We start from the raw sequence: 115,705 nt of genomic DNA on the forward strand, positions 1-115,705 counted from the left end.
TCAATGACCATGTCAATAATGTCGTACATTCAGTGCGCAAACGAAAAATGGGTTACACAGAACTATACTTAAGCGAGCAACACCCGAACAAAACTATCGCTCTTGCAATTTGCATAGACCTGTTGTAGGTTATCGAAGTGAGCTAGTCCACTTCAACAACCTACAACAGGATAGAGTTATTTTAAAATGTATATAATATTTATGGACTAACCCACTTCAATAACCTATAACAGGATAGAGTTATTTTAAAATGTATATAATATTTACGGACTAACCCACTTCAATAACCTATAACAGGATAGAGTTATTTTAAAATGTATATAATATTTATGGACTAACCCACTTCAATAACCTATAACAGGATAGAGTTATTTTAAAATGTATATAATATTTACGGACTAACCCACTTCAATAACCTATAACAGGATAGAGTTATTTTAAAATGTATATAATATTTATGGGTTGTAGGTTATTGAAGTGGGCTAGTCCATAAATAATATTATGATATATATTTTAAAATAACTATCTTGTTGTAGGTTATTGAAGTGGGCTAGTCCATAAATACGATATACATTTTAAAAATAACTTTATCCTGTTGTAGGGGTGGGACGTAGCCCAGTGGTAAAGCACTCGCTTGATGCATGGTCAGTCTGGGATCGATCCCTGTTGGTGTGTCCATTGGGCTATTTCTCTTTCCAGCCAGTGCAACATGACTGGCATATCAAAGGTCGTGGTATGTACTACCTTGTCTGTGGGATGGTGCATATAAAAGACCCCTTGCTGCTAATTGAAAAAAGAGTAACCGATGAAGTGGCGACAGCGGGTTTCATCTCTCAATATCTGTGTGGTCTTTAACCATATGTCTGACGCCATATGCATGTAGCTGTAAATAAAATGTGTTGAGTGTGTTGTTAAACAAAACATTTCCTTCCTTCTTCTTCTGTCCTGTTGTAGGTTCGTGAAGTGGCTTACAAGATCTTTCTTCATCCTGACATCCACCAGTTAGATCTACTGGACCGACTTCTCTCAGCCAGACACCAGCTGGCTAATTTAGTGGAGTTCCCATCATACGCCCACCGAGCAGTGCGTGGCACGATCCTAGACACTCCAGGTACCCTAACATGCTTAAAAATGTGTTTTGTTTAACGACACCTCTAGAGCACATTGATTAATTAATCATCGGCTATTGGATATCAAACATTTGGTAATTCTGACACATTGTCATCAGACGAAATCCACTACATTTTTGCTAATGCAGCAAGGGATCTTTTATATGCACTTTTCCACAGACAGGAAAGCATATACCATGGCCTTTGACCAGTTGTGATGCACTGGTTGGAATGAGAAAAAAACCCCAATCAGTTGAATGGATCCACCGAAGTGGTTCGATCCTGCGATGCAAGCACCTCAAGCGAGCATTCGACCGACTACGCTACGCTGCATCTTGGGTATATTTTTAAAGTCATTGACTATAGTTTCTAAGATACCTGCCTTTTCTATGGATAAAAAAGTTTTAACATTTTTTTAGAATTTTTTATTTCTGTGCCACTTTGATTTTCTGAAACTGCAGTAGCCTACATTTAATTTTGAACATAACAATTTTAATATAACGTAAAACTAAAATAAACATTTTGAAATTAGGGTAAACCGCCGTAGCATGTGTGATAACAGGGTACAATTTTTCAAAATCTTAGGTCCGTTCACATGAGTTTTACTCCTAGTTAACTGATTGTTCAGTTATGCAAATATAGTTCTCGTAATCAATGAGTTAGGCCTACCTAATCTAGAAACACTTGAACTATGGTTCTCTGATACATTGGTGGTTCAAAAACATAAACTGATTTTCACTTTCATTACTGATATATGGTACGTTTAATTTTAGAAAGTAATTGTTCACCACGTAACCGATTGGCGGTTTTCGTAATTTTAAAGTTGCGTAACCAACACGCGAAAAGAACAACAGTTCTCATGAAATATTGCGGGCGAGACGTAGCTCAATGGTAAAGCGCTCGCTCGATGTGCGGTTGGTCTAGGATCGATCCCCATCGGTGGGCCAATTGGGCTATTTCTTGTTCCAGTCAGTGCACCACGACTGGTATATCAGAGGCCATGGTATGTATTACCCTGTGTGGGATGATGCATATAAAAGATCCCTTGCTGCTAATCGAAAAGAGTAGTCCATGAAGTGGCGACAGCGGGTTTCTTATCTCAATATCTGTGTGTTCCTTAACCATATGTCTGACACCATATAACCATAAATAAATGTGTTGAGTGTGTCATTAAATAAAATATTTCCTTCCTCGTGAAATATTGTGCCCTGTGATAACTATCAATGCTTATTTTATTTGATTAATTAACTGTGCATGCATAGTTTATTTAATTGTAATATAATTAGCACATCACCAGTGTTAAGTGCATACTTTGCTCACATTTCATTTTCATTTCAACTTATTTTTGTGCTTATATCCAATTAAGGTTCAAGCACGCTGTCCTGGGCACACCTCAGCTATCTGGGCTTTCTGTCCAGGACAGTTGGTTAGTTGGTTAGCGGTTAGTGAAAGAGAAGAGGATGTAGTGGCCTTACACCTACTCATTGAGCCATTAAGAACTCGCTCTGGGTTGGAGCCGGTACCAGGCTGCGAACCCTGTACCTAGCAGCCTGTAGTCCATTGGCTTAACCGCTGCGCCACCAAGGCCGGTTGTTTGCTCACGAAAAGTTACTGACTTGCGGCTAATGATTTTTATCACATTCTATTATCTTTGACCATTGTGTAAAAGTCTTTAAAAATGGTGGGCAAAAGTCTTTGAAAGTCTTTCAATTTTTTTTTGTCTTTAAAGCCACGGACACTGGAAAATATTAGGGCAATTATTGCCTAGAAAAGTAATAATTAGTATTTCAAAATGTAATAACTATTACTTCAATACACAGTAACTAATTCTTCAAAATGTAATAACTAGAACTTCAAAACGTAATAACTGTTGCCTGAAATTCTAATAACTAGTACTAAAATAGTAATACCATGAACCAAGAAATCTACATGCAATAATTTATGTATCCGTGGAAATATAATTCATGCATGGAAATGTAATTATAATGTATGCATGGAAATGTAATTAGCTCATGCATAAAAATATAATCAGGGGTGAGAATTCTCCTCGGATCAGGTGTTTTCCTCTTATGGAACATTCCGTTTCCTCGCAATTTAATCATCCTTTCCTCCAAAATGTGTCAGGTATCACAGATTTTAACCTAGGATTTCAAGAATTTCTGGGACCCCTCTAGATTTCCTCTTTTTTGACAGTTCACCAATTCCCACCCCTGTATAATAAATCATGCATGAATATGTAATAGCGTACTCTTGGAAATGTAATAACGTGAACTTCAAAAGCATACATGTAAGTGGCGAATTTTGTGTCAGGTAAATCATAAAGAGTGTTTATCTCCCTTTCTTTTTCAGATTCTGTCCGACTGTTTTTGGATACTCTGTCAGATAAAATAAGTGACAGGTTTGTAGCTTTCAACAAGATATGTAATACCTTTCTGTGGTTATGGTTGCTTTTCTATATACAATGTATATATACAGTCAAACCTGTCCTAGCGGCCACCTGTAGTCAGCGGTCACCTGCCTTAAGTGGCCACTTTTTTCCCTCCCAAACGATTTATAACGTAAATGCACCTGTAATAAGCGGTCACCTGTCTAACGCGGCCAGTGGCCACCCAAATCGGATCCCAAATCGCTAAAATACCTGTATTAAATGGCCACAGTAAATGTTTACTATTATATGATATTTAACAAAAGTGATAAGGTGCAGCAAATAACCGATCTTCACACCTTCAGGAATACTAGTACCCATTCAGTCCTGACATCTCTACTGTGTATCAATTACGAAGGTATGACTATGGAAAGCATTTCGTTGCCTCTGGGCAGGCTACGCTTGACATTTGTAGATTCATTTACTATGACAATACACCATATGAAGTAGAAATTAAATAATTAAATGGAAAGAGAAAACAAACTTGTTGAGAACTGTTAATTTAATACATTCCAGTTGCAGTTTTTCCTGAAGTAGGCGACATGTAAGTTTATTTATAGTAAATTGTGAAGCACACATCCATTAATTAACAGTACAGACGCTAAAACAAGAAACAACAACATATGTTTTAAAGACTATTTGTCGCAACCTATAATCAGCGGACACCTGTCTTAAGTGGACACTTTTATGTACTCCCTTGTGTGACCACTTAAGACAGGTTTGACTATATATATATATATATATATATAGAGAGAGAGAGAGAGAGAGACAGAGAGACAGAGAGAGACAGACAGACAGACAGAGACAGACATTGAATGAGATAGACTGAATAAGAGATATTTTGAGAGAGAGAGAGACAGACAGACAGATTGAGAGAGATTGAATAAGAGATATTTTGAGAGAGACAGACAGACAGATTGAGAGAGAGAAATTGAATAAGAGATACACATGTATTTTGCGAGAGAGAGAGAGAGAGAGAGAGAGAGAGACAGAGAGAGAGACAGACAGACAGACAGACAGACAGACAGACAGACACACACACATACACATAAACAGACAGGCATTTGGTGAGTAGTTTTCTTCGCTCACTGTCTAAACCAAAATTATAATCATTGTTTTTCTTTCTATTTATAGTGCCGCAGAAGATTTTAGAAAGATCACCAGATTGAAACACCAACATGGTATTACAGAGGTACATTGTAGGAACAGCCATATGCTTATATGATTACATTTATTTCTCATTCCAGCCAGTGCTCCACACCTGGTGTAACAAAGGCTGTGGTATGTGCTATCCTGTGTCTGGGATGGTACATGTATAAAAGATCCTTTGCTGATAACCTCTTAAAAGTCATTTCGAATGAACAAAATAGTATGTTTTGTTTAGCGACACCACTAGAGCCCATTGATTTATTAATCATCGGCTATTGGGTGTCATACATATGGTCATTTTGACAAAGTCATATAGAAGAAACCCACTACATTTTTCCATTAGTAGCAAAGGATCTTTTATATGCACCATCCCACAGACAGGATAGCACATACCACAGCCTTTAATATATACCAGTCGTGTTGCACTGGCTGGAATGAGAAATAGCCTAATGGGCCCACCTACGGGGATCGACCCTAGACTGACCGGGCATCAGGCTTGCTCTTTACAACTGGGCTGTGTCCCGCCCCCTCATTTAGAATGAGACTTATTGTTATTTTGTTTTCACCCAGATGTTCTGGTGTCAATGAGAAATATGTATGTATCATGTCAGTAGCTGTGAATATGCCTTGTATAATTTAACAACATAGTCCTTCCCACAAGGAACACCTTTTTTAATACTATGGAATTTACTACAAGTTATTTATTTCTAAGCCTATTGTTTTCTATATTGCACACAAAAAATTATTATTATTATTTTTTTAATTATTATTTCCAAAACTATTTTACTTAAATTACTTCTTACGTCAAACTAAACTGAAATTAATTTTTAAAAAGCATTTTTCTAGGAGGATGGGACGGACTATAGGTTAAACTATACGGTATTTGTTTAGGCTAAAAGTTACTAATGGATGTACATGTAAATGTGGGACATGTAAATGTCTTACTTCGGTCATTCAGCATGACTATAACAGCTTATGCTAACTTTCACCATCAAATGTTTCATATTTAAAGGGACATTCCTGAGTTTGCTGCAATTTTTAAGATGTTATCGACTAACAGAGACTTTTTAACGATTGTAATTACATATCAAATATATTTTTCTGCATAAAATATTAGTGGCTGTATATTAAATATGTTTCTAATCGTTCTAATATTTGTACTAGGTTAAATTTCATTTTATTTCTTAAAATATAATTTTTTCGTACGTACGAAATTATTTGAAGTCAAAATCCAGTTTGGGCTTCTTACAAATATTAAGATGACCAGAAACACATTGAATATACAGCCACTAATATTCTAGACAAGAAAATGTATTTAATATGTAAGTTTAATCGTAGAAATATTTTATCTTACAATATAGCAAACTCAGGAATGTCCCTTTAAATTAATTTATTAGAACAGACAATATATACACATCGAAATGTGAATTTTCAGTGCCACTTTATTTTGGGAAACCGACTTCGGTGGCGTCGTGGTTATGCCATAGGTCTACAGGCTGGTAGGTACTGGGTTCGGATCCCAGTCGAGGCATGGGATTTTTAATCCAGATACCGACTCCAAACCCTGAGTGAGTGCCGCAAACTCAGGAATGTCCCTTTAATCGTGTCAGTATTTCAATATTTGCTTCATATTCTGCACTGTATATCAAGTTGACAATAAAACAGATTATGAGATGGTAGTACAGTGTCCACACACAGACAAGTACTTTTAAATGTATGCGAAAAAAGTTGATTAATGCCAGTACATTTTGAAAGCAGGATTTGTTTGTGCATCACTTTTTTTTCATTTCAACCTATTTTCATGCTTATATCCAATTAAGGTTCAAGCACGCTGTCCTGGGCACACACCTCAGCTATCTGGTATGTCTGTCCACGACAGTGGGTTAGTTGTTAGTTGGTTAGTGGTTAGTGAGAGAGAAGAGGGTGTAGTGGCCTTACATCTACAGGGCTAGAAATGAAAAAACAAATCTACATGCACCAGGTGCATGCTGAAAAAAAAGTTACAAGCACCATTAAAATTCTGCATGCACCAAAAATAAGGCAACTTCGGGGTTTTTTTTATACGAAACTATTCGGAATTATTCGGCAATACCTATATTTATTTATTAACAGTACCGGAACGTTATACAACTGCGTTTATTACTGATTTTTGATCAAATTTGAAAATTTCACCCAACGTAAACACCTTACAGAAATCTATAATAGGCCTATTACAAAAACGTACGAATATTTGTGTTTTGTATTAAGCAAGTTATCAACTTTTTTAACTCGATAAGATCTGTTGGTATAATATAAATTAGCCTACGGAATTCGACGAGAAGTTGCGATTGAAATAATCACTGGCTGACTTCGAGTCAACTACGCGAGTAACGCACCTGCACGTTCGCAATCATCTGATCAAATGCCCATATCTGAGGTCGAAAATGTTCAAGGCAGTTACGGTACTTTGTATTGATCACAGATCTGGCGGAGTTCAATTTGTCAGTGACGACAACAACTGTGCTATGCGCGTGAATACTTCCAAAGTCGGTCTCGACCACCTTCCCTAATACCGTTCACGGATATAACCCGAGATATTGCCGGCAATTTTCGCAAATATATTTCACGGAAATGACCGAACTGGCGCCATTGTTGTAAGTAGGATTATGGGATACAAAATGGATGCTCCCATAAGATAAAAAGTTATCGTTTTCATGTGACGAAAGATTACGAAATGCATAAGCAAAATTCAACAACTTGAGTCTGAATCTGGTAGACAACAGGATACTAGTATATGCAATACACAGTACTTGAAAAATATTAGCATGCACCGCATCTGTGTGGTCCTTAACCATATGTCTGATGCCATATAACCGTAAATAAAATGTATTGAGTGTGTCGTTAAATAAAACATTTCTTTCTCTTTTTTGTACCACTGAGCTACATGGCTCCCGAACTGACCAAATGTCTATTGTGCCTTAATTAATTTTGTTGAGTATATTATATCATGTTGCCATTCTCTACCTACATGTATGTTATACAGTGATGTAACACACTCATTCTTTTAGTTATTCTCTGTTACAGGACTTACAGGCGTGGGACGTCGCATATTACACTGCAGTTGGCAGACAAGAAAGGTAACATTAAAAAGTACCAGTTTTTTGTTTAACTACCAATGGCGTAGCCAGCATGAGGCAGACGAGGCGCTTGCCTTGTCTGGAATTCCCCCAGATTTATTTTATTTTTCCCATGACATTGATATTTATTTCACAGTTCACAGGTCTGGGTTTGCCTTGGCAGTTTTTCCTCTCTGGCTACACCCAGACTACACTACTAGAGCATATTGACTAATTAATCATCGGTTTCTGGATGTGAAACATTGGATCATTCTGACATAGAGTCTTTAGAGGAACGCGCTACATTTGCCCATTAGTAACGAGAGATCTTTTATATACACTTTAACACACACAGGATAGCACATACCACAGACTGTAATATTCCAGTCTGAGAAAACCTCAGTGGGTTCGCCAAGGTGGTTCGATCCTACAACTCTAGCACTTCAGGCTAGCACTCTTCTGACTGAGCTACACCCAAATCATGCCCCAGACTGGAATTAATAACTGAGCTACACCCAAATCATGCCCCAGACTGGAATTAATAACTGAGCTACACCCAAATCATGCCCCAGACTGGAATTAATAACTGAGCTACACCCAAATCATGCCCCAGACTGGAATTAATAACTGAGCTACACCCAAATCATGCCCCAGACTGGAATTAATAACTGAGCTACACCCAAATCATGCCCCAGACTGGAATTAATAACTGAGCTACACCCAAATCATGCCCCAGACTGGAATTAATAACTGAGCTACACCCAAATCATGCCCCAGACTGGAATTAATAATAATGATAATGACACACACCACAGCCTTTGATATACCAGTCATGGGGTACTGGTTGGAATGAGAAAACCAATGTTTCCACAGAGGTCAGGGCTTCTAGAATTTGAATAAAATCCACTAGCCATGGGATCAGTGATTTTTAAAATGTACTAGCCATGATTAAAAATTCACTAGCCATACTTTAAATAAGTACAACTTTACTAATAGTAATAATCAGATGTCACCTAAATAGGGAGTTTAGCTTAAAAATCCTTAGATTGGGGTGGAAAGAGAGGGAAGGATATTCATATTTACAAAATATGTAAATGCATTTGACAAGGGTTTTTTTCCCACTAGCCAGTTATAGTAATTATTTACTAGCCCAAAACTGAATATCACTAGCCATGGGAGTGGGGGGCTACCATAATCTAGAAGCCCTGGAGGTGGTTCAATCCCATGACTTGAACACTTCAGCAAGGCTCTCCACCAACTTAGCTACATGTAAATCCCATTCCAGACTGGAATTAATGAAAATGGCGATGATGATAAGGATGATAGTGATGATGCCATATACCACAGCCTTTCATATACCAGTCATGATGAGGTACTGATTGGAATAGGAAAAAACCCAATGGGTCTGCCAAGGAGTGAATGGATTCTCACGAAGCCATTGTCTACTCCATCCTGTACCTGGTTGCACCATTTTAACCAGATGATGAACCTGCAGGTTCAAATCATACTGGGTAGGGGGACGAGACGTAACCCATTGGTAAAACACTTGCTTGATGCACGGTCAGTCTAGGATCGATCCCCGTTGGTGGGCCCATTGGGCTATTTCTCATTTCAGCCAGTGCACCACGACTGGTATATCAAAGACCATGGTATGTATTATCCTGTCTGTGCGACAGTGCATATATAAAATCCCTTGCTGCTAAGCAAAAAGAGTAGCCCATGACGTGGTGACAGTGGGTTTCCTCTCAATATCTGTGTGGTCCTTAACCATATGTCCGACGCCATATGACCGTAAATAAAATGTGTTAAGTGCGTCATTAAATAAAACATTTCCTTCCTTCTTATATACTATCCTATCTGTGGGATACTGCATATAAAAGATCCCTTGCTGCTAATCAGAAAGAGTAGCCCATTGTGTAGCGGTAGCGGGTTTCCTCTCGTATTATATGTGTGGTCCGACGCCATGTAACCACAAACAAAATGTGTTGAGTGTTGTCAAATAAAACCTGTCTTCCTTTCTTTCTATCAAATGGTGCTGTTTGTATTTTTCAGATGTAACATCAGCTCGGATGAACTTGCTCCATACTTCTCCCTCGGGTCTTGTATGGAAGGTCTGAACAATCTCTTCTCTCATCTGTATGACATCACTTTCCAGAAGGTTGAACTACAGCATGGAGAGAGCTGGTCTTACGATGTTTACAAACTGGTAAGTACATCAGTCAATGGCAGGAATAGGTTAACTACAGTATGGAGAGAGCTGGTCTTACGATGTTTACAAACTGGTAAGTACATCAGTCAATGGCAGGAATAGGTTAACTACAGCATGGAGAGAGCTGGTCTTACGATGTTTACAAACTGGTAAGTATGTCAGTCAATGGCAGGAATGGGTTAACTACAGCATGGAGAGAGCTGACCTTACGATGTTTACAAACTGGTAGGTATGTCAGTCAATGGCAGGAATAGGTTAACTACAGCATGGAGAGAACTGGTCTTACGATGTTTACAAACAGGTAAGTATGTGAGTCAATGGCAGGAATGGGTTAACTACAACATGGAGAGAGCTGGTCTTATGATGTTTACAAACTGGTAAGTATGTCAGTCAATGGCAGGAATGGGTTAACTACAGCATGGAGAGAGCTGGTCTTACGATGTTTACAAACTGGTAAGTATGTCAGTCAATGGCAGGAATAGGTTAACTACAGCATGGAGAGAACTGGTCTTACGATGTTTACAAACAGGTAAGTATGTGAGTCAATGGCAGGAATGGGTTAACTACAACATGGAGAGAGCTGGTCTTATGATGTTTACAAACTGGTAAGTATGTCAGTCAATGGCAGGAATGGGTTAACTACAGCATGGAGAGAGCTGGTTTTATGATGTATACAAACTGGTAAGTATGTCAGTCAATGGCAGGAATAGGTTGAATTACAGTATGGAGGTATCTGGTCTTATGATGTTTAGAAATTGGTAAATATTCCACTGGCAGCAGTAATGTGAAGACAGCACGGACACGGATGCGTCAACAACACCAGCGACACCAACAAATAAAGAAGCCAAGGTAAACACAAGCGCAGTGTGTGACTTTGGGTGCCCCAGAGAACCTGTATCAAGACTGCTGAAAACGCAACGACTGAAACCAGACAAGAGCGACAGCTACAGTGGTGATAGTAGTGACAGTGACAAGAGTGTTTCTTTGTTTGGAATAAAAGATTCGTACAAAACAAACATAGGAGGAACAGTTAAACGAGAAGCTGTACTGTGGTACAACTTAAAACCGGACAGAAAACGTAATTGTTTTGTGGTTAATAAAAAGTACAAGAACGTGAGTGCTTTTAAAGATGACTTACAGAAATGGACATTAAACAAACAGTGATAAAATATTTAAATTTATTGATGAACTTTAAATAATAATAATATATAATATCTTTACTTACCTTTTTAATATAGATACTTACTGGTTCTTTCAGAGGTACTTGTGAGGCGTAGGGCTGCCAGAAGTCCCTGGTTGTTGTCTGCTCCCTAAAACACAGAATAAAAGGATGGGTAGGGTTAGGGACGGACGGATGGACGGACGGACAGACAGACACACACACTGCCATACAGGTTACTCTGAAGTGTTGAAGTATTAACTAAACACTGATTTGAATGGGAGATGAACATGTTTTTGGTTGTAACATTGACTAGATATCTATGTTATTTCAGGCGGTTGTTCACAGGACAGAGGGAACGCTGGGATACATATATTGTGATTTCTATGAGAGACCAGGGAAGGCTAATCAGGTAAAACATTATGGCCCATATTTACGAAGCCTGTTATTCTTAAATATATGTAGTTAAAGACGTGTAAGTCACAAATAGGCTTTATAAATTTGTCTCAAAGTCTTTAAACTTCACTGTGTATGAATCCACTTAGGGCCGAATTTATAAAGCCTGTTTTTTTTCTTCAACACATTGTAAATGTACGTAGTTAAACACGTACAAGTCTAAAATAGGCTTTGCAAATTTGGCCTTTTTATTTTTGTATGGTCCTCTTAGTGACAGCGTGGCATATATCGGACATCAGCAATTTGGTGTGTTAACATTTCATATTCATAATATTTATGGACTTTATTTGACACCCAATAGTCGATGTGTATTTGTGTGCTAGGGCGTCATGAAACATTAAGTCATTCATTAATCATTCTTAAAATTTCATTATTACAACACATTCTACAGGGTTTCTAGATTATGGTAACCCCATAGCTAGTGATATTCAATGTTGGGCTAGTAAATAACTACTATTGCCATGCCCGATGGCTAGTCCATTTTTGTTGTCAAATGTTACAGTTAACGTCTATTTTGTAAACATGAATATCATACCCTCACCCCAACTCCCATTTTTAGTGTTTTAAGCTCTTATTTCCCTCTTTATGTGACATATTCGATTATTACTATTATTTAGTAAAATTGTATTAACTTAAATTAAAGTTGGGCTAGTGAATTTTTAATCGTGGCTAGTAAAAGTTTTAAATCACTGATCCCATGGCTAGTGGATTTTGTATAAATTCTAGAAACCCTGCATTCTAGATAGTCTTAGAGGAAATCCTTTGCTAAATAAGGGATCGTTTTTAATACGCTTGATGCGAATGGGAAAAATGTAACATTTTTGACATCCAATACCCAATGATTAATAAATCAGTGTGCTCTAGTGGTATCATTAAACAAATGAAACATTAACTATTTTTTTTTACATCCAATACCCGATGATTAATAAATCAGTGTGCTCTAGTGGTATCATTAAACAAATCAAACATTAACTATTTTTTTTTACATCCAATACCCGATGATTAATAAATCAGTGTGCTCTAGTGGAGTCATTAAACAAAACTAACATTAACCTTTTTTTCCTTTTCGATGTTGTCAATGACCTGGACTGTAATGTGTTGTTATTGTGTATCAGGACTGCCAGTTCACGATCCAGTGTGGCCGCCAGCGTGAAGACGGGACGTACCAGCACCCGATCGTCGTCCTGCAGCTCAATCTGCCTCAGCCACAGGTCAGCTGTCCTTCCCTCCTCACGCCGGGCATGATGGAGAACCTCTTCCACGAGTTCGGGCACGCCATGCATTCCATGTTGGGACGGACCAAATACCAACATGTCTCAGGTACAATCAGTTTGTTGAGAAAGATATGTTGAATCCGGATATGTAAGGTCAGCTATGTTAAGTCCTGACATGTGATACATTCTATTTTTGGGACGGACCAAATACCAACATGTCTCAGATACAATTTGTTTGTCAAAAACGATTTGGTCAATCCAGTCATGCAATGTATTCTATGATGGGATGGACCAACCACCAATAGGTCTCATGTATGATTAGTTTCTCAGGAAAGGTAAAAAAACAGATTTGTAATTTTTCATGGGGTGGCCCAAATATCAACATTTCATGTAATTCATTTAGATGGCCTCAGATTACAGTTATCTTCCCATTTGGTTGTCCAAAATCCGGAAGTTTCACCGCGCAAGTAGTCTGCTGTTTGACTGTGATTATTTCATGGCAGACATCTATGAAGTGGCAACTGTTTGACTGAAGTGACAGGGGATAGCATGTAGTTTGTAAACATGTGTAACTTGTTGACATTGAAGACTTGTTTGTGGTAATTCCGGCCCATGCAAAAGTAGTGCTTTTTGTGTAAAATGAGTGTACTCCGGCCTGGTTTAGAGGGTGTGTCTGTTTAAACCAATATGCTGGGAGAAAGAGCTGGACAACAGGGGTTGTCCTTTTCAGGGTATGTGTCCCCCATGCAGGCAAAGGTACATACAAAACTTCACGGGCCTGCTGATATTAATAAAAATGTTATAGCCACTAAGGCTATATAGAAACATATAGCAAAATTAATTGTGGTATGAGGCCAGATGGCAAGGGGATACTTGCTTCCCCAAACCCTCTTCCAACCTCAAGGTCTTTGTACCTGAAAACTAACCATCACTATTTTTAAATATTTCAAACCACTTTTCTAACATCTGTGTTTTTTTACAGGCACAAGATGTTCCACTGATTTTGTCGAAGTACCTTCTGTTTTAATGGAGTTCTTTGCATCAGATCCAAGGGTGAGTTACTTGAATGTTAAGCATTTATGTAATTGTATGTACATGGCCGTGGTTTTAAATATAAATTGTTTCCACTAAAACCACTTTAAAATTTAATGTTAATAACAATAATATATTAAAAACGAAAGAAAGGCGAAATTTAGTTTTATTTAATTTATTTGAAATTATTCAGTTGGAATCCTTCCCACTGAGGACAATGGGTAGTGGTATAGGGGCATGTTAAAGATACTCTGTCTCTCTCTCTGTCTGTCTCTCTCTCTCTCTGTCTCTCTCTCTCTCTCTCTCTCTCTCTCTCTCTCTCTCTCTCTCTCTCTCTCTCTCTCTCTCTCTCTCTCTCTCTCTCTCGTGATGTCGTTAAATAATACAAACTTCTTCTGTTTTTAAAGTAACATTTGCAGCAAATTAACAGGACTGAAAGGTTATTTTGCTATATGTAGACATGTAGACATACACATGTAGTTCAAATATACAAGTGTTACATACTGGCAGATAACGTACACCAGCTGTATACATTTGGCCATTGTTCAGGAGCTGGGTCTGGATTTAGCTCAGTTGGTTGAGTGCTCGCTTGAGGTGCTTCCATCATAGGATCGAACCACCTCATTGGATCCATTCAGCTGATTGTGTTTTTTCTCGTTCCAACCAGTGCACCACAACTGGACAAAGGCTGTGGTATGTTTTTTTCTGTCTGTGGGAAAGTGCATATAAAAGATCCCTTGATGCATTACGAAAAATGTAGCGGGTTTCTTCTGATGACCACGAGTCATAATTACCAAATGTTTGACATTCAATAGCCAATGATTAATTAATCAATGTGCTCTAGTGGTGTTGTTAAACAAAACAAACTTTGTTGAGGAGCTTTACTAACAGCACTGTGATGCTCTGTACTTGCAGCAATTTATATCTCACACAGAGATTACAATTACTTTAGAATGTCACGATTACGATTACAAGATAATTGAAAGTAATCGATTACGATTGCGAATACATTGTCTAGCAATCATGATTACAATCATGATTACATTTCCACAAATCTACACAAATAATGAATTGATGTTACCACCATGAAGTTATACACTTTACAACCATACCGACTTCATTCATTGAGAGACATAATGGATCATTTTGGATTATTTATTAAATTATTTCAAACATTTATAAACGTATGTATATTGCAGGGAGGGAATTGGTTTCCAAAACCAGATTTATTATTCTTAAATTTGGATTATTGACAAAAAGGTACCCATAACCATAGGTATAATTATTGTATCAATGCATAACTTATATATTTTGTTATATTATTAAAATAAGCCATAATTAGTAATTGCAAACTGTCTGATCTCTATTACTTGGGTTTTTTTTTTTAAATCTACAAATGAAGAAATAAAGAATGAAAGAAAAGAAATAACAAGTAAATAAATAATTAAATTGATATCTGCATACACATACATGTGCAAAAGTTGCTCATTGCATTTAATTGTTGACATTCTAAAAATGACTATTATTAATGAATTGATTTGTAGTCATGCTTGCTTTGTGCCATATTATAAGGATCCAATTGTATCGGTGAAAATTACAAGTATCTTGGTCTGGGTATGTTTATTTTGGTATCATTAGAAGTGCCTAGTTTCGTAGAACATCTATTAAAATCAGCTTTCGGGAATTTTTATCAGACGTATTAATATTTTAAGCTATTTTAAAGGAAAATAAACCAAGGTTTAGGATGATAGAATACTTTCAACTGGGTGCTTGCTTAATTAGTTACGTTATTTGTGGTTGTGTCTGCGAATCAAGCTTGATACGACTGGCTGGCTGCCCGTCTACAGTCGTAACCACTAACAAAACAAAAGAAAGTTTGCCACTGTACCATTGGTGGACTTTCACACCTGTGACAAAACGAGATATTGTCAAGCATTTCTTAGTTGAATTCAGACCCGTGATAACGCTGTATTTGCATTCAGAGGAACACAAGTGTTTTATTATAAAAACAAATATATATATATATATATATATATATATATATATATATATATATATATATATATATATATATATATATACAGTAGAATCTCATTGGCTCGAACGCCCAACGGTCGAACCTACCGGTATTCTCGAACCAAGAACAATGTCCCAAATTTTTTCTCTATTAAACCCTTTTATTTTGGTGCTGATTGGTCGAATACCCCTAGGGTCGAACAGAAGGTTTCTCTCGAACCAGTTTATTTGTCCGAACTGTAAAATTAAACATATATATCTCGAACGACTAAGTCTATCCGAAGAAATACAAAAAATAATTTATATTTATTTACGAATTTTTCATTGACCCTTTCACGTCAGTCACAAAGTAAGTTAATATAAATTCGGAAGTGGACGAATTAATCCTAGATCATATGCCGGCTTCTCATGTTGTTTATTTAGCACCTATCGGTAATTATCTTTCTAGTACAGATAATAGTACTACGATAATCGTGAGCTGAATGAACCTTGCATGAAACACCAATCCATTGGTGAGCCTAGTTCGGCCTCGCCGGTTTACTTTAATCATTTTAATCGCTACTCTATGCATGAGCGTCGGCATATTTTGTTTTTAACTTGAAATACAGGAGAGATCAATGTAATGTAGTGATTACAACAATAAAAGGTAAAGGGCCTCCGCCTGTGCTTCATGCACTTTCATTCTTTTCTCAATGTTGTCAATATGTCGCAAAAGATTCTACAACAGCATAATAAAGAATGATTTTTTAAATTAATAAATATTTATAAATACAGACTACCAGTGTGTTTGTTATTTGTTTATTCAACGGTGATAAATAATAGTTACAAATATGTATCTTCATCCGACATTTGAAGGCGACTTCGTTACTCATGAGTCAATCGGACCATCTCGCCCAAGCCAGTTTTACGGAAATATGCGAGGTTTTCCGATTGGTTTTTGTGTTACAGAAGCACCCAAAAATGGCCGAATGCATGGTTCGAACTACCCGATGGGTCGAACAGACTTTGATGCACCGACAGTGTTCGAGCCAATGAGATTCTACTGTGTGTATATATATATATATATATATATATATATATACATGTATATATGTATATATATATATATATATATCTACTCTTCAAAAAAAGAAATGCAAAAGGGTACAAATGGGTTATAACTCCGATTTTATGTTTCCTACCGGTTCATGCTTTGTGAATATAAGGTCATTGCATGTCCCAAACACATTCCCACGGTTACATTCGATAAAACGCAGCTACTGTACAATAAAGTTCCAAAATGTGAATATTCACAAAAACGCAGCCACGTGCAAACCATGTCACCACTGCACGTGCGTTGTCTGCACGTGCAACATGAACACCGACAGTATAAAAGTGCAGGGTGTTCACTTGCCTGGCCTCTGTATCTGGCCGACAGTTGACAATCCAGGACATGCCACGTCTCAGTGAACTGCAGAGAAACAATGCCATCGGCCGACTAGATGCAGGCGAATCCAGAACGGCCGTTGCCAGGGCATTCCATGTGTCCCCAAGCACCATCTCCAGACTGTGGGACCGTTACCAGCAACATGGATCAACACGTGACCTCCCTAGATCCGGTCGACCACGGGTCACTACCACCGGGCAGGACCGCTACATCCGGGTACGCCACCTTCGGGAACGATTGACTACTGCCACCTCCACAGCCGCAGCAATACCAGGTTTGCGCAGGATATCCAACCAGACCGTACGGAACCGCCTACGTGAGGTAGGAATTCATGCCAGACGTCCAGTTCGAGGTGTCATCTTAACACCACAACACCGTCGACTCCGACTGCAGTGGTGCCAGATTCATCGACAATGGCCTCAACTGCGATGGAGACAGGTGTGGTTCAGTGACGAGTCCCGATTTCTGCTCCGACGTCATGATGGAAGATGTCGCGTGTATAGGCGTCGTGGTGAACGTTATGCGGCAAACTGCGTGCAGGAAGTGGACAGATTCGGCGGGGGTAGTGTCATGGTGTGGGCAGCCATCTCACACACTGGCAGAACTGACCTGGTCCACGTGCAGGGCAACCTGAATGCACAGGGCTACATTGACCAGATCCTCCGGCCACACATCGTTCCAGTTATGGCCAACGCCAACGCAGTGTTCCAACATGACAACGCCAGGCCTCACACAGCACGTCTCACAACGGCTTTCCTACAGAACAACAACATTAATGTCCTTCCTTGGCCATCGATATCACCGGATTTGAACCCAATTGAGCATCTATGGGACGAGTTGGACCGACGCCTCCGACAGCGACAACCACAGCCCCAGACCCTGCCCGAGCTGGCAGCAGCCTTGCAGGCCGAGTGGGCCACCATCCCCCGGGACGTCATCCGTACTCTGGTTGCTTCAATGGGCAGGCGATGCCAGGCAGTTGTCAACACACGCGGAGGCCACACCCGGTATTGACTCCAGATGACCTTGACCTTGGTGGTGTGTCCTATCACTTACTCACAATGGACTAGAGTGAATTGTGAACAATCCTGCAACATTTGGTAATTATCGGACTCACCATTCAATAATTAAATCAATTCTCCAAATGTTACGACAATGTGGTTTTGCGTTTCTTCTTTTGAAGAGTATATATTATTCATTTTTTACGGCAATGAATTAGGACACAAAACTGGGGCATGGTGCAGCGCCCTTTTATATATTGCTAGCTAGAACACTGTATTCATTCAAGTGGTTTTATAGTAAACATAAACGATAGATACCATTATGTGAATGTGTGTCTTCATTCCCTGGGTAACATTCATTTGATAGTCCAGATGTTATGATCCCCTGTTTCTCAAGGCAAATAATAGTTTTACTATGAGAGTAGTAGACAATGGGAGATCAGTTCGACTGACTGACCAGTACTGCTTCTAACTATAGGCACTGTTACTGGAGTTGATGCTAAACACATCTAAGTTTAGTTAAATAATTATAAGTAATCATGAAAGTAATCGCTGATTACGATTACATTAGCAATGTAATCGATTACGATTGCGATTACATGAAAACATATAATTGATTACAATCGATTACCATTACTGATTACGATTACCCCATCTCTGATCTCGCAGTTGCCGCCATTAAGTCTGAGTCCTGCTATCCCATCATAGAATTGAACACATTGTAATTACAGGTAGGTAATTTGGACGACAAAGATAATTACAGAGGAAACCTGCTGGCATCACTCCATGGGCTACTTGTTTTGATTAATTAGCAGCAAGGGATCTTTTATATGTAGTATCTCACAGGATATTGTCTGGAGTGAGAAATAGGACCCACCGACAATTAACATGATCAAGGTCTTTTGGATATTTTAAGCCTATTTTGACAGTCTCTTTGCCGATTTAATTGTATCATAAAAACCAAAATAGAGTAAAATAATTGCATTTCTTTTGTTGCTCAGTATATATTTCTACAATGTTTTATTATTACAGGTAGTTCTCTACCGATCCAATTGGAGAGGACTATAGGTTTCATCTCTGTCCTTCTGTCTGTCCGTTTGTCCCACATATACATGTGTACATGTAGCTTTCTGAATGATTGTTTTAGAAGGCCTTGAGATATTGAACTGCAATTTTGTGTATAGCTTTATCATATACTGTTACAGATCAATTACGGTCCAACCAGAGGGGACTATAGGTTTCATCTCCTTCTGTCTGTCTGTCTGTCCGTCTGTCTGTCTGTCCCACATATACATGTAGCTTTCCGAATGATTGTTTTAGAATGCCTTAAGATACTGACCTGAAATGTTGTGTATAGCTTTATTATGTACTGTTACAGATCAGTTTTGACTTTCATGGCAATTTACCCATTTTTGATGGAGTTATATAGCTTATGAACGTAGAACATTTAAAATTTTGTTTTCTGGGCTTTTTTTTTGTTTTGTTTTTTGCAATGAAATTTTTTGAGATGAAATTTTTTATATTTCTTCATCATGTACTGTTACTGATCAAGTTTATCTTTCTTTATGATTTACCCACTTTTCACAAAGGTATGTCACTCGAATTTAATAGGAGATTACGAAAAATTGTTGGGTTCAGTAGGCGATATGCATTACTTTAGCAGTACTCTCAGAATGCTTGTTACTTAGGTCATCTCTTCATTTGCTCATCACTACAAGACTGGGGAGAAACTTGACGTAGCGACCATTCACAATCTCTGCAACTCCAAGAAAATGTTTGCTGCATCGGTAAGCCTTTCTGTTATACACAAACACATGGTCTGGGTAGATTTAAACTAGCGATGAAAACTTTTAGCTTTATTTTTCTATTTGTAAATGCAGCAAAACATTATGCTTTTTATGTATTTATTACACACCTATTCAATCTTACTATAGTAATAAAGGCATTTTGAAACCGTGTGATATATTTATTTTGTATCGCACATATGTGCAATATGGATGGGAACTTTTAAATGAGGAATTCCCTTTTTCTTTTTACTGCAGTTAGCGTCTTTTCTTTACTGACATCATATATGATTTACAAATGACGTCACATCGTATTTGAAATATTACACAAGGCTGCCCACAGAGTATGATTCTTAACGTCAAGTAAATCCATGAAAGGAGCATTAATGATAGATTTAACAAAGTGTTGTTATGACGTTAAATTAAAAACCATTTTTGTAAAACATAAAAGAAGGTATGTAATAAATTCAGAACTTATTGTTTTCGCTTACTTTTTATTTCAATAGTTTATTTTGTGACAGAACATACCACTCGATCGCTAAGCGGTCTCGTGGTATATATTCTTCCGCAAAATAAACTCGTGCAATGAATAGGAAGTGAAAACAATGTATGTGAAGTTCTGTATATGTCTTGATAATATGTGTTTGTGCTGGAATGTCTTTAGTAATATTTAGTGGAGTGTGACAGTGTGTGTATGTACTTTAAACTGAGTTATAATATAAACGTAATATCTTGTGTGTATTTTATACTGCTATGCCGCATATATTTAGTATCTGTATGTACTTTTAGACTGCCATACATACACGTTTGTGTATGTAATTTAAACTGGGGTCAGGACGTAACCCAGTGATAAAGCGCTTGCTTGATGTGCGGTCGGTCTGGGATCAATCCCCATCGGTGGACCCATTGGGTTATCTCTCGTTCCAGCCAGTGCACCATGACTGGTATATCAGAGGCTGTGGTATATGTACATGTATGTGCTATCCTGTCTGTGGGATGGTGCATATAAAAGATCCCTTGCTACTAATGAAAAAATGTAGTGGGTTTCTTCTCTATGACTGTGTCAAAATGACCCTATGTTTGACATTCAATAGCCGATGATTAATAAAATTATAAATAGTGGTGTTGTTACACAAAACACTTTTTCTTTTTTAAATTTATACTGCTGTTTAGTAGGTGAATTAACTGTGTGCAAGTACTGTAAGCTGCAGTAGAGTATTAAAATGTGCTTTAAAATGCAGTGTAATATATAGAGATTGTTATATGAGCTTGTGTATCGTACTAATTTCACGAAACGCGTCAGGATTTTTTGATTACGCAAGCGAAGGCGAGGGTAATACATAAATCCTGACACTAGTTTTGTAAATTCCGTACGATACACACACGAGTGTATAATTTCTTTATTATCCATATTATTATTGTTATTTTTTTATAATTAAATTTCTGTTTATTCATTACAATGTAACGTCATCCCATTGGTCCAGACGTAGCAACAGGAGTTGGTTCATTTTTCGATAAGCGTAAAAATTACATCGTCAGGGAACGTCATATCTGATTTTATACGGGCAAGTTGTCTTATTGAGCGTTATTGTTTATGGATAAAAAATAATTCAAAATAAAGAATGACGTTTTTGTGTTATTATTAGCCTGTATGATTCAAATTTAATTTTAAGTATTGTCTGTTATTTCTTTTACGTTCATCTGGGTATGAGCAAAACAAATCATCAGCAAATATATGTGGGAGTGGCATTGCAGGATCTCTAACAGCAGGTGTTCTGAGTGTCTGTGTGTATTATTCTCTTATTCGGGATCTCCAACAGCAAGTGTTCTGAGTGTCTGTGTGTATTTCCCCGCTGTACAGGATCTCCAACAGCAGGTGTTCTGAGTGTCTGTGTGTATTTCCCCGCTGTACAGGATCTCCAACAGCAGGTGTTCTGAGTGTCTGTGTGTATTTCCCCGCTGTACAGGATCTCCAACAGCAGGTGTTCTGAGTGTCTGTGTGTATTTCCCCGCTGTACAGTATCTCCAACAGCAGGTGTTCTGAGTGTCTGTGTGTATTTCCCCGCTGTACAGGATCTCCAACAGGAGGTGTTCTGAGTGTCTGTGTGTATTTCCCCGCTGTACAGGATCTCCAACAGCAGGTGTTCTGAGTGTCTGTGTGTATTTCCCCGCTGTACAGGATCTCCAACAGCAGGTGTTCTGAGTGTCTGTGTGTATTTCCCCACTGTACAGGATCTCCAACAGGAGGTGTTCTGAGTGTCTGTGTGTATTTCCCCACTGTACAGGATCTCCAACAGCAGGTGTTCTGAGTATCTGTGTGTATTTCCCCACTGTACAGGAGCTCCAACGCAAGTGTTCTGAGTGTCTCTGTGTGTATTTCCCCACTGTACAGGAGCTCCAACGCAAGTGTTCTGAGTGTGTATTTCCCTACTGTACAGGATCTCCAACAGCAAGTGTTCTGAGTGTCTGTGTGTATTTCCCTACTGTACAGGATCTCCAACAGCAAGTGTTCTGAGTGTCTGTGTGTATTTCCCCACTGTACAGGATCTCCAACAGCAAGTGTTCTGAGTGTCTGTGTGTATTTCCCCACTGTACAGGATCTCCAACAGCAGGTGTTCTGAGTATCTGTGTGTATTTCCCTGCTGTACAGGAGCTCCAACGCAAGTGTTCTGAGTGTCTCTGTGTGTATTTCCCCACTGTACAGGATCTCCAACAGCAGGTGTTTTGAGTGTCTGTGTGTATTTCCCTACTGTACAGGATCTCCAACAGCAAGTGTTCTGAGTGTCTGTGTGTATTTCCCCACTGTACAGGATCTCCAACAGCAAGTGTTCTGAGTGTCTGTGTGTATTTCCCCGCTGTACAGGATCTCCAACAGCAGGTGTTCTGAGTGTCTGTGTGTATTTCCCCGCTGTACAGGATCTCCAACAGCAGGTGTTCTGAGTATCTGTGTGTATTTCCCCACTGTACAGGAGCTCCAACGCAAGTGTTCTGAGTGTCTCTGTGTGTATTTCCCCACTGTACAGGATCTCCAACAGCAGGTGTTCTGAGTGTATCTCTGTGTATTTCCCCACTGTACAGGATCTCCAACAGCAGGTGTTCTGAGTGTCTCTCTGTGTATTTCCCCACTGTACAGGATCTCCAACAGCAGGTGTTCTGAGTGTCTGTGTGTATTTTCACACTGTACAGGATCTCCAACAGGAGGTGTTCTGAGTGCCTGTGTGTATTTGCCCGCTGTACAGGATCGCCAACAGCAGGTGTTCTGAATATCTGTGTGTATTTCCCCGCTGTACAAGAGCTCCAACGCAAGTGTTCTGAGTGTCTCTGTGTGTATTTCCCCACTGTACAGGATCTCCAACAGCAGGTGTTTTGAGTGTCTGTGTGTATTTCCCTACTGTACAGGATCTCCAACAGCAAGTGTTCTGAGTGTCTGTGTGTATTTCCCCGCTGTACAGGATCTCCAACAGCAGGTGTTCTGAGTGTCTGTGTGTATTTCCCCGCTGTACAGGATCTCCAACAGCAGGTGTTCTGAGTGTCTGTGTGTATTTCCCCGCTGTACAGGATCTCCAACAGCAGGTGTTCTGAGTATCTGTGTGTATTTCCCCACTGTACAGGAGCTCCAACGCAAGTGTTCTGAGTGTCTCTGTGTGTATTTCCCCACTGTACAGGATCTCCAACAGCAGGTGTTCTGAGTGTATCTCTGTGTATTTCCCCACTGTACAGGATCTCCAACAGCAGGTGTTCTGAGTGTCTCTCTGTGTATTTCCCCACTGTACAGGATCTCCAACAGCAGGTGTTCTGAGTGTCTCTCTGTGTATTTCCCCACTGTACAGGATCTCCAACAGCAGGTGTTCTGAGTGTCTGTGTGTATTTTCACACTGTACAGGATCTCCAACAGGAGGTGTTCTGAGTGCCTGTGTGTATTTGCCCGCTGTACAGGATCGCCAACAGCAGGTGTTCTGAATATCTGTGTGTATTTCCCCGCTGTACAAGAGCTCCAACGCAAGTGTTCTGAGTGTCTCTGTGTGTATTTCCCCACTGTACAGGATCTCCAACAGCAGGTGTTCTGAGTATCTGTGTGTATTTCCCCGTTGTACAGGAGCTCCAACGCAAGTGTTCTGAGTGTCTCTGTGTGTATTTCCCCACTGTACAGGATCTCCAACAGCAGGTGTTCTGAGTGTCTGTGTGTGTATTTCCCCACTGTACAGGATCTCCAACAGCAGGTGTTCTGAGTGTCTCTCTGTGTATTTCCCCACTGTACAGGATCTCCAACAGCAGGTGTTCTGAGTGTCTGTGTGTATTTGCCCGCTGTACAGGATCGCCAACAGCAGGTGTTCTGAGTAACTGTGTGTATTTCCCCGCTGTACAGGAGCTCCAACGCAAGTGTTCTGAGTGTCTCTGTGTGTATTTCCCCACTGTACAGGATCTCCAACAGCAGGTGTTCTGAGTATCTGTGTTTATTTCTCCGCTGTACAGGAGCTCCAACGCAAGTGTTCTGAGTGTCTCTGTGTGTATTTCCCCACTGTACAGGAGCTCCAACGCAAGTGTTCTGAGTGTCTCTGTGTGTATTTCCCCACTGTACAGGATCTCCAACAGCAGGTGTTCTGAGTGTCTCTCTGTGTATTTCCCCGCTGTACAGGATCTCCAACAGCAGGTGTTCTGAGTGTCTGTGTGTATTTCCCCGCTGTACAGGATCTCCAACAGCAGGTGTTCTGAGTGTCTGTGTGTATTTCCCCACTGTACAGGATCTCCAACAGCAGGTGTTCTGAGTGTCTCTGTGTGTATTTCCCCACTGTACAGGATCTCCAACAGCAGGTGTTCTGAGTGTCTGTGTGTATTTCCCCGCTGTACAGGAGCTCCAACGCAAGTGTTCTGAGTGTCTGTGTGTATTTCCCCACTGTACAGGATCTCCAACAGGAGGTGTTCTGAGTGTCTCTCTGTGTATTTCCCCGCTGTACAGGATCTCCAACAGCAGGTGTTCTGAGTGTCTGTGTGTATTATTCTGTTAGTCAGGATCTCCAACAGAAGTTGTTCTGAGTGTGTCTGTATATTATTCTGTTATTCAGGATCTCCAACAGCAGGTGTTCTACTCAGTGCTGGACCAGGTCTACCATGGACCTCACCCGATGGGAAAGTCCAGCACGGACATCCTCTGTGACTTACAGAAGATTTACTATGGAGTCCCTCAAGTGGAAGGCACGGTATGGTTCACTTACTCGCTTCATTTGTTTATATATTTTTTCGTGCTTATATCCATTTAAGGTAACCCCAAAACACACCTCAACTATCTTGGCTGTCTGTGCAGGACAGTGGGTTAGTGGTTAGCTAATTAGTGGTCAATGAGAGAGAAGTCGGTGTAGTGGTCTTACACCTACTAGGGGGTGGCGGTGATTACCCGGTAATCATATATCAGTTCATTCATCCATTTATATATGGAGTTCAGTGCTTATATCCAATTAAGGTTCAAGTATGCTGTCCTGGGCACACATGTCAGCTATCTGGGCTGTCTGTCCAGGACAGTGGGTTAGTGATTAGTAGTTGGTGGTTAATGAGAGAGAAGTCGGTTTAGTGGTCTTACACCTAATAGGGGCACAGCAACTAATCATACAGTGAAACCTCTGTAAATTGGAATCCCCTCAAAACCGGACATTTCTCATAGGCCCTTTTTAAATATATGTACATAAGAGAACCTCTCTAAACCGGATACCTCTCAAAAGTGGACTTTTTACTTGGTCCAGAGGGTGTCCGGTGTAGAGGAGTTCCACTGTATATCAGTTCATTCATCCATTTATATACTTAGTTCACAGCTTGTATCCAATTAAGGTTTAAGCACACTGTCGTGGGCACACACCTCAGCTATGTGGGCTTTTTTCCAGGACAGAGGGTTAGTGGTTAGCAAGAGAGAAGTCAATGTGGTCACGTTATACCTACTTGGTGCATGGTGATCAACCATGATTTACAATATTCATGCGTTTAGACCCACAGTTCAATGCATTGTTTTTCAATTTGCATGCAGCTTATTTAGATTTTAAAAAATATATAATAATAATAAATAATAATATAACAATTATAATAATAATAGTCACTAACTAATAATAATAATAAAAGTGTCCAGTGGTAAAGCGCTCAATGCGCGGTCAGTCTGGGATCAATCCCCATCAGTGGGCCCATTGGGTTATTTCTCGTTTCAGCTAGTGCACCACGACTGGTATATCTAAAGCCGTGGTATGTAGGATGGTGTATATAAAAGAACCCTTGCTGCTAATCGAAAAGAGTAGCCCATGAACTGGCGACAGCGGGTTTCCTCTCAATATCTGAGTGGTCCTTAACCATATGTCTGACACCATATAACCGTAAATAAACTGTGTTCCGTGTGTCGTTAAATAAACCATTTCCTTCCTTCCACATAACTGTAAATAAAATGTGATGAGTGTGTCGTTAAATAATTTTTTTTTTCTTTCTTTCTGTTTCAGGCGAGACAGCTACGATTCGGCCATCTTGTTGGTTATGGAGCCAAGTACTACTCATATCTGTTGTCGAGGGCGATAGCATCTCGCATCTGGTACCAGTGCTTCCAACAAGACCCTTTCAACAGGTATGCATGGTAACAGGTTATTAAATACTTTGAATGTTTTCATTGATGTCGCACAACTCGTTAAAACCAGTGCACCACAACTGGTCAAAAGTTGTGGTATGTGCTATCCTGTCTATGGGATGGTACATATAAAGGACCCCTGGCTACTAATGAATTTTTTTTTGCGGGTTTCCTCTCTAAGACTAAAATGTCAAAATTACCAAATGTTTGATATTCAAGAGCCGATGATTAATAAATCAGTGTGCTCTAATGGTGTTGTTAAACAAAACAAACTTCTCCTTTTTTTGGTGTTGATTAAATTATCATCGAAAGTGTGCAATAACTATGCATACTACTTGTACGTTTATGCGGTAACTTTAACAGAAAGAACAAGGAAAAAATTAATAAAAAGTCTTCTAAATTCAAAACTTTTAAACAACAAAAATATTTTGGACATATCTGTCATGATTATTTGTATATTTGTCAGCTAAAAGCTCAAACTATATATTGTTTGCTGTGATTAAAAATAACTTATTTTCCAGCATTAAAATACATTGTTTTATGATTAAACTGTTAATATATTTATAATTTTTGTTTTCTTTTTCCCATAGGAGCATGGGGGAGAAATACAGAAAAGAGATTTTGGCTCATGGAGGAGACAGACATCCAGAAAAGCTGATTCAAGGTTTTAACATTATTAAATAAATTAATTAATTAACTCACTAAAGTTGATTTAGTGTTTTAAAATTGGTTGGTTGATTACGTCTCAGTATTAGGTAGTTAAAGTGCTTTCTTTTAGTAGATAAGGTTGGTAGGTACATTGTTCACAGCCCGGTGTAACAGCCCAAAATATACACACACACCCCTGTCAACTATACCCGGGGTTAAAGTGGGCTAGCCTGTTTTATACCCCTAACCCTAACTCTAACCCTCATTTTTTTAATTACTAACCTGTATACAAAATAAATAAATAATAATAATAATAAATGTTGTAAAAGATAAGCAACTATTGCTTTCATAAAAATTAAACTATCATAGATTAGTCATTTTAGTCATATTTAGATATTTCGATATTCTCTAGCCCAAAATATATAAATTATGATTGGAAAAAACCTCTGGACATTGAAATACAGACTAGAGAGGTATATTCTGGGCTAGCCTGTTATATACCCTGGGGTGTATTCTGGGCTAGTCCAGTTTATACCCCGGGTATAGTTTGGCGGGGAGTATATTTTGGGCTATTACACCGGTACCGGCTCCCACCCAGAGTGAGTTTAATGACTCAGTGGGTAGGTGTAAGGTCATACACTGACTTCTCTGTAACTAACAACTAACCACTAACCTATTGTCCTGGATGGACAGTCCAGATAGCTGAGGTGTGTGCCCACGACAGCATGCTTGGACCTTAAATGAAATGAAATAAAGGTACCATAACATTACTTGTTGTAGCAACTTAATATATAGTCAGGGTTAGGGAATAAGGTTTTTATTAAAAAACATTTTTAAATACTGAAATGCCTTTTTAAATCTTTCATTGATGATTTATAAATAGATTGACCTCTGCAGTATTTAAATAACCCATTGGTTTGAAATTATTTGTAATTTTAGTCCTAAATGACAACATTTTATTTAAGGTTCAAGCACGCTGTCCAGGGCACACACCTGAGCTATCTGGGCTGTCTGTCCAGGACAGTGGGTTAGTTGTTAGTTGGTTAGTGGTTAGTAAGAGAGAAGAGGGTGTAGTGGCCTTACACCTACCCATTGAGCCCTTAAGAACTCGCTCTGGGTTGGAGCCGGTATCGGGCTGCGAACCCTGTACCTACCAGCCTGTAGTCCGATGGCTTAACCACTACGCCACCGAGGCCGGTAATGACAACAACTGTTCAAGTGGTATACTGTCATTTATATAACACCAAAATAAGGCGGTGCTCTGGCATTAGGGGGGATAACTCAAAATTTACATTGTTGATTTTATTTTTTGCATTGTAGTTATCACAGCTCTCTTGGTATTGTTTTAGACATATACAAGACAAGACAATTTTCATTCAGTATAAAGGCCATAGGCTCATAATACAGTCAGAAACTATTATACATGTTTGCGCATGTGTAGTGTTTGCACATTTTACTATATGTATATATTTAAATATTTCTAAGTTTTTGCACATTATAAAGATAAAGACATAATATATTAAATAATACATCCAAATTTTCCAATGTTGTAATATCTATAAAGGTTTGCAGTGAATGTTTTTTTATAAATTTAGAAATATGGTGATCTCTTAATACATTATAACGCTTACACACAAGTAAAATATGGAGTTCATCCTCAATATATCTTAATCCATGATCGAGGCAATATGGACAGTCTTTCAGTGTAGGTTATGTTGTTATATCTTCCTTGGTCAAGAGCAAGTCTGAAGTTACTACATCTAAACCTTGTATATATTACTTTAAGATAAACAGGGATTTCATAAGTGAAATAGCATTCTACATTTAACAGTGACTTATAGTTACATAACTACACCAGTTTTACTGAAGATTATCAAACAATCGTTGTCTAAATTTAACTACAAACAATTTTACATCTCCAACATCCTCAGCTATCCAAACATAGCCAAATTCTGATCTAAAAAGAATATTGTTTAATATAAGTCACCCATGTGGTGCGTCCTGCTTCATCCAGTGTCTGTAGCATTGTATTGTTGTACTTGTCATAGAATATATTCTGACATAGAAATTGTGTTGAATATTGTGCAAATGTTAATGGGGGTGTGCATACAGATAATACAACACGTACTTCTGTGATGCATTTTAAACATCAGTAATAAAATAAAGTAAAGTTTTTTTTATTTAACGATGCCACTAGAGCACATTGATTTTTTATCATATAATCAGCTATTGGACGTCAAACCTATGGTCATTCTGACACTGTTTTTTTTTTAGAGGAAACCCGCTGTCGCCACATATTCTACTCTTTTACGACAGGCAGCAAGGGATCTTTTTTTTGTACTTGCCACAGGCAGGATAGCACAAACCATGGCCTTTGTTGAACCAGTTATGGTTCACTGGTCGGTGCAAGTGGTTTACACCTACCCATTGAGCCTTTTCGGAGCACTCACTCAGGGTTTGGAGTCGGTATCTGGATTAAAAATTCCATGCCTCGACTGGTATCCAAACCCAGTTCCTACCAGCCTGTTGACCGATGGCCTAACCACAACGCCACCGAGGCTGGTACATCAGTAATAAATGCTATATTAAAGTATAAAACCGACTAAGTATTAAGAAGAAATAAAAATAGCTTTTTTAAATACAGTAAAACTCCTCTAAACCTGATCCTCAGTACACTGGAATTCCCTCAAAACTGGCAACAGAAATGTTTCGCAATATTTTAAATTCCACCCGGAATTAAATTTAATTTTAACGTTTATAAGACTTTTTGATTTCAGTACGAAATTTTAAAATATGTATTGTATTATACTCTTCCACACAATTCATTACACTGTGGTTTTACATAATTATATAAATAATATTTTCATATATTTACTATTTGTGACACTCAGTTATCTATGTGTATTTTTGTGCTGGGGTGTTGTTAAACATTCATTCGTTCATTCGTTTGTTCATTCATTCATTCGTCCATTTGATCATTCATTTATTCATTCCCTTTTTAAATATCAGTCAGAACCTCTCTATCTTGGATACCCTTTGAAACCAGACTTTTTGCTTGGTCCTGTGGGTGTTCAGTTTAGTGGGGTTTCATTGTATACTCAACAACGAAAGTTTAGCTAATGTTAAAAGAAATGGCATAACATTTATGAATTAACCTATTTTTATTAATTAGTATTCACATCTGATATGTTTACCATTTACAAACAACATAAAGTCACCAACCTTTGCCTTAACACAACAGGAGGACCTGGTTTTCTTTTAAGTTATTTCAACCATGGCAAATTTAGATGTCATAAAAGATATTTGCGAAACTTGCGTTGTTGAGTATAGTTTGAGCAATATGTTTGATTTTCTTCCAGGAATGCTGGGAGAGGTGCCGACTGTTGATTATCTCGTGGACTCGTTAGTTATGGATCTTCAACACACTTCAGCAAGTCTAAGTCAATCCGAGGAATAGTTGTGAAAACATTTTTAAGCTATTTATTGTTTACAGTTTACATTATATATATATATATATTTTTGTTGTTGTTGTTGTTGTTGTGATGTTTGGACCTTTCAAAGTTAACCTTCTGACAACTGCAAGATATGTCGCCCGACATCACGCCAGTCGACATACTGTACACTGTATTCAGTGCATTTCCCAATTCATATTTTCTGCCGTTTTGCACACGACACTCACCAGAAAGACTCTTATAACAGGAAACGGAAATCAACCCAGCTTCCTGTGTCTTTAGGCTTTCTTTTTCTTCGGCAACAATGGCAGCATGCATTGGTCATTATTAGGGATCGATAGCTGATTATGACAGCTAATTTGATAATAAATTTGATAGTTTTACCAACATCGAAAATCACCAAATATTGGGATATGAATCGTAGTTCGGTTTTTTGGGGTGTTTTTTTTAATTCTGGTCAGAAAACCACTGTTATCAGGAATAATAGACATAAATACTGGACAGCTGGCCACAAATGCTGGTAAGTAAATGTAACTTTTTTGAATTTTTTTGCCTAAATTTAGTCGACATTAACTGATCATATACTTACCGATTCAAATATGAACTTTATTTTATGTATTTATAAATTATTTAAGAGAATATATGTGAGTAAAAATTATAAACTTGTACCCACTCAACGTGGTTTTTGTCAAAAATTAATCCAGTAGTCTAAAGGTTAACAGGAGAAAAATGTGATAGGCCAGAGGTGAAGCTAAATATGTAGAAAGCCAGCATTTACCCGGCAGTATTTATTAGTCCCCTACCTGTCCAGTCAGAGGGGACTATAGGTTTCATCTCTGTCCTTCTGTCTGTCTGTCTGTCTGTCTGTCTGTCATTCGTCTGTCCCACAAATAGTTTTCCGGATGTGTTTTTTTTCACAATGCCTTGAGATATTGCACTGAAATGTTGTCTATAGCTTTACCATGTACTGTTACAGATCAAATTTGGACTTGCATGGCAATTTACCAATTTTTGACAGAATTATGGCCCTTGAACTCAGGAGATATGATAATTTGTTTTCCAGAAATATTTGCCACAAACCCATTAGATAGTGAGCTGAAATTTTGTCTATATCTTTATCATGTACTGTTACAGATCAAATTTGGACTTTTCATGGCGATTTACCCATTTTTGACAGAATTATGGCCCTTGAACTTTGGAGATACGAATATTTGTTTCTGCATGGTTTTTTTCACAATGCCTTGAGATATGGAGTTGAAATTTTGTGTATAAATTTATCATGTACTGTTACAGAGTTGTGGCCCTTTTTGGGATTGGTAGTGGACACGTATTGCTTTAGCAGTACTCTCAGAATGCTTGTTTCTGTGGGTTTGTTTTTTGTGTGTTGTTCTTAAACAAACAAACATTCATCCATTCATTCATTCACTCATTCATTCACATTCATTTATGGATGACATGTAGCTTAGTGGTATATTTCTTGTTTGTTTTGTTGTTTTAAGACAGGTTTTTGGGGGTGTTTGGGGTATTGTTTTTTTTCTTCAGAGGTGTGGTGGGTGGGTTGTGTGTGTTTTTGAACTTACTTTGCAAAATCAAAAGTGTTTACTCCTCAGGGAATTTTCTTTTCTTTTGTAAATATCACTAAAAATAGCTGTCAGTTATATATTAATAAAATATATATATGCCAACCCTTGAAATGTCAATAAACGAATTCAACAGATTTGTGTGCTTTTGTAATTTGTTTTGCAAAGGATGGCCACACATACACATACCAACTCTGAAATTTAGGTTATGCAAATCTCCCCACCCCACCTCATCTCATTTCAAAGGTGAATTAACATATAACTGCCCCAAAAAGTTGCTGGTGTCTTCAATATTATGATCCTATCGTATTTGTTATCGGGTGGCTAAAAGAAAACAACTACTGAATATGGAATTGGGTTAAAAAAAAAAAAAAAATTGACTAACTAATATGTCACACGTTGCTATATGGAAATTTGCCACATTCATTAAAAATTGCAGGGCCATAGGTCAATTATTATTTTTTAATAACAGATTCAAAATTGTAGGTAAAAAAAAAAATGCGATGACAAAAGCTAAATGAAATTATCTACGTTTGTTTTGACACGAGGGCAAGATTTATCTCAGTCGGTCGAGTGCTCGCTTGAGGTGCTTGCGTGGCAGGATCGAATCGCCTAAATGGATCCATTCAACTGATTAGGGTTTTTCTCATTCCAACCAGTGCACCACCACAGGTCAAAGGCCGTGGTATTTGCTTTCCTGTCTGTGGGAATGTGCATATAAAAGATCCCTTGCTGCCAATGGAAATATGTAGCGGGTTTCCTCTGATGACTACGAGTCGGAAATAACAAATGTTTGACATTCAATAGCCGATGGTGTCGTTAAACAAAACAAACTAACTTTTGTTTACGACACGAAAGTATTCACGGAGAATGAAAGACAAAGTCATAGAAATATGGACATAAATCGGAAAATCGATTACATTATGGCGTAAGCGTATGAAACGGGGGCAGTGCTGGAATAAAACCTCAAATTCGAGCAAAACATTCAGATATTCAGGCAAAATATGCTAACCTAAGACCTGTTTTACCGTGTATTTCCAGCATTGTATCCTCAAAATTAGTTGTAATCCATGTAAAAATGCGTAGTGATTCGTGTGCAACCCTATATAGCTGTTTGGTAATAATGCTAATTAATATGAATAAATATTGTTATCCACATTCGGGTATTTTCGATTAATTCGGCAAAAGCTAGCCTGCCCCCTTACAAAAATGACTATGCCTTATGGGTGGAAAAGCGTTCGAGGGTAATCTGCGCGCAAGACTGCGGACATTGATCACCTTTTTAAGTAAACAAAAGTAGATAAACATTTCACTTAACTCTTCATCACCACCACCATCAGTTAACAGTGAAGGTTGGAATGGACTTTTAATTTCACAACGTTACCGTAGAGTATCACACGATCTGATTAAAATTAGCTCTACTGGGTCTGCCCTGGTAGATCTAATAGCATTGCGTGGACTCCCCATGTCCAGGTGACATTTCATCTATAAATAACAATTCAAGTATCGACCAATTACACTTCGCCGTTTATAGCGTTATTCTAAAAATATCGGGCGAGACTATTTATGTAATAGGCGAACTTGTTGGTCTATTTCAACATTTAAAAAAACAGCTGGGAAAGTGCAGTAATAAACTCTGGATTGTATACTAGTATAAACAGATTTTATGGCTATACCATCACGGTTTTTGTTTTCATCTTAAAACGAATTTTATATTGAAATTAGTTTCCGGCATACTTCGTAATTCACCCGAATCATTTCGTATACCCTCGGCATAATCCCGAATGTTTTCAAATTCTTTTTAAATCACTGGCATGATTTTGCAAGCAAGGTTTTGATTGGTCGAATGAAAGGTCAACTGGACATGAGCTCCAACGGGCTGCTGTTAGATCCACATGTAATAGTGGAGCTAATTTTAATTAGATTGAGTACCACAGAGTAGTATGTCTGCATGTGTGAAAGCCTTGTTGCCTACAGTACCTATACGTCAAAATAACAATTACTTCTTATTTGTAAATTAATAATTGTCTTCAAAACTGTTTTCAAAAATCAAAACAATTAAATGGAAATAAACGAATAAGTAACTTTAAAGAATACAACATTCCTTTGCTGATCTTTACTGTAAAATTACTGTAAAGGTAGTTCCGTCTCAAAAAGCTATATTTTTGGTCAGTGGCCGAAAATATAGAAATTTATTATATCAATACATTTAGTGAAATATCTTAAAATATCTGTGAAATAAAAGTGTTTCTATTTCACTCTAAAATGTGTTATCGTCACTGTAGAAAGTGTTATCTTCACTGTAAGAAAGCCGGAACTATTTGCTGCTGGCATTTTAAAAATAAAGGTAAATTGCCAAAAGTTATATAATAAAACAAAAAATTCATGCTTTTTGTCAAATGTGATTTATATCTCATCGAGTGAAGTTTGCAATCATATCACACTCGTCCTGCAAGCGCGGCTCGTGAGATATGATTGCAAACTTCACTCGATGAGATATAAATCATATTTGACAAAAAACATGAAATATCCTCTATTTATGTAGCCATATCTTGACAATGCATGATACTGACTGTACACGCATTCTCAATAAATGGTTGCATTTGTGTCGCCGGCCTTTTTACAGAAAAATACAGCATCCATTGCTTGTCTGATAATTGGGTACAATGTGTAACCACCAGGAGTTGATTAATCACTCATTGGGTTAATCCCTGTGTGATCAACAGGGAAACTTAGGTGGCAGAAATAGTCCAATATGTAATGTACGTTACTGTCGCCAGTCTGATCTACATTCAGTTTATTTGGCGCTGGTAAAGGTATACATATATAGGGTATTCACCAATATTAATTATATAATGTTTGATTATAGACCACTATATTTTTATACAGGGAATATGTTTGAAGGTTGTTTTTTGTGTTACCATAGATGATAACGTACATGTCGTCAGTTTAAAAGTAAATCAGTATACAAGATACAGAATCTTGCACACACGTATATGTAAAGCACATGCACTGTCCATATTGGATGTAAATTGAACATTACTGACATATGTATTGGTACAACAGTGAATACATTCATGTTAAAACCATGTTGTCGTATTACAGGCATTAATGTATCAGAATAATGGTGGTTATGGATAAGAATGTAATGTACAAGACAACCTAGCATGATCTAATGAAAAGTAGAGCAGATTTTTCTTTGCATGCAATTCAATTGTCCAATAGGCGTATTTAGACTGTCCATACTTATTGTACATATTTCGAAAACAAATGACTACATCTTCAATAGAGTGTGTAATTGTAATGTACGTTACCGTAGTGTACGAAACAAAAAATGTATTGAGCCAACACATCTAACTGCAGATGAGAACACAATCGGAGTTATTGGCCTTGAGGCAGCCATTATGAACACGCTGTTTTAACGTGCTTTCAGTGAAGAATCAAGTATTGTTGGTAAGTCTACATGCAATATGTTTTTCAAACCGTGTTGACAGTAATGCACTTATAACTATGCCGGTATCATAGTGGAATTTTCCAGCACAGAGAACACATATATTGTGGAGGATAGGTATATGGTCAGGTTTTATGTTCAATCACATGTTAATAGCTAAGTAAAATAATGTAATGTACGTTACGATTGGTAACGTACATTTCAGTTAATTGAACCATTTGCATTTGGGGATGAATTGGAGTATACACGTATTTCACAATAACAAATGATTTGCATTGATTATTATTACCTTCAAAGCAGCCATTGCATAAGGAGAAAGCAGACACTTTTACTTCAGTTGCTGTAATTAAAAACATATAACAGACATATGTGTAATAACAATCTGTCAATTCAAATGTATGCACTAGATGCAGACATGTCTGTTCTAAAAACATATTAAAACATTTAAACTGTAGTATTTCATTTAGCCGAGCACTTGTATATTTATTCTGTTTAATTTGGCACAAGAACCAGAAACGTTTTATTTACCATGATTCAACTATAAGCAGTAACGTACATTTCCAGTTTGGTAACGTACATTTCAAATGTACTCTAATGTCGATATACAACAACACATAACTTAATTACATTTATTATATAATATTTAGTTCTTTTTCAGATATGGCGAAGACCAGAGCAGAAATTCAAAAAGCCTACAGGGAGAGAAAGAAGCAAAAGGAAGGCGAGAAATACCTTGCAAAAGAGAGAGTAAGGAGGATGGGATATTATGTTCCAAGCAGTCAAATAACACTAAAAGAAAAGAAGAAAAGAAATATAATCAACTTGCAAAGAGTCAGAAAGCATAGAGCAAAGAAGAAGGAAGCATTAATTGCAGAACAACAATCAACTGGCGATACAAGCGGGTATGACAGCTTCAGTCAGCCAAGTTCTCCAGTGAATCAAGCAATGATTATCAAAATGAATTTTCTTAATCCAAGAAGATCAGCTACCAGGACGCGAATCAGCAGAGCACTTGGCAGGGCCCACAAAAAAATATCACAACTTACTACAAGAAACTTCATTCTGGAAAGAAAGTACAAAACATTACAAAGACGTGTTCAAAGAAACAGACAGAAAATACTTCAATCCCCCAAGACTCCCAACAGCAAGACCAATAGAGACATTCAATTAGCAGGTCTTTCCAAATCTCAAGGCGCCAAAGTAAGAAGACAGCTTCTCTTGGGGAATGCTCTGTTAAGTGAACTCAAAGATGCAAAGAGTGTACTAGGCAGAAAGAAAAACGGAGAGAAGACTTTACATAGCATTATTTCTGGCAAAATAATTAAGAAGTATCGTGGTTTGAGATGGCTTGCAAAACAAACTGGGATAAACAGAAACAAACTGAGTAAAACAGGACAAAAATGGACATATGTCTCGAAGCAGACTCGGAATCGAGTCCAAAGCACTTATAGAAATGAAGTTTTAACCTTCTTGCAAAGGGATGACAACAGTCGACTCCAGCCTGGAAAAGCAGACTCGGCAATCGACGAGAAAGGGCAAAGAATACAAAAGCGCGTGTGCACTGATTACTTGGGCAACTTGTATTCCAAATTCATATCCGAGAACCCAAGTATTACTCTCTCATTTGCTACATTTTGCAGAATGCGTCCTCGTCATATACTGACCACTTGCTTCATCAGCAGAAGTTCATGTCTTTGCACAAAACATCAAAACATGGCGCTTCTTCTTAAGGCTCTAAGAAGAGAAGGTGTATCAGTGTCTGCCAATCCCGATACATTCATCAAACGTGGCTTACCTGATGATGAAGAACTTTCTGAAAAAACTACCAAGTGTGATTGGTTTTGGACAGTGGAAACGAGTAGAGGTTGTCGAGAAAGGTCGCAAGAAGAATGTGATGAGGATAGTAGAAACAGAGGTGGATACGCCACAATTCAAAGCTTTGCTAAACACCCCAGGCAGAGGAGTTCCAAGGGCATGTGTCAAGAGTTAAGACACAATACAACGCAGTGTTAAAGTTGAAGGAACAACTTCCACAACACCATATGATGGTTCAAATGGACTTTGCGCAGAATTATGGTTGTAAATCAGTTGAAGAAATCCAAAGTGCTTACTGGAACCAGACGAGCGTCACATTGCATCCAATTGTTGCTTACTATAAGAACGATCATGAACTACTTCATCAAAGTTTTGTAGTCGTGTCAGACGAGATGTCCCATTCAGCAGCCACTGTCCACGCTATACTCCAAGCAGTCATTCCTGAACTAAAAGCCATAGACCCTCTCCTACACGTGCTTCACTACTGGACAGACGGACCAACTAGCCAATATCGGAATAAACAGATATTCTATTCAGTAGCTAACCATAAAGATATGTATGGGGTTGATGCTCGTTGGAATTATTTTGAGGTGGGGCACGGAAAGGGACCTTGCGATGGACTGGGTGGGACAACGAAAAGAATGGCAGGTGAGGCAGTACGAAGTGGGAGAACAGTTATTCAGGATGCCAAAACATTCATGGATTGGGCTCTTGGTTCAAGCATGAAAGGAGTTCGATTTCTGTACGTCACATCAGAGGAGTGTCAGACCCAAGCAGTACTACTTTCCAAACGAAATGTCAGAGTTCTAAAAGGAACATTCAAAGTTCATGCTGTTGCAGGTCTTGCTAACTCCACAGTTGCTGTGCGAGATGTGAGCTGTTACTGCAATACTTGTCTAGAAATGGGTCTGTGTAACACGTGGAAAATAGAGAGCTTAGATGGCAGCCTTGCTGAAAAAGGTCCTCCTGCTCAACTGGACGAAGATTCAGAAGCAGCTGTTTGTGCTGTTGGTCCTGCCGAGGTCAATACAGAACCGGTACAGTTGAATGCACAGCTGGACCTCTCCGTTGGAGATTACGTAAGTGCTGTGTACCAGAGAGAATGGTACATTGGGAAAATATTAGATGTTGATACCCAGGACGACGAAATTCAAATCACATTTCTTGAAAAAAAGAAAATGCTTTTCCAGTGGCCAATGCGTCGCGATGAAATTTGGGTCGCCAGAAAAGACATTATGTGCAAGATAGACGAACCTCTCCCCACCGGCAAGTCGCGTAGAATGTTGAAATTTAATGGGAATGACAGACAGTTGGTGCTTACGTCTTTTGAAGACTGGCTTGTGTCTCAGTAATGTCCGTTACCGATCAATAACGTTAATGGCCGACTTCAAGAAGTAACTATCATGTTTGCTATTAGTACTTTTCCTAGATGAAAGTAGTTGTTTATGAAGCATTTTCGGGGCGTTTAAATGCTGATTACTTTGATTTATTTCTTGTTGTGTTCATAGTAATGTTCAGAGAAATGTACGTTACATATATCGTCTCTGAATTGAAAAAACTTCAACTTACAGGACGATTAGTGATATTTCTAAAACAGTGAAAAGCATACTTTTTTTCACACTGAGTTTATTTACATGTCTTCTTGAATATTTTATTTCATGACTTAAAACTCTGTAATGTACGTTACATTTAACATCAACAATATTTTACCTATTACACTATAATATAATGGGACAATTTGACTTTTAATGCTGTCCATCTAGTCTACGTATGTGTCAGCTATGGATTTGAGATAATTTTGATGTCATACTTTAACAGTTCACTGATTGCAACAATTGAAAAGCAATATAAATTAATAAAAGCCTTAGCATTCACAGTTTTAAAATAACACTTAACTATAACATTCGTACACAGCCTTTGTTATTTGCGTTGCGTCGTAATCCATGTTACCTAAAGCTACAGAAGAGACTCACACTTGCAAACACTGATGCGATACGTGATAACATACATAAATTGAAGCGTGTACACAGTCACACGTCGTGAGGTATGTGTTATAACGTACATTACTTTAACAGATTTTGAGATATTTGTTCACATTTGCTTTTGAAAATTTGATAATAAAGGAATTGCATTTATATGCTGATATTGTTTTGTCTGGTTAATATAATACATTGTCTCTACAAATCAACATGGACAGCATACATAAAGTTAAGTTTAATTTTCACAAATTTTATATGCTAAATGCAACTATTTATTGAGAATGAGTGTGTAGGATAAATTACTTTTTCTGCATATGTATACAAGTTTATTTTGTTTGATGACGCCATTACAGCACTTCGATTAATCATCGCTTATTGGATGTCAAACATTGGTAATTTTCGTATATACACGTAGTCTTAGAGAGGAAACCCGCTACATTTTCCATTAGTAGCAAGCATGAAGTTAAGCTGTGTCTGTATGCGCATATGTTTGTCCTTTGAAATTGTATAGATTTTCAAAATTACTAATGAACAATAGGTTCTGTAATTTTTATGTATATCTGCCCTACCTAGACCGAGTCGTCCCTAGAACAGTGCGCTTTAAAACTATAATTTACAAGTGTCCCTTTGTATCGTTTTTTAAAATGTATAACTTCCCTATCTAGACTGAGCCGTCCCTAGAATAATACCTTTTAAAGTTTTAATTTACAAGTTCTTACAAGTGCCCCTTTGTATCGTTTTCATGTATATCTGCTCTACCTAGACAGGGCCGTCCCTAGAATAGTATCCTTTAAAAAAAAGTGACCAAAGTCAAATTACAGTGAAATATATGATAGTCATGCCTATATATGATAGTCATGCCTATATATGATAGTCATGCCTATATATGATAGTCATGCCTATATATACGAAGCAACGTTGATTCTATAGCCATTCCCGCTCCAGCTCTCAGCCGAAGATGACCTTTGCCGCTAAACAGCTCCAAGTCGCGCCCTGCTCTGTCGATCTCTCCTCCCCCCCCCCCCCCCCCCCCCCCCCCCCACTGTTGGGGTTGACGATCAAGCACGCTGACAGAGTATAAGCTGTCACAGAAGAGCGGGAGGGCTTACGTTACACTAGTGTACGTAAGCCACCAACCCAAACCAGCGACCAGGAAGAGAAGACATCAGAGACGGAAGAAGGGGACGTGCACGGAAGAAACGGCACAGGGGGAACTGAAGCCGGTGGCTACTCCGCCGGTAGAGGTTCCTTCACCGCCGTTGACGTCGAAGACGCCGTCACCGCCGCACCGCAGACCGACGAGCCTGCATCGGATCGAAGTGGGCCCGCCGGCTAGCCCTGACGTCTGTACCTCCCCGGTTATCCCCCACCCGCCGGCCCTTTTAAGGGCCAATATTATGGCGCCGCTGGAAGGGATCGAACCGGTGGTCGCACCAAACCGACCCAGCGCAGAGGGATACCGCCCAGCTGGAAAGCTGGGATCGGCCACATCCGCTGTTAGACGCTGGGTCAACCAGATAGGGACGAAGCCCCTGGTCCTGTACGCCCCAACACTGGAGCAGCTGCCTACAACGCCGACCAGAGGAGTATTCCCGCACCGGTACGACAGACAACGAGGCAGCTTCCACATCAACAGCGTGGAATCCCGCACCGGTGCACTGAGTACCATGCTGACGATGGAGCACGACGGTGTATATCAGCAAGCATAGGGCCTACGTGGGGGAAGGCTCCACACACCGTCAGACCCACGACATGCTGCGCAGAGTGTTCGCGCAGCACTACGGGGACATCGTCAGTAGGTACCAGAGGGAGATGCGTCACCTCCCCAACTTCGACAGTGACGCCTGAACACCGCACCAGCCCTTAAGGCTAACCTCGTTCGTATAGGTCGGTACGTTTAGGCTTAAATTTTTAAAATCCGACACCCTTTAAATTTTTGGCCGAACCGTCTAAATTTGCGTTCAATCACCAGAAATATTTCGGACATAACGCAACAAATTACTTCAACTTTTAGGCTTAATTCTCCTGAGAAATTTCAAAATTATTACCGCCGCCTCTTCCGCCTCTGCCTCGACCAGCCACTGCCGGTCTTCGGTGCTCCTTGTGCCAAGTCGTAAGCGAGAAGACAACCACCCCCCCCCCCCCCCCCCCCACCCCTGTCTTGGGCGGAAGAGCTTGCTTCGCAAGCACTTGCGCCCACGACAGGCGTGCGCTACAACAGCTTGTTCTGAATGTGCACGTTAAACCCTATGACATGACATGATTCTATAGCTTTTTCTCGGGTACCGCTTACCCGTTCTCTCGACCTGGTCATGTCGACGGCGGTCAAAGCTAAAATTCACGATTTAGTGACTGGGATCTAAGAGTAACGGGTTTGAACTCTTCTGAATAATATTTTTGGGGTTATAAAACTCAAAAAGAGGAACTGATCACTGTCAGATGATGAATAATTTTGCTATCAAAATGCAAAAAAAAATAAAATAATAATAATAATAATAATAAAAAAAAAAAAAAATTCTTGGGTTATAATACTATGCAAAATAATGCTTAAAATAGTTTTAAAATTATTGTTTAAAATGGGTGGGCGAGATGTAGCCCAGTGGTAAAGCGCTCGCTTGATGCGCGGTCGGTTTGGGATCGATCCCCGTCGGTGGGCCCATTGGGCTATATCTCGCTCCAGCCAGTACACCACGACTGGTACATCAAAGGCCGTGATATGTGCTATCCTGTCTATGGGATGGTGTATATAAAAGATCCCTTGTTGCTAATCGAAGAGCAGTCCATGAAGTGGCGACAGCGGGTTTCCTCCCTCAATATCTGTGTGGTCATTAGCCATATGTCCGACGCTATATAACCGTAAATAAAATGTGTTGAGTGTGCGTCGTTAAATAAAACATTTCCTTCCTTCCTTGTTTAAAATGGCCAAATTTGTGATTCAGATGCCAAGAAAAGGCGTTTAAAGCCATCCAATTTTAAAATGTCCCCGGACCCCTACACACCTCGCGCGCTGCACGCTCTCTGGCAAGGCACATCGTATCATGCTTAACAACGACCTGGGCCCCTACACACCTCGCGCGCTACACGCTCTCTGGCAAGGCACATCGTGTCATGCTTAACAACGACCTGGACCCGTACACACCTCTCGCGCTGCACGCTCTCTGGCAAGGCACATCGTGTCATGCTTAACAACGACCCGGACCCCTACACACCTCGCGCGCTGCACGCTCTCTGGTAAGGCACATCGTGTCATGCTTAACGACGATCTGGGCCGCTACACACCTCGCGCGCTGCACGCTCTCTGGCAAGGCACATCGTATCATGCTTAACAACGACCCGGACCCCTACACACCTCGCGCGCTGCACGCTCTCTGGTAAGGCACGTCGTGTCATGCTTAACGACGATCTGGGCCCCGTTACACGAAACGATCTTAGCCTTAAGATTACCTAAAGTGCATACCTACTTTATGCACTAAGGTGATCTTAGAGCTAAGATTTCTTCGTGGAACGGGCCCCAGATCATTAGTCCATCCCACTTTTTATAAAAAAAATGCTCCGACGGGCCTGCAAACGCATATAATCATCTCTATTAATGTAACTAGCAGTCCAGAAAACCGCAGCTAGTCATCTAGTGTACACTTACGTTCGTACACTGTGATATATATACAAACGCATTCATATTAACTTCAAATATTAAAGCTTTTATTAAGATGCCCATTTAACAAGTCAATTGCCCCTTTTTTCTTTCCCTACCGCTAAAAATATATCCTGGATCCGCCCATGGCAAAGTATCTTTTATATGCACCATCCCGCAGACATGATAGTAAGTACCACGGCCTTTGAAATACCACTCGTGGTGCATTGGTTGGAAAGAGAAACAACCCAATGCCCCCCGCCCCACCTCCACCCCCGACGATGATCTACCCCAGACCGACCGCGCATCATGCGAGCGCTTTAACACTGGGCTACGTTAGGGTTTGGAGTCGGTATCTGGATTAAAAATCCCACGCCTCGACTGGGATCCGAACTCAGTACCTGTAGACCGATGGCCTGCCACGACGCCACCGAGGCCGGTATACTGAATAGCTTTATGCTAATAATATTATACAGTTGCGATATTTAGAATTGTAAACTCAATTTTCTCCCGAGGTGTTATGTAACGAGCGGTTTCTACTTATCCGTCCGCCAACCACCCCCATTTTTCTTGAATAAATTAAAACAAATTAAATAAATAAAATTAAAAAAGCAATTTGTTAACGACATGATGTATTACTGCAACAAGATAAATGTTCGTTTTTGTTGGTTAATAACTGTTGTGTGGAGTAGGCTTAACAGGCACGTAGGAACAATATCTGGTATGGGGGGCACAACCTCTAGTGGAGAGGGGGAGGGCACTAGTGGCATGTATGACACGTGCCCTGGGCGCCACTTGAAGGTGGTGGCGCCACTGAGCAGTTTCTATATTATGGTAAAGTTATTTAAAAGATGGGAAGGAAGAAGGAAGGAAATGTTTTATTTAACGACGCACTCAACACATTTTATTTACGGTTATATGGTTAAAGACCACACAGATATTGAGGGAGGAAACCCGCTGTCGCCACTCCATGGGCTACTCTTTTTGATTAACAGTAAGGGATCTTTTATATGCACCATCCCATAGACAGGATAGCACATACCACGGCCTTTGATGTACCAGTCGTGCTAAAAGATGGGTTTCAGATGTTTGGACAGTGGCGCAATTTCAGTGCTTGCCATAGGCGCTATTTTCCATAGATACGCCACTGGAGGGAACAGTCTCTATAATGCATTTTTAATAATCAATGGACTCTAGTGATGTCGTTAAACAAAAAAAACCCTATAATTTCTTAACTGATAATTATATTGAATAGTAATCACACGCTTTAAAACACCACAAATTATATTAAAAAATAATCATTTCAAATTCCATCAATAGGCGACTTTCTTCACTATGTGATGGGTGATTTATTTATATATTCACCAATGTTTTCACAATTTGCACATACAAATAGAATATTTTAGTATTTGAAAAAAAAACCTAACTGTTTTTTTCCTTTTCTCAATACTGAATGTATTGTTAGAAAACGTTCGGTGGCACAAAGCATATAGTTGTTATTTCATATTTTGCAAGCAAGTTAAATGTCATAATGTTTTTACCTTTTGTTTATACAAAATCAATAACGTTTGTTTCATATGATCTTTATTTTTTTTTAAAGATTTGAAGCAAAAATATACAAAAATATTCCAGAAATCCTGAGTTATGTAGATTTAAAAAACGATTTTAAAAATCTGATATTTCTCAATATAGTTAAAGTTTTCGAGTAAGCATTTATAAAGTCCGTACTATATAGGACAGACAGACAGACAGACACATTCTTTATTTACGTCTCACCTTGTGTACATATTAAAATAAGAACAAGAGTTCAACAATAATGATACAATTATACAGCAGTAAAAGTACACAAGTCACTCCTAAGAAGTCATGAGAGACTTTAAAACTATTAAAAGACTGTCAAAAATATTTTTAAAATATTGTATTTACAAGAAGTATGGAAGGAAGAAAGGAAATGTTTTATTTAACGACGCACTCAACACATTTTATTTTCGGTTATATGGCGTCAGACATATGGTCAAGGACCACACATACTAGTATATTGAGAGAGGAAACCCGCTGTCGCCACTCCATGGGCTACTCTTTTAGATTAGCAGCAAGGGATCTTTTATATGCACTATCCCACATACAGGATAGTACATACCACGGTCTTTGTTATAGCAGTTGTGGAGCACTGGCTGGAACGAGAAATAGCCCAATGGGCCCACCGACTGGAATCGATCCTAGATCGATCGCGCATCGGACAAGTACAAGAAGTATGGATGCATATACATATCTATGTTTTGTTTGTTTGTACACGTCTTTCTTCTTTACTTTGTTTATTATTCATTCATCCATTCATTTATACTGATCCAATTTAAGGTTCAAGCATGCTGTCTAGGCTATCTGTCCAGGACGGTGAAAGGCGAACTCAGTACCTACCAGCCTTAAGAACGAAGCCTGTGTTTGTTTGTTTATTTATTTATTTATTTATTTGTCTGTGTTTTTGTATGCTTGTTTTGGTTTGTTGTTGTTGGATTGTTGGTTTGCTGTTTCTTGTTTATTTATTTGTTGTTTTTTGGTTCTGTTTCTTTTCCTTCTTACCGGCCTCGGTGGCGTCGTGGTTAGGTCATCGGTCTACAGGCTGGTAGGTACTGGGTTCGGATCCCAGTCGAGGCATGGGATTTTTAATCCAGATACCGACTCCAAACCCTGAGTGAGTGCTCCGCAAGGCTCAATGGGTAGGTGTAAACCACTTGCACCGACCAGTGATCCATAACTGGTTCAACAAAGGCCATGGTTTATGCTATCCTGCCTGTGGGAAGAGCAAATAAAAGATCCCTTGCTGCAAATCGGAAAGAGTAGCCCATGTAGTGGCGACAGCGGGTTTCCTCTCAAAATCTGTGTGGTCCTTAACCATATGTCTGACGCCATATAACCGTAAATAAAATGTGTTGAGTGTGTCGTTAAATAAAACATTTCTTTCTTTCTTTTTTCTTTTCTTTTTTTTTTTCATGTTTGGTTTTGTTGGTTGGGTTTTTGGGGTTTTTTTGTTTTTGTTTTTTTCGGTCTTCTTCTCCTTATTAATATCCAGCCAGTGTACCACGACTGGTATATCAATGGCCGTGGTATGTGTTATCCTGTCTTTGGGATGGTGCATATAAAAGATCCCTTCCTAATAATGCAAAAATGTCGCCTACTATATGTCAAAATTACAAAATGTTTGACACAATAACTAATGATTAGTAAATCAATGTGCTATAGTAGTGTCGTTAAACAAAACAAAACATTATTATTATTGTTATTGTTAGTATTGTTATATTATTATTATTATTTTTATTATTATTGTTGTTGTTGTTGTTGTTGTTGTTTAAAATCAGTTCTCTTCGAAGTTCGATTTCGACCTACGTTATAATGCCCCGACCTGGGTGACATTAGTGAATGAACGTAAATGTTGGATTACAATGTGGGAAAACAATGCAAATGTTAACAACTGGATAAAAGGTCAATGGTGTATGAATAACTGATCAAGACATCCCCGATTGTCCGTTCGTTAAGGTCAGTTGATGAAGAAACCGCACCTGTGAGGAAATTAAAACTGCGCGTGTTAGTCAAACGCGTGGTGTACAGGATAACAATGCAACAACGAATTTGATGACCTTGGGAAAAACTAATTAACCCCGTACCCACATCCCCCGCTGAAATTTCTTATAACAAAAAAAAACCCCGCATAATTTAACTTTCTTTTCTTTTTGTTGGTTTTGTTTTTCCGGAGTCTTTTTCGCAATGCCTCAATCGCAAGATGTTGAACTTCTTCTTTAACTTATTTCCGTGCTTATATCCAATTAAGGTTTAAGTACGCTGTCCTGAGCACACATCTCAGCTATCTGGGCTGTCTGTCCAGGACAGTCGGTTATATTATAGTTGGTAGTGGTTATTGAGAGAGAAGAGGGTGTAGTGGTCTTACACACACCTACCCATTTAGTCGGTAAAACTTGTGATGGGTGGGAGACGGTACCGGGCTGCGAACCGTGTACCTACCAGCCTTATGGCAGATGTGATTTAACCACGATGCCACCGAGGCTGGACGCAAGATGCTGAACTGAAATCTTTGAATAGCTTTAAATGCATGTAACGCGCCACTCTTTGTTACGGGGTGGTCAACCCTAGAACAAATAAACTGTTTTCAATTTTTAATCATACAGTAAAGTAAAAGTTTGTTTTTATTTAACGACGCCACTAGAGCACATTGATTTTTTATCTTATCATCGGCTATTGGACGTTAAATATATGGTCATTCTGACACTGGGTTTTTTTTTTTGTAGGAAACCCGCTGTCGCCACATAGGCTACTCTTTTACGACCGGCAGCATTTGATCTTTTATTTGCGCTTCCCACAGGCAGGATAGCACAAACCATGGCCTTTGTTGAACCAGTTATGGATCACTGGTCGGTGCAAGTGGTTTACACCTACCCATTGAGCCTTGCGGAGCGAATGATACAGAGTTACAGAGCAAGTTAAATTAAACAAAAGTGCCCGAATCTGGATTACAACGTTTATTCATACTAGCATTACTGCCAAACGGCTATATTATATAGGGTTGCAAACGAATGAATGAATGAATGTTTAACGACACCCCAGAACGAAAAATTGGTTGTCAAACTGTGGTAATGGAAAACCAATGTGATGATCAACATCAATATAAAAATTCAAGTGTCAAAATAAAACACAGTGTAAAGAACTGTGCAAAAATACAAATATCACAGATAGATCAAATTAAAATTTAGAGTAATAGTCAGTATCACGTAAAAATTGTAAAACTAATTCTGGATGAAAAGTTGCAAACGAATCGCTATACATTTGTACATGTGTATAATAATGAAATTACATGGCAAAATGTGTTCATGCCAGCTCATTTTGCTAGAATGTCTCTATTGTTTTTGCCCGAATTTAAGGATTTTTTCCAGGACTGGGGGGGGGGGGGAACTCTTTTTGCCAGAGGTGTTATTGTAACGAGCGGTTTCTATGCTCCCCCTAGTCTGATACTCTCTCTCGTTCAGACGGATCCGGCTTCTCAATATCTGTATTTCAGCACAGCACTACACCTTCAACGTCTATCGACTGTCAATCTAGGGGTTTTCTTGACGGGATGCAACCCATCTCGTCTCTTTAAGCTGTGCACCCAAACGGCCTTAACGAGGCCACTCACGTGGACATATCGATCGGACTTTAAACTTTTAGATCTGCGTTCAAAATTTTATGTCGAAATTACTGGGGTTTTTTAAATATTATTAAATAGTCCTATCCTCTCTTCTTTCTCTTATTTAATTTTGGACTATCCTTCTAAAATGCTCCAAATTATATAAATATTCGGCCAAACAGTCAATTCTTTTTTATTTTTGGCTTGTAACCTTTTTCTCTTTTTTTATTTATTCTATTAACTTTTTTACTAATTACTATTTTCAAAATTCTGCCCATTTTCACCCCCCCCCCCCCCCCCCCCCCCCCCATCCCGAGTCAGGCCACCGATCTTATCAGAGGTCGGACTCGGGATGGGCGTGTTCGAAACCCTAGTGGAATATGGGCACGTTAAACTAGTTATCATCATCATCATCTATGCTCCCTCGTCGTCCGCCGCCAACCCCCCCCCCCCCCCCCCAAAAAAAAAAAGAAAAAAAAAGAGAAGGTTATGGGGACCTTCTGGATCCTTTCTGTGTGGCCAACCAACTAAAATTATGTCTGCGCTCATGTCGAAATCTCCCATTTACGACTACTCGCAGTTTAAAAGCACTATTATATTAACTGTCTCCTAAACGAACTTCGCAGGGCGGGACGTGGCCCAATGGTACAGCGCTCGCTCGATGCGCGGTCGGTGTGGGATCGATCCCCGTCGGTGGGCCCATTGGGTTATTTCTCGTTCCAGCCAGTGCATCACGACTGGTATATCAAAGGCCGTAGTATGTACTATCCTGTCTGTGGGATGGTGCATATAAAAGATCCCTTGCTGCTAATCGAAAAGAGTAGCCCATGAAGTGCGAACAGCGGGTTTCCTCTCAATATCTGTGTCGTCCTTAACCATATGTCTGACACCATATAACCGTAAATAAAATGTGTTGAGTGCGTCGTTAAATAAAACATTTCCTTCCTTTCTTCCTCTCTAAGACTATATATCAAAATTACCAAATGTTTGACATCTAATAGCCAATTATTAATAAATTAATGCGATCTAGTGGTGTCTTTAAACAAAACAAACCATTTTTTTTGCACCAATTGTGGATCACTGGCTGGAACGAGAAATAGCCCAGTGGGCCCACCGATTGGTATCGATACTAGACCGACTAAAAAAACAACTAAATGATATGGGCCTCACGTGGGGGCCCCATACCCTCCTTCCCCCATTCCTAAAACCATGTTTGCTGCTACTGAACAGATGTAGCGGGTTTCCTATGAACACAATGCGTGCAAAATATCAATTGTATGACATCCAGTTTGTGTAATGGAAGTTAAACCAAGTATACGATAGTATCAAAAGCTGATCTCTAGTATAGATTGTATGACGCCAGTTTTTCTCGTCCGAACCAGTGCACCACAACATAGAAGATCCCTTGCTGCTAATTGAAAATGTGGCGGGTTTCCTCTGATGACTAAGAGTCAGAATTACCAAATAATCGACATCCAATAGCCGATGATTAATTTGTATCGGCCTCGGTGGTGTCGTGGTTAAACCATCGGACATAAGGCTGGTAGGTACAGAGTTCGTAGTACAGTACTGGCTCCCACCCAGAGCGAGTTTTAACGACTCAATGGGTAGGTGTAAAACCAATACACCCTTTTCTCTCTCACTAACAACTAACCTACTGTCCTGGACAGACAGCCCCGATAGCTGAGGTGTGTGCCCAGGACAGCGTGTTTGAACCTTAATGGGATATAAGCACGAAAATAAGTTGAAATGAAATGATGATTAATTAATCAATGTGCTCTAGTGGTGTCTTTAAAAAAAAAACTTTTTGTATGACGCCATTATAGCGCCAGCGTTAACGTTTGTTTTGTTTAACAACACCACTAGAGCACATACAGTACTGGATGTCACAAATTTGGTATTTCTGACACGCAGTCGTCGGAGGAAACCTGCTTCATTTTTTATTTTCGTTCCAGCCAGAGCACCACGACTGCTATATAAAAGGCCGTGGTATGTGCTATCCCTTCTTTAGGATGGTGCATATAAAAGATCCCTTGCTACTAATGGAAAATAATGTAGCGGTTTTTCTGTCTAAGACAAGGGATCTGTTATATGCACCATCCCCATAGCAAATGCCACGGTCTATAATATACCAGTCGTGGTGCACTGGCTGGAACGAGAAATAGCCCAATGGGCCCACCGATGGGGATCGATCCCATATCGACCGCGCATCAAGCGAGCGCTTTACCACTGGGCTGCCTATGACCAGCTGCAATACAAAGAGAGCGATAGCCCGTGTCTTTGATATATTGAACAAATATTACACACTTCAAAAAACCCATACATTATATCAAAGAAAAGAAAAAAGAAAAAAAAAAAAAAAAGAAGAAGAAGAAGAAAAGAAAACAAAGAGAGAAATGAAAGATGAGCATTTAAATAAAAGACGTCAAACCATTACAAACCGGCCTCGGTGGCGTCGTGGCAGGCCATCGGTCTACAGGCTGGTAGGTACTGGGTTCGGATCCCAGTCGAGGCATGGGATTTTTAATCCAGATACCGACTCCAAACCCTGAGTGAGTGCTCCGCAAGGCTCAATGGGTAGGTGTAAACCACTTGCACCGACCAGTGATCCATAACTGGTTCAACAAAGGCCATGGTTTGTGCTATCCTGCCTGTGGGAAGCGCAAATAAAAGATCCCTTGCTGCCTGTCGTAAAAAGAGTAGCCTATGTGGCGACAGCGGGTTTCCTCTAAAAACAGTGTCAGAATGACCATATGTTTGACGTCCAATAGCCGATGATAAGATAAAAAATCAATGTGCTCTAGTGGCGTCGTTAAATAAAACAAACTTATTTCTTTATTCAAACCATTGCAATGTCATCTGCTGTTAACCAGAACACAAGTCTGTCTTCTTACAATGACAATGAACAAAAGTGCACGGTTTGCACACTCGAGTGAATGCCATTAATAGTAAAACTTGTCCCCTGAACGCACTTCACTGTACAATGCGCTACATATTTCCTCGCTGTCGTATGTCATTTTTAGTGATTTAGGTTCAAATAACAGGTTTGGTGTTTGGGTGGGTTTTTTTTGTTCCGTTCTGCCTTTCCAGTGACCGTTGTCTTCCCACACGCTGCTGCCCACGCATATCGGAACCTGCACGTGGCAAATACAGGTGCTAATATTAATTTTACCTGTGTTGCTATTTGCCGCCTGGGAAGACAGGTGGGATTAGAAAATGGGTGGATGATATAAAAGTTGTGAGTTCTACGCAAAGGTCGATCGAGAGAAGACCACAACACCAGAGGGCGCCACAACGAGTCTGGTATCATGAACACGGTAAGCTGTCTTAAAGAGCGATTTAATTTAAATATTTTACAGGGACATTCCTGAGTTTGCTGCATTGTAAGATGTTTCCGACTAATAAACTATTTCTACGATTAAACTTGCATATTAAATATATTTTCTTGTTTAGAATATGAGTGTCTGTATATTCAATGTGCTTCTGGTCGTCTTAATATTTGTAAGAAGCTCAAACTGGATTTTTTCTTCAAATAATTCCGTACGTACGAAAAAAAAAAATGTTTTGGAAATAAAATAAATTTTAACCTAGTACAAAAACATATTTAATACACAGCCACTAATATTTTATGCTGAAAAATATATTTGATATGTAATTACAATCGTTAAAAAGTCTTTGTTAGTGGATAACATCTTAAAAAGTGCAGCAAACTCAGGAATGTCCCTTTAAGTTTGATAGTTATATCGTTAGTATTGTTGAAAAAGAAAGAAACCAACAAACAAACACTTATTTTGTAACTTCTGGTTTGATTGTTAACATAATTAAAGTTATAATTATTATTGGACTTTGTTTTTAAAAGCAATTTAATTTATATTCTTTTAAATTTTGATTGTTAAATCGCTAGTATTGCTGAAAAAGAAAGAAACCAGCCAACAAACAAACACTTATTTTGTATCTTCTAATTTGATTCTTAACATAATTAAAATTATCATTATCATTGAAATTTGTTTTTAAAAGCAATTCAATTTATATATTTTAATTTTGATAGTTAAATCGTTAGTATTGATGAAAATGAAAGAAACCAACAAACAAACAAAAACTTATTTGGTATCTTCTAATTTGATTGTTAACATAATTAAAATTATAATTATCATTGGAATTTGTTTTTAAAAGCAATTTAAGTTTTTTGTTTTTTTTTAATTTTGATAGTTAAATCGTTAGTATTGTTGAAAAAGAAAGAAACCAACCAACCAACGAAAAAATAAAAACTTATTTGGTATCTTCTGGTTTGATTGTTAACATAATTAAAATTTATAATTATCATTGGGCTTGTTGAAACAAAAGTTTAAAAGTTTGTTTTATTTAACGACACCACTAGAGCACATTGATATAATGATATATTCATCATCGGCTATTGGATGTCCAACATGTGGTAATTGTTTTACGTATAGTCTTAGAGAGAAAACCTGCTATATATTTTTATTTTCGATGGTAGAGGATCCTGTACGAAAAGGTTAAGATCGACGTCGCTAAGTAGACCTTAAAGTCACAAACCTTAAAGTCACAGACCTATTAAAGTCACAAACCCAAGTTTTTAAACAATACGGCGGCTTTTTCAATATTAGAGCCGGTTTCTTTTATAATTGAAATTAGACAAGGAAGGAAGGAAATGTTTTATTTAACGACGCACCCAACACATTTTATTTACGGTTATGGCTAAGGACCACACAGATATTAAGTGAGGAAACCCGCTGTCGCCACTTCATGGGCTACTCTTTTCGATTAGCAGCAAGGGATCTTTTATATGCACCATCCCACAGACAGGATAGTACATACCACGGCCTTTGTTACATCAGTTATGGAACACTAGCTGGAACGAGAAATAGCCCAATAGGTCCACCGACGGGGATCGATCCTAGACCGACCGCGCATTAAGCGAACGCTTTATCACTGGACTACATCCCGGCCCCTTGAAATTAGACAAACCCCGATAATACATCATACATGGGACAAAAGTGGCAATAAACGGTGAGTAGACATCTGTAAAGGCATTATTATTAAATGTACATGTATTTTGAAAATAACATATGCTTGTGGAACACACTTTTACTACCATGCATGTGAGAGAAAACATTATGATTATTCCACGTGGCCCGTTCCACGTGCACCTTGTTACTCATGGTGGTCATGTGACATAAACAAGCTACGTCACATGTCCATATACGTCTATTCAATGCTACCCTTCTGAGATATAAATTCCAGTTTACGTCTAATTAAATAGCTTTATATAAACATTAAAGGCACTCTTTATTTCTCTTACAGTTACAAGCATATCAACTTTGGAGTTGCAATATGTTCTAATTGTTCCATAAATATTAAAGATATATCCCAAAGCAAGCTGTGTCTTCAAACTGTCCAACTTTCAAACTTTCACTCATATTTATATTTCAGGTTTAAATTTTAATGTTTAGATTATCCATTTCCATACATCCGAAAGTGTTTCTAGTCACCCTGGTGATTCTAATACCACGAAATGCATTTTTCATATTTTCAAAAAGCACACGTACCTCAAAGAAGTAACGGTTATGGAGACGGACTGGTCTATTTGTTAATGGTGGTTGGTTTTTTTTTTTTTGGGTTTTTTGGTGGTTTTTTTTTTTTTTTGGGGGGGGGGGGGGGGGGTCCGTTTCAGCGTCATAGACTCCTGTCTCATTCTATTGTAAAACTTTATCCAAGTGTTTAACAGGTTTATAAATTAACCAAACTTCGTCTCCGTTTTCACGGGTTGAAACTAGGATCTGCGACTTTAAATATTTACATTCCATCCAGTGCCTCACAGTCAGTATATAGACACGATATAATATGATACGTTTTTCAACAACGAGTTGTATGATAAACAGTATCTAACGGACATGAATTTATTATTCTATTTCTTATATATCAGCAAAACAGAAGTTTTAAGCAAATTTTTACATCTTTTTCGACTAAAAGTTATTTACTTGTAGCTAACTTGCTCGTCACAGACAAATGATTGTCAAGTTAACTACTAGTATACGTCACAGTGTAATCGATTTCGATCGTGCTGTTTTTTCATTGGATGTAGCCTATGGCATTGGTGACCTGTTCATCATCTACGAGCAGCCAGTCCTATGTCTTGAAATTTTTAACGCACGTACAAGTGTAAACAGGTATGTGTTATCAAAAATAACGAATGATGTTCTCACCAACGGGTGTGTAAGAAATACAAATTTAAAAAATACGAAGGTACAGTACCTAACTATGTTCAACGGGAAAGACTTGCTGCTTATAAAAACGAGTAATCCTTGTGGATATAGCAAATTTATTCAGTAGTTTTCGTGCCAATGTTATAGTAACAGCTGATTATTAATATGGTGTGGCATACAGTAAATATTAACTCGAGTACTCTGCCTTTTGAGAGCTAGACGGATATTTGTACGGTTATGATCGCTCTCTCCGTCAGAAGGAAGGAAGGACATGTTTTATTTAACGACGCACTCAGCACATTTTATTTATGGTTATATAGCGTCGGATATATGGTTAAGGACCACACAGATATTGAGGAAGGAAATCCGCTGTCGCCACTTTATGGGCTACTCTTTTCGATCAGCAGCATGGGATCTTTTATATGCACCATTCCACAGACAGGATAGCACATACCACAACCGTTGATATACCAGTCGTGGTGTACTGGCTGGAGCGAGAAATAGCCCAATGGGCACACCGACGGGGGTCGATCCTAGACCGACCGCGCATCAAGCGAACGGTTTACAACTGGGCTACGTCCCGCCCGCTCTCCCAGTCAGAGATTAGTCTATAATTAAAACACGGAATGGCTGACTACCACACGGTAGACAAAGATTCCGGCTCTAATACAACACACATGTCTATGTTTGACGCTAAATATCGTTACATTGATCGCTTATTCACCACTAATACACATTTGTCGTTCCACTCAGTGCACCACGACCGGTATAACTACGGCCGTGGTATGTGCAATCCTGTCTGTGGGATGGTGCATATAAAAGATCCCTTGCTATTAATGTAAAAAAAAACAAGCGTAGCTGGTTTCCTCTCTAGCATTAAATGTTGAAATTACCAAATGATTGACATCCAATAGGTGATGATAAATAAATCAATATGCTATAGTCAGTGGTGTCGTTAAACATAACAAACTTTAACTTTTTGTTGGAATTTGTTGAGTTTGATATCGTCCTGTTTTGATATTTAAATTATACGAGCTTGTTCTTACTTTTGTTATTACTGATCATTTCTGTTTTGTGTTTTCTAGACCTTGTAAGATTATAATGATATAGGTTGTTACATATTTATATTTGGTACCAATTTTATGTTAGAAATTTTGTTTTTGAATTGTTCAATTTATTTTTTTACACTTTGAAGGACATGCCCCCGAACCCCCCCCCCCCCCCCAAACAAAAAAAAACAACAAAAAAAACAACAACACAAAAACAACAACAACAACAACAACACACAACAACAACAACAACAACAAACAAACAAAAAAACAAACAACAACCCAAACAACAACAAACTTTCCTTTGCACCCTCGATCTCATTCAGCCTGCCCCTCCCTCTACCCAATGTCTACTTGCTTCCGCCATGCCTGGTAGTGTGTGTATTAGTGTTTAATATGTGAGAAAATAAATGTTATCAGGGAGCTCGAAAATGCTCGATGTAATGGTATTTAACGTCAAACATAGGATTGTAGTTGTACTACAGCGGAAATTTGATTGGTTGGCACAGATTGCGCAGTTTTGATACCCATTATTCTCTGGCGGTATTAGAGCGTCATAACTGTCCAAATGTCCGTTTTGTTCTCTGACAGTTACCCTGGCTAACATCCACCATCGCACATACATGATATCACATACCACGGCCTTTGATTAACCATAAGTGGTGCATTGGCTAGAAGGAGAAATAACCTAATGGGTCCACCGACGGGGAATCTGTGTGGTCCTTAACCATATGTCCGACGCCATATAACCGTAAACCGGCCTCGGTGGCGTCGTGATTAGGCCATCGGATTCTGCAAGTAAGGTTTTGATTGGTGGACATGAGCTCCAACTGGCTGGTGTTAGATCCACATGTAATAGTGGAGCTAATTTTAATTAGATTGGTAGGTACTGGGTTCGGATCCTAGTCGAGGCATGGGATTTTTAATCCAGATACCCGACTCCAAACCCTGAGTGAGTGCTCCGCAAGGCTCAATGGGTAGGTGTAAACCACTTGCACTAAATCACTTATATATGTAAACAACCAACACTCCGGGCTATTTCCATGCAACAACGGTATCCGGCAAGGCGAAAATTTATCACCTGTTTTATTTTCTTTATATTTAAATGATTTAGAAGACTACTTATTCAATCATGGATGTGAAGGGCTTTCCCCTATCCCAGATAATCCCGAAAACCCAACTGACGTTGGTCTTCAACTTATCTGTCTGCTATATGCTGATGATACAGCCCTCTTAGCAACAACTGCATCTGACCTACAGCATACGTTAAACACCTTTTATGAATATTGCAAGACATGGAAACTTAAAATTAATATCATTAAAACGAAGGTAATTATTTTTAACGGTACAGCTAAAGACTACAGACATATTTTCAAGATAGGAAACACTGCTTTAGAAAACATTAAAGAGTATAAATATCTAGGAATTACATTTACTAATAAAAATAACTTCCGAATTACAAAGATGAGACTTAAACAACAAGCTACCAAAGCAATGTATTTTGTACTTGCAAAAGCCAAAGAACATTTTCTGTCAGTCGACTGTAAACTTAAAATGTTCGACTCGATGATCCTTCCAGTTTTACTACATGGGTGCGAAATTTGGGGACATGAGAAAACTGATATCTTAAACGCTGTCCAAATAAAAAATTTCAGACATATTTTACCAGTAAAAAATTCGACACCACTATTTATGTTATATGGAGAGCTGGGGAGAATGCCTGTCGAGCTAACTATATACAGACGAATGGTCTGTTATTGGGCACGAATTGTATCGGGGAAACAATCTAAACTATCTTTCTTATTATATAAAGCAATGTTATTAGACCATCTTAGCAATAATACCAATTATAACTGGATCACTACAGTAAAAAATATCCTGAATAATTTAGGAATGAGCGATGTCTGGCTTTCCCAATCTTTTGTATCAGTTAAGGTCCTCTCTCAACAAATAAAAAATAGACAATATGACCAATATTTACAAACATGGAGTAACGAAATAGAACTCTCATCGAAAGGCACTACATACAGATATTACAAAGAACACCTCAGTCTAGAAAAATATCTTACTGTTATCCCTGAAAAGATGTGGACAACTATTTTGAAATTCAGATTATCTAATCACTATTTGCCTATTGAAACTGGACGCTGGAATAACATACCTAAGAAAGACAGGCTATGTAACCTATGTGATGAAATAGACATTGGTGACGAATACCATTATATTTTCGTCTGTAAATATTTTCATGATTCCAGGGTCCAGTTTCTACATCCATATTATTATACACGACCAAATACTTTCAAATTCAAACAACTCATGAACAGTAAACGAATCAGTGTATTAAAGAACTTATCAAAATTAATAAATGTTATTACTAATATCTTTAAACGCTCAAAATACACCCAAACTAACAGTATTTAAGGATTGTACTGTTTATACTGGAAAATAACTTATTTACTGCATATATTGTCAACCACCATCTTGTCATGTGTATATTGTGAAGTGAATGTGTGTACATATTTACATTTATATTGTAAATCCCAAATTCTTCATGTATATATATATATATATATATGTTCCTTTATATTATGTAGCCCTCCTATGCCGTTGCTGAACGGCCAGAGTGTAAATAAATTCTGTTCTGTTCTGTATTAATTAATCATCGGCTATTGGACGTCAAACATTTGGTAATTCTGACTCGTTATCATCAGAGGAAACCCGCTACATTTTTCCTAATGCAGCAAGGGACATTTTATATGCACTTTACCACAGACAGGAAAACACATACCGTGGCCTTTGTTCAGTTATGGTGCATTGGTTGGAACAAGAAAAAAACCCAGTCAGTTGAATTGATCCACTGAGGTGGTTCGATCCTGCGACGTAAGCACCTCAAGTGAACACTCCCGCCCCCTAAATCGAGCTTCAACGTACGGTAGTCGGAAAGCAATACTATTTTTTCCATTTCAACTTATTTTCGTGTTTATATCCAATTAAGGTTCAAACACGCTGTCCTGGGCACACACCTCAGCTATCTGGCTGGGCTGGTTGTCCAGGACAGAGGATAAATTGTTAGTTGTTAGTGGTTAGTGAGAAAGAAGAGGGTGTAGTGGTCTTACACCTACCCATCGAGTCGTTAAAACTCTGCGAACCCTGTACCTACCAGCCTCATGTCTGATGGCTTGACCACGATACCACTGAGGCCGGTACCGTGCTGTGAACCCTGTACCTACCAGCCTCATGTCTGATGGCTTGACCACGATACCACTGAGATCGGTACCGTGCTGTGAACACTGTACCTACCAGCCTCATGTCTGATGGCTTGACCACGATACCACTGAGGCCGGTACCGTGCTGTGAACCCTGTACCTACCAGCCTCATGTCTGATGGCTTGACCACGATACCACTGAGGCCGGTAGTAATACTAAAAAGGTTAGGTGTGAAACTCGATCCATTTGACCGGCGTCGTGGCAGACCAGCGGTCTACAGGCTGGTAGGTACTGGGTTCGGATCCCAGTCGAGGCATGGGATTTTTAATCCAGATACCGACTCCAAACCTTGAGTGAGTGCTCCGCAAGGCTCAATGGGTAGGTGTAAACCACTTGCACCGACCAGTGATCCATAACTGGTTCAACAAAGGCCATGGTTTGTGCTATCCTGCCTGTGGGAAGCGCAAAAAAAAGATCCCTTGCTGCCAATCGGAAGAGTAGCCCATGTAGTGGCGACAGCGGGTTTCCTCTCAAAATCTGTGTGGTCCTTAACCATATGTCTAACGCTATATAACCGTAAATAAAATGTGTTGAGTGCGTTGTTAAATAAAACATTTCTTTCTTTCGATCCATTTGCAATTTTACTTGTCACCAAAGATAAGCGTAAATGTCAAGATTTACGACAACAAATAGCATTTCGTATTATTGAAAAAGGTGAAGGGCAATATGATTTGTAACTATATAAGTCGTATAGAATTTTGTTTTGTTTTGTTTTGTTTAACGACACTACTGGAGCACATTGATTAATTAATCGTCGGCTATTGGATGTCAAACATTTCATAAAATTTCTGACTCGTAGTCAACAGAGGAAATCCGCTACATTTTTTATAATGAAGCGAGGGATTTCCCACAGACAGGATAGCACATACCACGGCCTTTAATATACCAGTGAGGGGCGAGGCGTAGCCCAGTGGTAAATGTGATCGCTTGATGCGTGGTCGGTTTGGGATCGATCCCCGTCAGTGGGCCCATTGCGCTATTTCTCGCCCCAGCCAGTGCACCACGACTGGTACATCAAAGGCCGTGGTATGTGCTATCCTGTCTATGGGATGGTGCATATAAAAGATCCCTTGCTGCTAATCGAAAAGAGTAGCCCATGAAGTGGCGACAGCGGGTTTCCTCTCTCAATATCTGTGTAGTCCTTGACCATGTCTGACGCCATATAACCGTAAATAAAATGTGTTGAGTGCATCGTTAAATAAAACATTTCCTTCCTTAATATACCAGTCGTGGGGCACTGACTGGAACGAGAAATAGCCCAATGGGCCCGCCGACGGGGATCGATCCCAAACCGACCGCGCTTAAAGCGATCGGTTTATCACTGGGCTACGCCTCGCCCAGGTCGTAGAGAAAGAAAGATAGAAAGAAAATGGTTTATTTAACGACGAACTCAACACATTAATTTTTATTTATGGTTATATGGCGTCAGACATATAGTTAAGAACCACACAGATATTGAGAGAGGAAACCCGCTGTCGCCACTTCATGTGCTACTCTTTTCGATTAGCAGCAAGGGATCTTTTATATGCACCATCCCACAGACAGGGTAGTACATACCACGACCTTTGATATATCAGTCGTGGTGCACTGGCTGGAACGAGAAATAGCCCAATGGGCCCACCGACGGGGATTGATCCCATACCGACCTTGCATCGAGCGAGCGCTTTACCACTGGGCTACGTCCCGCTACATATAGATCTAATAGATTATATAGAGCAAATATTACTGTATTGTGTGGTCAGTAGGGCCAGTAGGGCTAATGCGCGGTCGATCTAGGATCGATTCCCGTCGGTGGGCCCATTGGGATATTTCTCGCTCCAGCCAGTGCACCACGACTAGTACATCAAAGGCTGTAGTATGTGCTATCCTGTCTGTGGGATGGTGCATATAATAATCACTTGCTACTAATAGAAAAATGTAACAGGTTTCCTCTCTAAGACTATATATCAATATTACACAATGTTTTACAGCAAATAACCGATGACTACTAAATTATGTATTATAGAGGTGTCGTAAAAACCTGACCGGCCTCGGTGGCGCAGTGGTTAAGCCATCGGACTACAGGCTGGTAGGTACTGGGTTCGGATCCCAGTCGAGGCATGGGATTTTTAATCCAGATACCGACTCCAAACCCTGAGTGAGTGCTTCGCAAGGCTCAAAGGGTAGGTGTAAACTGGTTCGGATCCCAGTCGAGGCATGGGATTTTTTAATCCAGATACCGACTCCAAACCCTAAGTGAGTGCTCCGCAAGGCTCAGTGGGTAGGTGAAAACCACTTGCACCGACCAGTGATCCATAACTGGTTCACCAAAGGCCATGGTTTGTGTTATCTTGCCTGTGGGAAGCACAAATAAAAGATCCCTTGCTGCTAATCGGAAAGAGTAGCCCATGTAGTGGCGACAGCGGTTTTCGATCTCAAAATCTGTGTGGTCCTTAACCATATGTCTGACGCCATATAACCGTAAATAAAATGTGTTGAGTGCGTCGTTAAATAAACCATTTCTTTCTTTTGTTATCTTCTACCAAACTACAAGGTTTCGTGCTCTGCTGCCAAACAAACACACAGACAAACAAACAAACAAACACAAACACCCGCCAACCTGTAATTAATAACACAAACGCAAAATCAATTTGGAACCTTTCAAAAAATATTATGACTGGCGTTTCACTCTTAATCGTTCTTTTGTTTGACGTTAAGCTCAAAATGTTAAAATGCGAGCCAGGGCCCAATTTCACCAAACATCTTAAGCCTAGTTTTACACGTAAACGTAAATCTACGACAAAACCACAATTCTTACTACTATTATAGTTCAACATATATAGTTAGAAGAACACATATTTCATTTTATTTCGTCTTTAAAATACTCTAGCTTCCGTAATGATGCAATTTTCTGCGTGAAATTGATGCCAAACACTTGTAAACGCACGACCGGTATAACTGCTCGTACCAGATGTAAACTTACGATGTTTAGTGAAATGGGCCTCTGTTTTCCTTCTCTGTTTGTCTGAGGGACGGGGCGTAGCTCATTAGTGGAAGGCTACCTGAGGGACGGGGCGTAGCTCATTAGTGGAAGGCTACCTGAGGAACGGGGCGTAGCTCATTAGTGGAGTGCCTACCTGAGTAACGGGGCGTGGCTCATTAGTGGAGTGCCTACCCGAGGGACGGGGCGTAGCTCATTAGTGGAGTGCCTACCTAAGGGACGGGACGTAGCTCATTAGTGGAGCGCTTGCCTGAGGGACGGGGCGTAGCTCATTAGTGGAGCGCCTGCCTGAAGGACGGGGCGTAGCTCATTAGTGGAGTGCCTGCCCGAGGGAACGGGCGTAGCTCATTAGTGGAGCGCCTACCCGAGGGAACGGGCGTAGCTCATTAGTGGAGTGCCTGCCCGAGGGAACGGGCGTAGCTCATTAGTGGAGCGCCTGCCCGAGGGACGGGGCGTAGCTCATTAGCGGAGCGCCTGCCCGAGGGACGGGGCGTAGCTCATTAGTGGAGCGCCTGCCCGAGGGACGGGGCGTAGCTCATTAGTGGAGCGCCTACCCGAGGGACGGGGCGTAGCTCATTAGTGGAGCGCCTGCCAGCGGGGCGGGACTGACTCAGTAATGGAGTGCCTGACGGGCGACTATTATCATCATATTGTCAAATATGACCACAACCATCATCATCATGTCAAATATGACCACCACCACCACTATCATCATCATCATGTCAAATATGACCACCACCATCATCAATATCATGTCAAATATGACCACCACCACCACTATTATCATATTGTCAAATATGACCACAACCATCATCATCATGTCAAATATGACCACCACCACCACTATCATCATCATCATGTCAAATATGACCACCACCGTCATCATCATGTCAAATATGATCACAACCATCATCATCATGTCAAATATGACCACAACCATCATCATCATGTCAAATATGACCACCACCATCATCAATATCATGTCAAATATGACCACCACCACCACTATTATCATATTGTCAAATATGACTACAACCATCATCATCATGTCAAATATGACCACCACCACCACTATCATCATCATCATGTCAAATATGACCACCACCGTCATCATCATGTCAAATATGACCACAACCATCATCATCATGTCAAATATGACCACCACCATCATCAATATCATGTCAAATATGACCACCACCACCACTATTATCATATTGTCAAATATGACCACAACCATCATCATCATGTCAAATATGACCACCACCACCACCACTATCATCATCATCATGTCAAATATGACCACCACCACCGTCATCATCATGTCAAATATGACCACAACCATCATCATCATGTCAAATATGACCACCACCATCATCAATATCATGTCAAATATGACCACCACCACCACTGTTATCATATTGTCAAATATGACCACAACCATCATCATCATGTCAAATATGACCACCACCACCACTATCATCATCATCATCATGTCAAATATGACCACCACCGCCATCATCATGTCAAATATGACCACAACCATCATCATCATGTCAAATATGACCACCACCATCATCAATATCATGTCAAAAATAACCACCATCACCACTATTATCATATTGTCAAATATGACCACAACCATCATCATCATGTCAAATATGACCACCACCACCACCACTATCATCATCATCATGTCAGATATGACCACCACCACCATCATCATCATCATGTCAAATATGACCACCAGCACCACTATCATCATCATCATGTCAAATATAACAACCACCGTCATCATCATGTCACATATGACCACCATCACCATCATCATAATGTTAAATATGACCACCACCATCACCACTATCATCATCAGCAGCACCATTATCAACCTTATCTCAAATATGACACCGCCACTGCTAACATCATCATGATCATCATCATCATCAAAGGTTATCTATGTTTACTGGTTATAGCATATTGTTTTATTACAATTACAATCGAATTGCACCATTTCTGTTTTTATTTTACTGTAGCCACTAAATAGCCGTAGAATACAGAAATATGCCGAGGTTCACGTCGTTAAACAGACAACCCTTTTCGTTTATTTTACTGTAGCCACTAAATAGCCGTAGAATACAGAAATATGCCGAGGTTCACGTCGTTAAACAGACAACCCTTTTCGTTTATTTTACTGTAGCCACTAAATAGCCGTAGAATACAGAAATATGCCGAGGTTCACGTCGTTAAACAGACAACCCTTTTCGTTTATTTTACTGTAGCCACTAAACAGCCGTAGAATACAGAAATATGCCGAGGTTCACGTCGTTAAACAGACAACCCTTTTCGTTTATTTTACTGTAGCCACTAACCAGCCGTAGAATACAGAAATATACCGAGGTTCACGTCGTTAAACAGACAACCCTTTTCGTTTATTTTACTGTAGCCGCTAAACAGCCGTAGAATACAGAAATATGCCGAGGTTCACGTCGTTAAACAGACAACCCTTTTAGTTTATTTTACTGTAGCCACTAAACAGCCGTAGAATACAGAAATATGCCGAGGTTCACGTCGTTAAACAGACAACCCTTTTCGTTTATTTTACTGTAGCCACTAAACAGCCGTAGAATACAGAAATATGCCGAGGTTCACGTCGTTAAACAGACAACCCTTTTCGTTTATTTTACTGGAAATATGCCGAGGTTCACGTCGTTAAACAGACAACCCTTTTCGTTTATTTTACTGTAGCCACTAAATAGCCGTAGAATACAGAAATATGCCGAGGTTCACGTCGTTAAACAGACAACCCTTTTCGTTTATTTTACTGTAGCCACTAAATAGCCGTAGAATACAGAAATATACCGAGGTTCACGTCGTTAAACAGACAACCCTTTTCGTTTATTTTACTGTAGCCACTAAATAGCCGTAGAATACAGAAATATGCCGAGGTTCACGTCGTTAAACAGACAACCCTTTTCGTTTATTTGCAGTTACATGGCTGGGGCATAGCCCAGTGGTAAAGCTTTCGGTGGGTCCATTGGGCTATTTTTCGTTTCAGTCAGAGCACCACGACTGGTATATCCAAGGCCGTGGTATGTGCTATCATGTCTGTAGGATGGTGCATATAAAAGATCCCTTGCTATTAACTGAAAAATGTAGCGGGTTTTCTATGTAAAGCTAGATTTATACTCCACCCAATTTTACTTCTGTTCAAACCTTACCCTAATTTTTCAGTCAATTCAGTATGATTTTAACACAGTTCATATTAAATTTTAGTGTGCGTTCGTTCAACGCTTTTTAGTTTTGCTAAAAAAAAGTTAAATTTCAGTTGCGCATGAGGTCGGCAATCAATGTATGGATTGACCTTATGGATCAGAATTACCACATGTATGACATCCAATAGCCAATGATTAATAAATCAATGTGCTCTAGTGTTGTCGTTAAACAAAACAAACTTTGACTTTGTCTTCAGCATTGCTGATGACTTTGTCTTCAGCACAGTGTTGAGTAGGTATGGGTAAATCCACGTCGAATGTGTGTGCCATGCATTTCCAGGCCATTTTGCTACTAGTGGAAATATGTAGCGAGTTTTCTCTCAATTAAAGAGCATTACCAAATGTTTGACATCAAATAGCCGAAGATAATAAATTAATGTGCTCTAGTGGGGTCGTTAAATTAAAAAAACTTTAATTTTTTTACACAGTTTCTGTTTTTATTCGATTGTAGCCACCAAATATCCGTAGCTCACTAAAACGTCTTGAGGTGAAGGTCGTTAAAGAGACATTACCATTTCCTTTACTTGCAGTTACAGTTGTGCGTGACGTTCATAGTGATCGCTCTCCAGCCGGTCCTCAGCTCGCAGTTCTGCCGGCACGAGAACAACAGCCTCGTCCACGTCTTTCAGACTATGCCCGTCATAAACGCCCCCCAGCGGCGGTCCCGGCACCTGAGGGACATCCCCGAGGAATCCTGTCCAGCCGAACCAGAGGACTCCTCGTTAGGAGAGCTCTTTGTGAACGACAACTCCCTGTGTTCCTGGAACTACACGCTCAACCAGGACCCCAACCGCTACCCGCACGACATTCTCGAGGCACAGTGCGCGTGCAGAACGTGCATTAACGGCATCTACCGATGTATGCCGATCATTCACGAACACCCTGTCGTGAGACAGGAATGCCGGGACGGAACTTACTACTATTACTGGGTGATGGAACCTATTGCGGTGGGTTGCGCATGCTCCCACGCAAAGACTCGTTTCAGGAAACGGTCGTTTCCAGCTTTATTACAGCTGTGAAACCAAAAACTAGAAATGCCTTGATGTGCTGTCAGATCATGTATGTCTTGAAGGGTATTAAAGTTATATTCCGTATTTTGTCTTGTTCTTCCTTACACATCCTTTGTTTTAAAAAATAAAAAAATAAAAAAATAAAAAAACAGGAAGGAAGGAAGGAAGGAAATGTTTTATTTAACGACGCACTCAACACATTTTATTTAAACAACAGTGTGAGCTTTTCTTCAAATCTTTTATAAAGACTGTCCTGAGTTTGCCTTGCATTATAACATCGGTGGCCCCATTGGGCTATTCTTCGTTCCAACTAGTGCACCACGACTGGTATATCAAAGACCTTGGTATGTACTACCCTGTCTGTGGGATGGTGCATATAAAAGAACCCTTGCTGCTAACCGAAAGAGTAGCTCATAAAGTGGCGACAGCGGGTTTCCTCTCTCTATCTGTGTGGTCCTTAACCATATGTTTGACGCCATATAAACGTACATAACATTTCTTTCTTTCGAAAGACAAAAAACTTTTGTTCTAAACAATAAACTGTATTTAAGATGTAACTTAAAGGGTCAGACGCTAGTTTTTAAACACTAAGGCATATTTGTCACTATTAGAGCCGTGTATGATCACCGAAATCAAACTTTACTTATATTGTATTGTTTAGCTTATCCATTTCCATACAGTCGAAGTTTTTCTGGTCATCCTGGTGTTTCTAATACCACAAAATACCATTTTTACATTTTTAAAAACGCACGTGCGTCTGAGAAGTAATAATTATGGAGTCGAGTTTTAGTCTATTTTTAACGGTATTTCACCGGTTTAACTTCACCGACTCTTGTATCACTCTTGTAACGTTAACCAAATGTGTTACAGGTTTGTAACAACCAAACTTGGTGTCCATTTTGTTTTCGGGCTGAAATACGGTCTGCGCCTGTAAGTTGTCAAAAACCGGCCTCGTTGGCGTCGTGGTTCGGCCATCGGTCTACAGGCTGGTAGGTACTGGGTTTGGATCCCAGTCGAGGCATGGGATTTTTAATCCAGATACCGATTCCAAACCCTGAGTGAGTGCTCCGCAAGGGGTAGGTGTAAACCACTTGCACCGACCAGTGATTCATAACTGGTTCAATAAAGGCCATGGTTTGTGCTATCCTGCCTGTGGGAAGCGCAAATAAAAGATCCCTTGCTGCTAATCGGAAAGAGTAGCCCATGTAGTGGCGACAGCGGGTTTCCTCTCAAAACTCTGCGTGGTCCTTAACCATATGTCTGACGCCATATAACCGTAAATAAAATGTGTTGAGCGTCGTTAAATAAAACATTTCTTTCTTTCTTTAAGTTGTCAAAAAGGTATTATTACTTGGAAATGCGTTACTATGGTTACAAACTCATGACAGTCCCCTTTAATGTCATGTCACACCTTGTCTTGCAGGTAAATTTAACGTCACGTGTCACAATTTAAATACGTGTACAACCTACATGTAGGTTGGCTCGTACACTGCGTTTATCGGTTTTACTGGGAAATGTAAACTTTATCGGTAACATAATTCCAATCTGTAGATGCTCATTTGTCATAAATTCTTTTGATTGAAAGGCACGTATGGCAAGGGAGACGTTCGGGGGTCGAACCCCACTCTCCTTGCTCAAGTAAATGTTCTTCTTTTTTGTTCAATATCTTTTCCCGTGAAGCATGAATCGACCCTCTATAAACTTTGTTCGCCAGTCCAGATCCCCATCTCTGCATAAATTAATGCAAATGCTGCTGTCCATTGGTCCAAATCGGTGGCGTAGCGATGAAGGGAGGGGGAAGGGGGGGGGGGGGGGGGGACACGGAGATCATACCCCTCAATCAAAATTATAAAAAAAAAACCTTTATTAAATTTTATAAAATCATACATACATACATACATATGGATGTCTGGATAGCTCAGAACGCGTCATGGTTAGTCTGCAATTTGCGGGCGATACGGTGCCACAGGTTCGAGTCCCAGCAACGGCATGGGACAATTTGTGTGGCCAGACATGATTTAATTATCCCCTGCGCCAGTGCGTTAATATATATGCATGTAACAGCTCGACATACATACAATATATAGATATTCATACATCAATACACACATAAATACATACATTGTGTGGGTTGCCCCCCCCCCCCCACCCCACCCCACCCGAATATAAAATCCTAGTCCAAATCATATCATACGACTTAAGAAAATCGACGAAACAAAACGTAGTCCAGTGGTAAAGCTCTCGCTTGATGCGCGATCGGTCCAGTATCGATTCCCGTCGGTGGGCCCACTGAGCTAGTTTTTATTCCAGCAAGTGCTCCACGACTGTTATATCAAATACCACGGTATGTGCTATTCTGTATGTGGGATGGTGCATATAAAAGATGACCTTGCTATTAACGGAAACTAGTTGCGGGTTTACTCTCTACGACAATCCAATGTTTGACATCCCATAACCGATGATTAAAAAATCTAAAGGTATCGTCAAACAATACAAATTTCAACTTTCAAACATCGACGTTTGTACCATCATGGACCTTGAATGTTTTGCATTACTTCCTGTGGTACTTCAAATTAATAAATTAACTCTTAAATTTATTTGTTGAAGCTGAATCAGTAAATGTCACTGCTTAAAGGGACAGACCCTAGTTTTTAAACACTAAGACATATCTTTCACTGTTAGACCCGTTTATGATCACTGAAATCAAACATTACTTAGATGTTATTGTTCACATTATCCATTTCCGTACAACCGAAGTGTTTCTGGCCAGCATGGTGTTTCTAATACCACAAAATGCATATTTCATATTTTTAAAAACGCACGTGCGTCTGAGAAGTAACTGTTATGAAGTCGCATTTTAGTCTATTTTTAAGGGTATTTCAACGTCACAGCCTCTTGTTCCACTCTATTGTATGACATTTGTTACAGGTTTGTAAATTAACCAAACTTAGTGTCCATTTATACGGGTTGAAACTAGAGTCTAGGTGAAAAATATGCCGTAATGTTAAAAACACTAAGGTCTGTCCCTTTAATGTTTTATAGCCAATTAGTGTATGAAAGAATGTGAGAATTTCCTCCTTCGAACCGTAGAATGGAGATACTGTTCCATTAGTCCATAGTAGTTTATATTCATGAAATTGTTATACATTTGGAGGTACAAAAATGAAAACAATAATGTTTACGCTCATGGAGGGGGCGCGCTCGCGGTCTGTCTAGGATCGATCCCCGTCAGTGGGCCCATTGGGATATTTCTCGCTCCAGCCAGTGCACCACGACTGGTATATCAAAGGCCGTGGTGTGTGCTGTCCTGTCTGTGGGGTGGTGCATATAAAGGATCCTTTGCTGCTAATCGAAAAGAGTGGCCCATGAAGTGGCGACAGCGGGTTTCTTCTCTCCATATCTGTGTGGTCCTTAACCATATGTCCGACGCCAAATAACCGTAAATAAAATGTGTTGAGTGCGTCGTTAAATAAAACATTTCCTCATGTCCACGGAAGTATGAACCACACAACCGATTTATAGGTTCGCACTAACACGCTATGTACACACTGTGTAAAGTGGTTTTGTGGTTTATTAAATCCATGGACGTCACATTTCTTCATTTCAACTTATTTTTGTGCTTATATCCAATTAAGGTTCAAGCACACTGTTCTTGGCACATACCTCAGCTATCTGGGCTGTCTGTCTAGGAATCAGTGGGTTAGTTGTTAATTGTTATTGGTTAGTGAGAGAGAGAAAAAAGGGTGTAGTGGTCTTACACCTACTCATCGAGTCGTTAAAACTCGCTCTGGGTGGGAGCCGATACCGGGCTACGAACTCTGTACCTACCAGCCTTATTTTCTATGGCTTAACCACGACGTCATCGAGGCCGGTAGGACGTCACAAATTAAAATGGTTTATATCGTGGGAAAATAACTCTACATGGCTCAGTATATTAATATTATACCATTCCGTTAAATCACACGGTCGGTCGATCGGTCAGTATTTTAATTCTATGTATTTATTTTAAAATATTATACTACAAATAAAATGAAGGAGAAAGAAAGAACTTCTGAAATATGCAGTGATTATGCCAAGCTGTCGGAAGAACTGCACCCCCCCCCCCCCCCCCCAACTGGTCGAGATACAACTCGAAACGTCTGCTACCATTTTCCTACATACATCTCTCTTCATTCTCTCATTTTGAACATCTTCCTACTGCTTCTACGAGGGTGATTTAAGAAGTAGTGGCCACAGCACCATAATCTCCCTACAGTAAATAGAAACCAAATGGTACCCAGATCCTGTGTCTAAAATACTTTTTCCCCCCTAAATCTGATGCCACAAAGCTTTAGTTTGATTATTCTCCAGTCCAGTCATGACATTAAATTTACATGTTGTTAACCAGTACCGACGTTACACGAAGAAACGAACCTGCCGTGTACTTTCTTGTGGCGACGCAGAGCAAAGACTATACCCACGTGAGACGTTGGTACTGGTTAACAACATATAAGTTTAAATTCACGACTCGACTCATTAATAATCAAACAAATTTGTATTTTAGACACTGCCGCTGACTACCATTTGGCCGTCGATGATTGGCGAAACATTACACACAGTCCCCTCTAGCCCTCCCCTACAACACACCAACAAGCGGGCGGCGATGGGTGACTCGAGCTAGTTTATACGGTATGTTGGTCTCAGATCACAAGAATCTCACGAATGTGAAATACTAGTAATTAAAGGGACATTCCTGAGTTTGCTGCAATTTTTTCGATGTTATCGACTAACAGACTTTTTGACGATCGTAATTACTTATTAAATATATTTTTCTGCATAATATATTAGTCGGTGTATATTAAACGTGTTTCTGATCGTTCTAATATTTGTACTAGGTTAAATTTCATTTTATTTCCTAAAATATGTTTTTTTTCGTACGTATGAAATTATTTGTAGACAAAATCCAGTTTGGGCTTCTTACAAATATTAAGACGACCAGAAACACATTAAATATACAGACAATGATATTTTAAACAAGACAATATATTTAATATGTAAGTTTAATCGTAGAAATATTTTATTAGTCGGAAACATCTTACATAGTGTGACTCCTATACAGTGGATGCTGTGCTCGGCCTGGATCTGTGGCAAAGGAATGTCTCTTTAACATGTCTTGGAACAGAAATGCGGTACATCATGGCGAAGTCCCCTCTAGCTCTCTCCTACAACATATCAATAAGCAGAGGGCTAGAGGTGACTCGAGCTACGTATAAAAATACACATTTCGTATGTACTTATCATGTAAAAACACAACTATAGTATCGGTTTATATGGACGTTATAAATGTAATTAAATACACGTTTTGAACAACTTGTAAATTTCAAATGACGTAAAGCGCATTTCTGCTTTCTACATTTGCCCGACCAAATAATACATGCTGGGAAACTCATCTTCCCTTTTACGAATTACATACCCATGTGTATACAGTAAGGTTTAAATATTTTATAGTAGCACAAAAACAAATACATTACTATATATATTGCATATACTGTAAAGCGTAGCATATAGAGGTAACGTAACATAATATTAACACACATATTCGATTTATTGTTGAAACGACGCATTCATAATTATTTGGAATACATCAGTATTATAACACTGTTGTTTATATTATGGACAGTAAATCCATATAATTATAATGAAGAATTATGGAATTGTTTTTGTTTACAACACAAGGCCAAGGACCTTAATTCACTAAACTCTCGCAACTTTGCGATCTCGCAGTGCAAAGCTAAAAGACTTGCAAAGAGGATGCTTTGTTGTCTAGCAGAGTTTAAGAGACCTTTGTGAATTAGGACCCTGGTCTTTATAAAACTTTTTAGAATATAGAAAGAAAGAAAGAAATGTTTTATTTAACGACGCACTCAACACATTTTATTTACGGTTATATGGCGTCAGACATTTGGTTAAGGACCATAGATTTTGAGAGGAAACCCGCTGTCGCCACTACATGGGCTACTCTTTCCGATTAGCAGCAAGGGATCTTTTATTTGCGCTTCCCACGGGCAGGATAGCACAAACCATGGCCTTTGTTGAACCAGTTATGGATCACTGGTCGGTGCAAGTGGTTTACACCTACCCATTCTGCCTTGCGAAACGCTCACTCAGGGTTTGGAGTCGGTATCTGGATTAGAAATCCCATGCCTCGACTGGGATCCGAAACCCAGTACCTACCAGCCTGTAGACCGATGGCCTAACCACGACGCCACCGAGGCCGGTTTTTAGAATATAGAGTCAGATACAAATAACATCATGACAATGCCACAAAAATGGGATGCGTTTGATGTCATTACAGTTTTGACTCTAAGACTCTTAGAGTTATAGAGCAAGACGTAGCCCAGTGGTAAAGCGCTCTCTTGATGCATGTCGGTCTAGGATCGACCCCCGTCAGTGAGCCCATTGAGCTATTTCTCGTTCCAGCCAGTGCACCACGACTGGCATACCAAAGGCCGTGATATGTGCTATCCTGTCTGTGGGCGGGTGCATATAAAAGATCCCTTTCTGCATTAGGAAAAATGTAGAGGGTTTCCTCTGATGACTACGCTTGACAGATTTACCAAATGTTTGATTAATTAATCAATGTGCTCTAGTAGTGTCATTAAACAAAACAAACTTCTTCTTCTTAGAGTTTTATAAACACCGACTAAGGTGTCAAAATATTGAAATGTCCTATAATTTTTTGAGGGGTGTGGCTTTGTATTATAAACATGTAAATATTTTAGTATTTGGGTTAGTATTAATATGGATAGAATAGTGTAATACCAATCTAAGTAAAGATTTTGAGTTGTGTACTAGAATCTAGGGTTGTGGTTTATGCTATCTTGAATGCGAAGTGTATATATCATCGCTTGTTGTCAGACGGCATCCTACTTGGAATAATAACAAATGTCCTCCCAAATATATCCCATTGACCAATGATGCCCTCGTAATACAGTCCGGGCATCTGGCCCCATGCTTATAAACCTTAAAGTCTAGACTTTAATAAAGTCCAGACTTTAACGTCATGGCAACGCCATTCAAATAGCATTACGTTAAAGTCTGGACTTTATTAAAGTCTAGACTAAGTTTTATAAGCACGGGCCCTGATTTGCATATCTATGGAGCCGTTCTTGAACCCTAGATGGGTGTAACCATGGCAGCAGAATGCTAGTATAAACATCGTTTCCATTGTATTTGAAGAACTTTAACGTCATGCTGACCTATCCCTATCAATTAACACTTTAAACGTTCCTGGCCTGGTGTTTATACAACGTTTTAGTCTAGATTCAAGGCTCTTTATAGTCTTAAACTTCAACGTCATGACAATGTAGGGCTATGCAAGTGCCATCATTAAAGTATTTAAGTCTAGACTCTATAACGTTTTATTTAAGCACAGATCATAGCCTGGCGCTTATAAAACCTTTTAGAGTCTACACTCAAGACTCTTAATAGTCTGAAACTTCAATAGTCATGGCAACGTCACGCAAAACAAACTATGCTTATGACGTCATTAGAGATTTGTGTCTAGACGCCATGGCAACGCGCCATTCAAATTGTATGGGTGTGACGTCATTAGAAATTGAGTCTGAACTCTAAACGTGTTGTTATCACAGGCCCTGACCTGGTGCTTATAAAACCTTTAGAGTCTAGACTCGAGACTCTAATAAGAGTCCGAGACTGTAACGCCATGGCAACGCCATTCAAACTGTATGTGTCTGACGTTATTAGCGATTGAGTCCAAAGGTGTTTTTTAAGTACGGGCACTGGTCCTAAGTTCTATCCTGCACCACGTTTGAGCTCTTATTTCGTTTGTGGATCGTCTTCAATCCCCCAACCCCGTCGGCCATGCTGTTTCTCTGGCGGTTTTCGAACTTCACCTGCATCGTGGACAACCCTTCGGGATACGCCGTGTCGTGTTGGAACGTCATCGGACCGAAGTTCCTCGGCATCGACGCCTGCAGGTGCCTGATCGGCAACGGCTTCGGGCTCGGGGAGACACTCGGCTTAGCGACATACCCGAATCTGAGGGGAGGTAGCACTTTGATTTTGTGTCCGTCATTGGCCGCCGGTGCTGATGAAGACGCGCTCGTGTGACCGTTGACGAGATCCAGCGAGTTTCCCTCGTTCTCTTTTTTATTCGAATCCTGCTTCAGGAGCTCCTGTTCTTCTATCTCCTTGTCTCCTTCAGCTTCTCTCCGTTTCTCCTTGTCGCGGGCGTATTTCTTTTCGTACTGCTTAATCTTCGCTCTCAGTTTCTTAATGTCTTCCTCCTGGAAGGTGATCCTCGAATCCTTCTTCCTCACCTCCAGCTTGATGTCCTGGAGCTGGTTCCGCATCACATTCATGATAGCCGCCTGCCATACGGACATGCCCGTCGCCCATTTACGCTGTTCCTCGCTCTTCTCGTCCACTTTCCCTTCTCCACGGTCTCCTTCCGAGTTGATAATAACCTCTTCCACACCTGCACCTGATTCCTTTTTCTCTTCTTCCAATATCCTCGTTCGCTGAAGCTCGATCGTTTCTTTCTGCTTCCGAATCTCTTCCCCTAATGCCTGCATCGTCTCCTCGTTCTGGGCGCAGAACTGTTTGTAATGTTTCAACACCGAGAGAGCCTCGGCGGCGTCCGACTTGAAGCCCATGTGGTTGAGAATCCAGCTGCAATCTTCCACGAGCTTCTCGTGCTTCCTTTCGACCTCCACAAGTCGATCGAACTCCGCCAGCAGCGCCTCGAAATCGTCCATGACGTAGTGGAACTCGACGGGCACCTTGTCGCTGTTGAATTTCTTCTTGTTTCGGGGCACCGGCCTGACACGCTCGTTCACCTTGTGGTGGATCGACCGGACGACCCTCTCCAGAAACTCCAGCTTCTCGTTCGACTTGTGGATCGTGTTGTCGTTCGCCATGTTGTAGCGCATCTGCACGGCAAGGTCCTCCTTGTGCTTCTGCTGCATCTGGCTCATGGCGCCCTCCAGCGCCCGCAGCTCCGCCCTGAGGGCGAAGCACTCCTCCTGGGCAGTCCTCGTCTCATTCTCCATCTGGGCCAGCGTCTCGTTCCTCGTCCTGCGCTCCTCCTCGAACTGGTACGTCTCCTCCATCTGCACCTGTTTCAGGTCGAGCCATCGGTCCTTCTCCTTCGTGTCCTTCTTCCATATCCGCTTCGTTTGCTCCGCCTGGATCTGTGGCAAAGAAAACAGAGATAGTGTGCCTTTAATAATGATATATAGCATATTGTGGCTCCTATATGCTATGAGGTTCGTCTGCTCGGCCTGGATCTGTGGCAAAGAAAACAGAGATAATGTGCCTTCAATAATGATATATAGCATATTGTGGCTCCTATATGCTATGCGGTTCGTCTGCTCTGTCTGGATCTGTGGCAAACAAAACAACAGAGAGAATGTGCCTTTAATAATGATCTTGCCTGGATCTATGACATACAACATACTGTGAATAATCTACAATGGATACGATGCAGATAAACAAAGCGCGCGCGCGCGCGCACACACACACACACACACACACACACACACACACTGCTAGGCCTAAATCTATGGCAAAAAACCCCAAAGTACCTGTAATAATGATATACAAAATATATTGGCTCATCTACACTTGATGTGGTGCGGCTAAACAACGCACATGGGCTTAATGTGCTTGGCCTGGATCTGTGGCAAAAACATTGAAAAGAATATACCTTTGTTACACACCCGTTGGTGAGAACATCATGTGTTATTTTTTATAACACATGGTTGTTTTCACACGTACGTGTGATAACAATTTCAAGACATATGACTGGCTGATCCTAGGTGATAAGGTCACCAATGCCATATATCCAATGAAAAACAACACGATGGAAATCGATTACACCGTGAGGTATAGTTAACCTGACAATCATGTGTCTGTGACGCGTAAGTTAGCTACAAGTGCAGCGGCTGTAAATAACTTTTAGTCGAAAAAGATGTTAAAATTTGCTTAAAACCTGGTTTTCGAGAATATGTAAGAAATAGAATAATACATTCGTGTCCGTTAGATACCATTTATCTCACAACTCGTTGCTTAAAAACGTATCAAACTTGCTTTCGCTCGTTAAAACAACTCGTTGCGAGATAAATGGTATCTAACGGCCACTCATGTATTATTCTCTATTTAATAATGAAACACATATCATTCTGCCTCATCTAATCTGGACCGGCCTCGGTGGCGTCGTGGTTAGGCTACCGATATACAGGCTGGTAGGTACTGGGTTGGGATCCCAGTCGAGGCATGATATTTTTAATCCAGATACCGACTCCAAACCCTGAGTGAGTGCTCCGCAAGGCTCAATGGGTAGGTGTAAACCACTTGCACCGACCAGTGATCCATAACTGGTTCAACAAAGGCCATGGTTTGTGCTATCCTGCCTGTGGGAGGCGCAAATAAAAGATCCCTTGCTGCCTGTCGTAAAAGAGTAACCTATGTGGCGACAGCGGGTTTCTTCTATAAAAAAAAAACAGTGTCAGAATGACCATATGTTTATGCAGCTAATAAACCAAAGCACAAGAACGCACTTCGACGGTGCGGCTAAACAAAGCACACATGCTCGGCCTTTAATAATGATACTCGCCATGTTATGGTTCACCCCACTCGGCATGTCAGTGAAAATATTACTTTCAAAATCAACGTTTCTGATGTGAACGTTTTTGAGGGACCTTTATGAAATTGTTGACAGTCTTGGTGACGGTCCTTAAAGTTCGTACTTTAAATGTTTTGTAGGGGCGGGACGTAGCCCAGTGGTAAAGCGCACGCCTGGTGCGTGGTCGGTCTAGGATCGATCCCCGTCGGTGGGCCCATTGAGCTATTTCTCGTTCCAGCCAGTGTACCACCACTGGTATATCAAAGGCCGTGGTATGTCCTATCCTGTCTGTGCGATAGTGCATATAAAAGATCCCTTGGTACTAATAGAACAATATAGCGGCTTTCCTCGCTATGACTGTGTCAAAATGACCTTATGTTTGACATCCAATAGCCGATGATTAATATATCAATGTGATCTAGTGGTGTCGTTAAACAAAACAAACTTCTTCTTAAATTGTTTGTAAGCATTGGCCTGGTAGATTTAACTGTTAAACATATATACCCTTTAAAAAAATTAGGGGAACTCTAACAAGAATGTGCAATTGCCAAAATTGTACGGTATATTAGCTGTGGGGAATGGTTATATGATAATAGTGAATGAATTGGGCAAACATTACAACCAGTAGTTCAGTATTACAGTAGATTTTATGACCACCAATGATCTTGAAGGACGATTGGGGTCAGAAGTTAAATTTGAAAGTTGACGGGGTTTTTCTTATCAAACCGGCCTCGGTGGCGTCGTGGTTAGCCATCGGTCTACAGGCTAATAGGTACTGGGTTCAGATCCCAGTCGAGGCATGGGAATTTTAATCCAGATACCGACTCCAAACCCTGAGTGAGTGCTCCGCAAGGCTCAATGGGTAGGTGTAAACCACTTGCACCGACCAGTGATCCATAACTGGTTCAACAAAGGCCATGGTTTGTGCTATCCTGCCTGTGGGAAGCGCAAATAAAAGATCCCTTGCTGCTAATCGGAAAGAGTAGCCCATGAAGTGGCGACAGCGGGTTTCCTCTCAAAATATGTGTGGTCCTTAACCATATGTCTGATGCCATATAACCGTAAATAAAATGCGTTGAGTGCGTCGTTAAATAAAACATTTCTTTCTTTCTTTGCTAGGATGTCTGTGGTCAAAACGTAAGTTCGGTCTAATAGTTGATATTGACATTAATATTTCAGGTTCCACTACTTTTTTGGGAAGAGTATATTTACAGTTGTACCTTTTCTGCTATGTAAAGTTCTAGCTGCCTCCTCTCAACATCTTTGAGCGATTTCGCAATGAATGGAAATCTCTTAGATAAGTCAGTAGCTTCCGTTTTCTCATTGTTGCCGTCTGGAAAAAATTAATCACTTTGTCATTTAAATATTATAACAAAAAAAGAAAACAAAACAAAAAGCCAGCAACATCCAGGGCTTACTTGAGATTCGATGGGTTACAAGTTCGATACCCGTGGACATACCTATTTCGGTTCTTACATATTGGAACCAGTTCTGCACGACTGGCATATCAGAGACAGTAGAACCTGCTATGCTTAAAAGTTAAAAGTTTGTTTTGGTTAACGACACCACTAGAACACACTGATTTATTAATCAACGGCTAATGGGTGTCAAACATATGGTCAAACATGTGGTCATATGGTCATAGAGAAGAAACCCGCTACATTTTTCCATTAGTAGCAAGGGATATTTTATATGCACCATGCCACACACAGGATAGCACGTACCACGGCCTTTGATATACCAGTCGTGGTGCACTGGCTGGAACCAGAAATAGCCCAATTGAACCACCGACGGGGATCAATCCTTGACCGACGGCGCATCAGGCGTGCGCCTTACCACTAGGCTACGACCCGCCCCTACATAAATGAACCTTCATCGTGTGGTGATAGAGTATTGCGTGGCTCGTATTCTACACAAGTGCTTCTGGGATTTAAGGACAGCGCTCCACCCCAACCCCTTTCCCAAACCAGTATTATGTATATATGTATTGATGTATGTATGTATATATGTATTGATGTATGTATGTATGTATGTATGTATGTATGTATGTATGTATGTATTGATGTATGCATGTATTAATGTATGTATGTATTGATGTATGTATGCACTGATGTATGTATGCATTGATGTATGTATATGTATATATGTATTGATGTATGTATGCATTGATGTATGTATGCATTGATGTATGTATGCATTGATGTATGTATGCATTGATGTATGTATGCATCGATGTATGCATGCATGTATTGATGTATGCATGTATTGATGTATGCATGTATTTATGTATGCATGTATTTATGTATGTATGTATTGATGTATGTATGCATTGATGTATGTATACATTGATATATGTATGTATTGATGTATGTATGTATGTATGTATTGATGTATGAATATCTATATATATTGTATGTATGTCGAGGTGGACTGTTACATACATAGATATTAACGCACTGGCACAAGGGATAATTAAATCCTTTCTGGCCTCATAAATTGTCTCATGTCGTTGCTGGGACTCGAACCTGTAGCACCGAATCGCCTGCAAATTGCAAGACTAACCACGCTGTGCTCTGAGCTATTCAGGCATCGATGTATGTATGTATGTATGTATGTATGTATGTATGTATGTATATATATATATATATATATATATATATATATATATATATATATATATATATATATATATATGTCTGTATGTATGTAATGTTTGTATGTAATATTCTTTTCTCTTTGTTTTAGATTTAACTTTGTTTTAATCAGACTTCTGATTTTAATATTTTAAAAGCTAATTAGTCCTGTCAAAATAAGTTATAATTCGAGAAATTAATATTTTACCTTCTTCTCGCAGGAAGTCAGACAGGAAGTAGTGACCGGATAACTGGAGGATGTCACAAAACTTCTCAAACGCCTGCGCGCCACGCAGGGGAAGTAACTCGAGAAGACGGCTGACCTTTTCATCACGACTGGAATAGGTCTGTAAGAACACCACAAGAGAATCTGATTAGAGTAATCCTATACTATGACAACCTGGTAGAATACTGCGGCGTATGATTATGAACTCAGATACCGTTTTGTCTACATTTTCTAACGACATCTCTATATATATATATACATGTATATAGATAGATAGATAGATAGTTAGATAATTACAACTTCGAAGAATACTATCCTTCGATAAACCTCAGTAAATGACGTCGTTACACGGCCAGCTGGGACGTCATTACGTAAAACAGGTCACGGAATGAACGCTAGACGCTGATTTATGTGTATTTTAACTAAATATGGTGTGTCCAGGCGCTTGTGCATAAATTTTAGAAGGGGGGGGGCTAACCTGTGGCTAGTAAAATTTATGAGGGGTTAAGACATGCTTCCACTGAAAACAATGGGAGGGTTCGACTGCTGTAACCGGCTACAGATACTTGTTGTAAGGAGTGGACACCCTCTTCAGTCACATATATAATAGGTCACTCCTAAAATAGCAGCAAGGGATCTTTTATATGCACTTTCCAAGCTACAGATACTTGTTATCGGAAGTGGACACCCTCTTCAGTCACATATATAATAGGTCACTCCTAAAATAGCAGCAAGGGATCTTTTATATGCACTTTCCCAGCTACAGATACTTGTTATCGGAAGTGGACACCTTCTTCAGTCACATATATAATAGGTCACTCCTAAAATAGCAGCAAGGGATCTTTTATATGCACTTTCCCGGCTACAGATACTTGTTATCGGAAGTGGACACCCTATTCAGTCACATATATAATAGGTCACTCCTAAAATAGCAGCAAGGGATCTTTTATATGCACTTTCCCGGCTACAGATACTTGTTGTCGGAAGTGGACACCCTCTTCAGTTACATATATAATAGGTCACTCCTAAAATAACAGCTAGGGATCTTTTATATGCACTTTCCCGGCTACAGATACTTGTTATCGGAAGTGGACACCCTCTTCAGTCACATATATAATAGGTCACTCCTAAAATAGCAGCAAGGGATCTTTTATATGCACTTTCCAAGCTACAGATACTTGTTGTCGGAAGTGGACACCCTCTTCAGTCACATATATAATAGGTCACTCCTAAAATAGCAGCAAGGGATCTTTTATATGCACTTTCCCAGCTACAGATACTTGTTGTCGGAAGTGGACACCCTCTTCAGTCACATATATAATAGGTCACTCCTAAAATAGCAGCAAGGGATCTTTTATATGCACTTTCCCGGCTACAGATACTTGTCGGAAGTGGACACCCTTTTCAGTCACATATATAATAGGTCACTACTTCTAAAATAGCAGCAAGCGATCTTTTATATGCACTTTCCCAGCTACAGATACTTGTCGGAAGTGGACACCCTCTTCAGTCACATATATAATAGGTCACTCCTAAAATAGCAGCAAGGGATCTTTTATATGCACTTTCCCGGCTACAGATACTTGTTGTCGGAAGTGGACACCCTCTTCAGTCACATATATAATAGGTCACTCCTAAAATAGCAGCAAGGGATCTTTTATATGCACTTTCCCGGCTACAGATACTTGTTATCGGAAGTGGACACCCTTTTCATTCACATATATAATAGGTCACTCCTAAAATAGCAGCAAGCGATCTTTTATATGCACTTTCCCAGCTACAGATACTTGTCGGAAGTGGACACCCTCTTCAGTCACATATATAATAGGTCACTCCTTCTGAAATAGCAGCATTGGATCTTATATGCACTTTCCCGGCTACAGATACTTGTTGTCGGAAGTGGACTCAATTATTTCTGCAACATGCCAACAGTACGATAATGAATTTTCACACAAAGCCGAACACGATTCAGTACAAGCATTAATTCTTCTTGTACTCCGATCAAATCAATAAAAAACAATCAACAGCCGTCATTATTTGTACGATTGCGGTATGTCTTTTTCTGATACTGCTTCTTCGTGTGTTTTTATTTTTTATTTATTGCTCGACGCTTTGGTCTGGAATAAAGCAGATATGTCCAGGTCACGCCCAGACAATGTCCGCGTTTTTGGTGCGAACACAAAATCCATACGCGTCAATAGGTCTCGATCACAAAGGTTTTCAGTTACCGTTAACATGACTGCCTGCGTTTCCGGAAACTGATCTTGAACCTAGTGGTGCATGTTGAACGGCCAATCGATCGCGCTAGTGGAACATGCCCCGTGGTGTTTAGGACTTCTAACGTAACTAATCTTGTGTAACGGGATCAAGAATAATCTGCCATGTTAGAAATGTTCTCTGACGTCAGATATTAACGCAATAACGCAAGATACTAGTAATGTGCATTCATAACTTAAAGGGACATTCCTGAGTTTTCTGCAATTTTAAAGATGTTATCAACTAGCTGATACTTTTTAACGATTATAATTACATATCAACTTCTTCTTTTTTTCTGCATAAAATATTAGTGGCTGTACGTTAAACGTGTTTTTAATCGTTTTAATATTCGTACTAGTTTAACCATTTTAATTCCTAAAAGTGTTTGTTTTGGTTTTTTGTACGTAGGAAATTATTTGAAGTCAAAATTCTGTTTAGGCTTCTTACAAATATTAAGACGACCAGAAACACATTGAATATACAGACACTGATATTCTAAACAAAAAAATATATTTAATAAGTAAGTTTAATCGTAGAAATATTTTAATAGTCGGAAACATCTTACAATGCAACAAACTCAGGAATGTCCCTTTAAAAGACTCGTGACAATAACAAGAGTAGGACATGGGGGACGCGGTTAGTAAAGAAAAAGTGTAATACTTCAAAAGATATGTATAAACAAACAACAATAAAGTTCAAATTAAAGTTTGTTTTGTTTAACGACACAACTTGCTTTATTAATCATCGGTTCTTGGTAATTTTGACACAAGACAAGAAACCCGCTACATTTTTCCAATAGTAGCAATGAATTTTTAAATTCACTTTCCGACAGACAGGAAAGCACATACCACGGTCTTTGATATAGGCCTACCAGTCGTGGTGCACTTGCTGGAACGATTAATAACCCAATGGGTCCACTGACTGGGATCGATCCCAGACCGACCGTACACCAGGCAAGCGCTTTACCACTGAGATACGTCCCGCCCAACTAGCAAATAAATAACAATGACAAACAAAAAAAAGTTTGCTTTGTTTAACGGTACCACTAGAGCACTGCTTTATTAATCATCGGCTATCAAACATTTGGTAATTCTGATTCGTAGTCATCAGAGGAAACATGCTACATTTTTCCTAAAGTAGCAAGGGATCTTTTATATGCACTTTTCCACAAACAGGAAAGCACATACCACGGCCTTTGACCAGTTGTTGTGCACTGGTTGGAACGAGAAAAAAAACTATAATCAGCTGAATGGATCCACGAAGGTGGTTCGATCCTGCGACGCAAGCACCTCATGGCGAGCACTCAACCGACTGAGCTAAATCTCGACCACAAACAAAAAAGAATTAAAAAAACCCACAAAACCTTTCACCAAAACCACAAGCGAACAACAGCAATTGGCTTAAGCTTATCTGAATTCGTGTCTCATTGGCTCGAGAGTAGAGATGCTGGTGGAATTTAAAAATATTTTATTATATTATTTTTCTATTTCTTTTACTAACCCCTTCCCCTTTTACTTTTCTTCTCCTGACCTAACATATATAAACAGACCTAGAATACACTCGAACCACCATATACAGACCGCGCGTATCCCCACCCCACTTTGAAAAACCCTGGATCCGCCTTCGTATACCCACGACACTATGTCCTGGATCTGCTGTTGCCCCACGGGTGAGTCAAGTTAATTTTCCAACTTTCAAATCAAAACACTCGATAGTTGCCAAACATCGGCATACCTCAAATACACGGAGAATTAGTCGGCAAGGTAGTTATTTACACACTCAGACACATATCTTTCGTTGATAAACAATACCTAGTCAGTTATTCTGTTCCGGGTTGGACTTCTGGCTATCCAGATACGGAACCCGGGACAGACATGCTCGAAACATTCGTGGTATATGAGCATGGCAAAATTCACACACACAGTCAGTTATGATAACTCTCTGCCGTCAGAGATAACCGAATAGCGAAAACACGGAATGGCTGCCTAACACCGGGTAGACAAAGATTCCCACTCTGCTACAACAATAACCCTATGTTTGACGTTAGATACCATTACATTGATAATTTTCGAGTTCGCCGATAAGAAATATTTCACATACTAACCAACAATACACATACACACACACTTACAGGAAGAAACCCGACTATACCCCCATTCAGTAATGTTCCGGTTAAATACGAAGGAATCTTTGCCTATTAGGCGGTAGGCAGCTGTTCCGTGTTTTCGCTATACAGTTATCTCGAACGGCAGAGAGCGATCATAACCGTCGAGGGCCCGTGCTTATAAAACTTAAAGTCTAGACTTTAATAAAGTCCAGACTTTAACGTAATGCTATTTGAATGGCGTTGCTATGACGTTAAAGTCTGGACTTTATTAAGGTTTATAAGCACGGGGCCAGATGTCCGTCTAGCTGTCGAACGGCCGAGTTCTCGGTCTAAACAATATACTACATGCATCGTCCCTGCATATTAATTGCCGCCCCTCGCTTGTATAGATGACCAATATTTCAGTCGGCATTTCACTCATTTCAACTGATTTTCGTGCTTATATTGAATTAAGCTTCAAGCACGCTGCCCTGGGCATACACCTCAGCTATCTGGGCTGTCTGTCCAGGACAGTGGGTTAGTTAGTTGTCAATTCTTAGTGGTTAGTGAGAGAGAAGAGGGTGTAGTAGTCTAACACTTACCCATTGAGTCGTTAAAACTCGCTCTGGGTGGCAGCCGGTACCGGGTTGCGAACCCTGTACCTACCAGCCTTATGTCCGATGGCTTAACCACGACGCCACCGAGGCCAGTTTTCAATCGGCATGTCACCCCCCCCCCCCCCCCTTATAAAGCACTGGGTCCACCCCTGATGTGTGATACATCGTCGAGACACAGGAAATCATTAAAGCCAATTTTGACAAACGAAAACTTGTTTATCTGTTTATGGTAATAAAAAAAATATATATAAAAAAATCGCAAGCACTGATCTTACCCACTTGTCATACAGTCTATTTGGTTTTTCTGTCTAGGCCAGAGGGAAATGGTTTAGGGTTAGTGAAAAAATGTGCATTATATTTCCCAACTGATTCAGAGGAATTATTGGTGGCTGCAGCCGAACCTGGGATACGAACCCAGCGCCTAACAGCCTCAAATCGGTAAGTTAACTACAGCGTCATCGAGGCCGCTTTACGGAAACCGCCGAGCCAAGTCCGGCTGACGGAAATCACCGAGTCAAGTCGGGCTCGAATGACGTACTTAAAAATTTAAATCGCACCTGTACGCACTACTTATAAAGCACTTAATGAAATGAAAGGTGTATACGGGAACATAGTCAGGCATGTTTGTTTATACTCGACAAATATGTACAGGTTAAGAAGATGTATACAACTATTGCAGACTAATCGAAAGCAGGATATGAAGTTAAATACCACCCACCCATATTTGTTTAACTTAAACGAAAATACCAGCCTTTCCCCTCCCCTCTCCCTTTTCTCTCATATGTAAATCACCTAATAGTTGCTGAATAAACAATGTGCTAAACAAACATTAATTTCCTTTCAGTGTTGATAAGTACAATAAAATATTATATTAACAGGAGCAGAGACACCCTTTTCTAGGGAGGGTTACGCCCACATGTTCCAAAGTACAGGAATAACATGCATTTTATATTAGGCATTTTATCTAGAAACATCAACCAAAGATATTACACCCATTAAAAATAGATCAACTCAGTCATTCAGCTCTTAAACACTGGATACATTATCATGATAAAAACATTTTACAATTAAAAATAAAGTCGATAATTATGTGCAAATGTGCTCTCTCTCTCTCTCTCTCTCTCTCTCTCTCTCTCTCTCTCTCTCTCTCTCTCTCTCTCTCTCTCTCCACACACACACACACACCCCCCCCCCCCCTCTCTCTCTCTCTCTCTCTCTCTCTCTCTCTCTCTCTCTCTCTCTCTCTCTCTCTCTCTCTCTCTCTCTCTCTCTCTCTCACTTACTCTGTATCTCTGTCTCAGTATATCTATAGTATGTGTCTTCATTTCATCTCTCCGTGTGGGTTCTTTCAGCAGTTTGACACACACGGCACATACACACACAGACAAAAAGAACAAACAAAAATCGCAAAAATCACACACGTACAACCCTGGCAATTGAGAAAATGGCCACGGCAAAAAAACATATGCCGTGGAAAAATACTCTCCACGGCATTTTCCACGACAGTTTTGCGGCTAATGTGTAGGAGAGGAGTTTAATTAGTAAGTAAAATTATAAAATAAATAATAGTGACATAAAACATTTAATGTTCTACAGTCAAAATAAATGCCACGGCAATCTCCTCGGCATTGCCGATTGCCGTGGTTAACTGCCCAGATTTCTCACCACCACCACCACATCACCATAGACCCGTCCCCTACTCCACTGCCACTACCCGACATATTAAGAATACGACCAAAATGAACAATATATACCATACTTATAGCGTGTATGTGATTCACAACATGCAGGCGGTTATACTAAATCGAATATAATCCCCTCCCCACAATGAGAAACTTAATCCGTCTTTGAAATCCTGCTGTCACCCCGCTTACCCTTAACCGGGCTATTGAAGTGCGGATCAAGTCGTCCAATTGATCGGAATACATCTGCCGAGAACTAGCCTTGGTGTTTAGAGTAAATTAATATATTGGTCAACAGCGCTTTTCTGAACTAAACGTGTGTTTACCTTTATTATTATTCATAATAGAAAGGAAACCAAAAATAGTTGTTTAGCGACCCCTGTGTTGAAAGGTCTAATAAAAATAGGTGATAGCCCACTACATTTCTTTCTTTTTTTTCATTACAATTTATTGTCGGTCTTATAAACATATTAAGGTTCAAGCACGCTGTCGTGGGCACACACACACACACACACACACACACACACACACACACACACACACACACACACACACACACCTCTCAGCTATCTGGGCTGTCTGTCCAGGACAGTGTGTTAGTTATTAGTGATTAGTGAGAGAGAGAGATAAGAGGGTGTATTGGTCTTACAGCTATCCACTGGGTCGTTAAAACTCGCTCTGGGTGGGAGCCAGTACCGGGCTGCGAACCCAATACCTACCAGCCTTATGTCCAATGGCTTAACCACGACACCACCGAGGCCGATCTATCACTACAACTACGACTACTGATTAAACGTTACGATTTTATATATATATAGAGAGATAGAGAGTACGGGCGGAAGAGAGAGAGAGAGAGAGAGAGAGAGAGAGAGCGGGAGAGAGAAGAGAGAGAGAGAGAGAGACGCGGGAGAGAGGAGAGAGAGAGAGGAGGAGGGAGAGAGGGAGAGAGAGAAAGAGAGAGAGAAAGAGGGGATTCGTCACGAGTATTTTTTAATATGGAACAATATCAATTCGAGTCTATGTTAATCGGTATTTGTCGGGGACTCTGCCGAGACAAATACGTATTTAACTATAACGAGTCTTGATATTTTCGAGGCACATATTAAAAAATTCACATACGAGTAGCGAATTCTATTATCCTATAAGGTAGTACTATACCAAATAACTTCCGGCTGGGTCAAAGTTCGAGGTGCACCGAACTTTTGATAGAGAAGTGAACACCACAAGTCCTGTGATTGGTTATAAATGTGAGTGTGTTGGTTGTAAAAAATAATAGTTTCATCTGGGTAAAATAAATGTGCAATTTTATTCCATCTAGTACCAATGTGTCAAGTAGCCTTGTGCTTGAAACATGTATGGGGTACCTGTAAAAAAAAGTACTCGAATTTTGTGCGAAACTAGGGTAGTCATAGACGCTACCCGTTATCTCAGAAACGAGCAGCTTGACCCCCATTTTTTTCTGATTCACTTTAAGTGTAAGGGGTGGTAGTATTTATATCCGTGGCGTTTATGTCGGTTGATACGTTGCAGGTAGGAGTTTTAGCCGCATATGTTACTATTGTCGTCTATGGGATTTGATTTGGTAGTATACACCCATAACACTTCTAAAATAACTTTTTTTTTTTTTTTAAATTTAAGTAAATCACAGTACTAAAGTCGCCGCCATCGATAATATGACGTCATTACGATTAGCACAGATTACTTTGACGTCACGCATTTTAAACAAATCTTTGAAAACGTTACGCTCAGGTACACGGGTCTTGTTGGCTTGTAAGCAACTGACCCATCACCAGCAACATATAACCTAGAGACCTTGCAAATTTGCATACCATTATTAACCGGGTTAATAAAGTAAATTATCACATGGGTTTATGAATTGGATATATATATTAAACGACATGTCTGAACCCCGAAACCGCAACAACGTTGCTTGGTACCTTATTACAAGTCATGACGATATCGTAGCGATTAAACATGTTTTATTACACACCTATGCAATCTTACTATAGTGATAAAGGCCTTTTGAAACCGTGTAATAAATTTATTCTGTATCGCACATATGTGCAATATGGACCGGAACTTTTAAATGGGGAATTCAGTTTTTCTTTTTACAGCAGTTAGTGCCTTTTATTTACTTACGTCATATATGATTTACAAATGACGTCATATTGTATTTGAAACATTACACAAGGCTGCCGCAGAGTATGACGTAAAATTAAAAACCGTTTTTGTACAACATAAAAGAAGGTATGTACTAAATACAGAACTTCACAAACGTTGTTTTCACTTCCTATTTATTGCACTCGTTTATTTTGCGAAAGAACATACCACTCGACCGCTACGCGTTCTCGTGGTATATATTCTTGCGCAAAATAAAGTCTGTATATTTCTTACACACCCGTTGGTGAGAACACCATGAGTTATTTTGATAACACATACATAGTTGTTTACACACGTACGTCTGTTAAACATTTCAAGACATATGACTGGCAGCTCCTAGGTGATGACCAGGTCGCCAATGCCATACGTCCAATACAAAACAGCACGGTGGAACTCGATTACACTGTGACGTATAGTTAACCTGGCAATCAGGTGTCTATGACGCGTAAGTCAGCTACAAGTGCAAAGGGTTGTAATTATCTTTTAGTCGATAAAGATGTTAATATTTGCTTAAAACCTAGTTTTGTGGGATATGTAAGAAATAGAATAATACATTCGTGTCCGTTAGATGCCATTTATCTCACAACTCGTTGTTTAAAAACGTATCAAACTCGCTTTCGCTCTTTAAGATACATTTTAAAACAATTCGTTGTGAGATAAATGGTATAGATCTAACGGCTACTTATGTAGTATGTTTTGTTTTGTTTGTTGGGAACATTTTAGCCCATTTTGACAGTTTATTTATCGAATTAAAGAAAGAAATGTTTTATTTAACGACGCACTCAACACATTTTATTTACGGTTATATGGCGTCAAACATATGGTTAAGGACCACACAGGTTTTGAGAGGAAACCCGCTGTTGTCATATTAAATAATAATAATAATAATTAATAATAATAATAATAATAATAAAGAAAGAATATGTTTTATTTAACGACGCACTCAACACATTTTATTTACGGTTATATGGCGTCAAACATATGGTTAAGGACCACACAGATTTTGAGAGGAAACCCGCTGTCGCCACTTCATGGGCTACTCTTCCGATTAGCAGCAAGGGATCTTTTATTAGCACTTCCCACAGGCAGGATAGCACAAACCATGGCCTTTGTTGAACCAGTTATGGATCACTGGTCGGTGCAAGTGGTTTACACCTACCCATTGAGCCTTGCGGAGCACTCAATCAGGTTTTGGAGTCGGTATCTGGATTAAAAATCCCATGCCTCGACTGGGATCCGAACCCAGTACCTACCAGCCTGTAGTCCGATGGCCTACCACGACGCCACCGTTATCGAATTAATTTGTCATATAATATATATATTGTTATATTCGCCATTCTTTTGTTGTTCATTGTATATTGCTTAATGCTGAGGATGAGCACCACTGCAGTCTCTTAAAGAGATAGACCCTAGTTTTTAAACACTACGACGTATTTTTCTCTATTAAAGCTCATTATTTATAATAGTATTTCTCGTACATCTGAAGTGGTTCTGATCATCCAGGGTTTTGTAATATCCTAAAATGTACTTTTTATAATTCTAAAAACGCACGTTCGTCTGAGAAGTAATGGTTATTGAAACAGGCTCTGGTTATTTGTAGATAGTATTTCCATGTTTAAATATCTCGGACTTTAGCTTCTATCTGTTATAACCTTTTCCAAATATGTGTTGCCGGTTTGTAGATTTAACTAAACATTTCTGTTTTCGATCCTTAACAAGTCACTGTTCGGTTTCCATTCACTGTTATTGTTTGAGGTCCCCCAAACATATTGCTGGTGCCTGGTCAGCGCGTGCGCAGATTTTGACCTTCTGCGTCATCATATTCACTTTTTCACATTTTCCACGATAGCTACAACAGCGCCATCTATACCACAAATAATGCTGCGTCGCCTCAGTTCAAATACTATAATTTTTAACACACCATCACATTGTGGGTCCTTGAAGTTACTTGAGGGCAAAGTCGAAATAATAACATTGACATGGGTTTTTGGTAAATGCAAAGGAAAGCATTTACGGTGCGAAGGCAGTTGATGGGGCACCATGGACAAAAAGGAGAGATCAAAGCAAATAAGGACATTAAAAAACCCTAAACATCCCGTACCTTTTTTGTGCAATCTATGATTTTTGCACAAAAGAAGGATAACAAAAAAATCAAACAAACAAAATTTAATAAATAAGGGTCTGACATGACGCCTACTGTCATGGTGACACAATATGCTAAGTATAATCCTCAAATACGTGTTGTAGAGCGGGTGACACAACAATAACAAAAAAAAAGAACCCACACTATTTCAAGCAAAAATTAAAGCTTTTACCCGAAATAAAGAGGACCAATTTAAAGAGCATGCACCTTTAAAATGTATAGTTAGTTTCACAATACGCGATCTTTTAACTTGCCTGTGCGTTAACTTAATCCCAGCTTAGTCGACTAGACAGAGCTTTGAGAACCGCGCGCGACTATTTATCACCATTATCACCACCTAAACAACGGACGCTTTTTTTTTTCTTTTTTTCGTCAATGCGGTTTTGGACACATCCCAACCACTAACGAACATGCATTAGATATTTTTGTCGCAACATGTCTGTGTGTATACCAGGGCTTAACATAAATTAAAGAACGCATACATTACGACAGTAACCTGTCTGTGCTGGTAACTATATCGTTTTCATATAATCACAAGCAAGGCATAACGAGCAACATGAAATAATCATCAAATGTCATGGGAAGAAAATACTGCCCAATGCCTGTTCAGAAGGGCAAGGGGCGGAGGGGGGATGGTGGAATAGCCCAATAGTAAAGCGCTCGGCTGATGTGTGGTCGGACTAGAATCGATCCCCGTTAGTGGACTCATGCTATTGGTCATTACAGCCATTGCACCACGATTGGTATATCAAAGGCCGTGGTGTGCACTATCCTGTATGTGAGATGGTGTATATAAAAGATCCCTTGCTACTAATGGAAAAATGTAGCGGTTTTTCTCTATAAGACTTTAATGTCAAAATTACCGAATTATTGACACCCAATAGCCGATGGTTAGTAAATCAATGTGCTCTAGTGATGTTATTAAACAAAACACACTTTAATTGTTCAGGAGGGCGAGTGATCGCGGTCAAATGCCAGACTGGTTTCTGTGCGAAACGTTAGATGAATGTGATGTGACAGAAGAATATGGTACCAGTCAAAATGTTTGAGATCGCTCGGCCTCCCGAATATGCCATTGTTCTTAAAATGAGGTGCGGACAGTCATGGCAGGAAGCCTTCTCTGGTGCTCCACTTTTTTTTACAGGGGTGACTACAGGGTTTTTTTTAGGAACGAGGTGCAACATCACAAAATATGCACTTAAACTATTTCATAATACGCACGCACACGCACACGCACGCACGGACGGACGGACGCACACATCAGTAAATTTCTGTATCCAGAGCGTCGATATGACAAAAACACCATTTGCCCATTTCCAAAGTAACATATACGGAGGAGGGGTGTATTATGGGAAGGAAATCAAAGTGAAGTGGATGATCTATTCTAAACGCCAAAATATTAATTTTATTTTATTATTAGAAAAACCCCACAAAAAACCCCCACAAAACCCCCAAGAGATTGAACCTTTAAAAGCTCTCTAAGGTAAAAGGTCACACCGGGGCTTACGCTAAACAAACTTTAACACTACGTATAGTATAATGGCCCGGTTAAATCTCTGTTCCATCTCTGATTTTCGTGCTGATCGAGATTTCAGATAATCGTGTTAGCAGCGGTTGGGAGATATTCTATATGTTTTAGCTGTATGTACACTGCAAGAGTGTTAAAGGTCGTTAATCTCTCTGATTCCTGTCACGATTTATGCAGGGCACTTCGTTAGGTCGTTCATTTTCCCCATTTCAACCAATGCCCCACGTCTCTTATACCAAAAGGCCGTGGTATGTGCTGTCCTGTCTGTGGGGACAGTAAGTATAAATAATCGCTAATGAAAACATATTATCGGGTTTCCTCTGAAGAGTCCTACGTGTCAGAATTACCAAATGTTTGACATTCAGTAGCCGACGATCAATTAATCAGTGTGTTCCGGTGGTATCGCTAAACAAAACAAACTTTACATTACTATTCCGTGAATATTATAAACTTCTCACAGTAGGGAATAGAACCCTTGACCTGCAAGTATGGTGGCAATGTTGTGGTGTATCTCTATGTACAAACTAACACTCTTTAGGGTGTACTAAATTTATATTCATTGGCAAACAAATCACTTCTCTCTCTCTCGCTCTCTCTCTCTCTCTCTCTCTCTCTCTCTCTCTCTCTCTCTCTCTCTTCTCTCACACACATACACACACACTATCTCTCTCACACACACTCCCCTCTCCCTCTCTCTCTCCCTCCCCCTCTCTCTCACATACACACACACTATCTCTCTCACACACACTCCCCCCTCTCCCCCCTCCCTCTCTCTCTCTCTCTCTCTCTCTCTCTCTGTCTCTCTCTCTCTCACACATATACATTCCTAGCATGACTCACAAACAATGTGGTTGTTTTCCCAATATTGAATCCTCTCTTTCTATCGCCCCCCCCCACATCTCTCTCTCTCTCTCTCTTCACATTACACACACACTATCTCTCTCTCTCACACACTCCCCTCTCCCTCCCCCCCCTCTCTCTCTCTCACATACACAGTCCCTACACAAAACACTATCTCTCTCACACACACTCCCCCCTCTCCCTCCCCCTCTCCCTCCCTCTCTCTCTCTCTCTCTCTCTCTCTCTCTCTCTCACACATATACATTCCTAGCATGACTCACAAACAATGTGGTTGTTTTCCCAATATTGAATCCTCTCTTTCTATCGCGCCCCCACCACTCTCTCTCTCTCTCTCTCTCTCTCTCTCTCTCTCTCTCTCTCTCTCTCTCTCTCTCTCTCTCTCTCTCTCTCTCTCTCTCTCTCTCTCTCTCTCTCTCTCTCTCTCTCTCTCTAACGTTCTACTCACCTCAATATCCGCTAACATGGAATCGGTAAGTACTCCATTAGTTCTCAACAACGATCCCAGTTGTTCCGTCCAAATTATATTTTTAATCAGAAAATGTCGATGAATAGAGAGAATTTCTTTGTGTTTATTGTTCATTGTTTTTAACTCAGACCAGAATACCGCTGCTGAATACCGAACACAATATTTGAATTTTTAATTCCACTATTTTTATTTTTTTTAATGCGAGACATTTATGTATGACTACGACAGCTTTGAAAAGTTCCACATTGTCCGCAGCGTAACAAATAGCATGAGCAGTGTAGCCGGTATAAGTAGAGACACTTCACTGGATCATTCATAGCGAGTAGAACTGTAACTGGATTGAGTTTTCCGTTCCAATGTAGTCCGTCACGGTAAACACTGAAATCAAACACACATCATAGTCTCATACCACATATTTAAATTACCATTTCAACTTTAAAAAAAAGAATTAATTGATTTTTTTTAAAATTAAATCATTAAAACATATTTTTTAAATGTTTATCTTCCTGCTTTTTTGCTCTAAAACAAGAGGAAAAATAAAAAGGAAAAAAGAAAGAGAAAGAATCGAATTATTTAAATACAAGCAATACGAACTATGTACACGAGATACATATCGTAGTCTCGATTTCCTGGGATAGTAACGGCACTACAGCTCGTCTCTGTTTATAACAATAAACTCAACCAGTGACGGCTCCAGTCAACCGTGACCACTCCCTATTCACCCACAGTGGGAACAGTTCAATAAAACTCGAGTGATCATGAATTATCGGATATATTACACTACAGACATGTGCATATCAATCCATCGATGTACTTAACCTTAAAAAACAATGGAACGGCCTCGGTGGTATAGTGGTTAAGCCACTGGACTTAAGACTGGTAGGTACTGGGTTCGCAGCCCGGTACCGGCCTCCACCCAGAGGGACTTCAAATGACTCATCATTGTGTAGGTGTAAAACAACTACACCGACTCTCCTCTCACTAATCAATAATCACCAACTTATATAGTTGAGGTGTATGTCCAGGACAGAGTGCTTAAACCTTAATTGGGTATAAGCATGGAAATTAGTATTTAATGAAACGTAGTCTTAGCAGTAACTTGTTTTCTGGCCTTACAGATCTGCCGGAGATAATTTTGAGGTTAGAGGCAACGAACTCTTGTTTAACGACACCCCAGCACATTTTAGAACAGGACTATCTGGTGTTCAACACTATTGTTATCATTTTGTATACTTGACCAAAGGGGTGGAGAGAGAGAGAGAGAGAGAGAGAGAGAGAGAGAGAGAGAGAGAGAGAGAGAGAGAGAGAGAGAGAGAGAGAGAGAGAGAGAGAGAGAGAGAGAGAGAGAGAGAGAGAGAGAGATTTCAACAGTGGTGAATGGTTAGTATGAGAGAAGTCGGTATATAGTGGCCACCCTATTGACCCGTTTAATATGTCTCTGGCTTAATCATTATATGCCATCTGGGCCTGTCTACCAAAAAGGCTCTTTTACCACATCCTTTGATGTACCAGTTGTAGGGTACTGGGTGAGACGAGGAAATACACGAAGTTAAAGAGGTTTTGAAAGAACTCGTTGTAAGATGAACGGCCATTCTTATAGTATTCTCTCTATAACATGTAGCACTTTGATGTATTGTCTCATTTTTGAAACGGGTAGGTTTTAATATAGTATAAATATCAACAGCAGATTGTATTTGTCAATCATTTGATCAGTGGCGTAGCGAGGGGATGGGGGCCACGGGGGCAATGCATCACCTCCACCCACCCACCCACCCACACCTTTTTTCTTTCTTTTTTTACTGTATTAAGTTTTATAAAATCAAACATACATACATATATAGTGTGGGTCCCCCATCACCCTCCGCCAATAGTGGGTTGCCCCCAACCCCATATGAAATCATGGCTACGCCAGTGACTTTGATGTTCGAAGCGAACATAGGGCAAACAAAAACACACAAAAAAACATTTGCATATTTATGTTACACATCGTTTGCATAATTTATGTATTTAACTTATTTATATTATTCAGACATTATAATATATCCAGTAAAAGATCAAACGCGTTTTAAGTAACCCAGCAGTTACAAGACACCCGGGGTGAAGCAGACACGGGTCCATAAAGTGTAATCAAATCTCAGAACAAGAAAGAAAACGAACAAAGGAAACGAATATATTACCTTTACAAATAACGTCTATTCTTAAATTACTACACTTTAAAATAATGTGTGCAACTGTGGTTTATTGTTGCTTTGTTGCGTGCGTTTTTGTTTGGCTTTTGTTTATGTTTTTCTTCTTATTTTTTCTTCTCTATTTGTTTCGTGTCGGTTTGGTCGTACTATCCTGTCTGTGGGATGGTGCATATAAAAGATCCCTTGCTGCTAATCGAAAAGAGTAGCCCATGAAGTGGCGACAACGGGTTTCTTCTCTCAATATCTGTGTGGTCCTCAACCATACGTCCGACGCCATATAACCGTAAATAAAATGTGTCGAGTGCGTCGTTAAATAAAACATTTCCTTCTTTTTCTGGTGGGTAAATAATTGTAGGGCAATCTGTGATCGTATTATTATTGAATGTTATAAAATCATCAATATATCGAAAGGTGAAATTGAACTTTTATTTTGATTCAGCCAGATATATTGAAAATCTATCCTAGATAGCGGTCAAGATAACGGTTAGTTTTGTAAACAAGGATTTGGTGGTGCATTTGTTGGTCTCGCAATAAATATCTCACTGTGTGGATTCTTATGGACTTTTGGAATCCGTATTGGACTTGTCCATTCCTCTTCTGTATTTCTTCCTCAGACAACATACTTGCCTTGTATGTATATGTAGCACTAGTTGAATTGTGTTCAATTCCAAGTTCATTTAGGAGACGAATGATGTAATGGTGCTTACATGATGGTTATGTTATTAGAGGTTTTGTTAGTGGGCACTATCACAAACTGTTGTGTTTGTGTTTGTTTTTTTGTTTTTTTTATTTTTAAACTGTTCATGTAGAGCAGTTAGACTCACTATCACAGTTGGCTGTGACATAGCTAGCTTCCTGGCAGAATGTGATTTCTTTCACACGTTATGCATTCGCCCAGTGACGTTTGGAACATGTGTTTTAGCATATTCTTCGACAGGATCCATTGTGATTTTAAAGTTATAGTCCCAATAGATGTTTCACTATTCGTGATATTTGGGAGCCTAATGGAATAACTGTCAAAAGTTGGGATTTTCTGTTACTGAGAGATCATAATTATGTTATAATATGTCCAGCTAGTTAATAGAAAAACCATGAACCTTTATAGCCATCAATCTGATTAAAATTAGCTCTACTGGGTATGTGATAGTGGAGCTAATTTTAATTAGATTGGTTATAATATGTCTAGCTGGTTGACAGAAAAAACATGAACCTTTATAGTCATATGCGGTCGATGTACTGTTGTGATCTTTCGAGTCAATGTTCTGCAGAATATTATCCCTGTAATTGAAACACTGATGATATTGTCTTTATGTATCCAGTGTATTTCTGATCGTTTGTAGTAGCTACCGGCGTCGGTGGTGTTGTGGTTAAGCCATAAATATAAAAAAAATAAAGTAGGTACAGGGTTCGCAGCTCGGTACCGGCTCCCACCCAGAGCGAGTTTTAACGACTCACTGGGTAGATGTAAGACCACTACACCATCTTCTCTTTCTCTAATCACTAACCACTGACAACTAACCCACAGTCCTGGACAAACAGCCCAGATAGCTGAGGTGGGGTTTTTTTTTTTTTTTTTTTTTGTACGTACAAAATTATTTAAAGGTAAAATCTAGTCTCGTCTCCTAGAATCAGTCAGGTGAACAGAAATACTGTATATAGAAAAACTGATTTTCTAAACATAACTTTCCTGCCCATGATAGGCGCGCGCTACAACAGCTTGCTCTGAATGTGCACGTAAAACCATCTGACCTGACTCGGGGCTTCTAGAATTCTAGCCATGGGATCAGTGATTTTTAAAATTTACTAGCCACGATTACAAATTCACAAGCTCAACTTTACTTTAAGTTAATACAATTTTACTAAATAATAGTAATAATCTGATATGTCACCTAAAGAGGGAGATAGAGCTTTAAAAACACTAACATTGGGGGGTGGGATATTCATATTTACAAAATAGACTAAACTGCGGCATTTGACCAATTGTTTTCACAAGCCGTCGGGCATGGCAATAGTAGTTATTTACTAGCCCAACATTGAATATCACAAGCCATGGGAGTGGGGCTACCATAATCTAAAAGCACTGACCTGACCTGAATTGACCTGTCTAAATATGAAAGTGCATTTCACCTATAATTTTCATGACTAAAAATGCTCTGTCGGTCGGAGGCGTGTTACAATTTGAAGCCAACTCAAGACAGACTCTTTAAATTGTTCCCCATAATCTCAGTTAGGGAAGCATTTAATCACCCCTTTGTTTGTTTTTTGTTTGTTTTTGTTTTGGGTTTTTTGTGGGTTTTTTGTATGTTTTTTTTTATGTTTTTTTAACTGTGGGGTCCAATCAATATTCTGTTGCTGTTGAGGTTTGTGTGGGCCTTTTTTGGCATAGACCAAAAAAAGAAAGAAAAAAAAGTTTGTTTTGTTTAACGACATCACTAAAGCACATTGATTTATAAATCATCGGCTGGCACAGACAAAAAACACATTTAATAAAGACAGACGAAACAAAACAAAACAAAACATCACAAATATATATATATATATATATATATATATATATATATATATATATATATATATATATATATATATATATATATAAATATATGCACTGATAAATCAAAAGTAATTTCTTAGCATATTATAAGATTATTACCGTCGATTTGGCGTCGTATTCTATGTACAAGTCTTTTGATCCATTTAGACCCCAGGCCGCGTTCCTAATGCCGATCCCCAGTGCGACGCTATGTGTGGCTAACGAGGATTTTGATAAACCTTTCAGTATCGTACATTTGTTTTGTCATCTCCAACGTATAGGTACGTAGATTCTACGCACTTAACACAACAGCGGTAATCCGGGATCCACATACAGTCACGTACAATCAGGGCGGGACCGATCCCCGTCAGTGGGCCCATTTGGGCTATTTCTAGCTCCAGCCAGTGCACCACGACTGGTACATCAAAGGCTGTGGTATGTACTATCCTGTCTATGGGATAGTGCATATAAAAGATCCCTTGCTGCTAATCGAAAAAGAGTAGCCCATGAAGTGGGTTACCTCCCTCAATATCTGTGTGGTTCTTAACCATATGTCCGACGCCATATAACCGTAAATAAAATGTCTTGAGCGCGTAGTTAAATAAACCATTTCCTTCCTTCCTTCACGTACAACCGGCATCGGTGGAGTAGTGGTTCAGGCTGGTAGGTACTGGGTTCGTCTCTCGGTACCGGCTCCCACCCAGAGCGAGCTTAACGACTCAGTGGGTAAGGTGTAAGACCACTACACCGACTTCTTTCTCACTAAACACTAACAACTAATTACTAGTACTAATCCTCTATCCTCATAGCTGAGGTGTGTGTGCCAGGACAGCATGCTTGAACCTTAATTGGACATAAGCACGAAAACAACTACAAATAAACATGCACAAACACCCAAGCATAAATTACAGGGGCGTAGCGTTCTCCTGTCTCAGGAGCGGGTGCAACGATTTTAATGGGAGGGGGAGGGGGTCTAGATTGTGGCGACCGAAGTTTATAGGGATCGAGTAATTGCTCCCCTGTAAAATATAGAGATTTTGTTTTGTCTTGACACACACCTATGTCTACGCTAATGGGATGTATCCCCTATGAACCGGAGATGGGTCGGTGGGGGAAGACTGTATAAAGAAATGTTAAAATGTACTTGTCCCCCCCCCCCCCCCCACCACCACCACCCGAAAGATGTACCTATGACCCTGGATTGGGGTGGCGTGGGCTTTGGAATTGGCGGATCCAGAGGAGGGTCACAGGGGTTTTGTGACCCACCCTCCCCCACCGCGCGTTTGAAATGCCATTTTTAATTACTTTGTTTTTGGTTTTTGTTAGTTTTTTTAATTGATCATCCAAAATATACAACACCAAATTGTCCCTGAAAACGAGTCTCTGGGCATCTTTATTTCAAACATTTCCAGGGAGCATGTCCCCGAATCCTGCTATAGAAAAAAAGAAGAGTATTTTGTTTAACGACACCACTAGAGCACATTCATTTATTAATCATCGGCTATTGGATGTCAAACATATGGTCATATGGGGGAGGGGGGGGGAGGAGGGGCAAACCCGGTGGCTAAACCACCGGCGGCCGCCCCATCTGCTTCGCCGCCCAACACCGAGCCTGGGAGACCGAAGCGGATGGAAGAGGACAAGACCCTACATACCACCACTAAAGCCTCCAGCCTGCCGTTACCGGAACTAGACACTGCTATATGTGCCAAGCTCCGGTACAGCGCCCTCCACCTCCTACACTCCAGGCGACTCCGGTGCGGTCACCACCCACGGCTCCCAAATGAGTCACCGGTCCGTCAAGCAGCCGTTGGGAAGAGGAAGGCAGACACTCAGTCAGGCGCCTCCTTTTCGCGTGCTCGACCTACAGCGGACTCGGAGGAAAAACTGGACTGAACCCTTCAAGGCGGGAAGTTAAACGCCCGCTACGCCAAGATGCTCCGGACCAATGTTAACATCAAAGACGCCCACCAACGTTTTCTCCACCCCAGAAAACTCCAGTTCCAACCACTGAAGGACCATGACGGAGAGTTTTCAATGAGAAATGCCCAGCTCGAAGACAAGAAGTTACCGGTCTGTATCACCTACCGCCGCCATAGCATTTACAGTTAAGCGCTCATCATCCCTGAAATGGACAATCTCACCATCCATCAGATTGTCAAGCGAGTGTTCGGCAAGGCCTACCCAACCGTCATCAGCTACATGGGACATCCAGCCTGCAAGATCAAACTGCCGAACCTCTGAATAGACGACAGGGCTGGCCAAAAGTACCCGTCCGCTCGCCCCAATCGAGTAAAAATTGGCTTGGAGGAGTAAAGTTTACAATTCAGTCGTCCGCCGGGCAACTTAAAATTTTTAAATACAAACTGCCTCTTTATTCTTTTTATACACTTGCGATATTTGTAATTCCGTAGTCTGCAGCAAGCGTTGTCCGCCATTTCAAAGCTTGGTCAAGACTGCGAGTATGATTGGTAGTGCAAGCATGAAAACTACAGTGTTAAGTCTGTATGTTTGTTGAGTATGTTTTGCATCCACACACTATAGGTTTTTTTGTTTTTAATAGTACGTACGTCTCTCTCTCTCTCTCTCTCTCTCTCTCTCTCTCTCTCTCTCTCTCTCTCTCTCTCTCTCTCTCTCTCTCTCTCTCTCTCTCTCCATTCATCCATCCATCCATCCATTCCCTATGTACTGTGTGCGTGTGTCAGGCTCCTGGAGTTCACGCAAACCATACAGTACCGTGTTGATAGCGTGTTGGTAAAATCACGAAACCGAACTTTCGTTTCCCATGATTATTATATTGTGTCATCTGTGTGGGACTCACATCGAGAGCGCCAATCGTCGTAATTTCTAAGGAAAACCAAGGGTAGGGCCTATACTCCCCATGAAAATTGTGAAAATTAAATGTCCTGGAAAAAATGTTCTGCATTCTACAACTACAAGTAAAATTCTTCCAGAAAAATAGAGGCGTATACTTTTTTTAAATATTTAAAACGACTCGTCCGTTATGACCCCCACCCACCCACACACCCCAACCACCCCCCTAAAAAAAACAAAAAAACCAAACAACAACCCAACAACACAAAAAAACCCACCGGAAATTAATGTTATTCACTGTGAAATCGTTAACCCAAAGTAGCATATTTTCGATGATCATTAATTTATAAAGTAAAGTTTTATAACTTTTCTTCATTTCGAAAGCATTTTTTTTTTTTTTTACATTCACAAATTAAGGGAAATAAACGTATTTAGTAATACAAGTGTGTTCTATGATGTGAAATTGTTTGGCACATAGTTTAAATTTCTATTTAAACTGCTTACATTTTCGGACGAGTTGATTTTATTTTATGGGCAAGTGAAATTTGAGTTACTTGCCTAGCGGGCATTTGAAAATTTTAGGATATGGCCAGCCCTGGACGAACATCTCCACTTGTCTTAGCGCCAGCCTCTCAAAGAACCCTTTCCTCCATGAGTATGGACTTTATCAGACTTTAAACATTTTGGCAGGCATTTCAAAAACTTTATTTCTTTTATAAACAGCCTGACAAACTTTGGTCGGTCGGTCGGTAAAGTATTTACGTGCATATATGCCACGAAGGCTTCATGCACGCTTATCACGGGCTTATCTCTGACTTTCGTCAGTGACTTAAGTCCGGGACAGAAGGGGGGGGGGGGGGGGGGGGGGAGTAAGTTTGAAGTGGGCGGAATTTGGAATACATTTTTTTTAGTAAAGTCTAAAAAGCCTAAGTCTACGGAGAATAATCTGCACCCCTGCTCGGCCTAAAAGGTTTTAAGGTGATTTGAGAAATTGAACGGGCGCCAAAGTAAAGTGCGTTGGACTAGTTATAAAAAAATAATCCAACTAAGCCCAAAAAAGGAGGTTACCTGTCCTAGTTAAGGTTGACGCCGCAGGACTCATGGCGAAGTGATGGACTGCTCAGGCCTGAAGTTGGGGAGTCCTTCAGTCAACATGGCGATGTTTCTGTCGATGGCGATGTTTCTGTCGATGGCTCCTGGATAGATGTCCCGCAGTACCATCTTCAAAATGCGGTAAATGGTCGCGTTGGACATCGATGGTTTCAGGAGTCCCTGCCTGTACAGTCCGTCCTGCTGTGCCGTCACATAAAGTTGGTCCGTTGGTAAGGCTCCTTGTAGCTGGTACTTCCCTTGTCCGGTTGGAAGTTGGCGCCAATGTTCGTCACTCCAGGGACCCTTGAGATGCGTGCTGTCGGTGAAGTCGCCGATGACCGCTCCTCGGTACCTCGATGACAGCTTGTCTCAGACGAGAATCCAATCGGGTTGGTCGGATGTCTTTGGTATGGTGGCCGCCGACACCTTCCTCCTCTTAGAATCCTGCTGGGCCGCCGCTGGGTCAGCAACTGCCGGAGGCGCTGGTGGACTGGCTGGGGGGTCACGATGACCACGTGTCCATCTGCGTTGGTACGTCGACAGGAGGGGCCGCCACTGTCAGTGGAGCTGACAGCTTTGCCCCCCCCCCCCCGGGCCGCTCCTGGCGAGTGCTTCGGTCGAGTAGGTGGGGGCGGCAGCGCACAATCAACCGCCACCGGGTTGGATCACTCTGCACCGCCCCTGTCGGTCTCGTCCTCCTCTTCGGAACAGGTGGGGCCGCCCCTGGCGGTTGAGCCGCCAAGTTAGCCCCCCCCCCCCCTGCGTAGTCTTAGGTCGCCTCCTCCGAATTCTACTAGGTGAGCGTCGCTTCTTGTCAGCGCCGTAAAACAGCGTCACAGTCGCCGAGTCCCCGTTGTGCTCGACGCGATACTTAGACAAAGGCCCAAGCGTGCGCAGCACAGCCCCTAGGGTGGTGGGGGTGGAGAGAAATCGCCACGTTCTCAGAACACAACTTCATCGTTCGAGAGTCAGTGCAGAAGTCTTTGTAGCCCGAGTACTCTGACTGTAAGAGAGCTAGACGGACATTTGGACATAAATACGCTCTCATTACAGTCAGAGACCAAGCTATGTATTTTTTTGGCAATTCCCGACAACCAAAAAGTTCTAATACCACAACAATCCTATGTTTCACGTGAAATACCTTTACATCGATAATTTTCGAGTTGATTGATTAAAAGAAATTCAGATATTAATCACTAATACACATACTACAGAAAGAAACTCGACAGCACCCACATTCAGCTAAACTTCGGCAAACTCCGGACAGCAGAATTCTAAGTTCGCCGACCTATATCGTGACGATGCGTCACATGATCGCCCACTCACCCATTCCGTCTTCCAGGGGCCGTCTAAAAACGACGAGTGCCCGACAATCACCAAAAAAAAGTTTGTTTTGAGTAACGACACCACTACAGCACATTGATTCATTAATCATCGGCTATTGGATGTCAAATATTTGGTAATTTTATCACTGTGTTAGAGAGAAAACCATTAGCCAACTCTTCCATGTTGTAACGTCGCTTGGTATGAGACGGCCCCTGTAACTGTTGCACAAGGCGGAATCGCCCAGTGGGCGATCACGTGATCTACGTCACGCAATAGGTCACCGAGCTTTGTAATTCTTGCGACGGAGTGTCACGAAGCGTAGCTGAATGTGGGTGCTGTCGGATTTCTTTCTGTAGTATGTGTATTAGTGATTAATATGTGGATTTTTTTTTAATCAGTTAACTTGAAAATGATCGATGTAAAGGTATTTGACGTCAAACATAGGATTGTTGTGGTATTAGAGCGGAAATCTTTGCCAAATTTTTGCTTGTCGAGAATTGCCAAAAAAAAATACATAGCTTGGTCTCTGACTGTAATGAGAGCGTATTTATGTCCAAATGTCCGTCTAGCTCTCTTACAGTCAGAGTACTCGGGCTCAAGTCTTTGGGGTGGGTTTTTTTCTGGAGGTCCGTCTAAATTGCTCAAATCACCTAAATTCTTTTTGGCCGAGCACTCAAAGTTTATTTTTCCAGACATAAGCAGAATGATTTCTCTTTTGGTCTTAGGTCTCTGACCTTATTCTAACGTTTGGAAGCCATATAACCGTAAATAAAATGTGTTGAGTGCATTGTTAAATAAATTTCCTTATTCCAAATTTTATTGCAAATTCCACCCACTTCAAACTTACCACACACCCCTTCTGTCCCGGACTTAGTCACCGGCGATGTCAGAGACTAAACCCGTGATGGGCGTGCTCGAAAACTTTGCGTTATATGAACACGTGAAAAGAACAGACAAGACAAGACAAAACAAGACAAGACAAGACGCCTATAAGAATAAATATACATTGGCAATGATTGTTTATAACGGCGTTGGATTGCGTATAGTACCAGTCAATGTCCCAGGAAACCGTGACATAAACACGGATACCCGCTAAGCGCAACAAATAAAATTTGATTGTTCCACGTAATAACTAAAACCGTGCCTGACTAAAAAAAAAAAAAAAAACGGAGTGGGTTGACGAGTTGTTTTGTGTGGAAATGAATAACACAATTAACCGATTCCATTCGCAGGAGTTGTCGACATAGCAGAAATAATTATTTCTAAAAATGGACGCAAATCCGTTACAGGCAGAGACATATATATATAATAATATGTGAGGTAAAAGGAAAATAAATTAACTGTCAGAAAAGATTGCCAAGTGCCCAGGAGGGCCGTGTGTGTAATCACCAATAGATGGAAACACGTGTCGAGACTAGATTAGGTTAGACATAAAAGGAAACAGAATTAATATTATTATACCTATCATGACAAACTACAGGTCGTCTTTGAACGGGAAAAGAATTAATAACAGGTCGTGTTTAGACCAAAAAAAAAAAAAAAAAAAAAAAAAAAAAAATCAACCAAAATAAAGGAAGGAAGAAAGGAAGGAAGGAAGGAAGGAAGGAAATGTTTTATTTACTCAACACACTTTATTTACGGTTATATGGCGTCGGACATATGGTTAAGAACCACATAGATATTGAGAGAGGAAACCCGCTGTCGCTACTTCATGGGCTACTCTTTTCGATTAGCAGAAAGGGATCTTTTATATGCACCATCCCACAGACAGGGTAGTCCATACCACATCCTTTGATATACCAGTCGTGGTGCACTGGCTGGAACGAGAAATAGCCATCCAAAATAAAATGAAGGAGAAAAAAGTTGAAGTTTGTTTTGTTTAACGAGCACATTGATTTATTAATCATCGGTTATTAGCACATACCATACCACGGCCTTTGTCGAGTTGTGGTACACTGGTTGGAACGAGAAAAAGCCCAATCAGCTGCAAGCTCTTCACGCGAGCACTCAACCGACTGGGCTAAATCCCTCCGTGACCACAGGATAAAAGATAAAGACTGTAAACTGTGGATGTACGAAAATCAATCATACATTGATGGACGTGTAGGACTTAAGTCGCTGTCGTCTCCACAAAACGAAAATCTGTTAGATTGTTTTCCATTTCAAAAGCGTAGGCCTAGAGTAGGTCTAGTGTACTCATAATACTAAAACCTCAAATCGTTTTGTACCGTAACACTTTTATATAAATAGTAATGGTGACTGGCATTAATTATATAATTATAAAGCCGATATCTTAAGACGGTAACTAGTTATTCCATATATATATATATTTATCCTATAATTTACCCATGATATCCATGTCATAAACCCATGTAATAACTTTAGTATATATATATATATATATATATATATATATATATATATATGTGTGTGTGTGTGTGTGTGTGTGTGTGTGTGTGTTATATGTTATACACACACATACACACATACATAGAACATGTTTATATAGGTAATACAATGGTCAACTTTCAGTGATGACGTGTCGCAATCTATTGAAATCTTGTTTTTATGTAATCAACACCATGAAACTGACTACAGGTAAGTTGTCACCGTGTATCATCGTACAACGGATATTGCGAGCTCTGGAGCGTGGGTAAAACAAGCACCACCAGGGGACCATGGACAAAATAACAGGGACCAACTCCCTGAAAAGGACACTTCAGTATAAATTGTAAACAAATTGTTTTAAAATGGGGAACTATAACGGTTCTAGGTGGCAGGTCCCCGTAGTTCACTCGCTTGGATCCGCTCCTGCACCACCGCATAGAGGTAAGCTATTTGTCGTTTTATTTGATCTGGTACTGATTTATGTTGCACAAGGTTACGTGGCTACTAGCTATAGTCCGTCCAATCATTCTATTAAAATGTTGTTGTTTTTGTAAATAATTTCAGTTTGGTATGACGTAAGAAGAAAAGTAAAAGTGTTTTGGAACTAACAATTAAATACTGTTTGTGTGTGTGCAATGTACAAATCAATCGGCTCATAAATAAATAAATTCTGGTAAATTCCATAGTATGAAAAAAGGCGTTTCCTGTGGGACGGACTATAGATAATTTGCTAACAAACATCCTTCTTGGTAAGATCACACATGAAGATTGTTTTATTCGAACGCAAACAAATTAAAACATAATAAACATCGTAATTTTTAAAATCTAAACATATTAAGTAGGACCTCCACGAGTCCAAAATATTGAACTCGAGTACTCGAGGGTCAAACTCTACTCGGACCCGATTACCCGACACTTATACAAGATGATGAGATTAAGGAATAAAGTAAAATAGCATTATTCATCTTAACTCCAGCGCTGAACATGGATGCCAAATCATGCCATTGTATTGCACTTAAAAACCGGTTGATATGTTGTGACGGACGAACAGCCAGTTTAAAAAGAGAAACTAGCGCATGATCATATAACTATTGTGTAACATATATCGTTTATTATTTACTGCTAAAATTATTGTCCTACATTGTCTATTGTATTATAGTAATAGTTGATCATTATAGTCCACCATGCACGGGTACTCGAGTCCTGTGAACGGACTCGAGTCCTGTGAACGGACTCGAGTCTTGCTAGACTCGGCTCGTGCCAGAGTACTCGAGTACTCGTGGAGACCCTAACATTAAGCATATAGGAACAGGGGCGTAAGCTAGGGAGGTTCGGACCCCCCCCCCCCGATTTTTTTTTTAATAATTTCGTAGTACGAAAAAACTATATTTGAGAAAATAAGATAAAATTTAACCTAGTACAAATATTAGAACGATCAGAAACACTTTTAATATACAGCCACTAATATTTTATACAGAAAAATATATTTGATATGTAATTACAATCGTTAAAAAGTCTGTTAGTCGATAACATCTTAAAAAGTGCAGCAAACTCAGGAATGTCCCTTTAACTCAAAATTTTAATTTGTGCTGTATTGGCCATTCTCAAAGAGAATGTTACACCCCTGCACCACGGTGAGGTTACAGCACGCGCAGGGGATTAGCCTTTCAAAACAATTTTCAGACAATTTTACACATGTCAGTCAACACATATCGCATTGTTTGAAACTATAATATTAACTGATAGCACTAAATTAAAGTCTGCGCACCGAAGCATTTGTGTTATATTTGTGTTATATTTGTGTTATATTTGTGTTATATTTTAAAGGAAAACTCTATCATTAAACATATTTCTTTTACCGCTATACTACTTTTATATACAATAAAAATGTTATAACTGAAAGTTAAAAATTTAATTTTAATTTTTTTTTATGTCTAGGAATTAGCTCTTTATTAATAGCACCCCCCCCCCCCCCCCCCCCTTCACTGACCTACATGACGTCACATACGTCCTGGCAGCAACCATTAAAACAACCACTTCGGTCGCTAATGTCTATACAAACAACAGGTGCGGGACGTAGCCCAGCAGTCGGTCTAGGATCGATCCCCGTCGGTGGGCCCATTGGGTTATTTCTCGTTCCAGCCAGTGCACCAATGAATGAATGAATGAATGTTTAACGACACCCCAGCACGAACAATACATCGGCTATTGGGTGTCAAACTATGGTAATGCAAATAAATAAAGTGATGATCAACATCAATATAAAAATTCAAGACTTAAACAAAAACAGTGTAAAGAACTGTGCAAAAACACAAATATCACAGAATTTTACGGATACTGAATTTTACTCAAAACTTCAATTTTGTGCCGTATTGGCCATTCTCAAAGAGAATGTTACACCCATGCACCACGGTGAGGTTACAGCACACGCAGGGGCCAGTGCACCACGACTGGTATATCAAAGGCCGTGGTATGTGCTATCATGTCTGTGGGATGGTGCATATAAAAGATCCCTTGCTACTAATGAACAAATGTAGCGGGTTTCCTCTCTGAGACTATATGTCAAAATTACCAAATGTTAGTGAGCTCCGTGGTCTAGTGAATAAAACTGCTGGACAATCAAGCTGATGACATTGGTTCAAATCCCGTCAAAGCTGGCTCACACATTTATTCATTTTTCTCATCTATCACCCTCTGTCTATCATTCTCATTATCTTAATATAAAAACCTTCCAATTTCTCCCACGATTTTAATCTGTTTCGACACTTTCTGTCAATTTCCTCCGACTCTGTCTTCTGAGCTGTCCACACCATTGCCTACCTGTCTCAGCTTCCTCCACGGGTGCAGTATCTGTGTATTTCCCTGCACCCACCTGGCATCCTCGTCCTCTGCCGCTAATAAAGCTGGTCTGACCCATGGCACTAACTAACGACCGCCGGTAGTAGGAGTGCATAGTAGGTGATTACAAGTGCCTCTTAACAATGCCAGAAGGAACTACTGAACACTTCCCGAAGTGGTCAGACTAAACCCACAGCTAAAAGCTGATGGGCAACAGGTGTGTGACACAGATAGCCACAAGAGACAAGCACCTGTCGCGGTTGGTGAGACAAGGACTGGGATGTGGAGGTGAACAGCGAAAGAAGTTGAAAGATAGGAGTTGCCAGATCGGGAAGAAATGAGACGGAATTCAAAGGATAGAAAGGAAAGGGGGCACTGGGATTAAAAAACCCCAAACCCCCCCCCCCCCCCCAAAAAAAAAAAAAAACCCCAACAACAACCAAAAAAACCAACAACAACAACCAACAACAACAACCAAAAAACAAACAAACAAACAAACAACAACCAATTACCAAATGTTTGACATCCAATAACCGATGATTAATAAATCAATGTGCTCTAGTGGTGTCATTAAACAAACAAACAAATACATATATATATACACAACAAAAGGGTAATGCATGAACTATACTAGTTAAATGTTCTAGGCAGCTGACACTTCGTATTATAGTTTGTTTCGCATTAATTTACATTATGTTAAGATAAAAATAGTGCTGCCCCATGTTCCTTATTTTTGGATAACAGCATGGCCAAAAAAAAAAAACCCCGCCAATGTCAAAATGTATTATTATTATTCAACGAAAGATGTCTGTTATTAACTGTATGAATGAGCACAAATAGTGTTTTCAAACGGTAATTATTGCGAATACAGCTGAACAATAGGCCTAAGTCCTATGATACGTTTTATATTCTGGATCATAAATTAAAATAAGGTATGCATTGCAGCTTTTATGTAAACTTGTGTAAGTTGATATACAAGATTGTTCATTACAAAGGTAGCATGCAGATGTGTTGACAGGTGCTAACAAATCACTTCGATCTTGGCTGGCAAATTAAAATGTGCCCTTATCGCATCAGTTCGGTGCTACATTAAATCAAATTGCTATCTGTCAGGTTGGTTATACCTATTTTCACAATCAAGATGTATTGATTTTACAATTGTTTTACTACTTAAATTAAAGGGACAGACCCTAGTTTTTAAACACTACAACATATGTTTTTTTTACTATTAGAGCCGTTTATGATTATTTGTGTAAAACCGAGGTGTTTCTGGTCATCCCGTTGTTTCTAATACCACAAAATGCATGTTCATATTTTAAAAAACGCACGTGCATTTAAGAGTTCTAATCTATGGATATTTCCCGGTTTGAACGTCACAGACTCAGAGATTAACTACCACGTGACTTAACCAATCAAAACACGCATGTCTTTAGACTTATTTCCTGTGCCAGAAACTTGAAAGGGAAAAGTAAACAATGCATGCTGTAACTGTAACGATTTAAAGATAGCATGTTACTGCAGTTTGCAAAGCTAGTTCAATTGGGTTATTATTATATACTGATTGCGTTGTTGATATTATTCGATGACCAACGTCACGATCAAATGTATTAAACGAAATTTCAACCGAGAGAAAAAGAAGAAAAAAACACACGATCGAGCATAAGGGGAGAGAGAAAAAAAATACTAGCCGTTTTGCGTTTCTCACTAGCCCGAACTTAAAAAGCCACTAGCCACGGGCGTTGGGCTAGCGGATTTGTCGTACTCTGAGACTCTTCTTTCACTCTGTTGTAACTTTATCCAAGTGTGTGACAGGTTTCTAGATTAACAAAACTTAGTGTCCATTTTTACGAGTTAAAACTAGGGCCTACGCATTTAACGTTTTTGTTTACAAATATACCCCAAAAGTTGTTTCCAGACGTAACTAGCATGCGCAGACTTATGTGACATGGGTCTTATGTAATTCATAAAATAAACATAGGCATATGCTTTTTATCGTGCATAAATAAAGCGTTATTTAGAAGAGTTTAAGTTGAGAAAGAAGAAGAAGAAGAAGAAGAAGAAGAAAGCCAAAGCCACTTTATTTTTAAAAGCAAGACGGAGTAGACCTATACCCGACGAGCAAGCGTAATAATGTATGTAGCCTACTATTTGAGAATCTGCCATTTCAAATGGCTGCCTGGTGAAAATATTGTATTGGCGATTTATTTAACATAGCAACATGTAAAACGCATAATATTGTGCAACAAAAGTCGTCACCAAATGAAAGAAATTGGCAAATAACTTACCTGGATGTGTTGCTTTATTTTTCTCTTGCTTCAGAACTCGCAATATCCGGTGTACGATGACACAGACTGGTTACTACTGTTTTGCTTACGAGTTACGCTTAGTCTGTGTTGTATCTACTAATCTTCTGGCTTCCTTCTTGGCGCTTATTTTAAAAAATACACCTCTGACGTTAGACATGACGTCATTGCCGTCCAGGCGCGACCGGCGACGTTAAAGATAAAGATAAAAACTGTATTGCATATAAACATTCCACATACGGAACTGGATGCAAAACATATGCATAAACAAGAAACAAACAAAATGACTAAATAAGGACTAATTATGGGCAATACATGTATAATCGTGAACAAATTTGCATACCGCACCAGCACAGGCTGGATTTTGGTTTTGCATAATATATATAAATGTTTCTTGCATACTCATACTTTTAAATAGGTAATTATGGAAAGTTAGATATGAACATACACCTACCTATAGGGCCTACGGCACAGTATTACATTCACATGCCAAAGTCCAGCAGCGGTGAGAACAGACATGTCAGCATGTGGGCTATTTTCACAACAAAAAAATAAAATAAAGAAATAACAAATAAGAGGAAAAATAACAGTAAAGACACCGCAGTTGCAATATTTCTCACAAAACAGCATATAATGTAAATAAACAGCAATGCATATAAAAAGCATCATCACTTGGCGCACTGGATATTATATTTGGCCATGCTTGTGGTTAAAATGATATACCCAAAATGTCCACCCCGTTATTGTGTACAAAAGCACATGTTATCGTTATGGAATCGCAAAACTCCCTAAAATATTAAGTGGTTGCCTTTAAACTTCAAAATGTAAGTAAACCACTCATAAATTTCAAATGAAAATATTCATATAAAACTACACTGCATTCAACTTTAAGTTGCACCTTTTATTTTTATTTTTTTAATTGTCTTTACCGGTATAAACGGGACCAACAATTTGATTAGTATGAACGTTATCCACCAGATGGCACTATGACATTAGGTCAAGCTTAGATCAAATATGTCAAGTACATAAATAGTAGCTGGGTACGTATCCTTACAGGCAAGCTGTTTTTAATTTTTAAAATACTTTTTTCAATGTCTCACTTATTGTTTGTCTTTACCGTTATTTTAATCAAGTATTCTGGAAACATAAGAAATCCATACCATGCCATGTGTCTTTACCGTTATAATGTTTGTTGATTATAACAAATATAGATATCTAGGCTACATATATTTATAAACGTATTTTCCATTGTTAATTTTCTTTGCCATTAGGCCTACTAGTATTTCATTAACGGTAAAGACAATTGCTTCCCATTATACCTTACCATTAATAGTAAAACAATTTATTTTTAATATATAAAAAAAAACCACGAAAATATTTTCATGTACATTAAAAAAAAGTTGTTGTTTTTTATACACTTCTAGCTTTGCTATTTGAAATAATGAACGACTGCACATATCTACTTTAGATTTTACTATTACAAACATGAATTTTTTTTTTTTTTAAGTTCTTTGCTTTCATTTGCCCCTTTTTGTGAAAATAGCCCATGTGCTCTCGATCTCCCCATCCCCAACAGTGTGGGCAATGATAGTTTCATGTTTCCACTTGAAAATTATGAAAACTTGATGTACTGAAATGCAATTTCTGGCATTCTGTGAGTACACATAATCACAGCAAATGCTATTAAATGCAATACTTTGAAATGCATTTTTTTTTTTTTAAATGTATAATGAATATATATGCACACACTGTATATTAGCTCGAGTGTCATCTAGCCCTCCCAGGCCCGTAGCCAGAATTTTAAGAGGGGTGGGTCGTTTAGGCTTATAGTGAGGCACGACACATCAAATTAAATTATTTTGCCACGTTTGAGGTGCAATTTTGCGTTGACGAATATTGAAAAAAAAGAAAGTCACCGGTGGGGGGTCGACCGACCCCCCGACCACACATTGGCTACGGGCCTGCCTCCCCTGTTTATATGTTGTCAGGGAGATTTCACAGCCTGACAGCATATAAACAGGGGAGGGCTAGAGGACACTCGAGCTAACTGAATATATACACACCCTGCAGTCATGGACATTGGACCAAATCGTTCAATCCAACTAAATAATTATAGTCCGACCCATCATTCTATAAAAAAAATTGTTTGGTTGGGGTTTTTTGGTTGGGTTATTTTTTGTAAATAACTTCAGTTTGGTTCAACGTAAGAAGAAAATTAAAAGTGCTTTGAAAATAACAACAAAATACTATTTTTGTGTCCAATTTACAAATCAACCCGGTCAGAAATAAATAACTTGCAGTAAATTCCATAGTATGAAAAAAAAGGCGTTCGCTGTGGTATGGACTATAAGTAATTACAATGAACAGTAGTACAATACAACAGTATGATACTGTCAAATAAACGCTACATTATAACCATGTCACTTAATTTGACTTCGCTGAGATCTCCTAGGACAAAACACATGTAATGTTTTGCTAGCTGCCATTTTGCGTTTTTATGGAATACTCTTCAAGAGGGGTTAATCGATATGACGTGATCTAACAACGTCATGAAATGCGCTAAGGTATAACGAAAACATTTGGAGGCTTCCACTCCTCTTGAAGTGTATTCCATAAAAAAGCAAACTGGCAGATGGAGAAAACTTTGCATGTTTTTTTGTCCTAGGAGATGTTAATAACAAAGTCAATATAGGTGATATGGTTTGAGTCTAATATGTGGTATGCATGTCATTGTAATTGTTTTTACACGATTTATGTTTGGACAAAAATGTGTAGAAAATCTAATTAAAGACCCTATTGAAAAATCTGAAAAAACACGCAGTTACAATCTGCCACCCTCCGAGAAGGGCCTGCTTTAATAATATCGCTGACAGTTCATCAAACTGGAAATTGGATGCATAAGCGTATGAGACAGGAGGATAGTGCCGGAGCAAATCCTCAAATTCAGGCAAAAATTACAGTAAAGTTTGTTTTGTTTAACGACACCACTGGAACACGTTGATATATTAATCATCGGCTATTGGATGTCACACATTTGGTAATTCTGACTCCTATTCAACAAAGGAAACCCGCTACATTGTCTTAATGCAGAAAGGGATCTTTTATATGCACTTTCCCAGACAGAAAAGCACATACTACGGCCTTGACCAGTTATGGTGCACTGGTTGGAATGAGAAATAACCCAATCAGTTGAACGGATCTACTGAGGTGGTCAATCCTGCGACGCAAGAACCTCAAACGAGGCAAAAATTATAGAGATATTCCGGCAAAATATGCTAACACGAGACCTTTTTACCGTGTATTTCAATAATTCTACCCGTAAAATTACTTATAATCAGTAACAGATTATTAGGGATCCTAAACGCCGGCCACGGCCGGTGCACCATTAATGTGCACAATTACTCATTAATATGCAAATGTATGCACGACGTCACATGTGAGCCATGTAGAGAAGGAAGGAAGAAAATGTTTAATTTAACGACGCACTCAACACATTTTATTTACAGTTATATGGCGTCGGACATATGGTTACAGACAACACATGTATTGAGAGAGGAAACCCGCTGTCGCCACTTCATGGGCTACTCTTTTCGATTAGCAGCAAGGGATCTTTTATATGCACCATCCCACAAACAGGATAGTACATACCACGGCATTTGTTACACCAGTTGTGGAGCACTGGCTGGAACGAGAAATAGCCCAATGGGTCCACCGACGGGGGTCGATCCCAGACCGACCTCGCATCGAGCGAACACTTTACCACTGGGCTACGTCCCGCCCCTGTAGAGGAGTCGGCTGACGTCGTGCACTGTTGCATGTGTTAATTAGTTCATTAATTAAGCTATTAAACTCGTTTTTAGTTGAATTTCACCTTACTTTTGTGTTTTAATAATATGCATGTATATACGATTGGATAAAACTAATATGTTTAGCGTTAAGTTCTGTTCGTAGTTATTCACAAACTGATTTTACCTCACCCCCAGTGATGTGAGTTAGAAATACAATTGTATTTTCTGAACTTGAAACATGTTGTGGACATGTGTTTTGTTTTGAATAAAGACTGATTATTATTTTTAAAATCATCTACTCGTATTTGGACAGGTGTGCACCGTGCCAATTAAAATTAGGATAAATACATTTGTAAACGAGGGTTTCAGTAATATTCCGGTTAAATACATATTTGGTAAGGGGTTCCTTCCTGAAGTGGTTGTAAGTATGATTAATATGTGAACGTTTTGTTTACCAGGAAGCTAAAAATTATCGATGTAAAGGTATTTATCGTCAAGCATACTATAGCACGAGTGTATGAAAGTGCAAAAAAGTGGTGGTGGTGGTGGTAGTGTATATTTACACACTTTTACACTATTGTAAAGCAAATATAAAGCAAAATATCTGAAAAGTGTGTGTGTGTGTGGGGGGGGGGGGGGCATGCCCCTTGCCTCCCACCGTTTCCTACGCTATAGTATAGGATTGTTATTGTATTAGAGTGGGAATCTTTGGCTATCGTTTGGTAGACAGATATTGCGCAGTATTGATATAGATTGGTCTCTGGTGGTTAGTGAGCGTTGATAACTGTCCAAATGTCCGTCTAGATAGCCCGTCCCACAGGCAACGCCTTTTTTTCATTCTATGGAATTTACTATAAGTTAGTTATTTCTGAGCCGATTTTTTTTTAATTTGCACATAAAAATAGTAAATTTTGGGGGGTTATTTCCAAAATAATTTTACTTTTTGTTTAA

The 115,705-nt window shown here is 39.7% G+C and overlaps 3 protein-coding genes across 5 annotated transcripts in view; 2 read left to right on the forward strand and 1 right to left on the reverse strand.

Annotated features, from left to right (window-relative positions):
• The window catches only part of LOC121372889 (mitochondrial intermediate peptidase-like), a 47,784-nt gene extending 16,106 nt beyond the window's left edge, over positions 1-31,678 (forward strand). For both annotated transcript variants that reach the window (XM_041499329.1, XM_041499335.1), the window contains exons 8-20: positions 955-1,111; positions 3,459-3,507; positions 4,669-4,726; positions 7,747-7,799; positions 9,831-9,984; positions 11,481-11,558; positions 12,718-12,922; positions 13,799-13,869; positions 19,980-20,078; positions 25,139-25,273; positions 26,546-26,667; positions 27,258-27,331; positions 30,675-31,678. In XM_041499329.1, the coding sequence (XP_041355263.1) occupies positions 955-1,111; positions 3,459-3,507; positions 4,669-4,726; positions 7,747-7,799; positions 9,831-9,984; positions 11,481-11,558; positions 12,718-12,922; positions 13,799-13,869; positions 19,980-20,078; positions 25,139-25,273; positions 26,546-26,667; positions 27,258-27,331; positions 30,675-30,772 (1,353 nt within the window). In that variant the 3' untranslated portion in view covers positions 30,773-31,678. The remainder of the gene's footprint in view (positions 1-954; positions 1,112-3,458; positions 3,508-4,668; positions 4,727-7,746; positions 7,800-9,830; positions 9,985-11,480; positions 11,559-12,717; positions 12,923-13,798; positions 13,870-19,979; positions 20,079-25,138; positions 25,274-26,545; positions 26,668-27,257; positions 27,332-30,674) is intronic.
• Positions 31,679-51,437: 19,759 nt separating this feature from the next.
• LOC121367468 (interleukin-17F-like) lies at positions 51,438-66,221 on the forward strand. The gene is made up of 2 exons (XM_041491657.1): positions 51,438-51,716; positions 65,719-66,221. Exons 1-2 carry the CDS (start codon positions 51,708-51,710, stop codon positions 66,205-66,207), a joined length of 498 nt encoding a protein of 165 aa, XP_041347591.1. The 5' UTR covers positions 51,438-51,707; the 3' UTR covers positions 66,208-66,221.
• A 5,008-nt stretch (positions 66,222-71,229) lies between these two features.
• LOC121372908 (centromere-associated protein E-like) lies at positions 71,230-111,083 on the reverse strand. Of its 2 annotated transcripts, none has more exons than XM_041499344.1 (6): positions 110,949-111,083; positions 93,463-93,861; positions 79,667-79,805; positions 78,046-78,158; positions 74,094-75,392; positions 71,230-71,399 (listed from the first exon to the last, which is right to left on the reverse strand). In XM_041499344.1, exons 2-6 carry the CDS (start codon positions 93,595-93,597, stop codon positions 71,289-71,291), a joined length of 1,797 nt encoding a protein of 598 aa, XP_041355278.1. In that variant the 5' UTR covers positions 93,598-93,861; positions 110,949-111,083; the 3' UTR covers positions 71,230-71,288. The 2 variants fall into 2 exon arrangements, with proteins under 2 accessions (XP_041355278.1, XP_041355285.1); XM_041499351.1 differs by lacking the exon at positions 110,949-111,083 and adding an exon at positions 102,088-103,097.
• Positions 111,084-115,705: the final 4,622 nt, after the last annotated feature.

Source organism: Gigantopelta aegis, chromosome 1 (genome assembly GCF_016097555.1).
Source record: "Gigantopelta aegis isolate Gae_Host chromosome 1, Gae_host_genome, whole genome shotgun sequence".
Taxonomy (NCBI): Eukaryota; Metazoa; Mollusca; class Gastropoda; order Neomphalida; family Peltospiridae; genus Gigantopelta; species Gigantopelta aegis.

What these genes read in the sequence shown, in the direction of transcription:
- LOC121372908 (XM_041499344.1), bottom strand. Translation starts at nt 93,597, where the DNA reads ATGAACAATAAACACAAAGAAATTCTCTCTATTCATCGACATTTTCTG. An exon ending in AACTTTACATAGCAGAAAAG is followed by an intron (nt 75,393 to 78,045) that starts GTACAACTGTAA and finishes TCTTTGCCACAG; the next exon opens with ATCCAGGCGGAGCAAACGAA. An exon ending in AAGGGTTGTCCACGATGCAG is followed by an intron (nt 71,400 to 74,093) that starts GTGAAGTTCGAA and finishes GATATGTTGTAG; the next exon opens with GAGAGAGCTAGAGGGGACTT.